Genomic DNA, 141,349 nt, shown 5'->3' on the forward strand with positions numbered 1-141,349 from the left:
CCCATCCCATGTTCTGTAGCAAGTTAGATTTGTACAGGGTAAATGTAATGCATTTTTGTATAAAGAGTTATATTCAAAAATATGGTTTTCACCATTTCCTTTTTCCGGTTGATCAATATCAATGATATAAGAAGAGATATGAATTCATTGATTCTGCTCCATGTCATATTTTTATGGCCCGTTATGCCCATTTCATCTCCAAACATGTTGACGATGCTTTATAGCCCTAACACATACTTTCCACAATGGAGGTTCTGAGCAATCCCTACTGCAGCAATCATGGCTGGAATGTGATGCAGGCCGGAGAAAAACGTTTTCTCGATCGTGTCACTTGCAATTATGCAGGCGCTGCATAGGATGCACGGTGGAACCGATGTTTGGCACCCTCGTCACGTTTAGCGGGGTGCTAGGGCTATTACCCTATGAGGGTATAGGGTTGCAATGCCAATTGTCGTCTCATCTTGGTCGATGTCAGCATGGTTGCCTTTATTTGGAGGGAAAAATGGAGTTTGTTTTTAGTCGCACGTAAGCAGGGATTCGGATCTGAGCATGAATTCATGGGAGATATCTGAAGTTTTGTTTATTCTTGTGATTGTGGAATGGGCACTCGGATCGCATGATTCGCATCTTTGTTAATGTTACTTGCTTCAATTTTACTTTAAAGATACTTTAATCTTGATCTAAGGAGACACGAACGAACAGCTTAAATTTTCATCTTCTTATGATTTACCCCTTTCTCTTGTCCCTCCCCCCCCCCCCCCCCTCTACCATCCTGTACCTCATCGTCCTACTTTCCCCTTTTCTTGATGATCTCTTTCTTACTTCATCTTTTACAAGAACTCTTCTCTAATCCAATAAACCTCCTCATCCTTTGTAGGCCTAGAGGTAGATCACCCCCCCCCCCCTTCTGCCTTCCCCCAGCCCCTCCTTGGTCCCTCTCTCTCTTTATCTCTTACCACCCATCGCTTTCTTTCAAGCTTGGTTTCTATCCTGAGACATCTTCTAAATAATGAAATATAATTAAGAACTGAACAAAAGAAAGCCAAACAGGCAGTCTTGTTGAAGAAAAACAACTTTTGTCAAATCAGGGGTTTTATTGGTCCAGTCTTTTGATAACCAAAAGCTTACGCTTCATTACGTTACAAATTTACAATGAATAAAATCTTGTACCCATTAGGCACTAGGCCTGTATATTTTAAATAAATTTTTCCTCCAGCTGCTCAAAAAAATTGTTTCAGTTGTGCATCGACTAAATCTGACGTATTTACATCATGGCTGTTCATGAATGAAGCAAGTCTCTTTTTATTTTTAAAGTAATCATACTGGTTCAGAGTGTTCAATCTAGAGTAAGGAAAATCAGTTTCTGATAAACACATACTGTATGTTATCATTATGATGAGAAGGGTATCTGAGACTGGATTCGGCTTGAAATGTTTTCTCTATGCAAATCAAACATATTCTTTCCTGATCTGCTGCTGTTGTATTGCACTAGTCGCCAGTCACAAAGGGATATCAATGGAAACAATCACTTGAGTGCTTTAGTCCTCTTTGGTATACAGTTGAGAAGACTTGAATCATTAATGTCATGTATGTGTGTAGCCAGCCAACCAACCGTAAATCATCGTAGGGTCATCTCCGTAATTGGAAAATGTTTTATTTTCATCCATGGCTGCACCCAGAAGTCATCCAGTGAATATATTTGTGACAACACTCGTCCTCCTATAAAACTCTTTCTTGTAATCGCATTATACACTCTTATTTTCTTGTGTATAACCATCTAGCATATTTCCAGTACACCAATTTTCCAAAGTATCTTTAGTGAAATAGAAATCATATCTTGAAATATATATATATTTTTTAATAATTTTACTGGACTGCAGAGAAGGCAAGTAAGCCTGTATATAATTACGGAGGGGGGGGGCATATAGCCTGTATACAGTGTAGTCTTATCTGTGGAATAGTTGAGGAGTAATGCCTTACCAAAGGGTGCTAGTGCCAGGGAAAAAAATACTTAAAACATTTTTGGGGCTAGTTTTCAAGCTTGCTTGCATGAAATTAACACTCTTTAATTTGTTTTGCATTGAAGTGTATACAAATTTTTGGGGGCTCTTTTATGACATTTCAGGGGCTAATTTGCCTCGAGCCCCCATGTATTTTTTTCCTTGGCTAGTGCATCAACATGGGTTTGAACCTACAACCTTCCTGTTGTGATACCACTGCTCTACCTTGTTCTGCATGTTAAATGCATTCCTGTTGTATTTCAAAGTGTCAGTATACACTATGAACATGACTGACAAAGAAAGCGGACAAAATATACAGTTCCTCAGGTAGACAAAGGAACATCCCTTCACTGCTATTATGTATAAATGTGTAGAACAGGTGTCACATGCATATTCACCTTTTTACATAATAGCAGTGAAGGGATGTTCCTTTGTCTACCTGAGGAACTGTATATTTTGTCCGCTTTCTTTGTTCGTCGTGTTCATAGTGACACATCGTCTATTTAGAGCTAAAAGGGTGTTTAATCTGTGTTAAAATATATGAGTTAATGCACTTCTGATTCCAAATAAATGATATGTGTACCAATATGAAATGTGGATTGCATGCTGACTTGTAGGATAGGCCTTCATACATGTTTAATGTACACTGCCATACTGAAGCAGAACGGTGCACATTAAAAGGCTGGAAATGGCAAAAGCATCGAACGAAAAGTGTGTTTTGATCATCGTGAATCCGAGGATAAATTGGCAATCAGAGAGTATGGGCGATCGATCACACATTAAAGCTGATGTGCAATCAAGCTATATTAGATTTTAGTGGTTTTGACAACGAATCCCTATTCCACGAAAATGAAGGCGACACAACCTTTCTGATGGAAGGATGGGGAGATGGGGAGGGGGTGTTGGTAATGACTTGTATCTGTCTGGCTGTCTCTATTTTCTCCTTTCTCTGTGCTGATTTTGTAACATACTTGATTTTTGAAAAAAAGTATCCAAGAAGGGAGATATAGTATCTAGACTACAAAGGTCAAATTCAAAGCTTTATTTTTTCAGACTTGTGTTTTGACATACTGGTATGCAGTATGTACATAAATTATCAATTTGGATGGAAACTTTGCAAACAGTTTAAGAATGCAAAGGACTACGTCTATGCAATGACACATGAGTAATTGAATTGTAAATGCAGGGGAATTCACTTTTCAAGTTTACGTTTACACGAAATAAATTTCCAGCTTTGTTTTGTCCAGAAAGAGAAAATAGAAATATAAGGACAAATGCATGAATAATGATATTGATAACGTATGTGCAATAGATTACATTTTCTTTCATGACTTATAAATACAGTTAAGTTTATTAGTAATATTGCTTTGAATAATTCTTGAATTATTTTTCACTTGTGATAGATGAGGATATGAATAAATGTACAAAGTAATGATCAATGTCTCTACCTTTCCTTTCCATACATGACTTCCCTCACTCACTTTGCACACAAACAATATGCTTTAGCAGACAATGTGACGGTGGGAAGGGGGGGGGGGGGAGGGTGTGGTGCCCGTACATGCAACTGTGTGCAAAGTGATTCATTAGCAAACAGGCCTATGTGTCAAAGGGATCTAGTTAGCTTCATTTACTTGTCATCACCAGGCATATGACCGTGGTAGGAATGAAAGACAGCTGTCATCCCCAGCAGGGGAATCCCCCAGGAGGGGGGGGGGGGGGGGGGCAGACCCCTGGCTGGTGGTGTCAGGGTCACATGTTCTAAATACCAACTCTTCTGTGAATTGGAATAACTCTGCTTGGGATGAGTGCCATGATATACCTTTTAAAGGCCCATTGCACTACTTGTAGCTACTTGCACCCTCTATATAACAAACAATGCCTAATCGGTGACCATTGGTCCCCCATGATCCTCTTTTTCTTATGTTAACTGAGAGCTGAGTTGATGAGAAAGCCACCTGTCCAGTGACCTTGCAGGGCACTCTAATCCCTCCTGTAAACTATGGCAGATAAGCTTTAAAGCTGATACTCTAAGACAATCCCAAATACTGAGATAATTACATAAATAGAAAGCTTTTAACCCCCATAATAACACCAAATGGTGTCCACCCGACAAAACAAGTTTAGAATAATGAATTTATTTGAGTAAACTCTACCAAAATATCTAAGTCTGAAACCCGGAAGTGCACGTAGAGTCAGGCCTCTATCCGTGACGTCACGAACGGGAGTCATGGGCTCAGTGAGAGTGAATGGCAGTGATATCCCTACGTAAATGCTATCCTGTCAGAGCTTAGATTTGTTGTTGTTAAGGAGTATATTTGATGGATTTTCTGTTTTCATTTGAATGAAGAATAACGAAGCAACATTTTCCAGTCGCAGATTTCTTTTTATATCCTCATATTCACCTATTTGGTAGAGATTTAAGACGAGTTTACTGCTTAGGAATTAAAGTTAAATCGTGCACTTATGAATAGGCGGATGCATTATATTGTCATCAGATGTACATGAGCAGTTTTGTAAAACGAATAGGTCTAGAACTATGATAGTACTTATCATAGATGTGTGTGACTGCCTCAAAAAAGGATACAGTACCAGTTAAACATTTTATGTTGTAAAACATCAAACTTGAACGAGATCATGCAAGCGCGCTTCCTCTATAATATTTTGGCGAGTGATGCGGCTCTTGCATGAACGTTCGTGAAGCGAGCAGAATCGGGAGGTAAGACCAAGCCGCTGCTCTAGGCGCTGCTTGCTTGTGATGGAACGTACGTGCGCTAGTTATATGTTTATCGGCAATTGCAAGAGAATGAAAGCGACGTTGCCAGCTAAGAAAAACAACTAACAAAGACTTGCTCCTGACTACCGGTGTCAGAATTGGTAGATGAAGGATGTTCAGGGCCAAGGAAGGCGAAAGATATGGGAAAAAGGAAGAAGAAACCATCGGGAGATCGCTGTAGTGTGATGAACTGTGCATGGGTAGACAGCTACTGTTCACTCCGTGCCTGCATGGGCCGATTTCAACACCAAAACAAAAATTACATGGTGAAAATATCGACTAATAGCACATCGTTGGCATGTATATGTCATAATTTTTAAAAGGGGAATTGATATTAATACTATGAAGTAGTAGGGGAAGGTAAAGAATTGTACATAGAATTATGATTTATTAGACTTTTCAGCCTTTGAAACAAAAATATGCAGAAAATCGTATCACTCTGCACATGTTTGCTATGGAACATCCGGGTACGTGAATATACTGTCTCCCGGACGTGAGGTCATAAATAGTAGACCAGCGCCGTGACTGATTTTCTATGCAAAGAGAGGCGGATATTTTAGACATTTCAATTGAGGATTTCGAGTAGACAGAATTTTTTTGTGATATACTAAGTAATTGAAAAACTTAAAAATAACATATACTTGCCGTAGGTAACAAATTAAGGGACATTTATTTGCTTAGAGTATCAACTTTAAACAATAATATTTTTATTGTCACAAAGCTGCCCTATTTTTGACTTCAATGACATTTGAAGGTTTAGGACACAAAGAGAAACAAGTCACATAAATTGAAAAACCATCAAATAGGTAACTTGTTTCGGCTTTTAATTTTTACACTTTACAACATACAGTCATACAGAGAACACAAAACACACAAGGCATGTTGGAATTGAAATCCTGGCCAAGGCTATACATTATTTTTACTTTTCATTCTCTTAGAATTGCTAGTATGAATCTTACTCTGTATCAACAGAAATCAAAGAAATTTGAGGGAAAGTTTTTGAAGGGCTTACCAAAACTATATGGTAGTGAAACAGATGTAACGTTAAACACATATGCACCATTACACACTTTCAACAGATAATTTAGAGAGCTGTACAAGACTACCCATAATTCATGAGATCAATGTTTGAAAGTTTCATTAGGAATCATATATATTATTTTATTATATTATTTAATTTTTTTATGATATCCATTATCGAGTCCATATCATCTTCAATTAGTCCCTTGTACATGTACTAATTACAACCAATTTTCCTGTGATCTGCATAGTTTCGAAACAGATATACATGTATGGTGCCATACAAATGCTGTGAATCATCATCATCATCAACTGGAAAGGCTTTGACACTTGGGTGACCTGTCAATCAAGTTTGTGGTCTAGATTATTGGTGCCCTGTAACTGACTTTGACATTTCTACATTGAGATCAATCAATGGTCCAAGTCATGTGGAATCAAGTGTATATTTGTATGCTATTGATTCACAAGTGTTTATATGGTTTCTATGACATGGATGGCTCAGTTTTTTCCTTTAATGGAGAAAAGGAGTGTCACTCCAAACTAGAAGTATGCATATTCTCTTGTTTGATCATACCAGAGTCGAATGTCATGTCTCTGATTCAACTTATGGTCTTGTGTGCCATATATTTTTGGAACAGTTAAAAAAAAAAACATAATGAAAGAGAGATTTTGTCATTTCCAAAAATTAAATTTTTTGTTTTCTTTTTTTCTTCTTCCATTACCATTATCTGAATTATTTTGATGTTTTAGAGCTCTTTTGGTGCTTTATAGAGCTAAATTATTCACCACCCCTGTCCTTTTTGTTTTACTGCCACTGGATGAACATGTGTATGTGCAGTATGCTGTTAGGTACTAGCTGTCAGCGTCTAGACTCTTGGTCTAGTGTTCCAATGTAACCAGAATTTGAATCAAATAATTCATGTTCAAGTTCCAGCCGTGGCACTTTCATTCTTTGCAAGACATTAATATACATAACTTGCCACTTTTAACCCAGTTGTGTTAAATGACCAATTTAGTATTGCTGTTTGGAAATTATAATTTAGAACTGCATATTATGAGATATACATGGTCGCAGCTACCTGGAATGGCCTTTTTATGTGCTATTTGAAATATTAAAAAATTTCAGGGGCACTTGTAAATTTGATTATTTAATTTCTTGAAAGCAGAAGTGTTTTAGGGGCTAAATACATCCACATGGGCATATATATCAAAATTTTAAAGAATTACTATCCATCCAATTTTCAAAATTTCCCAAAACTCTGCATTACCTTTAAATCTAAGGCGCGCTTGCCTGGCTAAAGCCCGAATATCATTCCTTGTAGGCAGCTTGAGCATCCTCTTGATGGATACATGTACGTGCGCAATAATATAGATATGTATTACCAATTTTGTTATCATTATTGTTGTTATGGCATTGGTATGGGAAATGTAAACAACTTTCAAATGGTCTGTAGCATTACGAGCTCCAAAATAGACTCACTACGTGTATTTATTAAATAGAATGAGCTGTAACCTGTACAGTCTGAGAAATTAGCCCCAGGTCTTACCATCAGGGTCACATTATCTACATTCCATCACTCAGATCATATTCTTCCCCTTCTGGGAGAGGGGTCGGTTTATTTTTGGAATCAGAATGATCACAGAAATGTTAAAGATAAACTCCAGTACTGGTAAAAAAAAAAAAAATAGTTCTCACAGAATCAAACGAAACTTACACTGAATGTTCAAGATTACAAATAAATGACATGTGCCAAACAATTTTGGAAGAAAATGTATACTGGCTGAGTAATGAGCATAGAAAGACAAGGAAATCAAGGTAGTACTAGCCCCGACACCATGTGTGTTGTCCCATATATAGCTTTCTATGTGAGTGCTTGTTACTTTACCAAGACTCGGTCAAATTTATTATGATTTTGATGACTCCAGAACCTTGCAGTGCACACCAATACTTACATGCTACATGATCAACTGTTTCTGATCCTTTCCACACCTTTTCTTTCACAATGCAATCGCATTACCAGTAGTACAGTACTAAAGTTTATCTTTAAAGTTAAAGCTTATTGCTGTGATCTAGTGTCGTTTGCCAGTACTTGACTCTGTAGTACTAATATGAGGTAGAGTTAAAACATACATGTACACCTGTAACTTATTCATTCCCTTACCAATTTTTGTAATTTAGCTAGTCCACCTTTCATAAGTTTCATTCTTGAGTTACAAAAAACATAAAAACATAAAAATCACAAGTGGTATGAATAATTTAGATAATGATTTAGTGAATAATCTGTGTACCGTACCTCAAAAGTTAAAGATTTATGAAAAGTGCTGTGTCAAACTCAAACCAGAAACTTTCACCTGCATGAAATATTTGTGAATTTAATGAGTGGTTGAAATTTTACGAGAGTTCCATTCCGCGAGTTTCATCCCGCTTGAAATGAAGAGAACACTTTCTGTTATAATTTTCATTTCATTAAATTGGAGAGTGGACCTGTGTAATGAATCAATTCTTTCATATGATGCATCAAATGGATTACAATCACACAATAGATAAGGATACACTTGCTCTGATTTCCTATTTAACCTGTTGACTACTGAATTCCTTCATTCCCATTGGCTTAATACAGGCCAAACCATGTTCCAGGAGGCTCAGGGTTCATTTATAATAAGAGAGCGGGAACAGGAAAGGATAGAATGGTAATACCTTTTAAATGCTGACCCAATTCCAAGTATTAAAGGTATTTGGAACTTTTGATTTCAATTGTGTTTGATATTCTGTGTCTTGATCCAAGATGTTACCTTCAGACCAATACTCAACAATGGATGTAGATTTCCCCTTGGTTACCATAAACGAAAATGTAATTGACTACTGGGCAGGCCTATACATATATTATATTGTTTTATATAGGTGTAGTATACCTGATACATGCTTATGATGCTTGTTTAATGAGATTATTTATGCCTTATTCCTCATGCTGCCATGCTCCTGTGTACATGGATGTCATGCAATACATTATTATTAGAGTGTATTTTTTTAATTAAAAAAATATGTAATTGAGTATTCCTTCATTTATCAGACAACAGTATTAACACCTGACCTCTAACACTTGCCCATCATGAATATTATATTCCCCTCACATACCACTGCTTCAAAAAACACACCTGCCGTGCTCTAATATGATAACCTATTAATACGATCCGTAGCTAAGACAAGCTACACCTGACAGGAGGGGCGTTGTGTAGCGCATAATTAATTTCACGGTCGTATCAAAATATGCTCGCATCGCCACACATTTGTTGCTGGACTAGCCATCGTAATGCAATAACGATGTGTGGCAGGGATAATTGCGATTTCACGGTTGGCTTTTAAACCTATTACGGGGTGATATTTTCTCCCAGTATTTTGTCCCCAATCTATTTACTTAGCTCGTGTTCTAGGTGCATGTGACGGCATCTTTATGGATCACCTCGGTAATTGTTTGTCTAGACCAACCCCAAAACACAAACATGTCTCCCATGAGAATACCAGATGCTGTGGGTGATTTGTGATTGCCTTTTAGTTGTGGTCGTCCAGATATATCTTCTTTTGACATATCAAACAGGAATTGAATTACAAAATAACTGTTATTTTTTTCAATGTTGTTCATTTTCCAAAATAATACTTTACTATTTTGTATGGCATGCTAATCCTTTCCATATTAAATGTCATAATTGAGCCTTTTAATAACATTTGATGCTCAATTATATTTTCTAAGCCTTGATTTTAGGCATGTTTTCATTTAGTTCCTTTGACTTGTCATACTGTGTCTTCTGTAAATCAACGTTTGTACTTTTTGAGAACCTTAGTATGGATTGCATTCAGAGCATTCTTTGCCAAATTTAAGTTATTTAGGATATCATTTTATCATTCTTCCTGTATTTTGCTTAATATTGATAACTGATTTAGCTTTATAATTATTTAGGTTTGTATTTTATCATCATTCTTGCTTTGTTTTTGTTTAGTGCCTAATCCTCACAATCAATATGTCCTATAGAGTATATACACACATCTTTCTCCTCAATGTTCTCTTGTTTCCACCCTCTCTCTCTCATCGTGCCTTCTCAAGCACAGGTTTGTGCGCTTTGTAACATGACCTGTTTCCCAATGATCTACGCATCTCATTTGCACTACGATACACACACACAGGATCATCACAAACAGCTACGTGCATTAGCTAATAGAGAAATAATAGGTTCAGTACGGAATGGTCTCTGTCTCTCTCTCCTCCTTCTCTATCTCTCTCTCTCTCTCTCTCTCTCTTTCTCTCTCCCTCTCTCTCCCTCTCTCTCCCCTCTCTCCCTCTCTCTCCCCTCTCTCCCTCTCTCTCCCCTCTCTCTTTCTCTCTTTCTCTTGTCTTTCTGTGGGGCTCTTATTGGATTTTCTCTCGGCTTTGAATCAAGTAATGTTTTGTATCTTTAATAGTTTGACATTTATTTACAATTCAATTTTTGCCACAGCTCTTCTAGTTAGGTGCAAAGTCACACTCAGCTTGTATGTAATTTTGTCACTGCTGTTTGATGATTCTCTGTCTTTTGAACATTTTTTTAAATTCCTTTCCTCTTTCTATCTTATTCCACCCTTTTTTTCTCCCACTCTTTCTTTTTTTCTTCTTCCCTTTAACCGTTTAGATTTTCATCTTTCTCTCTCACTCTCTCGCACTCCCACTCTTATTATTCACGCCGTCTATATTTGGTACACGGTGTTCTTAATGTGTAGATGCGCATTGTAATGTCAACAACACATGCCCATGGGGGTTCTTCCTCATCGATCCACCCCCGCCAGCAACCCAACGAAGACACCACCTGACTAAATGTCAATATTCCCATCGCTGCCTTCCACGCATCCATTCTACCTCCCCAGCATCTCCCGTTCCCTCCGTGCGGGACCCAAATCCCGGCCGTTTTCTCCCCAACTCCCCTCGACTTTTCGCGGGATAGGAATACTTTCTCTGCCTGGCGTAGAAGTCCGAACACCGTCCTTGAATCCTCCTCGAATCTTCCTCGCCAAACAGGGTTATTGATTTAGGAATTTCCTTCGCTTGTCGGCTTTTGAGGGTATTATGCAGGAGGTGTTTGACTGCAAGCTTCAAGTGTTTGAAGATGCGTCATAATGCACGCAGCTGGTCATGGGTAAAGGGCACAAGCGCGTATACAGGAGCTACGAAGCATTCAACGATAAAAAAAAAAATCATTGCATATATTTTCTTTTACTGGTACTACAGTATGTAACAATTTATTTATCCTTTACAAAACATGTTTCATTCAATATTCATGCAAGAATATTGTTATTATTATGATGCTGATGATGATTATTGTTGTTGTTTTTGTCAGTATCATTACTTTTACTTGATATTTCTCATGCTATCTAATTGTTTCTAAAATTCATAAGATGATATAATTTCATACTGTGACAATGTTGCTGACATTGTGTTTATTCCTTCATGTTGATCCTTGAATAATAGTTATCTACTTCTATGAAGAGATACATGTATCTCACAATTTTATCAGAATCCATGTTTATCTGAAAACATACTCATTATGTAATCGTGCAACCATACACCTCTCCATGTTGACAATGTAAATGTAAATGTACTTTGTTCTTTCTCTTCAACGATAATGCTCGTCTACAAATCAATCTCCTTACATTGTATGCAATTGTATTCAAATTAGAAGAGATACGATTAGAAAGATAACCACTGCGTCCTGCATTTTAGAACATCCATATCATTTTACAGGTTTTTACTGGTAATTTAAATCTATAATCAAATTTCATCTCCACTTGGAATACATTCAAACCGTATAAAAAATACATAACCATTGTACAGGGAGTAATCGGAGGTGCTGTTGCCATGGGAACGAGATATTAGTGATGACATCACTGCGCAATTGATTCTTATCAAATTAAGGATTGAAGCGGAGTTTAGTAGTACATGTACTCTGATGCTCGCAAGGGAATATTTTTTGGTAGATAATTGGGAAGCAATGTAGAAACTGAAGGATTTGTGACTTGTTAGGTTCTATATTTGTACTGATGCAATGACAGAGCTATTATTTAAAGGTGAAATTAAAAGAAGATCACAAATATGTCAACTAATGTATCACTAGAAACTGGTAAGCTAACAGATGGCCATCGAACAAGTTTTAGGTCAACTACATATCAGGTGATTTATACAAATACAAATACAACCACCTCCATAGCAGCTGGGATATACGAGAGATTCGCCGGAAAAATAATGATGTTTTAATGACGTCACTATATGGACTAACACTGCCCAAGCAGACGACATCCCATAGAGAATGAACATAATTGCAAAGCTATTATTTCTCAAATTATAATGAGTTTAGTGTATATAAATGTAATGGCATGTCAAACCATTCAAAAGGGGATATAACCCGATTCTGATAACTAAAATCTTTTGCTTGTAAATACACAGGATAGGGGTTAATTAACATTCAAAGAAACCAGACTTTCAAATTGAAAAGCCCCGGCATGATATTAAGGACGGCATTTGTTCCCTCTTGAAACGCCGAACATACCGCGGTGTGTACAGCTGAATATACAATGGCGTCTTATTTTGTTTACAAACGACAGATTCCTTTATTTTTGTATCGCTGCATTTGTCATCAAAATAAAACCATGCGCGGGGTTTAGAGTGAGGCAATAGATTATACATTTAACCTGACAGTAGTGAAGTAAGAGAAAGAACTCAAGAGAAGATGAAAACATAGGCACTGAAAATGTGTGAGATGTCATGGGACATCGTCTGCTTGTGCAAGTCATGTCCATACTGTGATCTCACACATCTCAGCAGCGTTCAGAGAGCTCTTCAGGTGCTATGCCGGGGCTTTATTTAAGTGTTTTTTAATTCATAATAATCATTACTTCGAATGTTTCCAAGCAATAAATTTCGATAACCTTGTCGAATCAAAGCTTCAACTTTGCAATAATGAAAATAAATTTAGTTTTTAAGTCAATGAATATCTACTTTAAGATGGTTATGCTTTTAGTACTAGGCTGTATAGGGCCTACACTATATGTTTTATAATGTGGACAATTCTGAAGAAATAAGAAAATAAGAATATGTAACATTGATTATACTATTTGTTTGCTTCTGTAGATTGCATAATTAATATATTTCAGCTGCCCCCCCCCCTCCAAAAAAGGCAGATAACCCCCCCCCCCCCCTCCCCAAAGAAGAAAAATATATGGAAGGAAACCTTTTGTGATGCCATTTTTCGTTAAAAACAATTAAGGAACTGTAGTAATATTGAAAAACAACCCTGTATAAACTAGATTTTACAGACAACTCATCATGTATTTATGAAGTTCTAGGAAGAACCAAATAGCTAGAAGTAATTAGTTCTCAGCTGTATCTTAATAACACATGAATGATGCTTCCATAAATCAGGGCTAGACACTAACAGGCGCCTGGGAGACATGGGCGCACAAAATCAAGGTCTAGACCCCCCCCCCACCCCCATATGCATACAGACTCAAAAAAGTTAAATCCAGACCCCTTTTTTTTTTGTTAATAGGTAGTGTGGAACCCTGCATAATTAGGTATGAGATGTCTATGCATACACATGTGTAATACTCGTCCCTAAATATCATAGCTCAACTTAATTGTCTACATTCTGGTGAAAATGTGAAATGATTAGTTTTCTTTACAAATAGATCCTGCTACATTGAAAGATGACTCATACATATAAAGTAGAAATTGAGAAAAGGGAATCAATTTACTCAGTCATGGTGGTATCGATCACGTTGCATTGCAAACAGGGTCATTGCTCGGTTGTGTCAATATGATTGCTTCCCGAGAAGCAATTACGAACGATCCTTCCTCCCATTCTCAGATATTAACATCAACTCAAAGTCATTTTGATATTACATTGACAATTTTCAGCCTCGTGCAAAACTGTTGTGTTGTTTTTAGATGAAAACCTGAATGGGTATCAGGCTTCATGAACGAGTTGCATTTACAGTATATATGAAAAAGAAAAAAATACTTATTTCCTCATCAATTCAGAATAGATTTGTATACTTCAGGCTATGTTTTGTTACATAAAACCTCAAACTAATAATTTTTAGATGTGTGTTTTCATTCCCAGTGATATCGTTTTTTCATAGAATCAAATTGATAAAGAAATAGCGAAACTCTTTTGAATTTTTTTTTTTGCTTCAGAATCCTGCTTTTTAAAATTCTTCTTGTATTCATTATTTTGATAAATTCAAGAGAGTATACACCTTAGCTATAATGAACTCAGTAACCTACATTTTATCCATTATTTTTAAATGCCAATATATGACATTCTTCATATAAACCATGATGATGATGGTCCCAGAGACTTTCAAGAAATCCAACTCAAAGACACTTGTGCACATCCCATATAGAAAGTTTGTTTGGATGATGCAGTATGTCATTGTAATGTTTGTGCAATTCAGTTGGTAATGGACAAGGCTATTGAAATTGCCTGAGGTTGATTTTTTGAAGTCTTAAAGATAAAGATCAGTTATGGTCATGCGATTGCATTGTGAAAGAAACGTTGTGAAATCGATCAGAAAAGGTTGATCATCTAGCATATAAGTATTGGTGTGTACTGCAAGGTTCTGGAATAATCAAAATGATAAGAAATTTGGCCCAGTCTTCGTAAAGTTACAAGCACTGTACACAGAAAGATGTACATGGAACTACACACAAGTGCGCGACACGTGGGTTTATCTCTCACAGTCCAATAGATAAACTAATTTACCAAATATATCAATTAGTAGGCGGTTTCCTGGCAAAATTGTTATCATCATGTATTAGTCAAAACATATTCTTTCACATGATTGGTAATAAGAGCTTCCATTTTATTTTTTGAAATTGGGGCGTTTCCAATACTGGTCTTTACCTTTAAGGATCATGTTACAAGAAGATATGAAACAACATTCTAGAGTGAGAATATTGTGCATCGGTATCAATGTCACTTTGCCGGGCAAGCGTTGAAAAAGCGAAATTATAATTTCATGGCTTTGCGCCGAGGATACGCTGTCATTGTATGAGCGGCATTGGTCCCATAAGATGAAAGTAAATATGTGCATGGTCAGAGTAATTGAATCAACAAGGATGTGTGTATCTAGATTGTAATGTATACATAGGCCAGAGTGACAGAAGATGAGCTCGGTTGGAGACGTTATGGCACGCCTCTTTCGATTTATTTAAAAGTATCCGTACTAGAATATAATATTCACACTCCGTGACTACAGACGACACCATCTTGTCTTTTTAAAAGTTTTTTTTCATTCAGTTATGAATGAGTTTGATTTATGCTTTGTTTATTATAGCCTGATTATTGTGATAAATTTTGCAAAACTAAAACGTTTTCTTCTTCTTTAAAGATATACTGTTATTTTTGCGTAATTAATTTTTCGCACTGAGCGACTCCAAAACATATTCGCTGGTTCTTAAATTCGCCTTGCAAGCAATTCAGCCCGTTCAAAACATGCATAAAAAGACATGCTTAAATTTTCGCGAGTTCTAAAATTCCCGCTTGCCGCTCTTAGCGCGAAATAATGTATGTACCGCAAATATTTCTACTTTTACAACTCAAAGTACGCTGCAAAATGTAACTGCAGAAATTCCTTAATTCTTTAATTTGTAGTTGTACTTCAGCAATTAATAAGAAAAGGGAACCATTTTATCAGTAAATTCATTATGGAAAAGGTAAATAAAATTTGCAAATACTTTTATTTAGTACTTGCAAAACACCAGAATGTGAGAAAAATCTATGATTTTGTTTGCATTGTAAATGCAGCTACTATCTCAACTTAATCCCATCTAGAATGATACTCTATGGAGGTTCATGCACTTTAGAAACATTACCAGCTAGGCAAGTGTGGATTAACATGATTTGTGATTGTTTATGTCTGATTTGGAATTGGACACTGGCTGGAATCGAATTAAATTTATACCTTCCATGATTTGTGTATCCTGCCAAGTCAAGATGAAATTTGAATCCGCAGTGAATTGCAGAGATTAGGATGTGAGTGTTTCTAGGGGATCTGTTTTCATGGACGGCTGTTCAGCAGTAATGTTCTCAAAAGTGCATCAATTGTAAATTTATGAGTGTGTCGAACTAAAAGCAATTGTGAGTACTTGATGTCAACAGAGGTTAAGATCATTGTCTAGGTTATTTCATGTTAAAGGACTTATTTCCCCTTGAAATGAGTACCCCTAGATTTGGTTAACATTCAAATACATCTAAGGCAAGGTGTTCAGTACCATAAATAGAGATCTTCAGCATATGATGAAAGTTAAGTTTTAAATTACTACAGCGGATATTGAAAATCTGTCCAAAGGATTATTTTTTTTCATTTATTTGTTTGTTTATTTATTTATCACTTGTGGGATGATGGAACACCTTGATAAGCAGGCGTGCTGTTTTTCATAGGGGTCTATTATGGGAAGCAAGATATTATGAGTTGGGTGACAGATTTGATTTCTTAATTTCATAATTCACATGTACTGTAGTACAAATATATTTCTTATTATTGAAAACTCAACCTACTTTATTATTTGTATTACTAAAGAAGACAAATTTTTTTTTTAACTCAGAATTTAAAAAAAATTCTTTTCTAACACAAATTAATAGAAAGTTCAAAATGACCCTCATGACAATGTCACAATTTACCCCTAAAGAAATGCATGCACAGCAATCTAAAATCCTTCTGCTTTTTTCTTCTCCATAATACGCCATGTTGTGGAGATTAGGCTCATTCTTTTTACAGAAATATAATGTAAACTCGACTCTTTATCAATCGAAATGTTATTTTATCAGTGAAATATTTCAGATTGCAGTGGTTATGTCTAGATATCAGCACCGAATCCCATGCTCTCTGAAGGTGAATTTATTGACTCAAGACGTCTCAATGTACATCTGTATGTAGATAATTACAAGAGGAAAGCCTCTTGTGATGGATTATGGGATTGAATGTTCATCCCTCGTGAGATGATTGGATTACTTTAGTGGTTTCTGTCTCTCTCACCTGACAACCACGCATGGTATGACTCCAGAGCTATCTACGCTCGTTTGATAAATCATACTGTCATGGAATCTGGGATGAATGCTTGAGTTTGTAGCTATAATTAGCATGTTGATTCCTGTAATGTTCATTATCTTTCTTATCTCCTCACCATTATTCACTGTCCTATAAATCTTCAGCCCCTTTTCAGTTTAGATGTTTCCATACATTAAAGATAAACTTGAGTTCTGGTAAAAAAAGAAAATGAATTCTCACAGAATCTAACGAAACTATACACTGAATGTTCAAGATTACAAATAAATGTCGTGTGCCAAACAATTTTGGAAGAAAATTTATACTGGCTGAGTAATGAGCATAGAAAGATAAGGAAATCAGGGTAGGACTAGCCCCGACACCATGTGTGTTGTCCCATATACGTCTTTCTGTGTAAGTGATTGTTACTTTACCAAGACTCTGCCAAAATTATGATGATTTTGATGACTCCAGAACCTTGCATTACACACCATTACTTATATTCTATATGATCAACTTTTCTGATCCTTTCCACACCTTTTCTTTCACAATGCAATCGCATTACCAGAACTCAAGTTTATCTTTAAACTTTCCTTCTCTCAACTTCTTTTTTTGTCCTCCTTCTTTCTCTGTCTCTCTTTTTCTCTCTCTCTCTCTCTCTCTCTCTCTCTCTCTCTCTCTCTTAGCTCTCTGCCATTTTCTTTATCCTGTAATACTTTTTTTTGTAATCACTTTATGCATCTCCCTCTTCTCTCCCCCCTCTCCCCAGCCCCCTCCTCTCTCTCTCTTTATTCCGTCATTAATTTTGTGTTTCTTCTTTTTCTTAATCTTCTGCTTGAAATTTTTAAGCCAATGCTTCTAGTTACGAAAGTTGTGTACTTAAATTTGTCTTGGTATCTTTAAGAATACTTGAGAAACTATTAAAACCATTCTTTGCCTTCATAATTCATCATATTGCATACTGGTACTTGCCTGTGCCTTAATAGTTGGCCACTTATTTTGTCTCTTAATTCATCCATTACCCACTACACCGGGAAGTCAAATAAATGAATGATATTGATTGTGTTTTTTGCATTTTCTCATACAAACTAATAACATCAAACGGAATCAATCATATTTATTGTGTAATTACTTCATTGTGTAATTAATTATAAATGGCAGTTCAGGCCTCCACGGTGTCTACTTCCCTGCTTGTATATAATGTAGGTCATATCAATACTGGTTCGGCAGATCAATGTCTGCGTTGATAGACACTGGTCAGTGATGAAAGGGATCAGTATATTTGTTAGGGTTATTTCTAGCATTTTGACCTCTGAAATTCAAACAGTTGATGACATGTATATTTTTTAATAAAAAGAGATATGTGGGTATGACCATGTACTGGCTCGCTGATGTCCAGTCTTGAAACAAAATCTTGAGAGGTCCTGTTGAGTAGTATGTGTACTGTAGTGGAATATGGCTCATGGATCCCATTATATCTGTTGTAATCAGTATGATCTGCAAAGTTGTACCTGATAGTGATAATAATAGTAATGATAATAACGATGATATTAATGTTAACGCTGATGATGGTGATGATGGTGATGATGGTGATGGTGATGGTGATGGTAATGGTGATGGTGATGGTGATGGTGATGATGATGATGATGATGATAATTTATTTAAAATAGTAATAATAATAAAAATAATGGTAATGATAATAACAATAAGGATAGTTCAGTCTTGTTAAGTGCTCATGTCTGGCACATTGCCACTCCTGGCACTACATTTTTGGTATTACCCTGGCTTTGGCACGGCTGTCGTTACATCCCTTGAGCATTTTTAGGAATTAAAAGTGTAAAACAAATTAAACTTGGCCAATTTGAAACAACCTAGCTTCGCTAAAGATTTATGAGCATGCCAAACGATCTAGAGAATGTAACTGTCATTAGGGGCTACTTTCAGAGTTTGGGGAAAGTCCCATGTTCAGCCCATTTCTCAATATTTGTTTTACTGTGAAAAGAAGCTGTAGCAAAACGAATTGTAGGAAAGCTTAGAGTTGACTAGGTCATATATCATCCCGTCTTCGAGCAGCACATTAGAGGCCCAGACTTCTATCTACATTGTTTTTTATGACAGTTAATCTGGTGCGACAGAGCTGTAAACCACCATCAGTGAGCAATTGACCCGTTTATGGTGTGTGAAATAGTCTGTTTGGAGCCAGAAGGGTGTTAACTCATGAACTTTGATTCAGAATTAATGCCCTTTTGGTTCTGAAGAGATGAAATCACTGCTTTATGGGCTGGATATATATAGCCTCTCACTTTGGTGTGAAAAGTCACAGTTTGCGAGTTTGACTGTCCGCAGTGATGCTGACCCAGATAATTGCCAAAAGCGGTTATTAGTTTCTTGTGGGCAGCCAACGAGTACCGATATCCTTATTTTCATGGGTCACAAAGTGACTGAAGACATACAGTTGAAGAACGTACATTTTGGGGTTATACATATTCAAAACACTTTCCTGGTGCATATTGCTTTTTATTTGTTATAACTCTGTATCACCATTGGATCCACTTATACCATGAAGTTGTTTATTAATAGTACATTATCCTATTTAATGCTAATATTAATTATATTATAAACGAAGAATCCCTTTGAGGAATCTTTTTTTCTTAACATTTCAATAAAGGGCTTGTGAATTTTTGATTTGATTTGATTTTATTTATTCATCATCAATAACATCAGTGATTAAACATTTGAATACATCGTGAATGGTACATGTTCATAAATGAATATTATAGATCATATTAAAGAAAAACCTAACAAAGTATTGATATGCTAGACATATGTCTTTTCTCATAGAATATAGAAGGTGATGAAAAGGAGCCAAATAATAGCACATGTGCTAGTCGAGTCTGGCCCCTGTTCTTAGCACACACTTGGCAAAAATAAATATATCATTATCAAAAAATAAAACTTGACAGTAGAAGTATACATGTTGAGTAATACCGTAGCACAATTTCTACACTCCAAATATAATTATGAAGAGGATATACCAGGTTAAAAAGTCATAGATACATGTATCTACAGATTATTTATACAAAAAATTGCATTTTTTTGACAAAAAAACAACAACAAAAATGTAATATGGAGATTATTTACAATATATACATGTGTACTTGCATAATTCAATCACTTATTCATCAAGTAATCGTTGAGATGTTTACGAAAAGTGTTTCTAGACCCTTTGTTTTTTATTTCATCGGGAAGTTCATTCCATAATCGGGTTCCTACACAAGTTACTGAAAATTTGCCTTGTGTTGTTTTATACAGTGGTATACGTAGATGGCCCTTTTCTCTTTTTCTTGTATTGTATCTATGCTCAATTTTATCACAATAATCCGTCAAACAGTGAGGTAAATTATTATGTACTAGGTCATACATAAATGTATATAGAGACAACTCATAGAACTTGTTAATATCTAAGATTTTCAATTCGTAAAACAATGGTGCTGAACGACTCATAAAATGGCTAAATGTGATTGTCCGTATGGCCATCTTCTGTGTATACAGTATGCAATTTAAGTGAGACTTGTAAGTGCTCCCCCACACTTCAATTCCGTATGATATATGAGGTTGAATAAAGGTTTTATACAACAACACTAGGATATTTCTAGGCACAAAATGCCGTAAGCGGAAGAGGATTCCTACTTTTTGTCTGATGCATTTATTAACCATTTGTATGTGGGGTTTCCAAGTCAAGTGATTATCAATCTTTATCCCAACAAAGAGCGAAGAATCAACTTCTATTATTTCAGCTTCTGATATAGCCAGTTGCCCTTGAACATTAATCTGCCGTCTCTGGTTTCTTATTAGCATATAACTCGTCTTTTGTAAATTAATTGTCAGTTTATTAGCATTACACCAGTCTGAAACAATTTGAAGATTTGTGTTCACTTCAGTCATATCAATTTCTTTTTGCCCTTCAGGAAATGTATGGAATAAGTTTGAGTCATCCGCAAAGAGTCGAAAGTTAAAGTAACGTGTAGCAAATGGCATATCATTAATATAAAGTAGGAAAAGCGTTGGGCCTAGGACAGAGCCTTGCGGTACACCACATGTTAAAGGCAGCATGGGAGATGTTACATTTCCGTACTGTACAAATTGAAATCTTCTATAAAAATAGTCCTTAAACCACTGTAATGCTATTCCTCGTATTCCATAGTGTGAAAGTTTGCTGTATAAAATATCATGATTAATTGTATCAAATGCTTTCTTAAAGTCTACAAATATCCCAAGTGTGATTCTTCCCTCATCCATTGAATTCCTCAAAGTGTTAACTAAATTTATCATTGACAATTTTGTACTGTATTTTTTACGGAAGCCATACTGGTGCTCATATAATACATGATTTTTTTCAAGAAAGTCAAGAAGCCTATTATTTACAATTTTTTCAAAAACCTTCCCAAGAACAGGTAATACTGAAATAGGTCTATAATTTCCTGCTTCTTCTTTAGGTCCTTTCTTATAAACAGGTGTCACTTTTGCTATTTTAAAGGCATCTGGGAATTTACCAGAGGTGAAAGACAGATTAGGCGCATTTATACTGTCAAATACCTCATTTTGAAAAGTCGCGATGTTTCGTGCACCCGGTTACACTTGTGCTGAAACATCACCGACGGAGCTGTTCAGCGATGTTTTGGCGTGTTTCGGTTGGTAATGCGCATGTGCAGTCTTCCCGACCTTTGACCCCGGCCTGCTATAAGATTTTTAGCGCGCGCAATTTCCAGCTAGCGCTATAGCTAGCTAAATAGCGATACATCCCATGCGCATGCATGCGATATGTTTTGTTTATCTCGCGTGTAGTATTTGAGGCAAGAGTGGATAAGTTACGAAGTACGGACTACGGCTGCTGATTCAGTTTTCCCAAATTCAATCGAAATCTAGTAGTAAAAACGATATGGGAAGGTTAAGAAAATCATCGTTGTTAATTGTTAATTTCATGCTTTCACTCATTTCTCTGAAGCCCTTTTCCCCACGTTTGCAGGGACGCTTGGAAGTCTGGTGGAGGAGCTCTCCCTGCCTCCACATCGAAATCAAGAACTTCATCTCATCATCAGTCCAATGGGAATTGTTCACTTCAATATTAATTAATCTAACAAAACACTCAAATACTACTACTAGACAGATATGGCCAGACGGGAATAACGAAGATTGAATAAAGGATGAGTTAACGGAATTGGAACAAACGGAGCTGAATGAACGGATAACACGCGCGACGATGGAAATGCTATAAATATCACACGGGAAGAACGTGGTTTAAAAGAGCGCGGGTAACGATCCGGAAGTGCCGGAAGTCACGTGCCTAACATCGCGATGTTACAACTGCGAGCGGTTATACTTGCCAAACACGCCAAAACACGCCAAAACACGCCAAAAGATCACACTTCGTTTTGGAATGTTTGGGGCTTGGCATGTCTGCCGGTAAAGCGTAGTTGCCCTTGGTAACATCGCGGCCAGGCTCCGGTTTGGCATTTTTTGGCGTGTTTGGATGACAGTGTAACTGCCCCTATTGAAAATAAATGTAAGGGGAGAAGTTACATAGTGCACAGCATCTTTTATCAGCTTGATTGGCATATTATCATACCCACTAGCTTTCTTTACATTCAAGGCTATTAAATGGTTGCTAACCTCAGTCTCAGTAACTGGTTTCCAGAAGAAAGATTTGTCTACACCATCGTCTAAAACTTTCTCTGTATTACGATTTGTGTTTGGTATGGCATTCGCCAAATTTGGACCAACATTAACAAAGAAGTCATTAAATGCATTTGCAATATCTTGTTCATTACACAGGGTTTCATTAGTACCAGTATCATTCACACACAATTTATCCACCACTGTTGGCTTAAACGAATTGTTTCCACCACTTAAAATCTCGTTTACAGTCTTCCATGTTTTGCTAGTATCACCCTTATTTTCAAGGAATATCCTACTATAGTAATTTCTCTTTGAGTTTCTGATTATTGTAGTTAACATATTCCTGTACTTCTTGTATGTTGTTAAATAGACAGGATTGTGGTTGGTGGCAAGAACCTGTGAATACATTGTATGTTTCTTTTTTATGGAATTCATTATAGCTTTTGTAATCCAAGGTTTCTTAGGTTCGTTCTTTCTCCTTTTACCGTGTTGAGCTACAACTGGTGCATGCTCATCACACACTTTTGTCATGATTTCACAAAAACGGGAGTATGCGAGATCAGCATCATCCGCTGCATAAACTGATTCCCATGTTATATTGGCAAGCTCAGCATGGAATTTTGTAACATCATAGTTCTTGTAAGAACGAGACATTAATTTTCCTCGGCAAGACTTTTTCTTAAATTGTATATTAGACTTAAAAATGGTAAAGATCGGAAAGTGGTCTGTAACGTCAGATTCAATTATTCCTGCATGAATACTGGGAACATTCATATTGGTATATATATGATCAATCAAAGAGAAGCCATGTTGCGTTACTCTAGTAGGAAAATTAATCAATTGATGCATGCCGATACATTGCATGGAGGTGAGAAAGTTATCAGCTGCCATTTCATCGCCTAGAAGATTGATATTGAAGTCTCCAGTTAGCACACATTGACTTTTGTCTAATTTCAGATCATGTACAATACTTAACAGACTATCCTGAAACTCATGAATATCTGTATTTGGCTTGCGATAGATGACACCAATAATGATCTTCTTTTCATTAATTACTACTTCCAACCAAAGTGATTCAGCATGTGCTACTTCAAAATTTCCCAAAAGCCTGTATTTAAGGGAAGAGTGAATGTATGCACCAACACCTCCACCTCTTAAAGTATGATTGCGGCATTTCACCTCTAAAGTATAGCCTTGTATGCCCAAGATGGATGTGTCTGGTACGCTCCACACTTCAGATAAACATATTATATCAAATTTTGATTTGATACTACATTCGTATAACAGTTTTAGGTTTTCTATATTTCTATTCAAAGATCTGATATTGACATGTGTAAGAGAAAATGCATTTTCAGTTTTGGTTTGCAGAACATCATCAAAATTAACAGGAGTTAATTTGTGTGAACTAAGACACAGATTGAGTTCATTGTCCTCCATTTTAAAGTCATTTTTCTATTAATGACTTAAAATTACTCAGATAAAAAGAAAATCAAGCAATGACAAATAGCTTGAAGCGAGCGTAATCCATATCATCAAGTCCAAGATCAAAAAGGTCATCAGGGTTGCGAATTGTTTTAAAATCGCCATCATCCATCTTGCAGACAATTGTTCCTGACCTTGTCGCCACACTCTTGACTCCATCTATCTTTTTGGCCGCCATCATCACCGAGTACCTCAGCCTGGTTAGGTCCTCATTCACATACACCCTCGTGAAGTTGTCCTTGTCTTTCAGACCAAAACGTGCCTGGTACAGGGCATCCCTCCTCCTCCTTGTTGTGAAGCGCACAACAGACTGACGAATCTTCTCCTTATCTGGTGACCACTTCCCTATACGATAACAGGACGAGATGTCAGATGGTTGAATTTCAACATCCACTGCTTTTGCCAATCCAATGACCTTTCTTATTAGGTCATCTTCAGACTCTTCGCCTTCTTCTTCTTCACCATTTTCTGCTAAGCCGCTAATGCGCAGATTTTCTCTTTTTGTTTCCTGCTCCATCTCATCCATGCGAAATTGTGACCGCAGGATCACAGGATTGACAGATTCTTTTACATTGACCATAAAAGCATCTCTCACTGCTTGAACAATGGCTGGTATTGCAGTTTTAATTGCTGCCTCCACTGCACTGGTTATAACCTGTGCCATATTACCATCACCTCCGTAATTCATGTCCCCTAGCTGGTCAGAGAGATCATCAAAATTTATGAAGACCCCCTTGTCCTTCGATGATTCATCTCTGCTTGTGGTGGCTGTCATACCTTGCTGCCTTATTACCTCTTGGTTTACCCCCTCATGAGCGTTAAAAGGACGTTTAGGTGTTGGCATGTATGAGAATGTATGAGACATGACTTAAATGTCATCTTGAGACACAGATTATCAGAATTTGAGGGAGCAATGAGAACATTGAAGGGGGGGGGGGAAGCTTTCTGTGGATTTGAAATTTAGTGTCAGACAGATCTGCCTTTAGGGAGCTATCTGGTGATTTTCTCATGTACCTTGTAATGAAAGCTCTTGGGAAGACACCAATACTTGAAATATGAGGTTTATCACGATTTCAGGAATTTTGTTGCAATTCTCAAATCTGCTGTGAAAAGCATGGGGAATGTAGCAGTTGCTTTTGAGTGATGTTCTCAACCAAATTTTCTTGATGAAAGTGATAGCTCTTCCGATTATTGAAATATGATATGGGGAGTTTCTGCCTATATGAAAGTGAAATTAGCACATTAAACAGAAATTTTGATGGTGTGAGATAGATGTAGGAAATGACAATTTTAACATATTTTCCTACGTTGAAAATGCGCTTTCACCATTATTTCAGTTATGTGTGGCCTTTACCTTTACACTTAATAATCTTCTTTTCATATCTATATAAATGTATTAATTGTATAAATGCAAATAGTTTCATACAAATACAAATGTTGTGTTTCACTGGTAAAGTCAATAAATTCATTTTATAGTCAGAGTAATACTGTTTTATAGCTTTGCTGATGTGCTATATTATGTCTTGAGTGATGCCTGGTTGTTTGTTTAATTGATAAGAAAGAAGAGAAATAATGCCATTAATGCTTAGAGATAAGAAATGCAAAGAGGGTAGTATTATCACTGGCCTCGTCAGGGGTAGCACAGTTGGCCTGAGCCCCCCCCCCCCCCCCCCCCATTTGCATTATCAATCCTGTGCTATACAATATACAGGTTAATACACACAAAAAATTCTCAAAGGGTCCAGATTAAAATAGGGTCTTTATGCATGAGCCCTTTGTTATTTTTTTTTTAATTTAGGGATGCCCACACCTATACTTTTACACAGACTCTGAAAAGCAGTGTTATTATTTATAAATTTGCACACTGAAACAAATTCTCATTATTCTACTTTTAATAAGTTTTTGACTAAAACGATTTATATTTTCTTGTCATTGCAGTGAAATATCTGAGGGAAGTGACGCCATACTTCAGACGGAGCACCATCATAGGTGAGGTGGGCTGGGACACACCGTCGCCTTACATCATCAAAGAACCCGGTGCAAACGCTCAGGTTACCCGCAACCATTGGACTGAAATGAAAGTCATACCTCTCAAACTGTGCTACGTGACACGAAACCTCACAATAAACGACACCGACCAGAGAACTGTGGAGCTCCACTCGCCCGACGGGAGGAGCTCGTGTATAGTGCGGTGTACGGATGTGACGTCAGCGAACGAGTGGTTCAGTGCATTACACGCGAACGTGTCGTTATTAGCGATTCAGGCGGTGTGCGAAGCGAACGATATTCTCAGGTCGACGCCAGGAAGCAGAGAGGTCAAGCACATGGGCTGGTTGTGTGAACAGGTGAGAAATCAAAACAAATACTTGTATCAATACTGAAAAACAGTGCACTTACAACTCATATATGCATTTGATTCAGTAGTATTGTGAATGAAGTGGTGATTCTTTGCACTGTTTCCAGTAGGACCAGTGACTTTTCACAAATAATGAAAAACATTTTTACATTACCATCATTGACTTACGGTAGTTTGCCCCCTCTCCCCCCCCCCCCCCCCTAAAAAAAAAAAAAAAAAAAAAATTATAATAATAATTTAATGTTATATTAAGAGATTATTTTTTCTCTAATGAAATGGATGAATTGCCTATTTGAACAACAGTTACTTGCGAATCACCCAAAAGTTAGGTTTAATTTGTTCTCTTGTTTTTGCAGATATTTTGTAGTGTGTAGAATACTAATACCATTAGGTCAGTGTCATAGGATACAGTGCTAATGAACTTTTGAAAGGGATATAATTTATGAAACGAACAGACAAATTAAGCAATCACTGTCTAAATTTGTAGAACGGCATGGCCTTAAATGTTTTTTTCATGTTTTTACTTGCATTTTATTTCAGACGAGGAGCAACTTTAGCTGTTTTATTCCATCAGTTATCAAATCATTAAGAAATATAACAAATTGGTTCCGGTGGCTCAACAAATCTGTACATGTGATTTCACAAAAGAGACATACACGTTTAACATATTCTCTATGTGTGCCGGCCTTCAAGCAATTTAAAAGAAATTAATTGGAAAACAAATGAAGCCTGCCTTAAGCTTATAAATTATTCCGGAAATCATGTGAAGTAGATATTAAAATAATGAATGCTTGCTCCTCTGTAACTCTATTGCCTGTTTACCCTCCGAATGAAACTTTGAAGGTTCTTTTTGTTTGTTCTCATAATGTAAATTATCATTAAATCAAAGGGAAAACTAACATTCCAAACCTATCTGTAGAAGACAAACTCATAGAATTTGATAAATTATGGTGCAAGAATGTAAAATGATTTATGATCTGTCAGACTTAGTTTGATGCTAAAGTAATTTTATTCTCAGTCTACAAATCAACCACTTTTTAGAGTCAAACAAAACTAGTAACCCTATCCCTCCCTTTAGAAGAATCAGGGTTATCAAACAATGATGATAGAAAATATGGTCACAGGGCTTGATTACAAAGTTTCAGTTTCATCATTGTTTCTCTGACAGCTTCTGTCAAGTTTTTATTATTATTTCCATCAAATCTACCTTCACTCGTATAAAGGAGGGGACAGGGTTGATTCATCATGAATTGATTTAAATGATGGTATCACTCTCAAAAGCAAGGTTTTTATTAGGAATAAAAACTGTAGGTGTTTATTCCTCATGGTATAGTTTGATCTCCAACACATATTTATCTACAAAAAATATGGTACCTATATGTACATAATTTGCAAACATTCATTAGGTTCTAATTAGATAATATTTTACTTCACTGTATATTTTTCTTAGTTATGTTGAATGTTGAGGTCAACTATTTAGACAACCTCGGTGTATTTTTACCCTATTTTTCTTTGCTGGGCCAGAATACCACATGCTTTGAAGTAAACAAATAAATATTTATGATAAAAATTTACACTTGAACTTGTAGACTAACATTATACATGTTCTTTTCTTGTGCTATAGTGTCATACAGAAGCAGACCTCTCGGCGTGGAAACCAGTGTTTGTAGCAATCACAGATAAGGATTATCTGATGTACGACAGTGTGCCCTTCACAAGAGAAGAATGGGGTAAACCTTTCCAAAGCAACTCACTTCTTGCCACTAGGTAAGTTACATCACTTTAAAAACTCTCTGCACGAAGCACCCCCTACCCCTAAGCCCTACCCCCCCCCCACAAAAAAATAAATAATAATAATAATACCAAAAAAATTGTGTCTGTAGTTGGATCTTCTGTGGCAAATCATGCCCTGTTTTTTTTCTTCTTTTTTTTTAGGTCTGATATAAAAATAAATTAAAATATAACAGGGCAAAAGAAAGTGAGTGATGATTGTTGCAATATTCTGTTTCAATACATATATTTCATGTCAAATTTGTATGGAAGGCCCGATGAAAGTTTAGAGATTTCTAAATCGTCTGTTTGTCTCTCTATCTATTTCCCTCCCCCTCTTCTCTCTCCCTCTCTTCTCTCTCTACCTTCCTGCAGGAGATACCCTTTCTCCTCTATTAACCAACTTTCCAGCTTTCGTTAGAGCGATCAGTACAATGCTGGTCAGTGGAAGGTGAAAGTCGTATCATTGCTTTGTATCCTCTTGGTGATGCAAGAATATCACCTGCGCATTAGATTCACTTTTACAGGGAGGCGAGGCCCCGAGGGTCGCCAGATTAAACTGATTAAGTCCGCTTGCTGACCTCCTAGACATCAGGGACTGATGAATACTTTATGATTTCAATATCAATATTATCAGGGGCATCATACTTTTGAGAGGGGCTGGAGAGCATTGTAGGGTACTCCCTGAGAGGAGGAGGGATGTTGGTTTGATTTGCGTAAATTTTTTATTTCTTGGATGATGAGATAAATGTTTCAACCTGCAGGGATGTCTGGTGTCCAATTTGTCTTATCTGTTCTTGGACTTTGAGAGTATGTGAGTGTCTTTAAAGATAAAGACCAGTTATGGTCATGCGATTGCATTGTGAAAGAAACATTGTGGAATCGATCAGAAAAGGTTGATCATCTAGCATATAAGTATTGGTGTGTACTGCAAGGTTCTGGAATCATCAAAATGATAAGAAATTTGGCCCAGTCATTGTAAAGTTACAAGCACTGTACACAGAAAGATGTATATGGGACTATGCACACGTGCACGACACGTGCGTTTATCTCTCACACATCAATAGATAAACTAATTTACCAAATATATCAATTAGTAGGCGGTTTCCCGGCAAAAGTTTTATCATCATGTATTAGTCAAAACATATTCCTTCACATGATTGGTAATAAGAGCTTCCATTTCATTTTTTGAAATTGGGGCGTTTCCAATACTGGTCTTTACCTTTAAGTCTTCTTGTCAGAAAAAATTCTGAATTGGCCTCAAATTGTAGTTAATCGTACTCCTGGTCTGACTTCACTACGATTCTGAACCGATTTAGCTTTTCTTCCTTCAAGGAAGCTTGAAATCCCCTAAAACTTAGATTTGAATAATCCCATGACCAATCAGATCCTCAATCATTAATACTTTACATGTTTGAACTTTCATTTAATATTCTGTTGTGAATTCTTCCAAAATTGGACCACAGTCGGATCGTGTAGTCTCCAGCCGGTGTGGAGATATCTTTGTGCAGTATTCTACGGGTTAATGTGTGGACATATTCATGAGGTTGTGGAGGTCAATGGTGTGGCAGTCAAACCATCCATGTCAGTCTGTTTATCACTCCCTATCTTCATCAGATGCTGTCCCACACAGAAACATGGAGCAAACAACTCTTGTATCTGTCAAACTACTGCCGTGTCTGTGTGTGGTTTCAAACTACTTGAGCGATCTCTGTTACCGCAGAGTGAGAATTCACAAAAACAAGATCACCTTGACAATCTCAGCCTCATCTATACATTCTAAGCTTATTGCTCATCCTTTCCTCTCCTCTTCCCTTCCCGAGAATGTCCTCTAATTGCTATCTTTAAGCCATATTTGTTGCCAATTTCTGTTGTTGATAAAGACACATACAAAAGAGAATAGGACAAAAATGAAGAAGAGGAAAATATAGTCATATTAATGATACTTTGCCTTTTTTTTACTGGGTACATTTACTAATTACATACCGGTAACTCAATGCCATGCAATAATTTCTTTATTCAATTTATGAGCAAGTAAATGCTTGTTTTCCTACACCTCACCGTCTTTATGTAACATGTTTGTGTTTTTACGTATATCTCAGTTTAAAAGTCAGTTGCCCTCTTTAAAATAAAGAAAACACTTCTTATACATGTACTTTCACTATACCCAGTGATAGACATAGTATCAGCTTAGGTAAGGTTCAAGTGATTACAAAAATATTCACAGGCAGTCTTTCAGAAAAAAACTCAATATAGACATTGATATCTTCAAGATATTAAATAGGCATGAGTATCGTATTGAAAGAGTTACCCTATTATAAACAAACATACCTCATTCTACCCAAATTTGAAGGAAAAAAAATAATGGTTGTCAGTAAACTCTCAAGTTGTCTGTTTGGAGCCAGAAGGGCATTAACTCACATCATTTTACACAGAGATAACACCCTTCCAGCTCCAAGCAGACAGATGAAATGTTGTTATCAGTCATCATGTTCTTTGATGTTGTTTTTCTCCTTTTGTTTCCCCGATGGAGAGATTAAATTGTAATGTTGAAAGGGCTACCCTGTTTGAAATGAAATCAAGAACCACAAACTCAGGAGCTAGAGCATTATAAATTGTATGATTTCTTCATCAGATGATATAGGAATAAAACCATCTAGCACACTCAGAAAATTGAAGTTTGAAGATACAGTAAATGAAAAGAAAAGCTGGCATGGAATGGAGTATACTACACAAATGTGCAGTGAAGACTTGCATGCCCTACATTGTACTAGCGAGGGGCATTAAATAGATACAAAACTGGTGAGAATCTGATATATATGTTATTGCTGATGAATCTAAATGCCAGTATCAGATTCTGTTTTGCTAGACATTGTGTCTACCATACTGGACAATTAGTGATATATGCTCCAAGATTTCTTTATTTTTATTTATATATATTTTTTTGCCAACGGCATGTGGATTTTGGACATCAAAATTAGCTACTGAATTAAAACCAGTTAATCTTTCCACTCCTCTATGGTACACTGTTCACTCTGCTTTGTATGTTATTGTTTGGAATCTCCATTGAATGCATTTCATAGTTCATACGATAATTGGTTTACTAAATCAAACATGAATACAAAATGACAAATGAGATACATCGGACAAGAAGATGGACAAGAAGATAAGTGACTAGGCTTCATCATGTTTACAAACAATAGACCTTTATTATTTATGGATCCATCGCCTCTCTCTCAACATTTTTAATGAGTATTAACAAATAGTGCGCTCAACCCAGACACCTTGTTAATGGTGTTGTCCTTTTCACCCCGTCCTGCCACACCTAGTTGACTAGATTAGGTAGAAGGACATGTACATGTATCACCTGTAATCGCCTGTAATCATATTGCCCTGGTAGTAATAAACATGGTGGTAATGTATTTTAGGGAAAGGAGTGGGAGTATCCTGGTTTACTGAAGGTCTGCAAGACCAGTGGTTCACAGGGGCAGATCCATGATTTTATGACGTTGGGGAGGGGGAGGGGGGGGGGGGGGTTGGGGGTTCGAATTTTAAAGGAAAAATGTACATGCAAGTAAGGGATGCATCTTATTTTGGTGTACCTGTTCTGTCTAGTATTCTCTAAAAAAATATTTTTTAAAAGTTATCACATTTGTTTCCCATCCAAATTTACTCTAATCTCTGAGACGAGCAACAACAAAGAGGAGAGAGAGGTGGGGGGGGGGACTTGGAATATCCCCCTCCCCCTTGGATCCCGCAGTGGTAAACAAGGCAAAAGGTCCATATATAGACCAAACATTCATGAGACTAATAAATTTGATCCAGTAAATCCTCTGACAACTAGTTGACAGTTTTAGGAGACCAAAGGTTCATGAGACTGAATACCACGTACATTCCTCCCCCTAGATAGTAAATTCATGAGACTGTATTTCTCAGTCTAGTTGACCTTTGACCTTTGAACTTATGAACCTTTTATTATTTACATTGATTAGTAGATTTAGAAACAATATTAACTTGAAACCGTCATGTGCCTTGTATAATTGCACCTGGATGTTTTCCTGTCAATTTTTAATTTGAAAATGGGTATTGATAATGTGTTTACATCTTCTACAGCAATCAAACCATGTGTTCTTTAGATTTCATGAAGCTTTTCAGAAGGAGTATTCTTATTCAACGGTAAACTGGCTCAGCATAAATGTACCCTGGTTTGATGACATTCAATGTCATTTGAATTTGAGATAAGACTATAAACTGATGATTTAAAGCATAATACTTTTTCAATCAGTGATGAAATATGGGTTATGTAGGTACCTACACTGTGTGTGTGAATGTAATACCACGAGGCAGCCTCTTTTATCAAATCATTTCATTCAGACATTACAAGTATCTCATTTCATAGTGGATGTGAAAATATAGTTTGGTTTTTTATATTTAATATGTCAACTTGGCGCTTTTGTTTGAATAAAATTCTACCTTCTGAATAATGAGGACACAGCAGTATTACATGGCTCATCAACATTTGCATGTCTGATGCACTTTCAACAGAACCATTTATCACTCAACATCTAATGATGAGTGACGACCAGAAAGTACCCCATTCCTACCAGATGGTTGTAAGCGTTTCTCACATTTATTATTCAATTTATCTAATGCTTATAAGTTATAGACCATAAATATCTCCACACCCCCTTGGGGGGGGGGGGGGGGACCTCTTGTCATAGGGTATTTCATCAGTTTTAATTTCCTAGTGGTTTCATATCTACTGTAGCAAGCTTTCTGTTTAAGTGTATGTGAAATTGTGAAGTTGGTTCATGTTTTTAAAATTTTGATCTGAATGCTTACATGATCGTCCAAAGATGCATTGTTTTGCAGTAAGGTGTGTGTGATAGGCTTTATACATCTCTATGATCTCATAGTAGTAACTTCACATCTACAGTAGTCAGTATACTGCACAAAGGCCTTTGTATAGTCGTGTATTATTCAACTTCATTTATTCCTGTTGATTAGATATAGTGCCTTTTTTTTCTTCACAAATGAATAAATTTAATGTTTGCAAAATAGAATGTTAGATTTTTAAACATATACTTCATTCTTTGATCCCTCTGTACCAATTAGTATTTTTAGAATGTTTGTTTTCTCCTGTAATATTTTATTTATTAAATTGAGCATTATGCACATTTAATCATCATTCCATGATAAGATATATCATCAGTATGAACATGTGACAATTAATGAATTGAGCGTACACACACACACACACACATACAATAGCATAATGCATGTGTACTTCCGAAACACTCTATCATGTGTTTGAGTATAGGAAAAGAGCTGTCAAAGTGAACAGAGCCCAATGTATGCACTGGGTTTAGTGTTGTGTGTGTATGTCATTCATCATAGCTTGATCTCGCCAGGAGAAAGCTGCAAATGCTGGGTAAATGTTTATGGTATCTTTTGATGCAGCCTCTTTAAAGGGAGATATCAGCAAAAATAAAAGATTGGTTGTTTACATATTTTCTTGCGTAAGATACATGCAGATTCCTGTAATAGTACTCTAGTTGGGTAGTGGTATTCACCAGGACTATCTGATACATATTTATGGTCATTTTTAAGTCAAAATCTAGGCACTTTATTTTAGACAGGTATTCACCAAGTTTGTTTGTTTAAATGTATAGGCATACCCCCCCCCCCCTTCATGTTGTAGTAAGTGATTTGTTATTTTTGTAGCGTCTTTAATATATTATGTTACAGGTTCAGCTAATCACAAGGCTTGTTCCTTTCTTGCTTTCCCTCTCATACTTAATCCAACGTATACTTTGTTATTAATTTTTCTTGTGAATTTTACCCTTTGTATTATGTTGATTTATGAATGTTCGCATGTGTTTTCTGGATTTTTATGAGCAAATAAATTGAAATTGAAAATTGAAATTGATTTAAAATGATATTCTGTGAAAATTTAACTTGGACGAAATTCGCAGATTTCCCTCAAGGTCCTAGATTAAGGTGCTTTTTATTGTTCAGAAGTCTGTACCAATAGATTAAGGAAGTACTACCAGATTTCATTATCTCTTGTATATAATTATGTAGAGTACATTTAGTGAATACAATTTAATCTACTAGAAATATGGGTAGTATGCAATATTTGAGACAGTTTATTCTTTTAGTGTAGTTTAATTTAGTTCACTGGATGAATCATGATCTTCATGAACCGTTAGTTTGATTTCTTAGAAATGTATTCTATAATGTATAATGATTATTGTTTAGTAGAATATGCTATCACATTTTCTTGTATGTTTTGGGTTAAACACATTATACATGTGCAAAATGATGCAAAAAACTGGCACTACCGAATGACAAATCAATTTCGTTTTAGAGAGATTTATCTCATTATTCATCGACATGGTATTGCACTGATGTCTTTACTGATGTCTGTACCTCCAACAGTGGCTTCCTTACTGATCAGTAATTCCAGACGTGATTTCCCTCGCTTGGTTAAAGATCAGTCCAATTCATGGACAGACCTAGCAGTCTTAACACACAATCCAGTATTCCTAGTCACGCAGTCTTAATGGAAAGTGACTTCTAAACCTGATCCCATGCTACAATAACGTTTCAATGGGTTTTCTCTGGAGTTCCCATGGAAACGCGCTCCTTGTATTCAAGCAAGAAAACATCTTGTTTGTCTTTTATCCCTGGTTGCCATAGCGATACAGAAGGAAATGCCATCAAGTGGTTGATAATGAGAGAGCTATTAATAGACCTGCGATGTTGTAAGATTGCATCATATTTGTGAAAAACAAGCGTTTAGCTTGTAAAGTGCATGTATGTTGATGTATTTGCACAATTTTTATGTATTTTAAAGGTAACATAAATTTGTCATTTTTCTTTGGTGGTTGAATCATGCATTAATCCTTTGGGAAATACACTTGTATTGGATTTATTTTTATTTTCTTAAATTTTTTGTTGTTATTTAAATCATTAACAATTAACTCACATACTAGCAGTCAGTGTTTACTTCTTTCTTACTAGTTTCTCTGTGGATTGAGCATCATTTAATTTGAAAGCAATTAATGTATTTAAAAGAATTCTGAATATTTCCTGTATATTATTACTGTTATTATCTCTCACGTTCCTTTAAGCCTTGATAAACAGTTTCAAAATGTCAAGTAATAATCGAGGAAGATGAGTGATAATCTATACAGAATTTGCTATAACCTTTAATGTTACAGTAGATATCATCAGGCAATACTTGCCTTGGTTGCATTCCTGGGTGTGAGATTGTGTGGCAGGTCCATGATGGCACACACATACATGACGAGATGCTCATGTATGTTGTATGTGCAAATAGTGAGAGAGGAGGTGGAGGAGGAGGAGGGATGGAGATGTTATCAGAATGTTACATGTGTGTAGTCAGCATGGCTTGAATGCATCCTAATCATTATCATTTGCTGCTGGCAACCAGCCAGTTTACGGCCCCCAGGAGTTGAGTATAGTCTAGGGATGTGTAGCCATCCTTCTATCAAACTGCAATCAAGAGACTAAATGGCAGAAATGCCAGACCTCTTAGACGTGTTTATCCCGAGTCTTGGCTTTCAATCATGTCTTGTCTTCTTCTTAATGATTTAGATAGATGTTCCTGTAATGTTTAACCCCACAGACTTGTTCTGTAATGAAAATGGTAAGAAACAGTTTATTTTTAAAGAAATACTGCAGTATATCCCCAGGGTGAACTTCCTATCACTCATGACTTTGCTTGTGGAGAGGCTGTACCTATTTGTTTCTTCTTTCTACTCTGTGTTGTTGAACATGTTCAAAGATGGAATGAAAAATCACTTGCTTATAATTTGTCATCAATGACTTCTTATTCACAACTCACTGATGATAACAATCGGTGAAGGTTATCTCCATGATCATCCACACACTGGTAGATTTAGTGGAGTACAACCGATCTAGGACCCCCTTGTTTTTTAAACCAATGCAGTATAATTATTTTGGTACTGTACAGCGCGCCTTGAGCAGTCTTTTAGCGTGGATATGTGCGCTTTATAAGTTGACATTATTATTATTACCTTATGTACATGAAAAAACAATTGCCTCCGCCCCCACCTCCCTCCCTCCCCCTTCCCTTCCTCCCTCCCTTTCAAATGTTTAATCTCCAAAACGCTCCTGAATAATATGCTTGTTAAGATTCTTTTGGAATTGTTTTCTCCCCTTCTTTTACAAAAACCTGTATCTTACCCCGTATCCAGCATGTCCGGCAAAGAGTTACGATGTCTGAGGTTTAGACCAAGATGGCATGGATAATAAATGGGAATGCATCCCCATGACTACTGTCCCATTAAGATACCGTTAAGATTGTACCAGGCATATGCATCATTCCTTGTGGCCATATTTCAAACACGAATGCCAAACATGTGTGATTGTTGGGCGAGTTAATGGCATCCATTTCACCTTTGTAATGCTGAAATATGCTGTTTGAGTATTTCGTGGTCTCAGGATATACCCTGGCAAACAAATAAAAGGTATTTGTATAATTATTTTTTTAATGCTAAATGCATGATGACACCAACAAATCATATCCAAACTAGGGGATTGTGTTCAATATTTTGATTTTCTGTAGCAGTATTATGGGAGATGTCACAGATTTCTGATTTGAAAGTTCTTGTATCACATGATTCACATCCAAAGGGAAAATTTACCTGTAACAGTTATGATGTCTAGAGTTCAGACATCTTCCACAGACGCAGATTGGCTTTGGCAGACTGAACTAAGCTGCATATCAGCTGTCTTACATATAATCGCCAAAACGACAATCACTGGCGATCATTAAATTAGCGGCTTACTTCAGTCTGCCGATTTTAGATGTCAAACCTGGTACAGGTCAATTTTCCTTTTGGATGTGATACAAGAACTTTGAAATCAATAACAACCATCCTGATAAAAACTCTTTCATAATCATAGATTTCTGTATGGTCAGATGTTTGAATGTACAAAGTGTCAGTATGGATATGCCTCTGCAATCCATTGAATGTAGGGATGACCTTATAATAGCTCACGCTGGTAGAAGAGTAATGATAGTATCTTTAGTATATAAGATTGTGTGAATGTACAAAGTATCAGTATGCTTCACGATCATGTGTGAAAACATCTAACCTTGCCAGTGTGAACATGCATCTGCGATCCATTGCATGTTTGTAGGGATGACCTTCTGAGCTCACGTTGGTAGGAGGGTAATGAGAGTATCTTTAAAAGTGCATCCTTGAGAAGGTTATATAGTAATTGCAGGAAGCATTAGATGGTAGCTGTGATTGCATTCAAGAACACTTTACCATTAAGTGGCTTATAATTGGCTCTTCTATTAATCATTATTGTCAGCTTCATCGTTTAGCCTAGTTCTATGAGCAGTGTTCAGATAGATTGAACCACTTTTACAGTAACAAAAACACAGCAAGAACATGAAATTGTCCTTCAGCAGGTAAGTTTTGTACCATGTAATGTTTGGCTTATAATTGAAGAGTTAAATTCCAAAAGGAGCTAAATCAATTTTTGTAACTTCAGAGAAAAAAGAAATTGTTGACCATATTTTGTATAGGCCTTTATGGAAAAGTGATATTAGAAGGTGCATTTTTTCACAATTGCTCCCAAAATTTAGGTACATAATTTTGTTGAAAGTCGTGTACTTAGTGAACAATGTTCTGATTTATAACAATAACTCAATTTTCATCAAAAGTGGATTTAGCTCCTTTTGGAATTAAGCTCTTCAATTTTAGCTCAATGTAGAGAGATTGATGTCGTACCCAATCCTCCGGCATTGTTTTATTTTAGTGAATTGGAAATGAAAGTCTTACAATCAATTTTACTTTCGTGAGTTTTCGTCATTTCTTACTGCTGTAAAATGGTGAAATGCATATTCCCAGAAGTATTGGGTGTAAAATTTTATCAATAAAAGCAACGATATCTGATAATGATAACCATGATCAGTTCTTTGCTTGTGTTTTTCTAAGGTTTTCTTCAGTAACAACTTTTCCTCCAGAGAATATGTAGATTATGTACATTGATCTACTTAGTATGAGTTAATGAAAGTACAAGGATCATTGAATGTATCAATTCCAAGCATGATGATGATCTACTCGTCTCCATGATAGCCGAGACTGAGAGACTGGTATCCCTCGACAGGCATGCAACATGATATGATAAGATATGATGTGAATGTCACCAGTATCTAGGAACACGCACCATTCTCTCAGTTGAGTAGAGGTAGTCTATCGGGATCATCTTCAAAAGATGCTCATGATTAAAATCTTCTTCTTGATAGCCTCGTATGAAACATGATTCCTTTTTGAAGGCTTTGAGTTAGGATGCAGTGAGGGTGAAAGTAACCTGTGTAACGATCTCCTTGCTCCTTACTTTAAGGATCTTGCGAGAGTATTGAGGCATCATGTTCAAGGGTTTAGTTTTCTCTAAGGTTTAACTTTCATCTCAAAAGCTTCACTTTTTCCAAGGTCATGAAGGGTGATATCTCACATATTTTATGCCCTGTTAGCTCTCAACAGTTGATAGAAAACTTCCTTCGTGTCCAAGGATTTATGCCTTGGTGCTGTTAGGATGGAAAGAACATTTAAATTGATTTATTGAAAGGTCATTTTCAAGGCTTTGATTTTCTAGAAGGTTTGATTTTTGTTCTTTGATAGCTTCATATTGTTTGGTGAGAGCTAGGTGTCGAATTGTATGGCAAGTTAACACCCTTTCTGCTCTCAAGCATGTGATACGAAACATGATTCCTTTACAAGGCTTCAGTCAAGGATGAAGTAGCATTTCAGATGACCTTCTTGTCTTCCTCTTTTGTGACATAATATGATGGGGGAGTATTGAGGGTTCATGTTTCAGGTTTAAGTTTTCTGAAAGGTTTAATTTTCTTCTTGATAGCTTTCATATCATATGGTGAGAGATCAGAGTGTGCTGATTGTTGTCAAGTTACATAAGTTGACACCCTTCTTATTCTCGAGCATATGATACGAAACATGATTCCATTTAAAGTTTTCAATTAAGGATGAAGTAACACATCAGGGACCCGTTTCACAAATCCTTTTCTCAATGACAAATGACCTAAAAAAAAATCAGTGACAAATCTGCTGATAACCAATCAGAAGCAAGGATTTCACTAGCTTATAATACAACTGTCATTTTGTCACCAATGACAATTTTTGTGAAATTGGGCCTAGATGATCTCTTTGTCTTCCTATTTTGTGACATGATGGGGGGGGGGGGGGGAGGTCATGTGTAAGTCTTCAATTCCTTTCAGGTTTTAATTTGATAGCTTTATATCATTTGTTGAGAGTCTGGAGTTTGTCAATCATTGTCAAGTAAAATAAGTTAATACACCCTTCTGGCTTTCAAGGCTAAAGCATATGATACGAAACATGATTCCATTCAAAGTTTTTGGTTAAGATTCTTTGTCTTTCTATTTTGTGGCATGATGGGAGAGAATCGAGAGGTCGTGTGTCAGTCTTCTATTCCTTTCAGATTTGAATTTTATTTTTTAGTGAGAGCTCTGGAGTGTGTTGATCACATGACATTGCCAAGCAATATTTCAGTTTATGCCCTTCTAGCTCTTAAGCATACGATACGAAACATGGTTCCTTTTCAAGATTCCATGCAAGGATGCTGTGAGGATGAAGTAACATTTGAAGCTTGTATTGTCTGCTCAATCAAAGCCAAAAGGGCATTAACTCTGGTAAAATATTTATATTTGTGAATTAATGCCCTTCTGGCTCCAAACAGATGACGTACCAGTATTTGAAGTTTCTTGTAGAACGGCATTGGTAGAAGATCCATCTTTGATCTGAGATAACATTTAATTTTAGACAAAAAGATACTCTGTATGCATTGATAGGTAAGCTGACTGACTGATTGTTAATTGATTAATAAACTTAATAAAAGATCAATCGTTATAATTTCATATTCTGATTAAGGTAATGGATAAATGAATTAGCTGCTTTGTTGAAATCATTACTACAGCAAATTTAAACTGAACACAAAGATATCTCATGAACAACATCTCACTAAACATCTCACCGATACATTTCCGCGGGACAAAAAGAAAAGTTGCCATGTGTGCGTACCAGAATTTAATAACGGAGCTGTTTTTCTCCCTTCTCCATAACATTCATTCTTTCCCTGGGGCTAGCACTGTGAGTGATCTGGACCATGTTTACTCTATGCGGAAATTGTTCGAGAGATGCCCCAAATTGATTTCTTTTTTCTCTCTAGATTGTCAGGAATTGTAACGTGAATGTCCAGGAGTTATTTTTTTCTTTGCAATATCGATACAGGTTTTCTTGTAACCATTGTAAATTTTTTGTTTTTATTGTATCCAGTTCAAATGTTGAACAAATTAAGTGTCTTCCCTCCCTAGGGAGTTAAAGAGGTGACTTGAATTAAGTCCATTTTATGATTTGTGTGTGTTTTTCTACATATGTATATTTTCAACTGTAGATATGTTCCTTCACTTTAGATTATTAGCTATTTTTCATGAACATTTTATAATTTGTAGAATAGTGATTCAAATCCATATCTCTCTGGTATTCAAAGACTCGTAAATGGCTATTGGACAATATAATAAAGTGACAAGAAGTTTGATTTCTCTTTACTGTAATGAAGCCTCATGCTTTTACCCTACTTGCGTATACACCACAGGCTCGAGGCAGCATGTACCTTCCCCTACATTTAGAAAGCCCAGGAAAATCAATATTATAACGCAGTATAGGTCTACGGCAAGTGGGGCTGCTGAGAGATCCCCCTCCCTCTTGTTAATGGATTTTGGATACACCATTGGACCCTATAAGCAATTCCATAAGACATGCTATTAGTTCACCACGTATGTGGTAGACATTTGCTATGCAAACGGTATGAAAAGTCAGTGAAAGAAAAATTGGAATGTGAAGAAAAATTCTACCGGACGAAATGAGAGTCCATCTCATGTTGTGGTAGCCCTCGTAGACCCCCTTTTCCATGTGCAGTTGGTCTGAATCTCAATCAGCACTCCTAGCTTATTGTGTCTACCATAGCGTGTCATCAGACTTCTATGATATCTCATTGGTATTTAAACTGATACTCAGTGACTAGGTCCTTTCCTACGCATCATCTTCTCTGAGTATCCTACCAGTGCATCTCAATTTACTACCAATACTAGCCTCTGCAGAGGAGCCTTGTTTATTGACTACATTTATATCATTCCCTTTCCTTGCTCCATTGGTGTCTATCCTACCAGTGCAATCTCAATCTACACCTAGAGTACCCTCCACAGAATTGGTGATTAGTGACTACATCCTTCCCTTTCGTGACTATCTTTCGGATGCATCTCAATCTATTTCTCTAGTGCTTACCACTCCCGACAGAGACTCATTTAGTGACTACATCCCTCCTTTCTCTCAACATTGTTTGTTTCTATCCTACCAGTCCACCTGAATCTACACCTAGTATACCTCTATGCCATACCTGCCAACCACTCCGATTTAGGCGGAGTTACTCCGCTTTTTTCATACCCACTCCGAATTCCGATTGCATGCCTCAAAACTCTGATTTTTTTTAATTTTAAAATATTTTTAAAACAAACGACTGTTGCATAAGACTTAAGCATAACACTAGCGAATGCCGCCTTATCACATAGCCTCCGCACACAGCGCTGCATGTCGCACGCATTCACTCATAGCTTCACTGAATTTGACTACACTGGATAGGCACTTTCGCGCACATGGTCCGTCCGCCGCCATCTTGTTTAATTCCAAAACAACACGGCAGCTACGTATGCTACGTGCGTTCGTGCCTTTTGAGGGGAGCATGGGGGTAGATGATCGTGTGCATGGCGCCCGCAATATAGTAGCGAAGACTTCGGTGATTCAGCGGGCGCATTGCAAGTGCAGTGCGGTATACGGTGTGTTGTTGTTCATGAACGCCGGGCCTAGCGGCCTGGGCTGGTGTGTCTGTGGGACTGGTGAGTGTACGTGTGCGTGTGTAGAATACGAGTTCTGCCATTTGACTGTGGATTCGAATTTGCCATTGGACGCTTGAACAAGGTGTTTTCTTCCTGAATATTATCATGGATTCACTCAAAAGAGCGAGTACCCGAGAAGGAGATCCTTTGACTGGAAACAGATTTTTAAAAACGTTTTTATGCACATCTTTATTTTGGACTTAATATGGTAGGTTCGAAATGCAGTAAGAGTGATTGGGTGTTTGTGTACGTTTTGCGCGAAATTATGCTGCGGTGTCTTGCGTTACGGAAAGACCCCCATTTGTTACGGACAAATATGGTAAATGTTACTGACAGCCATCCTATAGGGTTGGCATCTCTGCCCCCCCCCCCAATCTACGGGCTACTACCCCAATCCTTCGGTGGTTCGCGACCTCGTAGTCCATCCAGAAAAATTTACTCCTAATTTCTCTTGTCTCAGGTTGGCAGGTATGCTATGCAGGAGCCTTGTTTAGTGCCTATATCCCTCCCTTTTCCAACTCCTTTGGTGTCTATCCTACCGCGCAGTGCGTCTCAATCCACAACTAGTATACTTCTCCGTAGGAGCCGCGAATAGTGACTACCGGTACAGGCCTTATTTCTCTGACCGTTTGGTGACTATCTATCAATTGCATCTCAATCTACTTCTAGTGCTTACCCCTCCTGAGGAGCCTCGTTTAGTGACTACATTTATATTCCTTCCTTCTCTTGCCCCTTTGGTGTCTATCCTACCAGCGCATATCAATCTACACCTAGTATACCTCTCCACAAGAGCCGCAAATAGCGACTATATCCCTCCCTTCTCTAATTTCTCCTAGTGCACCCCTTGGTGTCTATCTTCAGAGCACATTTTAATATCCTCCAAGCGCTTACCCCTTCCAGAGGAGCCTCATTTAGTGACTAAATTTATATCCCTCTGCTCCCTTGGTGTCTATCCTACCAGCATATCTCAATCTACACCTAGTATACCTCTATGCAGGAGACACGAATAGCGACTGCATCCAACCCTTCTCTAACTTCTTTGGTGACTATCCTTTGGGTGCATCTCAATCTACTTCTAGTGCTTACTCCTCAAGAGGAGCCTCGTTTAGTAACTGCATCCCTCCCTTCCCTTGCCTCTTTGGTGTCTATCCCACCAGCGCATCTCAATCTACACCTAATATACCTCTCCACCAGAGCCGCAAATAGTGACTACATCTCTCCCTTCTCTTATTCCTTTCGTGGCTATCCTTTGGGTGCATCTCAATCTACTTCTAGTGCTTACCCCACCTGAAGAGCCTTGTTTATTGACTACATTTATACCCTTCCCTTCTCTTGTCCCTTTGGTGTCTATCCTACCAGCGCATATCAATCTTCACCTAGTATACCTTTCCACAAGAGACGCAAATAGTGACTATATCCCCCCTTCCCTTGCCCCCTTGGTGTCTATCCTACCAGCGCATCTCAATCTACACCCCGATGCCCACCCTTTTCGGAGGAGCCTCGTTTAGCCCGTCATCATCTCACCAAGCTAATTTACAATACCCTGGGGTGTGATAAGAGGCTTCTCATATCTATTTAGTATTACTCTCACAAGCCAAGCATACCGCCGTGTAACAATCCAAAGAAAATCGATGGGCGCTCACGCGAGACATGGATACATGCCTGCCCGCCTCCCACATCCTACCCGCCATGTTGGTATTTTTTTAATGACTGGGTAAAGATGATTTATTCATGGCTCATTCTGAGGTAAATTGTCTGTGCAAAGTATGTTGGGTGGGATGGAATTTCATGTTCACGGTAATGGTGTAAATGCAATTGCCAAGTCTATAAATATACATTAATCTGTTTTAGCCGATTGTAATGCGGGGGCTGGAGTCGGGGAACTAGACCATTATATTAAATTTCGGTTGTACAGTACAAACTGTATGGGCGGCATGGACGCTCTGTCTATGAAGTGTATTATACTTTGTGGCAGTGAAAATTATTTATTTATGACTATGGCTAGCATGGAATTCATTTTCACATTTAATGTGTGAATTCAATTTCTATGTTAATTTGCTCGTCAAAAAGGAGCTAAATTAATGTGCTGCCAATGAAGGCATATTTCAAAAGGGCACAGAACAATCAAACAACTCAATGTAAAAGGCATGAAGTGCCATTTGTTTCAACATTAATGATATACATGAAGTTGAAGGCTCTTTTATTCATTGCTAATTCCTTGGCCAACTGTCGCTGTATTGACACATTTTGACTAAAGGAGAATGTTGTCAACTGTCAGCAAGAAGGCCCTTAGAGTTATGTATTGTCAATGGTAGTAACAGCCTTCTTGAAGGAAGTCAATTACTTCATGTCTACAGCTAGACTCTGAATGTTTTTTTAAAATAAGCCGATTCACCACAAAGCTGGAATTGTATGTTGGAAATCAAAAGCATTGTTTTCAAGGATGTACTTATCCTGAGATTGTACTACCATACATTTAGACCCTACACCTTATCCTTATCCTAATCCCAATTCCCAACCACAATGTGATAAAGGACTGTCTTATTTCCCATTTACTCTATTGGGCCGTTAAAACCTAACCTAATTTGAATATGAGGGTAGGGTTATGGAGACAGCGACATCGGAGTAAGTTCACATCTTATGCTGATATGCTATTCTTATGATAATATAATAATATTATGTACATTTTCTATGAGATATTGTTTACAATTCTTATCAATTACATATAAAGTTACTTTGTTTAATGCCCTTCTGCACAACAACAAACCATAAAGTATGCTGAGAGCCAGAAGGGTGTTAACTCTGGCCGCTATAGTGCACGTGTTGACGCCTTTCTGGCTCCTAATTCATTCATTCATTCAGTACAGACCCTATGAAAGAATGGTTCCATATTCAGGGTTTTGTGATAATTGCCTTGCATGATTAAAAGATACATACAAGCATTGTGTATTTATAGAAGGTATATTGTCAAATTAGTTGCTCATAGTGCTATGACTTTCTAATCTATTCTGATATCAAAAGGGAACGCCCAGTGTGGTCTCTTTCTCTCACTCTCCCCCCCCCCCCCCCCCCTCTCTCTCTCTCTCTCTCCCTCCCTCCCTCCCCCTCCTCTCTCTCTCTCTCTCTCTCTCTCTCTCTCTCTCTCTCTCTATCTCTCTCTCACAGTATGAAGCATAAGACATTCTTTTCTCAATTCCATTGTATTCATCTCATTCTATTATGTTTTTATGTATTCTTCCCATGTGACTTCACACCTGTCTGGGGCTTAGCAGTCGATATATATCCAGAGGACGACCTGATGATATACAAGTGACTCTCAGAAAGTAATATTGTTTTCTTACAAAACATGTCTCGGAAGATGTCCCTCGTTCTAAAAACAGATAAAAATGTTTCCATGATGGTGATATCATACTGTAACAAGCATATCCCATCCATTCCATTTCGTTTCTTAATTTTTAAAGTGTAGGTGCAAGGGTCTTCATATATTTTCCATATATCAAGATTTGCTATTAATGGCATATTCAGGAAATGATTATCAGGAGAAAAGGCTAGTTTTTCATGGCTGCCAAATTCAATCTTGCTGAGGAGAAGGTACATTAGTACTAAAGGATTCTTGGTAGGGGGAATGCTCTCACAGACAATTTTGAAAAATTGAAACTATTCCACCAATATGAGTTTGTGCAGGAGGTTCAATACTACTTAAAAAATCTTATTTTCCGTTCATTAATTTTTATTCAAAAGACTTTTTAACAACTATGAGTCTGCAAACAAAGAGTGGTAGAATATACATTTTCTTTGTTGAATACAGAACTTGCCACCGTCAAGTACTTTACTTTCTTTAATAATAATAATAATAATATTCAGCTTTTATATAGCGCCCAATACATCGATCCAACGATGTGCCTAAGCGCTTTACAGATATATTATTACCCCAGTCATCGGATTTGCCATATCATTCAGTACAGAATAGATGAGTCAAATTGAATTCTCATATAAGTTGGATATCTATTGATTTCATACATGTAGCTCTTCTGGAGGTTTATAACATGCTAGTATTTCAAAATATTATAGAGGTAGCTGATTGATTTCTTTTGTTTAAAAATCACAAGTTTATTCTGTGAACTCTTTTTGAAACAGTGTCCATATCCTCCCTTCACTTTCTAATATGCATGTTTATCACATGCTTACACTAGAATCAATAAATGGTGACAGGTGGTGCTAGTGATATGTTTGCTATCAAAATATAAACTGTTCCAGCTCACTTCAAACTCAATATTAGGAGGATTCAGACAATAAGCCCATTTAGACAGCCCCAAACACCATTTTGAAAAAAATCATCGATTTTTGGTAGTGCAATTTACACTACTGCAAAAACTCATAAAGTTTGCTCATTTCAATTTTTTGGTGGCAAGTAGTGCGCATGCGCAACTTGTCACTGCTCTGCATGCAATCGCATGGAAGCAAGGAGAGTCACGTGAGAAGAAAAACCGGAATCATTCACCGATGATTCGAGAGCAGTAATTTACACTGAACAAAATTATGAAATTTCTGCATGAGTTTCAAAAACCTAACTCCAGAGGTAGATTTTCTGATTTCGGTTTTGTCACGTTGTGTTCCGGTAGCAACTACAGACGAGACACCAGAAAGTGAGGAAAATGTATGATTTTTGCTGCAGTGTGAATACAGCTATTGTGTGTTTGGAGCCAGAATGGCATTAACTCACAATCATATCATTTTAAGAGTGTTAACACCCTTATGACTCTAAACAGACCATGCTGTGATTCTCAATCTACTCCTGACATTAGTATTTTGTTGTTAATTAGTATTATTTTATAAATCTATATATCATCTCAGTTGTGAAAGCTTGAAGGGTGTAAGCTCATACAAATTCAAAATTGTTAATAAGAAATCACATATTTTCACAGCAAAAGAATTTTATTAAGTCTACAAATGTATCGTTGTGCTACAACTTTTTGCAGCATCAACCAAATCTGGACCATTCTCAAAATTGGTGCAAGCGTATCACATCCAAAAGTAATTCAAACACTTGATCTGTGCATTTTCTTGAAGCTGGAAATTTAACCTCGCATTAAATGTAGGCTATGAAGTGTTGAAGCTGTTCAGAGGTAATAAATACCTTTTGACTGTCTGCTACCTAAAGCTATGGAACGACCGACAAACCGACCATAGAACTTAAACTCTCCCTTTAGCTTTTCTCTCGTATCCCATTTCTAATTAAGTTTTTCCTTACACACATTCTCTGTGTATAATATCTCTAGATAACCTATCCATTAATAGTAAGCTTTGTTTGTTCAATAAAATTAGGTAGACTTAAAATACAGACAGCTTTTAATATTAGATAATTATGGTTAAGGTATTATATAGCTAATTGCTTATTGGTGTTGACAATGCTTGTAAACTCCACATCCATATTTCATTTAGATTATTGTATATCAGCTAATCATTTATGCAAATGGCTATGATTAATATTTTTTTATTCTTCAATGGAACAACTATTTTCATTTGCTTCCATGAAAACAGGTACATCTACTCTGACATGAAATTATTGATATAACTAACTTCTTTCGAAAAATAGGACAAATTGGTAAAAGTTGAGAAATACCTTGTGAATAAACAGAAGGCTGTGCAGTCTTGAATTTGAGTAAATGGGTTAAAGGTAAAGACCAGTATTGGAAACGCCCCAATTTCAAAAAATGAAATGGAAGCTCTCATTACCAATCATGTGAAAGAATATGTTTTGACTAATACATGATGATAAAAATTTGCCTACTAATTCATATATTTGGTAAATTTGTTTCTCTCATGGTCTGTGAGAGATATAGGGTAGTCCCATATACATCTTTCTGTGTATAGTGCTTGTAACTTTACGAAGAATGGGCAAAATTTCTTATCATTTTGATGATTCCAGAACCTTGCAGATGCTAGATGCTAGATGATCAACCTTTTCTGATTGATTCCACAACGTTTCTTTCACAATGCAATCGAATGACCATAACTGGTCTTTACCTTTAATTACCAGTTTTCTTGAATTATACATGGGTCTTGGATGTAATTTCATCTTTTGATTATGTCTGTAGGAAGCAAGTAGATCCTTCTACGAAAATTCCTGCTAGGAATGCCCCTGCTATCACCCTACTACCGGCATACAATAATTTGTCGATTTAACCTAGTATTCAGCCATTTTGTTTTCATGATAGTCTCATTCTCACTCTCTTCCTTGATACAAGTTATGCTATGTGAACTATCAAACCAAGTCAGTCTGCTTAATGTAGACTACTAGAGTTGGATCTGGCTGATATCCTCGGAGGCGCTCAGGCTTAATTTCCAATTTTGATTAAAACATCCCCGCACAAAAATTAATATTTGTGATGTTGAATGCTTGCAGGCAAATTCATTAAGGAATAATGCTATGTGTGAAAGCTACAATATTGTTTAGGAAAATGTATTGCAGGCCACGGTGGTGAAGAGTGATATAGCATGATCATTATTAGTATTTCTTGAATAATGTATTATTTTTCTCACACATATTATCAGGGTTGTTGACTCCCCGGGTAAACTCATAGTTTAATTTCGGTGTCAATGATAATATCTGGGAACTATGTCAAGTACAGAAACTTAAACTTGAGTGAAATTTTTGTCATTTTACTGTGCATTTGTGCATAAATTAAACAATTTTTGTTGTTGAGTGTAATCCATTTGAATTGGAATCAGAATCAGAATCGCCTGGTTGGAGCCAAAAAGGTAGTAACTGTGTTAAAGTATGAGCGTTATATTGCCCTTCTGGCTCCAAATGTATTAGTATAAGATTATTTTCATTGTAATCATCACTTTAAATATAATTATCTGGGAATTCTTGATAGAGAGTTAATCAGACAATTCATGTATCAGCACCAATTTTGTGTAATTTATTGTCAATTATTTTCTTGAAATGTTTGTTTTGCTGTTCAAGTAGCTATTGACAGGAATGTATATTGATTTGTGACAACCTTTGGGTGAATGCATATTGACGTCTAGCATTTGAGTATGATGAATGCATGCGCTTCAAAATGTCTGTATACGATGGATGCTGCATCATTTCTGTGGGGCATTCATGCAGGTTTCTAGAATTTGATACCATGGAGGAACGCTTTTTCCTTGCTGCCTTACCTCTTAAACTCTCTTTCCTCTTTCTCTTTCATTATCTCCATCTCCCTGTCTGTCTGTCTCTGTATTTCTAATCCTTCATGTCATCTCTCCCTCTCATGTTCCCCTCCCCCCCCCCCCCTCTCTCTCTCTATCTCTCTCTCTCTCTTTCTCCCTCTCTTACTTCTGCCACTTCGTTCTCTGCTCTGTCCACTCCATATTCCAATCTGAAATGTGCCCTAATTTTTTTGAATTTGTTCTTGTAATGTCTCTTTTTGAGGTTACTTTCTCTCTCTGTGTCTGCCTCTCTCCCTCTCTCTCTCTCTCTCTCTCTCTCTCTCTCTCTTTCTCTCTCTCCCTCTCTCCCTCTCTCTCTCTCTCCCTCCCCCCCTCTCTCTCTCTCTCTCTCTTCTGTCTCTCTTTCCCTCCCCATCCCCCTACGTCTGTCTCCGCCTCTTTTTTTCTCTCTCTCTCTCTTCAGCAATTTCTCCCTCTGCCCAATTTATCCCTATCCTTCCCTCTCTTTCTTTCTGTCTCTGTGTATGTCTTGTTTCCCTCTGTCTGCCTGTCTCTTCCCTGTCTCTCTCTCTCTCTCTCTCTCTCTCTTTCTCTCTCTCTGTCTCTCTCCATCCCCCTCTCTCCATCCCCCTCTGTCTCTCTCCATCTCTCTACCCCCTCTCTCTCCCTCTGTTTCTTTGCCTATCCCTCTCTCCTCTACCTTTTCCTCTGTACATCTCGATCTGCCATGTGCACTCTATCGCTGCGACTATGCCCAATCAAGTCCTAATGAAACGCGACATTCTGTGCTCCTCAGTATGACTGCATCCTCCAAATGGGCTACCGGGGCATCATCTTCAATTCATCATCCCTCATCACAACCAGGACCAAATCTGGCAATCAAAGATGGAGAGGATGCAAGAGCCTAGCAACAAACAGATAGGGAATATTATCGGCTGCCATTGACAATACGTAGCCCTTATAGCCTTCTTGCATGCAGTTGATGGTATTAGAGTAGATCAATCCCTTATTGATTCCAGGAGGAGTTTATTATGTCTCAAATGAAAGGAAACAATTATTCCAATCAGGATGTATTTAGAAGGAATGGAGTTAAATGAAACATAATAATACTATTCTGTTTGTTCCGGGCATCTCAAATTGTTTTATTTTTAGGTGGACTTGTTATTGTTTTTATCCTGATATCATATATTTGATGATGTTATTGCAGCGAGATTGGGGCCTATAATTCCCTTTTAAGTTCAAATTGATATGATTGTTATCGGTTTCATAAACTGACTGAAGTGCAAAACTGTGTAGGCCATGTCTCATATGTTAATGATTGGGGTATCACCTTTACGAGTACTTTAACAGAGCACAACAAACTATACTGAGGAAATGAGGCACTATACCGCTCTTCTTTACAGCTAGAAAGATATTAACTTTATTTTTTAAGAGGGTGAATGCCCTTCTTGCTCTTAAAAGATATTAACACCATGATGTTGCTAAGCTTCTTTGTGACGAGGAAACAATGAATCCCATCTTTAAGCCATAGACCCCTGAGAAAACATCAGTGAGCAATGATATTATCTGATGATTTATCCAAACTGTGATGAGAAAAATAAAGCTATTTTTATTCCTCGTCAGCGTCTCGAAAGAATCACGGGAGCTCATGGTATTGTATTCCAAAGATTAATCCAAATTGTGAAATGAGAATAAAAGGATGCCATCTTTAAGTCATCAGCCCCTGAGAATGAATAATATGAGCAAATAATCCAGTATTACCCCAATTGATTTATCCAAAGTCTTTGATGAGAAAAAAACGATGCCATCATGAAATCTTGAGCCCGGGAGATGGAATTATAGGAGAAATTAATGACGATGGGATCAGGAGATTTGAGGCTTCATAAGCCAGGTGTCAGCTGAGAAAGCGGGGGATTGGTAGCAATTGGGGCACGTAGATTGCTTTTAATGTGCCTCGTTAAAGGTTCATACCTAGCTAAGAGATCAATGCCGCTTGCTGGCACTTCTAGAATACCGGTAAGCAGTTTGTGGCATGTATCATCGAACTCAAACTGACATCCATTTGTCTATGAGGTCATGAATGGTAATGGGTGATAAGGAAACAATCACTATTTACATTTTAAAACAGTGAGGTGAGGCAATAATTTAAATGGGAATAACGTTTCTTTTTTAGAAAAAAAAGTGGGAGGGTGTTTGCATTTTAGTTTGCTTAATTAGTCAAAGTATGACATATTGTCAGTCCAAAGCTAGAAGGCTTCTGGCTTCCAACAGATGATATCTCTATTCAAGTTGCATTTAAGGCCAGTAATTGGATAGATATCAACATGCGGTGGTCAAAATAATTTCTTTTATCTACTTAGCTGAAATATCTTTGATTTGCAGTCATCATGAGCTGAGAAAGATGCTCACATTTCCGTGAAGTATGTTATTTGGAAAATATAACTTTCAGGTATAATGTACACTAGAACTCACAATTTAAAATATTTTCATTTGATTGACAACAATGTTTTAAAATTGTGTTCGTTATTTCTATGACAACAGTTTCAATCATTTGAAAATTTGTAGATTCTGTATCTATTTTCTCCATAATCTCCTTATCTTACTAAGATATTTCCCAAATAGCTTTTTTATGCCTCCGCCACCGAAGGTGGTGCCGGAGGCATCATGTTTTCGGGTTGTCCGTCCGTACGTCCGTCCGTCCGTCCGTACGTCCGTCCGTCCGTACGTCCGTCCGTCCGTCCGTCCGTCCGTCCGTCCGTACGTCCGTCCCGTTTGACCGTTATCACAATATCTCAAGAACCATTTAAGATTTAAACTTAAGACTCGGGAATAGTATTTATCACCATAGGAAGACGATCTGATTAGATTTTGGAGTACGTAGGTCAAAGGTCACAGGTCACAGAGGTCAACTTATGAAATTCCTTGTATTGAGTTTGTTAGCGCGATATCTCAAGAACCATTTGAGATTTAAACTTCAAACTTAAGGATAGTATGTATCACCATAGGAAGACGATCTGATTAGATTTTGGAGCACGTATGTCAAAGGTCAAGGGTCACAGAGGTCAACTTATGAAATTCCATACATTGAGATTGTTATCATGATATCTCAAGAACCACTGGAGATTTAAACTTCAAACTTAGTGATAGTGTGTATCACTATAGGAAAACAATCTGATTAGATTTTGGAGCACGTAGGTCAAAGGTCAAGGGTCACAGAGGTCAACTTATGAAATTCCATACATTGAGATTGTTATCATGATATCTCAAGAACCACTGGAGATGTAAAAACTTCAAACTTAATGATAGTGTGTATCACCATAGGAAGACAATCTGATTAGATTTTGGAGCACGTAGGTCAAAGGTCAAAGGCCACAGCGCACATTATGAATGCAAAAACAGCTTGTGATCGCATTATCTCAAGAACCGATTGATGGATTCATGCCAAAATTAGGTCATGTTTGTTACTTGCAGAGCCAATGAACTGAGTAGATTCTTGGTTCATAAGGTCAAAGGTCAAAGGTCATGGGCCCATTATGTATGTAAAAATAGCTTGTGAACGCATTCTCATTAGAACTGACAGATGGATTACTATTCAACTCAGAACATCTTGCAGAGCCAATGAACTGAGTAGATTTTATGGTCATGAGGTCAAAGATCAAAGGGTCATATATGTATATGAGAAATTGCTTGTAATCACAATATTCTGAGAACCTGTCAATGGATTACCATTGACTTGAATTCAATTTTTTTTTTCTGTTTTGGTTTGTAAAATTGCTCTATAACGGAGGCATCATTTTCGACTGCGCGCAGTCGAATTCCATCTAGTTTAAAGCTGAATTAATTCACATATCTCCAGAGGTTTATTTGTATTGTCCAGACTCCAGACCCTCATATTGTTCAGGTGGCTGTCCTACTCCTAGATGTAGGTAGTTATCATGAAAGAATAAGCATAACAACACTAGAATAAACATCGCTGATACACTTCACAATTTGTTTGTTGTGTACCTGAGGCCAGATGATTGGATTAATTCATGAACCACTCCAGCAGTTGATTGTTTCACCCCCGCAATCAATCGTCACTGTCCTATATAACTTATGTTATACCTATATTCAGCTTCTTTTTTTTTTTTTACAAAGATAAACAAGTAAGCACTGTTTATTATTCGCCTACAAGTTATCTGTCTTCTGCTCTAATGCCTATGTTATCTCCCTCTCTTTAATTCATGTAATTTGCTTACGGCATTCCCCGACTCGGCAGTCATGCATACTTCATGAGAGCCAGACAGGGATACCTTCCTTAATCACGGACAGTGAGGCTGTTTTTCACTCCTCTTCCGGTAGGCCATCCAGGCGCTAATACTCCACGCACTTTTTCAGCCCCGTTTCTTTTTCTATCTCCTTTGAAAAATCAACCTTGTTGATGTTTATGCCACACGCCATCAACTGTAAATTTGCATCAGAGGGGCATCTGTGTTTTCGTTCGGAGATCAAGACGTGGGGAAGATGGTATTCTGTTAGTGTTATCCCTGCATCTTTATAAGGTCTCATGCACTATGAGAGGAAGGACTTGTTTTATGCATTGATGGATGGGCGGTGTGGCCATGCATAATCACAGATTCAATTGGAATGGAAATGGTTTTGTGGGGTGTATTTCCATTTCCACTGAGACCATTTGACTTTGTTATGGATGTGTTCCCAAATGATTTTGCCTTGGTAGAAAGAATCCAATTGTTTTTTCTATAAGTGACTGTTTTTGGAATTCTTCTAACCTATCCAAGGCTCTTGTGTTTTGTTTTTTTCTTCATATAGCATTGACATACACAATACAGGAGCTTTTGAATGACTTCTTTTTTGTTCTCTTTAATAATATGTAATCATTTGTATTACATATTTCTTTGTAAAATTGTTGTAGCTGTCTCAAGACCCTTTCTGTTTCCTGTCGCTCTTATCTTCTTCCTCTTCTTCTTCTTCTTCTTCTTCTTCCTCTTCTTCTTCTTCTTCTACTTCTTCTTCTACTTCTTCTTCTACTTCTTCTTCTACTTCTTCTTCTTCTTCTTCTTCTTCTTCTTCTACTTCTTCTTCTTCTTCTTCTTCTTCTTCTTCTTCTTCTTCTTCTTCTACTTCTTCTTCTTCTACTTCTTCTTCTTCTTCTTCTTCTTCTTCTTCTTCTTCTTCTTCTTCTTCTACTTCTTCTTCTTCTTCTTCTTCTTCTTCTTCTTCTTCTTCTACTTCTTCTTCTTCTTCTTCTTCTTCTTCTTCTTCTTCTTCTTCTTCTTCTTCTTTTCTCTTTCTCTCTCTCTTTCTCTCTTTCTCTCTCTCCCCTCTTTCTCTCTCTCTCTCTCTCTTTCTCTCTTTCTCTCTCTCCCCTCTTTCTCCCCCCTCTTTCCCTCTCCCCTCTCTCCCCCTCTACCCTCTCTCCCCCTCTCCCCTCTCTCCCCCTCTCCCCTCTCTCCCTCTCACCCCCTCTCCCCTCTCTCCCCCTCTCCCCTCTCTCCCCATCTCCCCTCTCTCTTTCTCTCGCTTTCTCTCTCTACCCTCCCTCTCCCCCTCCTCTCATTTTCTTATTCTCTCATTCTCTTATTCTCTCATTCTCTTATTCTCTCATTCAGCTTTCTCTTGCTCTCTCTATTTCAATCCCTCTTTCATGTCATATGCACATCTTTGATAAATGTCCCTATCATTGCCTCTCTATCTTCCTACTTCTCTCCCTTTTTCTACCCTGTTTTAGCTCCCCCTCATGCATTATAAAAAGAGGCACGCATGTGACTGCCTATTCCACTGTAGTGTAGGCGTTGACAAACCAACATTCATTGAAGTGATGTGTGAAATGACTTCTGACTGCATCTCTAAATCCATACCACTTCCGGAGAGTACATTCAGATGAAAGACAACATCACACCTCTTCTCTATGCATACCTTCACCTTCCTCTCCCCATCATCCTTACAGCATCTTACACTGATGCCTATCGAGGGGGGGGGGTTTGCAGATGGGGGCTCCTGAAAAAAAGTCCCTTAAATCAAAAAGTGGTCTTCAAATTCATAAGTGATGACAAAAAAGTTAATAATGTACAAACTTACAAAAAACAATCATGGATTCACTATTCCCCCTCCCCCAATATGATATGGAGAAAGTGTTAACCCCCCCCCCCCCCCCACCCCCACCCCCATATCTCCATGTAGCTACGCCCCTAGCTGTGCCCTTACTCGTTATCCAATTCTCGTACATCTGCTATCTCGTTCACCCAATCTTACGTATGAAGGATGTGCTTTCTTGTGAGAGGCAGATACTATCTCACATGTAAAGATCATCATCTTCTGACATTCTAGGAAGGGTTTCTCGATTTGTTGATGTTCTTGGTATTCTGTAGTAGATTGACAGCATTTTAATGTGGCACATGAATTTTCTACTACAAAGTTATTTTTGTTGGGAGAAGGTCTGTGGTCCATGACAGCTTTATGTATTTAAAGCTTAAATTATTTTTCTTGGTGAAATAAGAAAAATTGAATGGTTACATCAATGTTGAGTATAGTTTCACTTACTAAACCTTGATTCTGAAAATTGAGTGATTAATGTCTAGTGTGAATTGTGAAAGATGCAAATTTAAAGGTCTTTTTTATGTGGCAAATGCAGCTGAAATTGGCATCCTGAAACTTGCTATGATCATCTTCAATTTCATTATGGTTGCCACCCCATTTGCCATTTCTACCTGAGTCACTTGTGATTGATTTTGTGCCATTTCATCTGATCATGAAAAAGTAACCTTTGCCCATCAACAGCTGGCAGATTATCATTATTATCTGAACAAGCTTATGTCACAAAAATATGATATAGAGTTAATTTTTAATATTTAGGTCCATTTGTAGTTGAGTCCACTTTTCTGCCCTTGACAATACATTGAATTGCCTGCCCAGAGCCATTTTTCTTGGAATAATTATTCATCCTTGAAATGCACTTTGAAATGGCAATGGAGACTAGTATAACGTGCTGTCATTGATGGTAGCAAATTTGTTTCCCCCTCCCCATTATTGCTCTTGAAATATGCAATCAGACTATTGTTTAAGTCAACTGTTTTATACTTTCACCTTTTGAATGAGGTTTAAATACATGCATTTTGGGTAGACCCCAGCCCAAGATATATTGGCCACTTTTTGGGAGTGAAGCCTGACGAGAATTTGTGTCTTTCTCTCGGCCTGACTCGAGGCCAATTGGGTATAATACGACTTTGGACTGCAGCATTCATGTGCGTGCAACATACGCGAAACCGAAGCGTGAGGAGAACGATGACCATGTAGAGATTAAGTCGCTGACTACCGTTAATCAAGTCCATTTGTTTATGTGCAGATGTCCAAAAGAAGACGTAGATGGCGTTAACCAGTACTTGCCAAGCTACAATCCCTTTGATAATTGCTTGACAGTGTCAATGGGTCAATGGTGTAGAACTGTACGAATATTTATCAGAAAGATATTTATCTGAAATGTGCCAGATTTACTGTGTTAACTTTTTAATCTTACAGGGTTTTATACTAATGATACTTATAATCAGTATAGTACTACAGTAAACTAAAGATGCATTCTTTGTCTCATCTTCTCTCACCTACAGATTAATATACTCAGGTAGTCCTAAAGGAACTCTCTCACTCACCCGATCGACTGGTGAGCTCACGTTCGGCACCAGGACGGGGACACGCAGCGGCATCGAAGCCCATCTCTTCAGGGTCGAGACAAGGAGAGACCTAGCAGCATGGACCAGGCAGCTGGTACAAGGCTCACATAACACCGCCCTCATTGTCAAAGAAGTCACATGTCGTAAGTATCCACCTATTAGTTAGATCAAGTCAAGGGCTACATACTCTGTATCGGCCTGTGCTCCATTTTAGAGATATACAGGATAATACTTGGGTGTAAAGTAGCTAAAAGTGCAGTATTTAAAGCCTGTCTGCACTAATTTGGCCAGAGGGGATTAGACCTCCCTGCAAAGTCACTGACAGGTGGTTATCTTATCAAATCAGCTCTCAATTAAAAAAGGGGATCATGGGGGACCAACAGGCACCAATTAGGCATTGTTTGCTATATAGAGGGTGCAGGTAGCTACAAGTAGTGCAGTGGGGCTTTAAAAGTACTGTGAATTGATTACACTTCCTCTTCAATTGCCTTCAGGCGTACATGTCATTCTTTTAAAAGGCATTTCAGGAATTATAACACTGAAGTTCAGAGGCATCGGTGGAAAAAGAATATGTTATTTTACTACTTGGATGGCTCGGTAGTGGAGCAAATGTCTCATAACAGAAAGGTCCTGAGTTTACGCCAAGTTGATACACCATTATAAAGGCTCTAATCAACTGGTCCCTTGGATAGGCTCGAAAGCTGTAGGTCTTCTGGTTGCTATATCTTTAAGCATACACCTGATTTCTAAACATTTAGTTCAAAATAAGTTGCTGAAGATGGCAAGTAGCCTCTAGAATTTATTTCAGAGTCACGTTGCCTTTGGATGGATTTCATTTTAGGTAACAAGTGTATCAACAACAACAACAATAGATTCTTAGAAGAAGAAGAAAAAAACCTATGCCCTCAAGATGTTCATGGCAAAAATCTGTCCCTCGGATAGGACGTTAAATGGAGGCCCCGTTAAATGGAGAGTCACCACCTTTGCACGTCCACTGCACTATTCGTATAAGAGTAGGGGGAAACCCGTTGTAGTGGTCCACCTGGACACCCCCAATCAGTTATACCGGGAGGAGAGACCCGAGGGTTACAGTGATTCAGTTTGCTTTTCGCCTCCCAGGCACAGCTAGGTAACGCCAAATTAATAATAATAACAAGTTGTTGAATTGTTTTCTTTGTCATAATATAGCTGCAGCATGGAATGGAAGGGAAACCAGGTTACGCATCCACTTTGAGAACGGTTTCACTCTGAGTGTCCCTACAGCCGACGGTCAGGTTGACCACACCAATCAACTCAATATGCTCTGGTCTTACCCGTTTGAGAAGCTCAGGTACTCTTCAGACGACTCCAAGAGGTTGCTCTGGCTGGACTTCGGAGCAGGAGAAGGAGAATTTGTAAGTACACAGCCAGCCACACAATAATAAAAGAGAAAGTAGAACACTATTAATGTGGTTTTACAGAAGAATGATGAAAATATTCCTGAAACAAATGAAAACCAACAAAGAGATATTGCACATGGCAGGGTGTAAACAGACTGCACTGGTAGAACTAGTTAAGGAGAGAAAAGTCAAATACTTTGGTCATGTTAAAAGGCACCGAAGCCTTTAAAAGATATGTTGGAAGGAAGAGTAGAAGGGACTAGACTGAGAGGGAAACCCAGAGTCAACTGGGAAGAGAATGTCAAGAACTGGAGTAGACTAAGACTGCAAGAGTGCACCAGAATAGCAGAAGATAGAGTGAAATGAAGAAATGTTGCAATCAACCTCTGAACCGGGAGAAGATACTTAGATAGATAGATAGAACACTACTAAGGTATTATATATAAATATTTTTAAAAGTGGTCACCTCTTTGTGAAGGTTAAGTTCCTAGAAGTGCCGGAATCCATATGGATGTGTATTCATACATTTTGATTTCCTTATAAGGTCCTTCTTTCTGCTTAGGTTACTTTGGAGGTTTTAATCAGAGATGGCCCATATAAACGGGGATGATTTCGGCCAATGTACCTTCTGCAAGACTGTTTATTTCTGGTTGGGCTTAAAATGTACATTTTTGTCTTATTTCAGAAGTAGCTAGGGTGTAGACCTTTGTTTTCCTTTTCATTTTGATGTAAATTTCTTCTATCAAGTGAGTAAGAAATTAGTAAAAATGAGTGATGTGCACACTATTTCACTCTTGATGTAGACTGTTTTCCTTGAAAAGTCAAGCTTCACGTTCTTCACTTACCTGTTTAATACCGACCATTAACAAGACTGATGTTCCTTTCAAATCTTGATACAGCTGGTCAAACCCGGTCAAAACTGGTTTAGCAACCACCTGTCTACAAAGACAACATTTTTGTTTCCCTTAAAAATGGTTTCTCATTGAAACATGTACTAAGGAACCTGTACATAAAGACCACCTGTCTGTAAAGATCACTTTTCTTGTCTCCCTTGTTGTGGTCTTTACAGACAGGTTTCATTGTATAATATGATCAAAGTTTAAACTTCTAATTCAAATGAGAGGGAAAGTCAATGATGAGAGAGAAAATATTTGACCTTTACTCATATGGCATGAAGATCTTAGCAATAGGCCGCACAAATAAAGACATTCATCTCAAGTGCTTTAGTACCAGGAGGCTTCATGATAGACATACAGATATAGCCCCAATAAGCCTGTCTTCATCAGCTCAAGTTTGCCACATGTTCCGCTATTTTCAGACTTAGGATATTATCCCAAAGTTCAAAATTGCATCTTCACCAGACTGATATGTTCATCATAAACTAGCTCGGACACGTGCAAAGTATCCCGCTATTTGGGAAATAGCAGGATATTTTGGAAACAAGACCAAGATTTCTCTGGATATTTTCTCGACCGAATTTCCCGCTAATTGCAACTGCGGGCTGATGAAGATGCAAATCAACTGGCTAATTTGCGATCGGGGTAGTTAAAATAGCGGGCTATTTGGAAACTCAAGCTGATGAGGACAGGCCATATTTTACTATCCTTTCATGTTTTGTATCAGGTAATGGTTCTTTGCCATGGGACATTAGAGATATGTAATAGCTTTTATTATCATGCTTCAGGTTTTCAAAGATCTCATAATGCATCTGACTCATCTCAAATGATTGCCATTGGGCATGTATGACAAATACATTTATTGTTGCCACAAAGGGATAATTATACCTATTTTTGTCCTGTTCTCTGCAAGTAGTATAGTATGTATGTAGAATTGGGACTTGGATAAATAGAAAACTATGGCCACCGGCATTAAACAATACAAAACCCACATCTAACAAATTGGAATGACAAATGGATCAAGTATTCCTTGTTGTTCTAAAGGATGCCCCTAAATCAATCATCATTATTCATTTGTGCTCCAAGCAAGCATTTAATGTCGATATTGTTGCCTGCTAGTTGTTTAATAAAAGTAAGATCTGTTCACAGTATCTCTAAAGCATCTTATTTTTCATTTGATACTAATTAAAATATTTCCTGAAGCTGTTTTGCATGGAGATAGCATTATGAACTCATAACCAAAGGCTTTTCAGAGATCAGGGCCCTATTTCATAAAACTTAGTGTTTAATATCAAGAACAAGTTACAATAACTGTTACATTGGCTGAGAGCAAATTTTTCATAGAAATTTATCATTTGTTATTGATAACAAGCTTTGTGAAACAGGGCCCTGGGAAGAGTATATCAATTTCAATTTTAATTCTTACAATTAATAATAAATAATTCATATTATGGTTCACATCATATATGAGCCATTTTACTCCAAAAATAAACATGAGCTTGTCTCAGCCAAATGTAAGACATGTGTTAGAATTGGAACAGGTAAAACAACCTACCGGTTATGATGTTGAAAAAGATCAAATAATGAAACTTTTAATGTTAATAAAACTGTTGAATAAAGCAAATGAACATCTGTTGAGAAAACTTGCATATCAATTGCCTTTCTTTTAAGAAATGACATGCTTTCAGAATATTGAATTTAAATAATGTGATTTCATTTCTCTTCTTTTAACTTCAGGAGTTGGATCTCCACGGTTGTCCCAAGCCTATTGTCTTCATCATCCATACCTTTCTCAGCGCAAAGGTCACGAGGATGGGTCTCTTTGCCTGATAGCGACTCCACCCTGACTGACCTTTGCAGTTGGTTGCCATGGTAACGAAATGGAGCAGCGCAACTTAGCCCAGTCACAGTCCTACAGACCAGCCAACAAAACTGTCACAGTGTGCATGGCCTGCTGGACCTGGTAATGTAGAAGACCTGGACCTAATAGCACCGAAGACCTGGACCTGATGGCATAGAAGACCTGCACCAGATAGATTAGAAGAACGGGGAAAGCTCAGGCAAGGTTCACAGGAGTATCGCTGTGCTGGAGTATAACAGAGCAGGGCTGCTACAGCTGATTGCTACATAGACAAACATGAGCATGATGTGGCCAGCAGAGGAGATGAGACCACAGAAAAGGAGATGAAGTCTTGGCGAAATATAAAATTGTGTGATGGTTCAGCCCTAGAAGTGGCATTCAATATTTTGCTCATCTCTAGTCCTTCTCTTTTGGCAGACTAAAGAAGACTTGTAATTTTGAAGAAATTTTCCATTATGCTATACAGGGATAGATACCAGAACAAGGACCCTATCCTAGATTATATCTATCATTTTCATGGATTTTTTTGATTTTTTTTTGATTTTTTTTAAAGATGAAAACCTTGATTCCTGTTCCATCCAGCAGTTTAGTAATCAGTACAACTCAGAAGCTAAACAGTATGTCTGATGTCGAGACTGGTACACAGGTTTGCCAAAGATCTTGTAGTCTTTGCAATAAGAAAGAATCTTGACATTTAATATGACTTGACAACTCACTATAGGATTAAGTGAAACATTGCTTGTTGGACTCGGTACAGATAATGGCCTTCTAGTAGTCGTTGCTGGGGATATATGGGAGGTGATTTATGTATGATACCAACTCAATTTTGCTTCTGAGGAAGACGTAAGGATATGTCGAAAATTTGTGTTGTGAATTGAAGTAATTATTGGCTAAAGTGCATTATGTATCTGACTGAGCCTTGAATTAATATAACTATCTCCTCAAGCCAGTACATGAAATCTGAAGAATGTTAGGAGTGTTTTTTGATAGAAGTGTATAGGTGTCATGGTCGAGTGGATATGTCACCGGACTGTGGATCACAAGGTCTGCGGTTCGAGTCCCGCCGCGGCACTAATGTCCTTTGGCAAGACATTAATCTACATTTGCCACACTCGACCTAGGTGAGGTAAATGGGTGCCTGGTAGGATTATTCCTTGAATTGCACTGCATGCTAATAATGGGAGCCGGAGCTAAAGCAAGGGTAATAATTTCCAAAGGTCTTTGAAAGCACATATGGATGTTAGAACTGAATATTATTATACAAAGGGCTTTAAAGGCAACGCATGACTTGAAGTTTTTGGATAGAATTGAAGAAAACCTTTCCTGCGGGAGTCAGCTACACTTGAGTGATACCCGAGGCAGGAGTGTTACCCTTATCATGTAGTCTTAGTACTTCTGGCTACAGAACTCATAGTGAAAGTGAATTCAAACCTCAATATTGGACTTAGCTGGGATTGATAGCTTCTGCATTTACTTATGGGTATCCATTCATCAGTATGTCCTTGCAAACAAAATCATAGTGGAAAGACATTATCACATCTTTTTAATTTATTTGTGAAAGACACACCTTTATTGTGCTCAATCATAGCATGATTTGTTATTATTAGTAGTAAGTAGATTCTATTTTACTTGGAGATTTTATTTTGATTGATTTATCCCACTCATCTGTGTAGATTTATATGTTGGATTAATTTATGTGTGGATACACCAAACGTGCACGAATGTAGCAGATTGATATATTTTTTTTAATGTCTTTAATTAGTTTATTGAGTTTTTGTGTTCATTAACATTCTTATTGCAAGTTTTTTTCTTTCTTGTTATACTTTTGAAGACTATCAGATAGTAAGTGGGTGGGATATATTTGAGCATGTACTCTTTTGAAGAAAATTTAAACTTTCGACAATTCTTGTCCAAAAGGAAAATGTAGTCATGAAATATTTGTGTTAAATATGCACAACTTTATTGTTGTTCTTGTAGCTAACCAGTTATGTGTATTCACTGACCAAGCTTGCTATCACCTTATGCATTACTCGTGCAGGAACACTCAGAGATTTTTGTTATGCAAATATAGTAATTTAAACCTTTCACAAATCATTATTCAGTTTGATATCATTTTCACGATACGTCGTAAAAATCTCCTGTTAAGAAAGCTGCAACCTTCATCAGTAATAAATATTTCTGTGACATCTCGTAGTACTAGAATATACTGTTATCAGTTATCATTAACAACTAAATAAAATGTGTTTAAACTCTGGCCATTCATTGGTGGATGCTCTATGTTCAGACATATTACAGTTCACTCTCCACCCCCACCCCTACCCCCCTCCCTTTCCCTTCCTTGTTATCAAATATAGTTGATGAGAAAATTGAACATGCTAGTCCTTACTTCTCAACCTTGCATCAGAGTTCCGTTCTTCAAATTGTAATCTTCATTGCTTTTCTCTTTATAATACATTGTGTCAAAATGAAGCTATAAATTTATATTTTGAACTCAAGTCTTGTATTCTATACATATGTATTCAGGCATGTAGAGCCGGAAAGTAAATTATTATAGAGGAATTCTATAGTGTGTGACCAAAATTGATTGTTTGTACTACTTATATACCATTACAGGTTTGCAGTGTCCATGAACTTGATCATATTTATGTGTTTCATGTTTACTAATGTCCTTGTCAGCAAGTTAATCCACTAGATTTTTTTTGTTCCAGTTTTAGATCCGTTTGTTGGCCTATTCATAGGAAATTTCATAGGAATTGTAGAATCAGACTCAGTAATTGACCATGAATCATTTTTCTTCTTCTGATTTTATCAAAATGCAACGGAATGTATCTACCTACATGTATTCTGAGGTTAGTCTAGAAAAGATTTGTGTGCGTGTCATGTTGTCCGGTCGATCACGCCATATAGTGTATGTCATGACACTAACACTAACACTGAAACTTCACTGGTGCTATTTTTAAGGAGTTTATGTTAGATTTGTCATCATTGTACATAAATACTAACCATATTTGTTTTTTTTACAAAGAGTGCACATGTTATTTATCACCAGTGTAACTTGAAATTCAAACTCATTCATATGCTTGATAGCTTGCTCTATTTGTCTTGTATTCAGACATAAGGTTTGGTTCCTCCGTTTCCGTCACATTTCTGTTTTCAATTTCTTTCGGAAGAATGATTAAATGTCTGTAAGTGAGGTATGTCAAAGTTAATGATGGCATTTGAAACTTTATCTTGATTGTACCTTTTTGTTTTATCCTCTCTGTGAAACTTCTATCATACTGTTTCTGTATTTCTGTCTCCAATTCTTTTTCTAGTACTATTTGTTTTCTCATAATTTCACTTTTAAGGAGCTATTGATTCCTTGACATAGGTCTATAAGGTTTATTGAATATCAAACAGGAACCAAATATATTCATTTAATACTCAGATGGTGTATTATTTATTTATATATAATTTGCAGTGTTGTCATCATTGATCTTCTACACAAAGCTGGCTTTTCATGTCTTAGATATATATTTATGTGACTAATTGCTGCCATTTAAGTAATTTCTCTTGTGAATATGCAGATTTTTTTCAAATCTGTCGGTCCGAATTCACACTATACTTACAAAACAGATTAAAGATTAATTTATGTATTTATGTGTGCTTTCGTGTCAAATGTTCTTTTCTTTAGTGTCCACTTTTTATTTACCCTGGTATATGATAACATTTTCATCTAAAAGTATCCATGAATTCATGAATGGATTACCAGCTTTGATCCAAGGTACTAACAATGTATTGTTTACCAGTATTCAAAATTGTTCAGATTTAATCATTATTAGATGAACATTAATGATATTGGAACATGGAATAATGTGTTCATCTACTTACAGTAATCTTTTCTAAAAATTCAAATACAGTTACAATGATTATTTGCCACAAGGAAATTGTATTATACAGGTTTCATTGTTTGAAATTTTCGCTGCTTTCTACTTATAATACAATTTAATTCTAATTTGGTATATTTTGTTTAAATTCTTTATTCACTTGAAGAAAAACAAATATATGAAAGCATGAAACGAATATATATAAATTGCTATTGATTGAGACTGAAATGAACATGCCAATATTTTTGTTTCATAGCAACTTCAACAGATTATGAATGAAACAAATTACAGTACAATATGAGCATGTTCTTAAAGAAGCTTCATTGAATATAAAACTTTTCACTTTCAGAATATCACATTAAAAAATCACTCGAGAAATGCAAAAGTATGCTGCATATTGCATGATAAACATATCTAGGCCTGTATTCAATAAACTGTATTTGACCTTGAAATGTAAGCAAGATTTCTTTAAATTACTTCTTAAATTAGTCCCTTTAAAAGAGACTTGGAGATTTCTGCTTAAATGCATTAGTTAGGTAGTTTATGAAATATAGACCCATGAGTTGAAAGCCTTTGATTTAAGCATAGTCCCCTTTTATGTAGTGAGTTAATGACATGTTGAAAAAAATTGTAAATACACAGATGCATGTGTGCTTAGTATTTTTGTAAGAAAAGAAGAAAGTTTTAAAGTTTGTCTATTACAAATGTTGTTGATTTATTTTGAAAAGTCAGTGTTTTAGCATTTGGATCTTGTCTTAATATGTGTTGATGTGAATCTTTTGTGCTATTTTGTCCAATATAAGTTTGATCATGCATTTCACTTGCAATTTAATTGGAAGAAGAACTCATTTACATTTGTAAACAGAAGGAAAATAATGAAGACTTGTATCTTTTGTCATCACCAGAAGTTATGGCTTCACTTTAATTTTTTTTTATGTAATTTAATTTCCTGCCACAATCCTGCATTTTTGCAAATTAATGAGTGATCTATAGAACTGCCTATGAGCTTATGTACACCATTTTGGGTACACACTTTGGAAAATTACTATTTCTTTAATAGCACATAAACTTAATATTGAACCAATTTTACTGGTGTGAGATATTTGTCCAGCTTGACTTGTGTCAGTTGTTTTTTTTACCATAATAATAAGAGTAGTTTTATGGCAGTCGGATTGCAAGCAATTTGGTCTTTTAACCACGACTCTAATGATGCAGAATTACTATGCAGTGTGCTCTGTAAATACTGCAGATTTTGATACCAAAACTTATACTCGTCATTAACATATAGTACCATATATAATGCTTGTCATATCATATAACCCATAAACGGCTATTAATAGAGTCTAATGAAGTTTCATTTTACATTTAATATGCACTCGGCAAAATAGAAAGAAAGTGGACACTCTTTATCTTTCCAAATCCAAGTCAATAAGATATAATAGCTTGGACATGCACATTAAGATAGATTCCTCATTGCAATATATTGTACTAAAATGTGTTGTATTCTGACTTTTTGAATCAGGATATGTATTGTTATATTTTGTTTTGAATGTTCGTTCACTTTAACTAACCTTATGTACTGTTCCTCAAGACTTTTTAGTCTGTAAATGTAGGCATTCTTTGTGTTGAATCTATTGTTGTTAGATTTCTTGGACAGATTATTATTATTATTATTATTATTATTATTATTATTATTATTATTATTATTATTATTATTATTATTATTATTATTATTATTATTATTATTATTATATGTGTTCGGTATTGTATGATTGAAGATGAAATATATGCATGACTTGTAATGAGACATGAAATAAATCTTATACTTGTAAATAACAACAAACCTCTTGTGCTTCTTCATAGTTCTCTTTTCTTTTTTCCGGATGTTAGACTTTCGGCTTTGTAATTGGGGATGACTGATATGGGGGAAAATTCAACATGTAGTTGGTCAATTTATGAGGAAAATATACCCCAAACCCCTATCGCCTCAGCTATACAGGCCAGCCGATCGGGTCGACATGTTATGTCGTCATTTTAACTGCGGCAAATTTGACCCCTGTTGACCAATAATTTTGAGGGGTGTGGAAAACAAGGTTTTAATATGCTTTTGTGCAATACTAAAAGGGAAAATATATTTTATTCCATATTCTATTCTATGTTTATTCAGTTTTCCATTGATATAAAGTTGCATTTTCAGCGGATAGGGTCTTTAAGAGGAGGATATAAAAAGAAATAATCTAGTGAATATATATTATTGAATTAAAAAAAATCATGCAATTAAATTGAACAGAGGAGGATATAAAAAGAAATAATCTAGTGAATATATATTATTGAATTTAAAAAAATCATGCAATTAAATTGAACAGAGGAGGATATAAAAAGAAATAATCTAGTGAATATATATTATTGAATTTAAAAAAATCATGCAATTAAATTGAACAGAAACAGCATGAAAAATGTGAGTAAAATGAAAAATCAGGATCCAGAAGAGATATCAGTTTCTGATTGTTTATTTATTTATTCATTCTATCATCATCACTCATATTTACCATATATTCTGATAGGTAATAACATTGGACATATAGAATGCCCTCTTATGAGCCATACACCTAGATGAACCCTAATATAAGCGATCTAAACTTTGTTACATGTTAAACTGACGCAATTCCCTTCTGTTTTAGTGTTATTCTTGTACAATACAATGAATTTAATATTATTCTTACTAAAAAAAAATTAACATTTTTTTTTTTTTTTTTTTACAAAATTCATAAACATGTCAACTTATTTCATGACGATGTCAAAAGATATACAAACATGTATAGCACACACCAAAATAGTTGCATTATTGTGTTGCAATAAAATAACATTTAAGTAAATGATCATGCAGGACCATATAGAGGCTAGAAGGGGGGTTAAAAATATGTGGGCAAACGTCACCCTAAATATTCCATTTCAATTCGTCTCTTATTTATTCGCCATAAAACGGAACATCTAAAAGATACAAAAATATATGCATAATTATACGAGAAATAAAGTTAATTCAATCTTTCACGAGTCCATTTATCTGAATTTCATCTTTTCCTCTAAAGTAGTTTGCTATCAATGTCGGATTTCCCTTGAATGAAAGTGATAAAACTTTTTATTTAAAGTGTATTTTATGAGTGCATTGATAATATAGCATTCGTGTTTTGTTTTATTTACATATTTAGTTGTGTGTGTAACACCCTTAGCCTACTATAGACGAGATCCCAGTCGAGATACGCTGTAGTGAGATGTCTTTCAGAGCCCTTCTTCATCTCAAATCCTTTACGCCCGTGTAATACACGGAAGTTATTGATCACAATGACGTCACCTGTTAGAAAGACAAATGAAAAAGGGAAAAAATTACGGGTTACTACTCTAAGGTGCTTATTTCAATGTTATAAGCTAGTACTCTAAAATAACACATGGAAGAAAGGAAGACAATGAGATGGGTATTTTTTATTTTGGTTCTGAAAAAAGGCAAAATCAATGATACAGTGTGATTTTAACTAGTGTAGTGTGGGGTTAATGGATGATTCAGAAGTTAATGTATTTTTTTTCATAACTTATAATAGTAACACTTTGTCACATTTTACCCATACATGATGAGGACATGATCAGTTAATTTAATGCACCCCTTTTTTTTTTTGTGTGTGTGTGTGTGTGTGTGTGTTTGATTATTACTACTATAATTTTTTGTTTGTTTTTATTTTGTTGGTTGAAACATTTTTTGCATTAAAGTTTCAGCATGAATTAGAAAAGTCTCTTTTTAATGTCCCCTCATCGCCGGAAAAATTCTCCTGGATGCACATCGGGGCTTATTATTAAAGATCACTAAGAAGATGATTTTCTAATCAGGGGGGTGTTTCACAAAGATCCTAAGTTGAACTTATCTCTAAATTGGACTTAACCATTATGGAAAGCCGTAAGCATGTTTGAAAATATTTTGTAAAAGTTATTTTAAAAGGTATAAAATGTTGATTCAAATCATTTATATTTTCTGTTATCAAGGAGATTCCATGTTCTTGATGTGGAATTTATGAAAAGTCTAAAATATAATTTTTGCTTTTGCATATATTTTATCTGAAGGCTACAAATGGCTCTCCATAATGTTTAAGTCCAACTTAGAGTTAAGTTCGACTTAGGATCTTTGTAAAACACCCCCCTGATCCTTTATAATTACCAGCCTCCATCTTGTAGGTGTACAAATTCTTTTGATCGTAGAGGAGATCGGTGAAGAGTTTCATCGCCTTGTAGAAGAGAGCTACTCTCTCAGGAGGCATGCGCAGTACAGACGTTCTAGAATGATTGCTGTATGATATCTGTGTCGGCTCGCCATTCACATCTAAACTGGATTCGGAAGAAGATTTAAAAAAAGCGAATCAACGCATCATTCCGTAATTTTTTATGAAGCCCCGCCCCCCCCCCCCCCCAAAAAAAAATGCAGTCCATTTCTCTGTTATTTTGGACACAATTAGATTAGAGCACTCAACTTCTAGGAAAAAAAATACCCATCAAAATAAGTTCTCGACAAAGGCTTATTTCTTGATATCAAGAGACCTAAAGCACCACCACCCCCTCCCCCCCCCCCAAAAAAAATGAATCAATCAAAATCAATAGCCTGAAAGAAAATGTCGGTGAATAAGCGGGGGGGGGGGGGGTAAGAGCCCTTTTTTTTGGGGGGGTACTGCTTTTGAGGAAAAATTAAACGCCGACTCAGGCGGCTTGTGAATATATTACGCAGGGGGGTGGGGGGTGATGGAAAGGAGAACCACTAATTTTGTTTTGTGTGGGCCCGTTTTTTAAAGTTTTTTTCAAGAAGGTTAAATTTACTTTTATTATCCTATTTTTTTTAACAGTTTTTTTTTTTTTTTGGGGGGGGGGGGCAGGCCGGAAAAATCGCAACGTGGATCTGCGCCTGATAAGTCAAATGATTCCAGAAACCTTTTAAAAATCTGCACAGTTTGTATATCTGCGCGCGCGCGATGATAACGTAACAATATTTTTCAAGCGCAGACAAGATATACGCTAAGGCATTGTTTCGTAATAGACACGTGATCGAAACCTTTGTCGCTGATTGGTTGGAAGTTTGGCTGCGTCGCCTTTTCCCCCTTGGAAACCGCGCTTTTTATGAAGGTGATAACCACAACAAAAAGTACACTTTCTGATTTTCATGCACTGGAGAAACACGTAGTGAATCTTCCTCCGAGTTTCTGAAAGAGAATTTGACGCAATTTTTGCTGAAAATAATATTCTGTTGCTACATACCAACTATAATCTGCTTAAATTTTAAGGTGAGCATAAAAATATTCAAAAAGTACCCATTAAACCCTTGTCCCGACATCGTTATGTAAGAAGTATCATACCGGGCCAACACGCGTGTCTGGATAGGTGGTGTATCCGGACAGATAATTTCAAACAGTTGTTTGAATCTTTTAACAAGTTTGTTTTAATGTTCCATGAATCTTTGAAAAGGTTTATTGACAAACAATTCTAAATGAAAAATACCACCGATAGTCAATGCTTTCTGATGTATATTTTCCTAAAATCCAACGTCAAAAGAAATGGCTCTATTTATGGTGTCTGGACACACAACCTATCATCCTACACCCACATTGGGACCCACATGCATACCACATATATTATGGCAATCTTGCATTAAACTCCTAACAAAAAAATATAACAAAATATATATAGGCTTATATTTAAACAAAATAATTGGGTAAATAGAAATTTGATAGTTTTTGAGTAGGGTTATGAAGGGAAAACTCATTTGGTTGATTGATCATAGCCCCAAAAAATCTGTAATTTCAATCTTAAAACATATTGGATAAGCAGGCCTAATTAAAGGGGCCTTGTGGAAAGCAATTTAGTAACTGATAAATGCTACAATCTTTAGACATTAAAAAATATATTAATAATGCGACCGTTATACATGTCCAAACAAAATTCCTTTCAATGTAAAATGAACGAAACCCTCAGCAATTAAATGTAAAACATCATGTGAATTGTTATTTTAAAAAACTACTAAGATGATTGCTGAAGGAAAAAAAAAAATCAAAAAAGTTTTATTTTGTATCTATATTTTGTAGATTGTTTGATTATTAGAACCCAGCATTCTAATATTCTTCTGTTTTCATTTCATATGTACATGTTATTAAACAGCATGACGATCATCACGACTCCAACAGACATTGATATGTCAGGTCAGAGACATCGCCGGGCAAGTCGTATGAACGGTCGCCGTCAACGACTTGCTCTCGGATCGGTAGTCGACCACGGAGCTGAAATCAATACGGCCCTCGAGATGGTCCAACTTGTCCCGTCCAGCATTGCTTCTGTTAAACCTGACCAAAACATTGACATGTCTGCTCAGAGGCAGAGACGGGCACATCGAATGGGCAAAAGACGTCAGCGTCTTAATCTTGGACCAGCGTCTGATCACGCGGCAGAAATTGCACAAGTCATCCATGACTGTTCTGCCGCGTCTTCAGACGCAGCAGCCCTCGAAGTGGGCAGCGATTGGCTTTCCTTAGAGACAGCTGACATGTTGTTCACCAAAGACAACAAAGCTAGCTCTCTTAACTACCTCAAAACTCATTTCAAACTGATGCCACAAAAACTGGCAGCGAAAATGAGGAAGTGGTTAATTGGCAGAAAGCGAGACTAAACTGCCTTGTGCAATAAGCAAGCAGTTTTCCCACTGTAAATATGTATATAATTATGTTTGTATTTTACTATAAAAAAATCATAATAAAAACAATACAAAATAAAGGAAATGAAAGCGAAATAGACATCTGGGCCCCGTTGCACAAAACTTACATTGATTGTAACTTTGCCATTTATGGTAACTACCATGGAAACCTTGATTTTGATTGGCTGTTGAGCCCTGCCTACCATTAGTTGGCATTGATGGCAAAATTACCATCAATGGTAAGTCTAATGCAACGGGGCCCAGTATGTTCATGCATTTGGGGAATATGACATAGATCTAAATTTGCCAACAAGTCGGCCAACAATAGTATTTTCAGCAAACAGAAGTTCCTTTCAAGCCGTGTCTTTTGCGGCGACAGATTTAACATCGAGACAAAATATTACTCGATCTAAATTCACAAAAGACATCAAACACTTTTCTTTTCTAGAGTAAAATAAAACACGATCGGAAAGACTTTCCAGAAAATCAACTCAAGGGCAATTTCAAAGCCCTAATGACTGTCCCATATAGAAATCATTTTCTGGTTACGTAACACGTCTTTTTGATGTTCGCACATTTCAGTGGGTGATAGACAAGGCTATTGAAATTGCCTCAAGTTTAATTTTCGAATGTCTTTTCAATCGTGTTAAGCGAGAAACAAAATAGCAAAACGGGAAAATAATTTACTTCTGCAAACAGCGAGCAGCGATATGCGCAGCAATAGTTCATAACATAAATAAGAAAATAAATAATTATTTCGATTGTATTCCTCAAAGCAAACAAAACCAGTACCAAATAAAACATAAACTTCTTTTTTTTTCATTCAAAATAATTGGATGTGTAGATTTCGTTGTTTGTTAGCATTATTCCAGTTGTGGACAACTGAGTGTGTCGTGAGTGATAAAAGTAGATTACAAATGAGTGGGATATATAATTATATAGACCAAGTCAAAAAAAATAACTTTTTGAAATATCGATCTTATACAGAAACCTAGAGAGTCACAAAGGTCTTATGAAGAAGAAGAAGAAGAAGATGATGATGATGATGATGGTGTTGATAATTATGATGATGATGATGATGATGATGATGTTGATGATGATGATGATGATGATGATGAAATTGGTGATAATTATGATGTTGATAATGATGACAGTGGTGATGATGATGTTGATAATAATAACGATGATGATGATAGTGGTGATAATGATGACGATAGTGATAGTGGTAATGATAATGATGATGGTTATGATGGTGACGGTGATGATGATAGTGGTGGTAATGATGATAATGATGATGATAATGATGATAGTGGTGATAATGATGACGATGGTGATAGTGGTGATGATAATGATGGTGATGATGATGGTGGTGATGGTGATGATGATAGTGGTGGTGATGATGATAAGGATGATAGTGGTGAAAATGATGATGATGATGATAGTGGTGGTGATGGCGGTGGTAATGATGATGGTGATGATAAATACGATGATGGTGATGAACATGGTGTAAATGATGGTGGTGATTGTTATGGTGAGGATGATGATGCTGCCGATGATGCAGATATGATGTTGACGTTAAAGGTGATGAGTGACTTGCGGCTACTTCTAAATAGAAGGGCGATATTTAAGAAGAAAAAAAAACCCAAGAAGAACAGTGCTTCCTAGATATTTTACACGAGATTACAGAGTAAAAATCACCTTAAGTGTTTTGTTCAGGGCAATCGGACAATTACGCATCATGTTGCGATAGGGGTTTGGGAGGGGAGAACTAAGAATCGAGCCTTACCGAATGATTTTATTCCTGGCCATCTGGAAGTACCTTCCTGGACCCATCAATCCTGTCTGGTAGAACTCCACATCTTCGGACGATAGGGCTTCAAATGCTTCCGGGTCGATCTCCTTGAGTTGTTTGGCTACACTGAAACCATCGACTAAGGTACTGTCACCACCAGCACCTTCAAACTGCTTGATGCAATGCAGTAATTCGATCTGAAAGAGAGACGGAAATGGGAGTCGGAACGTGTTCGTCAACATAAACTGATTCAAGATAATCCTCTGTAATTTTTCGTTCTAGAATTAAAAGCGAACAGAACTGTTTATTATTTTTTGTCACCTTCATCAAAATATACTAAACTAGACAATATTTAGGAGCGTCAGTATATAAATGTTATGTGGGACGTTAACAGTTGAAATAGAACAAAGGAACTGGAACAAGTTTTCAGCAAATTTGAAAAACCTCCGAACATTTTCTACCCTTGTTGACTATGAAAATATAAAATGAGGATTTTTTTTTCCTATTAGAATTTTTCGGCTGACATGTCACAAAATGTGACTGACGACCCCCCCCCCCCCCTCCATCAATTTGTTTTACCGACGCCACTTGCAAAGAAGATATAAATCTGAGGAGGAAAGTAATAGATGTCCTCCTTGCACTTAGTTAAGGCTACTCACCCCTGGTTGTTGTTGGTAATATGTGAGGTCGGTATGAAAGAAGAGATTTCCCGCCGTGTAGATAGGGTTCTTGGGGTTTGTTGGAGCATACACTGAACTAACCTGTCTGTGAAAAAAGACATACAATGATGATAATAATCATGAAAATGAGCAGGTACCTGGTAATTATTATCCGTTTACTTGTCACTGTTGGCGCAATAACATGAAGACATTTTGAAAAACTTCGTCAGAGAGAGTAAACACACTTTTTGTGTAAGGTAATTATTTCAAACATCCACTTTTTCTTTTGATCATCGATCTCCGAAACATTATTTTTATACTTCGTCTCAAATTTCGAATAAGATTCATACACCACACATCTCTTTGGAAATAAAGCATATCGTCACACAAAGAGTGTTTACAAGTCTTCTGAAAGAATTGCAAAAGTAGTTTGTTATAAATTTCTCTTCGTTTCAACATCAACCGTACCCGAAATTTGTATCTTTGAGGTATCCAACCCTCTTCCCTAGCTGACTTAAGGCTTCTTCATTCTGAGGGGCATTCTTAATCATCGTGAGTCCGAGCGTTTTGATTTCTTTCATCCAATCATAAAGCACTTGATTTGACGTCATCAGTTCGTCAAACTGAAACTCGCGCAGACGATCTCGTATTTCATCCGCGCGCCAAAATTCTGGCGGGAGATCCATTATGGGATCCGGAGCGGTGTCATGGAAACGGTTGCACCAGAGCCAGGAAGATGGGTAGACGCTCTCGTGATCGTCGCTCCATGTTATCCTTATATGTTTGCCATCATCGTCGACGGAGATTTGTGTGGTTGCGGTTTGCAAGTCAAGGTCTTGTAGGTTCGTCTGGAGAAATAACCGGGAAGAAATAGCATTTTAAAATCTGTCTACAAATAATTCGTAATTCTTATCCATGGCGACCGCTTTGGGTACGCCGATGAAAGGGTTTCTTTCCTAATGATGACTAATAATTTAACACCATGTTATAAACAAAATCGCAAGTATAGCTAGTCTAATACAAAAATGTGTTACCATCGTGACTGGGTTCGTATCTTGTGGAATTTTTCTCCGATGTAAACTGCTACTTATACGTTTTTTAAAACTTCTTTTCATGAAGTAATTGTGTGAACAATATTTGTCCTTGATCGATAATTTCTATATTTTATCGGAACTTCATTTATAAATCTAAAGAGGCATCGGTCATAGAGATCGATCATTAAAAAATAAAAACTGAAGCCGTCTTTATGGGCAACAGTTACTGCGTACATTTACTTACGTAACATTTGCGATTATCACAATATTTGATTTCAGGGAAGTACCACCGTTTGAAACGTCTTTAACATTAAAAAAAAACGACTTTTCATCTCAAAGGTACAAAGTCTAAAGTGTTATCGCCAGGAAGCTATCCTGCAGAAGAATGCACGATACTATCAACATAATTATATTGCAAAACCAATGTTATTACCAACTTTAAACTGTGGTTAGGCATTTACACATCATCCCTCTAGAGATTATCAAACATATATTTAAGACCGCTTTTAAGCTCTTTTCTAAACCGTTCTGATGAAGACTAATGAACTTCCTAATAATAATATTAATACCGCTGCTGTAAAAAGATGCGATTGTCCTTATACACATCCTGTTATGAATCTGCTAAAGACTGCTAGAGACAGAAGAATTGACCAGCATAATATATTATAGAACCTTGAGTTCCTCTATATGCCCCTAAATTATTAAAGAGCGAACGTTAGGCCTACAAATCGACCTGCCTATACTTTGGTTAGTATACTATTTTGTCTACAGCCAAAAAACACAAGAAAATGAGATATAATATAAGAACAATTTTAACGCAACCATTTTCATTCTATTGACTACTGTTACTGTATTATCAGAGGGCCCTTAGAAAGAACAGTAAGTGCATTCCTAACCTGGGTTTTTCTTAATTTTTTAATGCTACATTAATAAACTCTTTATCATTATCAACAACATTATTCAGTTTAAAAAAACACACAATATTTTCGAAAGATTCTACTAATTAACTACACGCTCATAAAAGATGACCCCTGAACAATTATCAATGTACTAACTTTTTTCGTCACCGAAGCCTCGTCGAAACACTGCTCACAGTGACAGAAGTCCCGCAGCCAGATATACGGATATGACGTCGACAAGGCTTTCCTAATTGTCTCGCCCGATGTCGATCTCTCTGTCATCTTCCTTCTCTTCGCATTCTGATTGACATCGTCATCTCCGAACTCCCAGTTGATGATCACTAATCCAGTTTCTTGACATAAACGAGCTTGTCTCACACTGTGGTTCGACTTCCATTCCGACTGGGAGAAAATACTGGCTTCGGTTTGATAGGCAGTTACCGACGTCATGTTCACAACAATAAAGAACAACGAGTAAAAAATAGGATCTCGTCACAAGTCGCTGATAAGATCTCGTCACAATATCCCGCACAATATTCCCCGATAAATTATAATAAGTTTCAAAGCGATCTAGTCACTAGTAACTATAGTTCCTGTTACTCTAACCCATGCTGATCGCGCCACCGCACCGTAGTAAACACTGTACAGTATGTTGTGTATTGTGATTGCTCCAGGAATCTCCTTTTCCACCAAGCTAGTATACTGAGCGATGTTTGACCTATATTATAGTGCATGGTGAAAAGATTATTACAAATCCTATTTCTCCCATTGCAAATATTGTTCATGTGTTAGGTTTCTCTGTTTGCCAACAGGGTCAAAGGTTCCATTACTATTGTATCGTTTACTTGTCTAGATCAGTAACCAGTGACCTCTATTTGTGCATTGATACGATAACAATCTATACATCTTGGTGTCTGCTCCCTACCCGCCCCTCCCGGCCCTTCTGTCTTTCTCTCTCTCTCTCTCCCCCACCCTTCTCTCTCTCTCTCTCTCTCTCTCTCTCTCTCTCTCTCTCTCTCTCTCTCTCTCTCTCTCTCTCTCTCTCTCTCCCGCTCTCTCCCCTCTCTCTCTACATCTCGCTCCCTCTCCCCATCTCTCTATTCTATAATATAGAGAGAGACCCCTCTCTTGTGACGGCGAGCTCGCTGATCTCGATCCACTGTAGAAAAATCACGTAGGAATCCGTCTGTGTTAAAAAAAAAAAAACATCTATCATTATCATTATCATTATCATCCTCATCCTCATCAACGTCATCCATATCTTCATCACCGGCATGATCACTATTATTATCATTGTCATTATCATCATCATCATCGTGGTAGTACTGTAGTAGTAGTAGTAGTAGTAGTAGTAGTAGTAGTAGTATAGTAGTAGTAGTAGTAGTAGTAGTAGTATAGTATGGTAGTATAGTAGTAGTAGTAGTAGTAGTAGTAGTAGTAGTAGTATAGTTGTAGTAGAAGTGGTATAGTAGAAGTAGTACTAGAAGTAGTATGGTAGTATGGTAGTAGTAGTAGAAGTGGTATAGTTGTAGTAGTGGAGGTAGTATAGTGGTAGTGTAGTAGCAGTAGATAGTATAGTAGTAGAAGTTGTGGTAGTAGAAGTATAGTATTAGTAGTAGTAGTAGTAGTAGTAGTAGTAGTAGTAGTAGTAGTAGTAGTAGTATAGTAGTAGTAGTATAGATAGATAGATAGATAGATAAATGGTATTTATTGATTCATTTCCATGTATCGCAGTTACAAGTAACTGAATTGTGCATTAATAAAACATTGATGGTGAATACAATTATACATTTCAAGTGATATCACAGTAAAAAGTAACTGAATTGCACATGAGTAAATTGCTGGAAAAAAGCAAGTATACATTTCAAGATGTCACACTACAATCTACATAATTATGAAGAGCGTGTATATACTATATACCATTAATCTTATACAATATTTCAATTTAAAAATTTGAGTTAAAAAGAAAGATAGATGGGAAAGCAGGAGAGAGAGAAAGAAAGAGAGAACGAGAGAAAGAGAAAGAGAAAGAGAAAGAGAAAGAGAGAGAGAGAGAGAGAAAGTGGAGAAAGGGGACAGATGGACAGAGAGGGAAAACAATTATGTACATGTTGATAAAATACAAAGATACATTGCAAGACAAATATGAATATTATAAGGTGAACATTAGAGATATTAAGATATAAATATAGATATGCATCGCATTCTTCATGTCATATAAAATACATTGACTAACTTGACTAAAAAAAATCAGACCTCAAATTTATGAATTAATTATATACTAAGGAATATGAAATTGTAATTTGTTTCAGAGTATATTAAATACAATCATAAAAAACTTTTGTTATACAAACGGATCAAATCTGGGATTGGGCTATTCTGCATACGTTTAGTTTTGCACCTGGGTTCAGGGATCTTGTTATTTCTTCGCAAAGTTCTATTGTGTGCTCTTTGGGGTATAAATTGTTTGAACTGGTCTGTGCATGAAAGAGTTTTTTTAAAGATGGTAGTATAGTAGTAGTAGTAGTAGTAGTAGTAGTAGTAGTAGTAGTAGTAGTAGTAGTAGTAGTAGAAGTGGAGGTAATAGTGGTAGTATAGTAGCAGTAGATAGTATAGTAGTAGTAGCATAGTAGCAGTAGATAGTATTGATTTGTGAGGTCGCAGAGCGAAAAATTACATCTTACAAAGAGGAGACAAAACATAATTATATGAACTTTAAGTGCAAGCGAGCATTTAAAAAGTTAATCTTAGTAGCTTTAATTGTGAGCACATTTTATGGTGAAAGGAAAGAGAGCACTTATCCAAATGGAAAAAGAACACTAAATTAGAAAAAAGGAGCACGTGTCAAAGTAAAAATGGGGCACTTCTCGCACCTGATATAGGCACTAATTACAAAGGAAAATCGGCAACTATCGAAGGAAAGTGGCACTTATTACAAAGTTAAAGGGGGCACCTCTCAATATTTGAATAAGAGCACTCACCGGAGATTTAAAAAAGGGCACTTATAAGAATGAAACGGGGGGCATTCAAAATAAAAGAGGCACTTGTCAAAATATAAGGGGCACCGCTCAGATTTGAAAACTGGCAATTATAAGAGGTAAAGGGGCACTTCTTATACCTGATAATGGTTACTCACCTGAGATGAATAGGGACACTTATTACAAAATGAAATGGGCACTTGTCGAGGGAAAAGGGGCACCTATCAGATTTTAATAAAGGCATTAATCAGAGGTGCGAGGAGGGGGCATTTATGAGAAGGGGAAGAGGCTCTTATTAAAAAAAGAAAAAGGCATTTATCAGAAAGAAAAGGGCACTTGTTAAAGATGAAGGGGCACCACTCATATTTGAATTGGGACAATTATCATTGGTGAAGGAGCACTTATCAAACTAAGGCCGGGGCAATATAAGATTGTGGAACGGGCACCTATAATTAAAAAAGGGGCACTTTTCCTATATGTAAAAAAGACAATTCATGAAATCTTGAAAAAGTAGTAGTGAGTAGTAGTAGTAGTAGTAGTAGTAGTAGTAGTAGTAGTTGTAGTAGAAGTAGTAATGTAGTAGTAGTATCTGCAATCGTCATCATCTCCATCATCATCATAATTATTTTATAAAAGAATGAAGTAAAATAAAGTCGTCTCCACGATCTCTCTCTCTCTAAAATAGGCCTAAAGAGGAAAGCTACCAAAGAATGTCACTGAGTTGTTGCCTTTTGCGATAGGCCTACTATACAAGTACTATTGCATTTTTATTTATATCGTTTATACATGTTGTATATCTTTTTGAAGATATATAAAACAATTAAAACATTAATAGCATTTCAAATATAATAGGCCTATAGGCCTACCATTATATTTATAGGCCTTCTCACCGTGAATATTTTCTCTCAATACGTATTTCTGCACATGCGCAAATAGAGGGCGAGCTATCAAAATGGCGACTTGTATGTGTGAAGCATGACTGTAGAAATCAGAGAGAATGGCTGCATCTGCCGAGGTAAATTCTTATTCTAAACTTTTTCAATAAGTTAAAATGTAAATCATTCCTTTGGAATATTTTGTTAATACAGATATATTTGATTCATCGTTCAGAAATACGAATTTGCTTCCCTTTTCTGCAGCTGTCTCTGTGCCTGTGCTGATTGTGCACAGTGCAGTGTGAATGTGTGCAATGCCAATGGCAATGGAATGGCATTGCATCGGTTTGCACTTTTCAGTTGCACTTGCTTGCACTTGCAGCTCTAATTTCCCAGGTGCAAGTCTCTCTCATTCTTAATCATGTTTAAGCTGAAAGTTGATTGATGTCCTTTGTATTGAATACACCAGCTCCTAACTTAGTAGTAGATCTATAGCATATTCTGGTAGTTTTTGTGTTTCATCATGACTTCATGTTCATGATTTTTTTTCTGCTGAACTTCTTTCCTTGTTCTTCTGCTACAGAAATCAAACAGGCCACTTACTTGACTTGTGCTTGTCCCAGTTTATTCTCTTTCTTTGAAGCAGTAGTAGACCCGATAAAGGTCTAAAATATGTTATGATTCAAAGATCTACATCAGACTTTGCCTTTCTGTCTTTCTTTCTTTCTTTTCTCAGACTTTAATTAGTTTAGAATAACGTAAAAATCGTTTAACTTTTTAAAATTACAAATTCATTATGAGTGGAATTGGAAGAGGGGAAATCTGTGAATGTATTTTGACATGTTTGTTTCACTTTTCATAATGCTGATGTTAAATTTACTTTTACTTTTTCTGAACATTTGTGGTGAAAAGTCCAATTGTCAGCATTAATTTTCAATAAAACATTTTACTGAAGAAAACCATTTTCATTTTATGCAAATCTTACAAAATATCACATATTTTACTTTTACATCATTGCATTTGTATAATTACTGTATTTGTGCCAAGTTACAGGTTACTTTATGTTCTGGTCATGGTGGAAAATAGGTCTACATAGAATCAAATGATACTTGAACTATCACTAAATGTTGAAAACGACAAGCAAAAATGATTTTTGCCAAGTGATTTTGTCAGAAAATGTACAGAGAAAGATAATGAAATTGAGTTTGTAGTCCTAACCCATAAGCATAACATGTTTCTTTATCGTATAGTTATAGTCTATAGTCTACATGTATAAGTTGTACTTCTCAAGTGGATACACATTTTCAACATGTTTTGTTAGTTTGTCCTTTACAACTTGTCTACTGCATGATAACCCAGAATTAATAACTTAGCTAGTTTCTCTAAAAACAAATTCCAATCCTAAAACCTGAAATAAGCATTGTATAAACTTTTATGAGACAGTCAACATACATTTCTATCATTTCTATTGCTGACAGGACGTAACATTTGGAGACTTCAGTGCTCTGTGCTTGGAGGAATATCTAGCCATCTTCCAGGACCCCCTGCAAAGCTCTGATGTTGAGGTAAATCTATAACAAATGTTGCATTATATCTCATACATGGTTTGGAGAATTAGTGCTAGATCGCTCTCGTTTAAAATCATTATTATAATTCTCCATGGGTAATTGCAAAAAAGGCTACCCAGGATTTGGGAATATAAAGGGCTGCCATTAAATGATGTGGACTAAAATCATAAAAGAGTAAAGAACATCCGTCACAACACTGGGCGTCTTTTGGATGCCCAGATGCCCTCCTGGCTAAAGATCCGGCCAGCGTCTCACGAAACCGTCATAAGTACAAGTTAACCGACATCCCATTGAAATTGTGTACTAAAGACAGTTTCATGAAATCCTGCCGCGTTTCTATTAAAATGCTGATTTAATCATCTTCACATGTACATGTACAATAAACCAGGAAAATTGGAACAAATAAGATATACTTCAACATACACCACTGTACATGTCCGTATAAGGCAATAAGAAACTGATACAAAACCAGTGTGTACAATTGTGAAAAATGTTCTTCTTTTTTTCCCTTTTTTTTTTTTGAAGAAGAAAAAATAAGAACCGAAACCTATCATTTGTATCATCAAGTCTTGGGATTTCAGGGATATACAGTCTGAATGAATAACAGTTTTTATAATGTTTTGATGACAAAAATCACAATCAAATTTTGATGAGTCGTGATTTCACCCCTGTTTATATGTAATTACTTTCTTTCTCTCACACAGTTTCCTTGGGATGACAAGAGCCTTGCTAGGAGCACTGTGCCAAGTGGTAAGGATCTAAAGAGAATTACTTTCATTGAAACTTATATTGTCAGCTATATCATAACTTCTACTCTAAATATATCTGTGGGTGTGACTTTCACCCAAGCTCTAGTTTACCGGTAAACCATTTAAAAGCATTTTGTAAAGTTTTGTAAGGATAATGAATTTTACCATGAAATTAAAAAATTCCTGTACATGTATATCATAACAAATGATGTGACTTCTCGAAAGAAAATGTTTAACTGGGATTCTGAAGGCATTCAAAAATCACATTTCCATTTGTTGAAACAAGTAATTTTAAAAAGATTGACATGATATTTTCATTATTTGAAAGTTCTTATACTGCAAGGCAGATGAGCAAATACTGCATGGCACTAAAAACAATGTGGAATAAATTATACCACTATTGAGTGATACAAGGAAATATGAATATGTTAAATTGCATGTTTACATTTTATAAACTTAATTTCTAGGCATTCAGAGTGTATATTTGAGAACTTGTGTTAGTTATCTTGTCAACATGATCTAGCAAGCAAAAAGTTTATTACGACTTGTTAATAATTGTAATATGATGATCATCATCCTAATTTCTTCCTCTCTTTTTAAGCTGCAGGGAATGTAGGGAGTGCTAACTGTACCCTCAACCAGCAAGCTTTCCTGAAACAATCGACACTACAGAGTACTCAGGTTGTTGGTAACAATGTGGCAGCAACATCAGTGCTTTCCTCCGAGAGTCCTCCAAACTCTTTCTATGGCTTGGCGAACAAGTCCTCTAAAGGAGGTCAAGTGACCAGGGAATACCCAGAAGTCCACTCCCAGCAATGGGTCAACCAGTCGGCCGGGAATGCAGCCACCGATCCCCTTGACCGAAGCTCTGCTGTGTTTGGTGGGAACGATTCGCAGCAGGATGACAGCTCGAAGAAGAGACGCAACAAGAAGCGCCGTGATCCAGAGTACTACAACAACTACTATGATACTATGAGCGGCGCTGAGAACGGAAGCGTGAGAGAGGACTCTAAGTATGGTGGGACTGGAGAATACATGCCCCCATCTGGGTCTACTGAGCAGAATGAATACCAGTCTGAAGCAGCCGCAGCCCCTACTCCTAGCTATGAATATAATGCAGATGAGAAGAGCACAGGGAGAACTAGTTCATATAATATGGAATCAGTATATCAAAGCACTGATTATGTGCCTCCAAGAACAGCTGATGTGTCTGATGATCAACAAATCAAATCAGATAGCCATGACGAATCAGTGCCATCAAGTGGTACTGTTATAATGCCTGCTGTGGAGACGGTGAATATAGGTGACGTGAATGATGCTCATGCCAATACTGAGCAAGGGAATAGCATTGCTTCCAGTGTGCCGTCTGTACCCATCATACACATTTCACCCAGCGAGAGCACATCCCCTAATGTGCAGAGTGGCGATTCGTTCGATGAGAGCTTCCCTGCAGCCACGGCGGAAGGGTTCGGAGGCCCGAAGCGAGCAGCTGCAGCGCCCTCTGCCACTCCTCCAGCAGCCAAGTCCTGGGCTAGTCTCTTCAAGGGAGGCTCTGGAGTTCAATCAGGACAGCCATCCAGTGCGCCCTATGTGGCTATCAGTGTTTCTTCTGATCCGTTACCTGGAGAGGAGCTAGATGACGGTTCCGTCTCTTTGGTCACAACGGATAAGGATCCACATGCAAAAAGATTAGGAGGTAAGGAGCATTTTCCAAAACTTTTCTACTTGGAATCAGTTTGAGATTTTCCTTATGTTTTAAGCCAATCCAGAGTTATTAAAGTGAATGTTCCTCATTTAAGGGTTTCACACTACTGATTCCCAATGTCTAGTAAATTTGAGAGCCATGTCATCGGCCTCTGCCAGGTCCCTCTCAATGTATGTTGCATGGCTAATGTATGGCTATATGCAAGTAAAATGACATGCGGTTTGCATTAGGCAATCACTTGTTTTCTTTTCACCATATCATATGTATTAATTTTTCTATAAGATCTCTCTCTCTCTCTCTGAAAGGCAAAGATATCTATCAAATTTTTAGCAAACACATATCTTCTGTTCAACATCAAAATCTACCTTCATGTTAGTCTTTTGCGTTGTTTCATCAAGGTATTCATGTCTTGTTTGTTTGCTTCAACGAGGATTTGAAATTTCGTATCGACTCTTCATTTGAACCCGTTTTGATTCTCCTATTGTAATTACATTGATAATATTCAAAATTCTGGTCTTGATTCTCCTTTTGTATTGATTGCATGTATACTTTATATGGATTTTCAATGATTCATTTGTCACCTATTTTGATTCTTCTTTTTGTCTGTCATTGTTTTGGTCCAAAATATTTTGATTAAAAACATTGATAATGGTCCAAAATTCTGGACTTGATTCTCATTTTGTATTAATTACTTGTACTCTTGACGAATTTTCAATGATTGATTTGTCACCTATTTTGATTCTTCTTTTTGTCTCTAATTGTTTTTGTCAGAACACTTGAGTAAGGTGATGCCATCACACCATCCTATGAACCTGCAGCCAAGGGGTCTCATCAATACCGCCAACTGGTGCTACATCAACAGTGTATCCTCTTTTAATACGAACATGTAACTATGAATAGATAGATAGATAGATAAATGGTATTTATTGATTCATTTCCATGTATCGCAGTTACAAGTAACTGAATTGTGCATTAATAAAACATTGATGGTAAAGACAATTATACATTTCAAGAGATATCACAGTAACAAGTAACTGAATTGCACATGAGTAAATTGCTGAAAAAAAACAAGTATACATTTCAAGATAGCACACTAAAATCTACATAATTATGAAGAGCGTGTATATGTGTACTGTATACCATTAATCTTATACAATATTTCAATTTAAAAATTTGAGTTAAAAAAGAAAGAGAGATAAAAAGATTCAGAGAGATGGGAAAACAGGAAAAAGAGAAAGAGAGAGAGAGAGAGAGAGAGAGAGAGGGGGGGGGGGGGGATGAAAGGGGACAGATAGAAAAAGAGGGAAAACAATTATGTACATACTGATAAAATACAAAGATACAATTCAAAACAAATATAGATATTATAAGGTGAAAGCTGTTTGGCATCTAGTGATCATGAGTTCAGGGACACCTTTTCTGCAGTTGTGTATGTTAATAAACTGATATTTTATAGGGTGGTTTACTTGTATGCTGTTACAGCAGTACATACAGTACTTGTATTCATTGTTCTTAGTTCTGTATCAGTTTCAGTGTTGGATTGTAAAAGATTTGACAAACATTACTTGTGAAATGTTTTGTCCTACTTGCTGTAGTTGCCATGTAAGCTTGTGACATATTATGTGAATAGATCACTTGTTTACATTCCCGTTATTGGGTATTTTAATTCCGTCAACCTTGGTGTTATTCTACATCTGATTGCAAGCTGTTGATTAAAGTAGACTTATAGGTACTCCCTTTTTTTGTTTTTAGAAGCAAAAAAAAAATTGTCTTACCTTTTGCATGTGATTTATAATGGGAGCTTTACAAATTTGTTGTGATTTCTTTGACTGACGGGAACTAGATTCTTCAAGCGTTGCTATCTTGCCCACCTTTCTACCACATTATGAGGAATATGCCTCTCAACAACGGAGTACGCAAGTCAAGCTCAACACCCATGCTTGATGCCATGTGAGTAATCCAGACCGAAAATATCTTCCAGAATGGTCTTACAGCCGTTATGGAAAATGCTATTGATCTTGAATCAAAGAGGCTTGAATCGAGGTAATGATGATGATTGTGGTTGTGATAAGGATGATGTTATCAATGAGTATGGTTTGGGGTTAAATGTTGATGGATGATGATAATGTAATGACCCTGATGTTGGAGATGATGGTATTGAGGAAGTTGATGATGAGGACAAGGAGGAGTAGGAGGAGGAAGAACAGGGAAAAAATTAATATTTATTTTTCGGGGGCTACTTTTCAAGCTTTCCTGCATGAACATAACACTCTAAAATTTGTTTTGCATTGAACTCTATGCACATTTACAGGGGCTCTTTTTTATTTTGGGGGGCTCTTGTAGGCATTTCGGGGGCTATTTCGCCCCGAGCCCCCGTGTATTTTTTTGGCTGAGGAAGAAGAATAAATAAATGGCAAAATGATGTTTTACTTCAATTACTTGTGGTATTTTGTGTTGTTTTGAAAAAGAATTGATATTGATCAAGCTATTTTTATGCCTCCGTTACGAAGTAGCCGGAGGCATTATGTTTTCGGGTTGTCCGTCCGTCTGTACGTACGTCCCGTTCTCGTGATCGCGTTATCTCAAGAACTGACTGATGGATTCCTACCAAACTTTGGTCATGTATGTAACTTGCAGAGCCAATAAATTGATTAGATTTTGGGGTCACAAGGTCAAAGGTCAAAGGTCACAGGGGTCATTATGTATGCAAAAATAGCTTGTGGTCGCGTTATCTCAAGAACCGACCGATGGATTCCTACCAAACTTTGGTCATGTATGTAACTTGCAGAGCCAATGAATTGATTAGATTTTGGGGTCACGAGGTCAAAGGTCACATGGCTCATTATGTATGCAAAAATAGCTTGTGATCGCGTTATCTCAAGAACCAATTTATGGATTCCTGCCAAACTTAGGTCATGTATGTATCTTGCAGAACCAGTGAATTGATTAGATTTTGGGGTCATGAGGTCAAGGATCACAGGGCTCATTATGTTTGCAAAAATAGCTTGTGATCACATCATTAGAACAGATGGACAGATTACCATGAAACTCAGGACATGTATGTATCTTGCTGAGGCAATGAACTGCTTAGATTTTCGGGTCAAGGTCAAAGGTCATGGGGCTCATGTAATGCAAATAGCTTGTGATTGCAGTATCATTAGAACCGATGGATGGATTACCATCAAACCTAAGGCATGTATGTATCTTGCATTTGGGGTCATGAGGTCAAAGATCAAAGGGTCATACATGTATATGAGATATAGCTTGTAATAACGATATTCTGAGAACCTGTGAATGGATTACAACTGAACTTGAATTTGAAAAATTTCTTCCGTTTTGGTTTGTAAAATTGATCTATGACGGAGGCATCACTTCGCGCAGTCGAAGTTCCATCTAGTTTTTTTATATTATAGACATTTACAAAACACCCATTTCATAAGTTCACATGTCAGTATTAATTGCAATGATGATCCTGCAATCATAACAGATTGATAGTAATTGTGATTAGGACAAGTCAATAATTCCTCGCTTGATGTTCATGTGCTTGATTTGAACAGGTATAAATTTCTGAAGGAGTTCCAGGAGATGAAGGGCCTCTCTAAACGCTCACCTCTCGACATCCGTACTGGTACATGCTTTGAGCCAACCGTCATCTATCAGATGCTCTCTGTTGCCAACACCTCCCTCTCTGTCAAGGTAAGACACTTACACACAAGGTCAAATCAGGTCAGGTTGGTCAGGTCAAGCTGGGTCAACCAGTTCCGGTCAGGTGAAAGATGGGTCATTTAAAGCAAGATTTACAAAACATATTGAAATAAATGTAACTCTTTTTAAGCCATCAGTGATTAGTGCTAGAGCTTGTTGCTGTGACTACTCGTATAAGACGTACCTACTATCAATGTCTAAATTAAGCTTGGTTACTGCTAACATTGTCTAAAATGTACATGTATAGATAGTTTTAACTTTTGAAGATGTCAATACTAGAGTGATCTTAATATTGTTAATAATCACAAGTATATAGAGTACAAAAAGAAGCGAGTAGATCAGATATGCATCTGCCTTTTTTAATCAAAAACTGTCACAAAACACACACCATATTATGTTGTATATATTGCATCTAGTAGTTTTGATTCCAACGCCTGTAATCGTGCTCTGTTTTGTTTTTGCTGTCTGAGCAGCATGGCCGACAGGAAGATGCTGAAGAATTCCTATCGTGTTTGCTGAATGGTCTTCATGATGAGATGACTTCTCTCATCCAGCTTTATAACGGAGAGGATGTCCAAGCTAATGGTAAGCCAACAAAGTATTACTAATTATTATCTATATAAGGATTCCAAGTGATACAATAAATCAGTGTATTTAATATCTTAAGCGCAGTACTCGGATGACAGATCAATATTGTTTTCGTATTGCTCTTTCATCCTGGAGCTCAACTGTCATTACAATATTGCTTGATTATCGGAAATCAACAACACTCACGCTAGTACCCGGTCACTGTACCCAATGTGCAAAACTGGTGTCCCTTCTGACAACGGAGCGTAGCGGTCACAATGATCCACACACAAAATGGCAGCTTATATAGATGATATAGATAATATTGATGATAATAATGTTGTATGGCTTTATTTTCGTGTGATACAAGAATATATTGATCTCGCTATGACAATATATGCTTGTATCCGATATTGTCATAGCTCAAGCAAAATATTCTTGTATTACACTCAAAGCCATCAAATATTATATTAGTATTTAGTGTCACATGTGTCTGAGAGTGCAAAGAGCAAAGTGAATCACTGTAACCGTCTCTCCTCCCGTTATAACTGAAGTGTGTATAATGTATTATCAACAATCCTTGGATCAAGAACACACTATCCTGTAGAGCCATAAGACTATTACTGTGTTTAATTTATATGAGTTAATGTCATTCTGGCTGTCAATGGACCACATGGGCTGCAGAATATTTAGAGTTTCTTTGCAAAATAGTTTTATTAATATGAATTTTATAGTAGAATAAAAATCCTGATGAATTTGGATAGGTTGGAAGTGTGAAGAATGTTCAAGAGGTGTTATTCTGAAGTCAGTTTCAGGTTTTGTAGCAATGATAAATCGAAGAGGACTGTTCCCCTCACTTTTAACAATATTGTTTTTGTCTTTGACTAGACTCGAAGCAGAATGGTCCAGCATCATCATCAGTAGCTGTTGCTAACGGTGATGTAGGTAATGGTCACCCGGAGGAAGGAAGCGATGATGATGAATGGGAGCAAGTTGGACCACGTAACAAGACCAGTATCACAAGGAAGGTCAGTACTTTATCAATGTACAAAAAATACTTTTCTGGTTTGGTGTTGCATCAGTGTGATTTCTCTCATTGATATTAAAGTATTTTATTATTTTTTGTCAGGGCTCTTCTTCAATTCCTTCCTCTTCCTTGACTGAACTTCAGTATAGTAGACTTAAGCAGATCATGTTTTACAGGATCTTTTGTAACTAAACAGGCCAATCCTGGAACAAAAACATTTACTACATTTTGAATGACATGTAGAAGTCAATGAGGATATTGTATCCCATCTAACATTTGAGTTTCTATCTATCCCTCTATAAGTAGCATTTGACGCCACTCAATGATTCCTCTTTGCAGGCTCAGTTCTCGAGCTCCCCCCTGTCTAAGATCATTTAAAGCAACATTTGAGTTTCTATCTATCCCTCTATAAGTAGCTCTTCACGCCACTCAATGATGTCCTATCTTTGATATGATTCCTCTTTGCAGGCTCAGTTCTCGAGTTCCCCCCTGTCTAAGAGGCTGTTCACACGGGCAGAGATAGTGCGCGCTTGACCGCGCTATCTCTGCGGTTTGGAAGGTTCAACGTCGTTTCGGTCCGCCCAACAGCGAGCCACGGCGGCGAGCCAAAACGGCGTGCCACTGGAGCACCTCTTGGGGGTGGTCCACGAGAGATAGCGCGGTCTAGCGCGCGCTAGAAAAAAGGGGGTGCTACGATAGACCGCGCTATCTCAATACGGTGTGAACAGCCTCTTAGATCATTTGAAGCAACATTTGAGTTTCTATCTATCCCTCTATAAGTAGCTCTTGACGCCACTCAACGATGTCCTATCTTTGATATGATTCCTCTTTGCAGGCTCAGTTCTCAAGTTCCCCCCTGTCTAAGATCTTTGGTGGCATCATGAGGTCCGCTCTTCACCAGCATGGCTCAAAGGAGTCTGCCACTCTTCAGCCATTCTTCTCCCTCCAGCTAGACATTCAGGTAAGTGTGTGCTTGCTTCCTGACATTGCACCATTCACATGAAATTCTGGGTGCACATTGCACAATCACTTTAGTAAACCCCTTGCTATTCCTCTTAGGGTATTTGATTAATGAACAATTCAACTATTTTAAAATATTAAATATTACTATTAAAATGTTTTATTTTACCATTAAAGATTTTGTGATATTGAAAAAATTACCATGGAATATTTTCTTAACATCTCTTTTAATATGTGCCATAACGAGTTTGCAGATCTTTTAGTCTCAATACTCCTCTCTTATTAGATACCCAGGAGAACACCGAAAGTGTATCGGAAATGTAATAATGTGGAAAAGAGGATTAGCTTGTGCCTTGTGTGACCCCTTTGTATTTCTTATCCGTTTCTGCTATTAATCCCAGTCTCAGGACATCTGGTCTGTTCAGCATGCCTTGGATAACCTTGGAAACAGAGAGTCTGTTCATGGTTTTATGTCAAACAAGACCAAGAAAGAAGTAAGTAACAGAAATGCTTTAAAAAACATATCTTCATTCATACAAGAAACGTTCCCTTGTTGGAAATGGTTTGTTATACCTCTCTGAAACCCTAAATTTATTTGTGGCAAGAGGGTTGCCAAAGTTAACACCAATTTGTGATCAGATGTATATATCAGGGAAATTATTTTAGAATTTTTGATTGATTTTATTTACCAACAGCAATACAGTAATACATTTCAAACAATGTGTTTACATATACAAGAGAAATTATTGGTTGGTAAAAAGGGCCAGATAATAGCACATGTGCTAGTCTAGTCGAACCCCTTAAACAGCTAAACAAAGTATTTTGGTACAAATCAGTTTAGAAAACGTAACAAAACAAAACTGATGAATTTACTATTACAATCGATACTCTAAAAAATAAGAATACTTAACAATGTGTTACAATATACAATCTTATAATGTGAAATATAATTTGTGTACATATGCAAATTATTTAACTTGATATTTCATTCATGACTTGTCAACAAATGACTTGTTAATGATGTATGAGATATATTTAAAAGTTTAATGAAGTAATGATGATTGTTAGTACTGGATAACAATACAGGCTTCTCAACTTGTGTTAGCACACAGCTCACAGTGGTAGATAATAGTAGACCTTGCCACCTTGGTCAATCGGAAATCTGGTAAATTCTGATAAATTTCAAAGTACTCTTCCCTTGTAACCAAAATGGTTGTTTCATTGTTTTCAGGTTGAAGCGTTCCGTCGCATCACTCTAGAAGAGCTTCCACCGGTCCTCATTCTGCATCTCAAGAGGTTCCTCTATGATAAGTCTGGAGGATGCCAGAAGCTCATGAAGAAAATTGAGTATGCCATGGAGATAGAAATTAATAAGGGTAAGTTACACGGAAGCAACTTGCACCAAGATTTACAGTATTGTGATATCGTTTGACAAACAACAGTTTATCTTGCTTCGTGAAATTACAATGGATTCAATGAATTGTGATGGTTGATCAATGGTAGGTATACCATTTGTATCATGAGATGCAGTTTGTATTAATCAAAGTATAGAATGAACAGAAGCAACCCTGGTTAATACTTGTCTCCTTGTGTCTTATTTCTGATGAAAATGTTGGCATAGTCACATGATAATGTTGGCATAGTCACATGATAATGTTGGCGCAGTCACATGATAATGTTGTAAGTGTTGTAATCAATGATTAATGTTTGTTTTATGGACATATCAGTATGTAAATAGTCATATCTGATTGATACATGTCTGTAAAAACCCCATTACACACACTCACATGGAGCAATAAAAGGTGTTACAGCTGTTAAAGTTTGTATGAGTCCATGGCTAAAAGACAATATTTGATTTGTTTAGATCTGGGGCCTAATTTGTGTTTATTTAATATTTTCTTGTCATTGTTTTATTTCAGACCTTATCTCTCCAAATACCAAGTCTCGAATTGGACTAGTTCAAAGAACTTACAAGCTGTTTGCAGGTAACTTTGTTTTAAAGTACTTTGAAGAAATAAATCCTTTTTGTCTTTTCAATATATTCTGCCTTTTCAGTATCATCGAAATTCCGTAGTACAAGACACAGTAGTTCTTTTGTAGGAAGTACTTTGTTGTTGTTGTTTTTGCTATTTTTGTATATACGGTTATGATTCATCAGTATTATATAAGGAATAGGTAATGCATTGTTGCATGAAACAAATCAAGTGCGAAATAGAGAGCCAACCTGTGGAACTATGTACATGAAGTTTAGTATGTTTCCTGGTAAACATTATTACAAGCTTCCTCTTAGCCAAGTTTGTGTTTCAAGGGGTGTTTCTCTTTCACTACTATTCGGGTTAAGTACCCAATTATATAAATTTGAAAATACAAGGAAAGATTGGAAGATGATTTAGGATATGTAGCAATGTTTATTATGCTCCCATCTCATACTGTACAAAGAATATTGATATTAATCTGGAAACCTTGCATCATGAAATGCACTGTGTGCTTATAACGGTTTCTGGAGCTGAAGCTGGGGTCATAATTTCAGAAGATTTTTAGAAGCGCATCTAGGGACATTATATATCATGATGTGATATTGGCTATGCAAGAGCGGGACTTTTTATTTTGATGTTAATAATCTGACTCAACTTTATGTTTTCTCTTGCAGTTGTGTACCACACAGGGAAGGAGGCCTCGGGGGGTCATTACATAACGGACGTGTACCACGTAGGAACCAGTGCCTGGTTGCGTTGCGATGATGGTATCGTCAAGCCCGTAAAGGCAGCCCAGGTCATCAAGCCTCTAACAACATGTATACCCTACTTGCTCTTCTATCGTAGGAAAGACTTGCTAACAAAACCTACAGCTTCATGAGAGTGCTCAATGGATCTTGGAAGCAACAAGTGATGTGAAAATCTTGATACCGGATTTCTAATTTTGAATGGAATACCGTGGAGACCCCTTTTGAGAGGTGATATTTTACAAGTTTTGTATGGATGATGATGATGATCCTTAAGGGCATGGATGTTAAACGCTTGCTCTACCATGCAATGTCAGCTGCGGAATATTATGAACTAAGCATTTTCCTTTTCTTCTTTGATTCTTATGTGATTGCTTGAAATGTCAAAAGTAAAGACTATTTTTTGATGTGATTGAAAACATTGCACAGAATGCTTACAGTATATTGCAATGAAGAGAGAGTGGAGCAATCTGTTTCAAACGTCAGCGTCGTTGCAACGAGTAATATTCTGTTCTATTGATGATGATGATGATGATGATGATGATAGTATGAACTACTTGAGTGATGGTGCCAGCATTTTTGACTGGTAACGGGAAGCTGCAAATTACAGTGTGTGAAAGCTGATATCCGCTTTGCCTCAGCAACATGGTCGACTGCTGATACATTGTGATGGTTACACAGAGATAAGAGTCGATCCAAACGGAGGAGATATGAGGAAGCATTTTACAAAGCCAACATGCTGCTTTGATTAAGTAAGTAGTATCTTAAAACGTGTCCATCCCAGAGCTGATAGCTATGTAGATGCGCCATCAGCCTCTTTCCTGAAAGTTCTGTTCACCAATTCGTCAAGTGAATGAGGATCATCTAGTGTTGTTTGAATTTCACCTTGCAATATATTGGAATATGAAGCAAACTGTGATGTCCAGAATAAATCGTCCAAGAACGAGGTGGTCAAAGGACCTGCAGGGCAGCTGCAGATGGACTTTGGTGTGCCCCCTCTGTGTCCACTCTGTGCCAGGAGGATACTATGGAAAAGTGCTGTATTGCTGAAGATAGAAATATGAATGTTTCAGTTAGGCTAAACTCCTATACACTGTCAAATTCAAATTATTTGTTGGAAAGGAACAAAGGAGAGTGTTCGTTCTGTCAATTTAACCCCCTCAAAGAGAATAATTGGAACTTAATATATGAAGTCCATGTCAGTTAGATTTGTCACCAATCACCATTTCTTCAAGATATAGAATATGCTATTATTTTGAAAATATGTTGAGTAAGAATATTTTCAAAGCATGTTCATGTACTTCATGCACAGGAGTATGAGTTAGTGGAATCCATTTTGTGATGCCTCTACGCACTAAAATCAAAGCAACTCACATTATTCTTATATGTGAAGTTCATAAGAATTATGTAATGTTATGAGGGGAAAATTAACCTTATTTGATATGTCTCCATTACTTTTGTATCCTTTCTTCCTTCTCTATATTCTTGGTCAGATGTAATATTGTCTAAAAAGCTTTATATTATGTGTTAAGACACAATATCAATTGTAAATATTAATATATGTTTTGTGCATTGTACAAGCATTGATTAGATGCACTTCTACATTTTAGTCAAATATATGTAAAGCTAAAATAAATATTGATCCAATATAATTAGAGATATTTGTATTTTTCTGCTAACTTTTCTCCCAAAGAACTTAGGAATTTAATTTATAAACAGTAACTAAACTGTGAAATAATAGAGATTTGATACTTTATTTAAACTTTTAAAGGAAGTAAATAAATGAAATAAGAAGCCTAGTTTGGGAGAACATTAAGTGTTAGATGATCTATGAATTGTGTACATAGTGTAAATCATATAGATGTTAAAGTCAAACTCTTAGAGATATGTTGATAGTTTGTATAAAACTGAGTGTGAAATCTTTATTTTATCATGTGCAAGGTTGATGATTGGTGATTCTGTGCAGTGCGTCCCATACTACATATTTCAATTATTCATATATTTCACCCTTGAATAATATATGTCATGATATGACTATGACTACTGGCAGAAAAAAAAGATTATTTGTTAATTGTTAGTCATTTCAACAAATTCTTTATTTGGGGATGAAATACATGTATGTGGGGAAAAAAGACATGTCGTATGGGCCACGTTAGATAAAATCGCTTCAGTGAGGAATAGATTAGCCCTGACTTAGGGATAGCTTTTTTTCTTTTCTTTTTTCTTCCTTCGAAAGGGAATTATTATGGAGAGAGCTGTACAAAGAATGTGTAAGCAATAACAATAAATACACAATACATGTGGTATGTATATTTGATGAACACAACATACTGTACATGTATGTATAATAATCACAATATGATAAGTTCACTGGACCTAGGAAACGTAAATTCTGGGAAGCATTTGTGCTCCGTAGAATATTAAATTATTGCTGTTGGCTATGTCGAAGTACACTGTATAATAATTTTGTTGTAATGAGAAAATTTTGAGAAAGTCTTAATATTACTAATTGCTTGTGTAGTGGCTTTTGGGCAAGCTTCAGGTATTTGGTTTGAGAAAATAACAGGACAGAAATGAAAGTCTTTATTTTAATATCTTGTTATGTGGTCTGCCTTAAGATCTAGTAGGACTAATAACTTGTTAGAATCACTGGGTACTAACAATTAATTGTTTTAGTACACCAGACTTGCGCTTCAATATGGATCGAAGCAACTGTAATGAGGCAACAAAATGTAACTGGACCATAAATAACAATGGGGCGATTTAAATATGAATGTACTAACCCAATTGGGGGACAGGACAATGCTTGGAATAGCCTGCCTGCTGTTCATTATATTTATCATTATAGATTGTCATTGTTATAAGATGAAAGTCGGGATATGTGGAGATGGAGAATGGTACTTGTAAAGTGTTGGACATACATTATGTATCTCTTTTCCTTCTCACAGAAATGTTGCATATACATGTAGGAGTTGCAAATGTACGTGTATAGTTGAGATAAAATTTTGTGTGGATGGATGAGGAAAACTGCATAAAATTAATGATTTTATATGTACTTGTGTCGGGGGAGGTGGGGATGAGGGTGGGAGTGGTGAAGTCTGATTTACATGTATGACATGTCATGATATAATAATAATAAATGAATAATTGCATACTTTGAATAGCAGTTGAAAATCATGCATACCTTCATGGTATGTAAGATTATTCGTTATTCTTTTCTCTATGTTTGAGTGCAGTTCTGAAGTCCAAATCTTGTCCTGTGTAAATCTGTGTCTTTTTCTTCAGATTGCATAATTTTCAAGATTTTCAAGCATAAAGATTACTTATTCTTGTCATCATGATAACTGCTAGAATTGCAAGTATAAAAAGCCTGGTTAAACACAGAGTATCACTCTTATCTCTCCTTCTTTCTGTCTATCTTTGAATCAAAACAGGTACAAACAGAATTCAACAAATATGTCATCTTGGGATACAAGATGGTGTCTAAAAAAATATTGTTGGAAAAGTAATTTTTGAAATTATATCTCATTGTTTCAGACTGCACAATTCTCCTAACCTACTCTTGCATTAGTACATACTAAATGTGCTTACTATAAATGTTTATCTATGCTGTACTTTAACAGACTTTGCAAATGTTTAATGTTAATGTAACATATTGTGCTTGTTGAACTTCCAACTGCTCAAATTGTTTGTGTAAGTATGAAAAAAATGTGTCATGCTAAAGAAAACTTTCAAGTGCCTTATTTTCCATGGTCTAAATTATGTGTTCTTTTACGAAGCACATGTTTGTCACATTGGTTCAAAATTAGCTTTTATTTTGAAGTGCTGGTAGCTTTGAAGTTTTCTTGAGCTTGAAATAGTCTTTATGTATGTACAAGAAGAAGAAAATTCTTTTTTATGATTTAGAATTTACTTTCTTACGTACTAAAGGGGCAGTGCAGATGCATTATTTTTGTCTCGGTAGAAAATGATGAATATGAAATGTTTGAGGGTAATTCTTAGTGAGCTGTGTGATTGATAAAGCAAATTTAAATCCAATTTACCTTTATTTTGTTTTAAGTCAATTATGGTTTATTCCCGGCCCCCCCACTCAGTGTTATTTAGGGTACGCATATGCGTGTTCCAACCGACCCCCCCTTTTCAGCAAAAGTCCGGTGTGTAAAGTCAATACGGCTCGACCTTTTTCTTTTGTATACGAGCCTTTTTCAGCATCCCCCCCTTTTTAGCAAAAGTCCGGTGTGTAAAGTCAATACGGCTCGACCTTTTTCTTTTGTTACGAAAAGGACATTTTGGCAACACGCATGCGGTCATTTTGAAACCTGAGTGGGGGGGCCGGGGGTTTATTGCCCTTTCCATTTCCTAAAGTACATGTACATGTAAGTGAGAGCAATATGAGCTTTATGAATCTTAAACTGCGAGTCTTGTTTTCCTCATTTATCAAGATTTTAGTTCATATGTTTTTGGTTACCATTATTTTAATGTATTGACTGTGAATTTACTTCCGTTGTACCAAAGCCTCCTTATCGATGCTGTCTGTTGCAGTCTGTCCCAGCAAACAACTGCTGGAAGCCAGCCGAAAGGGGATTAAATCTCTGATTAAAGGAGTTCAATGCTTTTTTCTCAACAGACTATAATGACCTGTAACTCATACATCATACGTGTGTTGTCCAGCTTTGCAGAAAATGCTCCGTTGTCAAAGCTTGTAATATAGTTTCTCTGCAATTTCAAATTTGTGTTTATTTCTTCATTTCCATGTAGTCTATGCCTCGTGTATTAGACCCAAAAATGTTTCTCAAACTTGCGAAGTTGTGAACTAATCAGGAAATGATGAACAATTTACCCAAAGAGCTACTTCACTTCTGTTTTCCAGACTCTAAGTCTACCTTAGCATGTATAATTTCAGTGTAAAGAAATCAAGGTTTTTGTTGTTGATCAAATTGAATTTTTTATGTTATGATTCTATTTCTTCTTTAATATGTCTTGAAGGCTATATAATATGGTCTTAAGTTTTGAACACACGGATGGAGACTCAAAGAACGTGATTATTTTGTGGATTTCTTTATGTTTTGGTCTTTTGAAGTACAGTCTGAATGTACTTGTATCAAAACAGAATTTCACATTGACTTCAAATACAATTCTTGAATAAAAGCTTTGAAGGCAAAAGGAATTTAGTTTTTGTGGTTGTGTTTTCTTTATTTAGTACAAGATTTTTTCTCTTTCTCATCCATTATCACCTTGTCATTTTCAGACACATTAGGGACTTTTAGATTTGCATAAAGACTATGGGGATTGCTACTGTCGACGTCCTTTTAATGCACTGCCTTGAATGGACATCACACGTATCAGTTCACGCAAATCTAAAAGTCCCTATTATCACACACTAAACTTCATCTGCGTGGAGCCAGAAGGGTGTTAACTCTGATACTGGCTCCAAACAGTTAGAGTTGATCTTTAATTATGGTTATGAATAGAATTTTTTGTTATTCTTTAACTTCAATATTCTTTAACTCAAAAGTTTTTTTTTTAAAACATCTTTAATACCTGGTAAAATGTACCAAAGAAATATCTTGCCTTTAACATTAATAATACAAAAATCACTCCAGGAGACTGCTTTGATTATAGGCAACATAATATATTTATTCAATAAACTTCTTTAGCTGACAAGAAAATAAGTAATATTGCACTTTTTTGCTTGGATAACTGAATATCTATACATTTCACCCGATTAATCACATATGGTACAAATTTCTAATGCAAGATAATACAAAGCATATTCCAATAACCATATTGGAGAAATTTTAAAGCCATATGCGAGAAAATCAGGAGCTTTCCTTTAAGTTTATCTTACTGGTAAATGTTGGTCAAGTCATGGAATACAGGAAAAATTGCATGTTTTCCTAAAAACTTGTATTGTTTTTTTTTAATAGTGGAAATTTACATGTTTTCTAATTTATTCAAACCATTTACATAAATAGAAACCTTCCTTGCGAATGATAATTGAGAAATAATCAGCATTTCAGAGATAATCATAATGAAGCAGATTGGTCATGTTGTGTGACAGTTTATCTGTGATTAACCATAAATAAATAACAAAGTAAGACCCATTTGCAAATTGACCAAAACAGTAATTTACTTTAAACAATGCATGCATACATCCAATAAAAAGGGAAATAGAAAAGTATGAAAGGACATTTGCTAGAAAAAGAAGGAGGAAACTAGATGGAATTCGACTGCGCGCAGTCGAAAATGATGCCTCCGTCATAGAGCAATTTTACAAACCAAAACGGAAGAAATTTTTCAAATTCAAGTTCAATTGTAATCCATTAACATGTTCTCAGAATATCGTGATTACAAGCAATTTCTCATATACATATATGACCCTTTGATCTTTGACCTCATGACCCTAAAATCTACTCAGTTCATTGGCTCTGCAAGATTTCCCGAGTTAAATAGTAATCCATCTGTCAGTTCTAATGAGAATGCGTCCACAAGCTATTTTTGCATACATAATGAGCCCATGACCTTTGATCTTATGAACCATTCATTGGCTCTGCAAGATACATAAATGATCTAAGTTTGGCAGGAATCCATCAATCTGTTCTAATGATAATACGATCACAAGCTATTTTTGCATACATAATGAGCCGCATGACCTTGACCTTTACCTCATGACCCCAAAATCTAATCAGTTCATCAGCTCTGCAAGTAACATACATGACCTAAGTTTGGCAGGAATCCATCAATCGGTTCTTGAGATAAGGCGATCACGAGCTGTTTTTGCATACACAATGTGCGCTGTGACCTTTGACCTCGTGACCCCAAAATCTAATCAGTTCATTGGCTTTGCAAGATACATACATGACCAAAGTTTGGCAGAAATCCATCAATCGGTTCTTCAGATAATGCGATCACAAGCTGTTTTTGCATACATAATGAGCCCTGTGACCTTTGACCTTTGACCTCGTGACCCCAAAATCTAATCAGTTCATCAGCTCTGCAAGATACATACATGACCAAAGTTTGGCAGGAATCCATCAATCGGTTGTTCAGATAACGCGATCACAAGCTGTTTTTGCATACATAATGAGCCCTGTGACCTTTGACCTTTGACCTCGTGACCCAAAATGTAATCAGATTGTTTTCCTATAGTGATACACACTATCACTAAGTTTGAAGTTTAAATCTCCAGTGGTTCTTGAGATATCATGATAACAATCTCAATGTATGGAATTTCATAAGTTGACCTCTGTGACCCTTGACCTTTGACATACGTGCTCCAAAATCTAATCAGATCGTCTTCCTATGGTGATACATACTATCCTTAAGTTTGAAGTTTAAATCTCAAATGGTTCTTGAGATATCGCGCTAACAAACTCAATACAAGGAATTTCACAAGTTGACCTCTGTGACCTGTGACCTTTGACCTACGTACTCCAAAATCTAATCAGATCGTCTTCCTATGGTGATAAATACTATTCCCGAGTCTTAAGTTTAAATCTTAAATGGTTCTTGAGATATTGTGATAATGGTCAAACGGGACGTACGGACGGACGGACGTACGGACGTACGGACGGACAACCCGAAAACATGATGCCTCCGGCACCACCTTCGGTGGCGGAGGCATAAAAAGCTTGGTGCTGATATAAATAATGTATATAGAAATTTAGAAAATAAACAATATTTCTTTCATTTTTATTGGAATGATGCCTTTGAAGCCAAATTGTTTTGGGGTAATTTACAACAAAACAAAATAAAACAAAAACAAAATTTGTTCAATCTGGTAATACATAATTCTAAATTGATTATTTCTTTCAATTGAAATGAAATATGTTCAGCTAAAATGGTTCCTGATTGCAAAGGCTCATCATTTCCAGTTGGAACACAAACAAATTAAGTAATTTGGCCACACTTGTGTCAACTACATGTATTTTATACATGCCAAAATCTGTTAATGTTGACAGATTCTGGATCCCCCGAAAGAAATGTCATCAATATGTTTTAGCACCGGTCTCAGTTTAACAAGTGCAATAGATTTTAGTAAAAGGGTCAAATCACTGATCAACCTTTTAACCAAAAATTGCCACAAAACTTGCAAAAAAATAAAAAGGCCCGATTTCTATCCGGCATGGCTAATATTAACGCTGTAAAATTAACTTTTTCAACCAGATATGATGTTGGGCCCACTGTTTGGTATCAAAATGATGGTCAAAAGAGAATTAATTTCAATGGTAGTCTGACTCTCTCTCATGGCACACAAGTGATAAGGTGGTTTGTCCCATACATTACCAATACTGGCAATGAATTTTAGTACCTGATAATTCTTTCAAGTTGACAAATGCTACAAGCACTTGGATCAGAACAAATACATTGACATTAGAGATGATCATTATTTGTTTTGATAACTTTTATTTGTTCTTGGTAACATTATGAGACAAACAGCTTTGACTTGCCCATGTAGCTAGCATGGATCTTGGTATGAACTGAACGTTAGTCCATGTTTTGAGAGGGCTTCTTGTTTCCATGACAACTAGGAGTCTGTAGTGAAACAGGTCAAGAGGAATTGGAGGTCACGATGGAAGCTAGATTGCAGCTCTTGAAGAAGTCTGGTAGAAAACAAACAAAAAGGAGGGACTCTCATGAAATACATGTAATGTGTTCACAGAAGTCATTATCTATTCCTTTTTCTTTATACATATACACAGATCTTATGAGATGGCAACAAGTTAACGGTAGGGTAGAAATAGTTGTACGAAGATTAATAATGATTTTTTTTCTCCCTCTATCATAAAAGAATTAAAAAAGAAAAAATGTCATAACTGGTCTTCAGTATGTAGACTACATGATTATTAATATTTATATGACTTACAAGTCCTTGTTCCTTCTATATCGTCTATGAATTATTGTAAGTTTGCTACACAAATTGCAAACTATGTGTATGCACAGAATTCATGATCATGAATATGTATATAAAAAGATACAGGCTACATATGAATACAAATTCTACTCACTTCTTGTGTAACTCTGTCTTCAGTTGAGGCACAACAGACAAAGCTTCCTTGAATGATGCACTGTATGACAAAAAGTAAATAAATAAATGAATAAATACAAAATAATGACAAGAAACTCACCAAAATTGTGGGGAAACGTAATTTATTTTTTGCTAGTGAATTTCTAATACAGAAAATCTGATCCAATTTTTTTTCTCAAGAAACTAAGTTCAAATTTATATTAATCTTGATGAAACAAAGCAAATTTCAGAATGTAATGTTTAAATTCTATGAACACTAATGCTAGTCCTATGAGATAAAATAAACCACATAAAAACAGAAAGGAAAAGCATTTCAATGTTGTAATATCATTCATCAAATCTATGAGATAAGACAGGAAATATGAAAACAAAATGCATGTACACTCTTAAAACGCCTTTTTGTAAGATCTCGTTGGTTTCTATGACCTTTCTGCAGTCTTCATACTCCAGTTTTGTGAGGGTGTGACATTTAAAAAAAAAGAGTCCCTTTAAATCTAATCGAAAAGCTGTTAAAAGGGTATTATTGTGAACATTGAGGATGATTGTCAGGGCAGGTTCTTCCCGCCACTGGTAACCATGAAAACCAGTACTACCTGTTCATGGTCTGGTGGTCGGTGACTAAACCGACTTACCCACCCAAGGCAAGTCAGGTGAGGATGGTGTGTGGAATCCTAGCAGGATTTAAAATAAGACCTGTCAAATCACGGATGGGTGCATGGAGGAATAAATGGGTATCCACCCTTACTCCTAGGGTGATGGGTTGGTGGTATGCTAGGTCAGGCTCAAGATAATAACAAACGCTCCAATACTAAAATGATGGTACTAAGTGTCATCATTGTGGGAAAGTCAGTCACCCCTGATGGAAACTGCCGACTTCAATAAATGACGATAAAGATTATGATGATGCTTTGCCCTTAGACCATTGTGTATTGGTGGTTATTTTACCCGACTGCTTAGAAAGCATAAATGCTTGTTAGTAAGCAACCAGAGGAGCGAGGGCTTTAGGCCCTCTCCGAGAGACCTGGTAACGAGGATTGATGCCTTACCAAAGGGCACTAGCACATCGCCGAGGTCGCAGGATTACGAGACCACTGCTCTACCAACTGACCTATCGCGTCTTGTTCATGTCAAGCTTTATTTCATTAATAATGAAACCATTTCAAGTTCCAGAATCTGCTCCCCCACACTGACCTTGTTCCTGCATTCCTGTAAGGTGACATGGCCACCTCCAGCATACCAATATCAAGCCTTGCCTGAACAGCACCACTGCTACAGAATGCCCCGGTCACACAGCTCATGATACGTGACATCTCATCTGCTACGGCTTCTAAGACACGCCCCATCACACGCAGCATGAAGGCGGGAGCAATGGCGTTGATCTCAGCATGAATAGCAACAGCATTCATCAATGCTTCCTTCACATAGGGACTTGCACCTGCATATACAAGGACGGAGAATGGGCAGATTTTTATTGTATGTTATTGTATTTGTATTTAGTATTTATTGTCTATTTCTTGATATTTGTATTTGGTATTTATTGTCTATTTCTTGATATTTGATTTTCACTGGTGTAACATATACAGATTAACATTTCCTAATGAATTTACAAAAATTCTAGACAATAACAGTAAATAGACAAGGTTTTACATATGATAGGAACGACATGATGGCTAAATGTAATTAACAAAAATCCTCCCTAAAAAAATGAAAATATAAGTAAATCCAACAGAAACACCAGTGAAGGTCGCCACAGTGCATGATAAATGAACCAATGCATAGTTCCTACATAATAAGTTTATTAACTTCGTTCTCACGATTTTGATTTAAATGTTTACACCTACCGGCCCATTTATATTACCGGTATCCATGATATATTGTAAACATCACATTTTCAGTCTCTGGACTACCGTGTTGTACAATATATGTTTAATGTTGATAAAAACTGAATGAATGAATGACAAAGAATTTTATGATTACCTACATGTTAGCTTTAGGTTAAATTATTTTTTTACAATACTTATGTCTTGCTTTAGGCAGTATAAGTGATTGTTATGACTTGACAAATGCATCATTAAAATGACTTTCTTGCCATGAAGTTGAGAAAATTGTATAATTTATGAAGTCATAGGGAAACATGATATTTGATTTACGACTGCTTTCTCATGAAACTGACATCAAAATAATCTGAAAATTAAAGATCAAATATTGTAAATGTTTAACTCATATGAAATACGCCAGTTAAAGAAAACAAGAGACTATGGTGGTAGTTGTCTCATGTACCACCAGGGGGATCATCAGTTGTTCTTCCACCAGTCTTCATGAGTCTCGGCCTGTTATGAACAATACTCTCTTGGTGATACGCTAGCAGTGCAATGGACCACCTCCCCCTGGTGCAAATGAAAACTCAACAAAATGTTGTTCAAATGTCAGTCGCTTTCTGCTTCATATCATGGGTTGCCTGAAGAATCAGAAGAATTTGCTAGTACTTACCTGTAGGTTCTGGGCAGTCGCCCCAATCATAGTTGCCTGCATAGACTCCTACTTCCAGAGCTCCAACCAGAGGGTCAATCTTCTGCTCACAATACGCCTCAAAGATCTTCTCATCAAGCTCAGCGTATGCTTCTTGGGATATCTAAAGAGAGAGTTGTTTGAGAAGGAAGGATTATCATAATTTTGAGTTTCAAACCTGCTTTAATAACCATCTGTATAGAAAGACCACCAGTCTATAAAGACCACATTTTTTGTTTCATTGAAATGATGATTCTCTTTGAAGTTTGTGTGAAAGGAAACCTTTGAATATAGACTACCTTTCTATAAAGGTGTTTTTTTTTTAAATCTGGTCTATCAAACCTAACATATCCAAAGGATCTCAAAATATTATACAATTTGACTTGATCATACATGTATGTCTGCAGATCTTAGGAGCATCAAGTGGATACGATATCTTAAAGTGTGTTCTTATTTGATGTTCAGAGAATTGCCAATATAATACATGAAAAGCATATCAGCATTTAAACTAACATTCTGAATAAATGTTTAGGATTTTCTTGATATCATTCTCATGTAAACTGTAATAAAATATAAAAATATATAAATTTGTCTATGTTTTCTATTTTATCTGTATCTTTATTTCCAATTTTGTTCCAATTTATCGCTCATCACTTACATTTTCTATTTCATGTGTGCTGGGATAGCCTAGTCTCTTGAACTGTTCAATCAGATTTGGGACGACGTGTTGAGAGACGTGACTGCAGTTACTCAGTACAATCACCAGACACTGCTCCTGTATTTTAAAAAGTTGCATAATTCATCAGCATCTTTTCCATTCTCAATCCATAATCAGTCATCTTTACAAACAGTCTATGATGAATATAATCACTAAATCTATGTAAAGCTGCCAAGATCAGTAGCTTATCAGAATAAAATATTTCTGATTCTTTGTTTGCATGACCCTATGGTCTTGAACCCCAAGTCAGTTTATCTAATAACGCTTATACATTCTTAAACCACGATTGGTTAAAACCTCTTTTGTGGTTCTGATCTGATTGAGGTAACAAATCAGTATCATGGCAGTCCTACTAAACCAAACATCATATTAGAGGCATGTTGAATACACTGATCTTATCATCTCCCTGCTCTATAGAAAAGAAAGCTACATCAACTGGAGTTACTGGACCATACCTGACTTCAACCATCGCGTCTGCAACTAAACAACCATAATTATTGTGGAGCGCCAGGAGTGTCAAATTTGACAGAATGAGTGCTATACAAGAACCCACTATAACTATTATTATTATGAGCACATGTATTTTCATTAAATGCTACCCTCTTTGACACTAAACAGAACAGACAGAGTGGTGTTCTTACCATGGATGGTATGCTGTCTTCTGGTGATTGGAAGAGTGATTCAGGGGTTCTCATGGCAGCCTCAGATAACCTGGTAGCAAAAAATGTATAACAGATTACCTTTTAAGGTAGTCTCTACTTATGCAAATACAACATATGCATAAACTCTCATTATCACTGTAATTCTTTTGTTATTTCATTCAAGCAGTACAAATTAACAGTAGAATGATATATTGGATAATTCTCTTAATCCTCAGTTAGTCTCATCAACTGTTATTGTTAATAATACACTTCACAATTCCTTCCCTCCTCTTATCACTATCTACCACATTTTACATTTCACAAAATGTGAATCTCTTAAACCTCTGTCATAATGACATTGGATTGATAACAGACAACAACAACAACTGCAACCAGAACAACAACAACAAAAATATTACTCTGAATGGCCAAATATCAGTCTGTTTGGAGTCAGTATGAAGCTGGTTTGCTGAGGTTATAAACACATCATTATTAATGCTATCTGTCATATCTCAAGCAGAGAGGGGGCCATGGAAAGTGTATGTTATATGAAGCGCAAACTGTAGTCAACAGGTAAATGGTTACCCATTATCTAGTATGTATATCTTACCATACAAACCTCCATGAAAACATACATCACATGTACCTTCAAAGTATTTTCGCTCAGTAAGAAAGAAATTTATGTTGTGCAGAGCTGCAACATCTAATTAAGCACAGACACTTCCCATCAAAATATATACCTTAATTTCTGTGTATCTCCATCATCGCCAACGAAAGCTAATTGTTCAAGACATGATGCAAATGCCTGTAACAATTAGAAATGAAAAAGAAAATCACATTTTCTTTTCAAATGATTAGAATAACCTGATGATCAGTAACAGATTATTTCTATTTCTCACTGAATGTGCTCTATTCCTGGAGCAAACACAGAATACAATATGATTAAACCAAAGTATAATATTGATCAAATGCTGATGTCATAAAATATGTTTTTTTAACAGACATGTACTTGGATATTTGGGATTCATTTCACTATAAATCTTTTCAAAGTATTCACGAGAATTATGGAAATGTATCCTTTGATCGCTTGTGAGTAAACTTAAGATTCTGTCTTCAAATACTGGCAGGGAGGAATAAACATAGGACTAGTTGATTTTCATTTCATATTTAAGTCCAATTAAAAAGTTCAATAATGATATTTAATGACATCTCTTACCATAAGCAAATCTGAAGCTAAGTCCACAGTCTGTCTTTCAACATGCCTGTTATCAAATATCTAGAAAAGAGAACATACAAAGGTAGAGTCTAAAATGATTATCTGAAGTCTAAAGGATAGGCTATACTATATGACACTGCTACAACGGAACTTAGAAAACAAGAATATTAGAATAATTAATTATCAAAACAAAATGTCATATCCATATATTTGTAAAGCTCATTTCAAATTGAATCATGATTCATATTTCCAAAATTTACAAAATTGTTCCATGCTACATATAACTGAAATTGATTTTCAAATTTTATAACATCTATCCTATTCCCTGTCAGTATGTACCTTTTCATCACAGAAAGTCAATGAACAAATTATGATCTTAAACTTTTTAACTGTCAATTTCCCCCCCCCCCCCCCCCCCCCCCCCCCCCCCGCCTCGAAAAAAAGTTGTAACACAACTGAAGCTATCTTTAATATAGGATACTCAGAATGACAAGAGTAAGGAAATATTATGTACAAACCTTCTTTTCAGTAGAGCTGGTACATATGATCACTTCCTTGAGATGCTGTAATATGTCGACTACTATACTCTCAAATAGAGTAGGCTAAAAGAGTAAGATAAAAGGGTTAAACAGATTGCAATTTTAATACTGAATTCTCAATTCAACACAAAAAAAACAAGAGTATATGAGATCATACTACTCAAACGACCATTAGTGTTGAATGCTTTTACAAACTACATTCGCAATTGAGCGAGTAACTTTACATTAAAAGGTTAAACGAGAGCTATCGACTGCGCGCAGTTGACAATTATGCTTCTGCCCTCCATGCACTTCTCATTTCCACAAATTTCAAAAGAAGCTAATTACCATAAGAACTGTGAAATTTGATGAAAAAGAATATATACTTCATCCAACTTTGGTTAATACTCTTTATTACATTTTCAGATTTAAAAAAAAAAGGAAAAATTCACATACCGGAAATCTAATATTAGTGATATACAATGTAATTCATACCCAATGCATTAATATATTACTAGCTCATTAAAAATATATATTAAGCCCCTATACATTTTGGGGGTAATATGTGTAAAAGCCTATGGTCAAGCTGTGTGTACACAATGTCTACATAACTGAGATTGCTTTGTGTTGGAAATGCAGTGAATGAAGATTTTCCATTCTCTTTTCTGGAAACTAATCATGGAGAGGGGAATTGCCCCCACCCCCTCAGAAACATCACCACTGCTGCCATAAGCATGAAATACGATATTTTTGATGGTGTTTTTTTTATTACTTGAAATGACCTACCGTGGTTGTGATACCTCCATGTTCATCCATCTGCAGTACCCAGGTCTCACGGCCATGAAGAGCTTTGATATCTGCAAGAAACAGAAAGACATATGAACAAATAACAAAAATTGATTTATTAAATCTCATATCAAGTTGTGAAAACAAAATCCAAGTCTACTGACCTAAAATGACCTTAGACTTCGACTTTGTGATCTGGAATTTGTGTCATGTGATTTATCGTTCGTTCGTGTCTCCTTAGATCAAGATAGTAATGTAAAGTTCCTTAACTTAGAAGTAAATTAAGTTAAATTAAGTTCTTCCATCGCTCGATTGCTGCAATGGCCGTTTCATTAACAAGGGACAGGTCTTCATCTGTGCAACCCGTTCCGCCGCACTGCAAGAGGTGGTCCATCGTCTGAGTCTCTCCGCAGTCGCAGAGAGTATCTCCTTCATGGGCATAGCCCCATCTTGCCATATTGACCTTACACCGTCCCATTCTCGTCCGCATTGTGATTTATGATTGTGATTTATGATACTTGGTAACCCTTGGGTACAAGTTTCATGAAATTTGAACACTTTTAACACTTTTCAAATTATGCTAAACTAGATGGAACTTCGACTGCGCGCAGTCGAAAATGATGCCTCCGTCATAGAGCAATTTTACAAACCAAAACAGAAGAAATTTTTCGAATTCAAGTTCAATTGTAATCCATTAACAGGTTCTCAAAATATTGTGATTACAAGCTATTTTTGCATACATAATGAGCCCATGACCTTTGACCTTATGAACCAAGAATCTACTCAGTTCATTGGCTCTGCAAGAAACATACATGACCTAAGTTGGCAGGAATCCATCAATCGGTTCTTGAGATAACGCGATCACGAGCTGTTTTTGCATACATAATGTGCCTTGTGGCCTTTGACCTTTGACCGTGTGACCCCTACATCTAATCAGTTCATCGGCTCTGCAAGTAACATACATGACCTAAGTTTGGCAGCAATCCATCAATCGGTTCTTCAGATAACGCGATCACAAGCTCGTTTTGCATACATAATGAGCCCTGTAGCCTTTGACCTTTGACCTCGTGACCTCAAAATCTAATCAGTTTTTCGGCTTTGCAAGTAACATACATGACCTAAGTTTGGCAGCAATCCATCAAATGGTTCTTCAGATAACGCGATCACGAGCTCGTTTTGCATACATAATGAGCCCTGTGACCTTTGACCTTTGACCTCGTGACCCCAAAATCTAATCAGTTCATCGGCTCTATAAGATACATACATGACCAAAGTTTGGCAGGAATCCATCAACCAGTTCTTCAGATAACGCGATCACGAGCTCGTTTTGCATACATAATGAGCCCTGTGACCTTTGACCTTTGACCTCGAAACCCCAAAATCTAATCAGTTCATCGGCTCTACAAGATACATACATGACCAAAGTTTGGCAGGAATCCATCAACCAGTTCTTCAGATAACGCGATCACGAGAACGGGACGTACGTACGTACAGACGTACGTACGTACGTACGTACGGACGTACGGACGGACGGACAACCCGAAAACATAATGCCTCCGGCTACTTCGTAACGGAGGCATAAAAATTAAAAATCTTGATGTTGATGCCACAACAAAGTCTAAGTTTGTTGACCTTTGACCTCAACTTAGTGATCTGAAATACTACTCACATGATTGGGGATACTTGATAACCCTATAGTCAAAGTTTCATTGACTAAGAACTTAAACTTTCAAAATTATATAAAAAATTCAAAAACTTAACCTTAGGTTAAGTTTTTCGATGATGATGCCACAACATAGTCCAAGTCTGTTGACCTGAAATGACCTTTGCCCTTGACTTTGTGACCTGAAATTCTACTCACATTCTATAGTCCAAGGTTCATTGACTAAGAACTTATACTTTCAAAATTATATCAAAAATTCAAAAACTGAACCTTAGGTTGATGTTGACGCCGCCGCCGCCGCCACCGCCACCGTCGCCGTCACAAGCGGCGCCTATCTCTCGCTTTTTTGCTACGCAGGCAAGACAAAAACCACGCTTTGAAAAAGGATTTTTCTTTGATATCTAGAGGTCAAGTTTACAAGCTAACTAACCAAATTCTTTTGAACACTTTTCATAAATTCACTCGAAAGCCTCTGAACCAGTTTATTTTCAAAAATTATATTTGTTTGCCTATCAACAGGAGGGCCTCGTGCCAATAGAATTTTAATTATATTTTATGCTAAATATTGGTCAATTCTGAACCCTTGCAGGATAGCAACTATTGGTCTTACCCTCGGTAGCCTCCTTGAAGAGAGTGACCATACAATGAACCCTCAGGTCAGCTAGTAATGACTGCAGGACTTCAAGCAGTGGGGTTGGTACTTCAAGATTCACTAAGGTACTTAGAACAGACCTGTATGATTGAAAAAGAGAGAGAGAGAGTGAGAGAGAGTGAGTGACCATACAATGAACCCTCAGGTCAGCTAGTAATGACTGCAGGACTTCAAGCAGTGGGGTTGGTACTTCAAGATTCACTAAGATACTTAGAACAGACCTGTAGGATTGAAAGAAAAAGAAAAACTATACAAGGTCACCTTGCATATTACTGATGAAACTCCATTTCAAAAGAAGCTGTATAAAACACTTCTCAATGGTTGCATCTTATAGGAAATGGAAAATCCTCATCCATTATAAGCTTGTTTGGAAAATATAGCAAATCACAAAATTTGCTTAAAACCACATGAACTTCAAAGACAGTACATATACACATCTGAATAAATGGGAAAGCTGTTGTGATGTTTATTTCTCATGTAAATCTAAATTAGAATTAAGCTTCACAATGAAATATTGCTTTCTTGTATCCCAAAATTAGCAACAACAAAAACGTACCTGATGGATCTAACACACTGAGGGAGCCAAGCCCCAGCTCCTACTTCATTCTTGCTGGCGCCCCACTCTCCTAGCTTAGCTCTGTCTTTCTCATTCTTCTTCTCAAGAGACTCGGGTAGGAATGCTGCCCTCACGAGGTCCGCAAAGTAGGTAGTGATCTTTGTCATCATGGCCTGGAAAGGATAGAAATGTCAAGAAAATTCATCACAGAGATGAATATGAAAATATATAACTATGAAAAGGGAAACTCACTCACATGCATGTAGACATTAAATCTCACAATCGTTTCAACTAGCGAATAAAGAGGAGAGAAATGGTACACAACAAAGCATTTTAAAGGATTTAAATATCACATTTTCTGTAGAATGTCATATTCCATGCCATCAAATCTGAATAACCATCAGATTGAAATGCATTCTATTTCAAACATCCCTTCACATAAACTTCAATATTATTCCAACATGAATTGACAGTAAACATTTTCCTACATTATGCAAAACAAACGTCTGATTGAGAAAATCTTTTGAAGGTGAGAGTTTTAGCTTGTACTCACAGTGAATGATGCTTCCTTTGTAGAATCAACAATCATAGACTTGCCTCCAGCCTGTTATATGAAATGAATACACACATTAACAAGTCATCCGTTAATAAAGAACAAAGAGCATTAACTTGTATCATTTTACACAGAGTTAACGCCCTTCAGGCTACAAACAGGTGAAACATATATGTCAATTTCATCATTACTTGGATATGTTCTTTAAAATTTTACTGCGTATCATGATAATTGACTAATAACGTATTCCATCTTCAGCTGATCTGAAGAGGAATAAGAAAGCCTATTCAACAATCTTATCACAAGAGAATTTTGTAAAATAAAGAGAAAAAAAATCATTCATGATGAAGACAATGCAGCATATGAAAATACATGGGTTTGAACAATAAAGATATGGATGCAAAGAATAAGTTCACATTTACAGACTGTGAAGTTTCTTCCCTTTCATTTTTCTTTTGTAAAAAGGAGCTTTCAACGAATGAACATTAATTCTCTACTACTCTACTCTATTTTGTTTCAGTAATTCAATCTATTTCTTATTGAAAATGAATTTTAAATCCAGTCATTTTTAGAAGTGTCTCTACAAGTTCATGGTGAATAGACGGTACCTCAGATACGACCGATGCATTGAAGTAGGATTGGCCAAGCCTCCAGAGATTAGGGAAGGTCGTTAGAAGGTTATCTGCCAGCTCTTCCAAGAACAACACTTGCTGAGGGGGTGAAAACTTGCCATCCACTGAAAGAAGAATGGATAAATAATGAAGTAGTACATTAGAATAGTAAATATGAATCCTCCTTTGTCCCCATTTAAATGTATATCTTCTAAACTTTGATGATCTTCTTGTCCTTTCCTCCTCTTTAGTTGCTGTTGTTCATTCATTTTTTTTTCTTGTTCTTGTTACACTTTCTTCCTCTTTTTCTACTTTTTCAATTACATGGACCATTTTGCCTCATTCCTTATGTTCCGCAAGAAATCTGTACAATTATATGTCCAAAGGCAATTTATTCACAAAACTACAGAAGATGGTCTGTATAAAATAATGTATATCTTCTACTTCCCATATAAATATTAACAAGAATCTTTTTTAAATGAATTAAATAGAAGAGTCAGTTTCTACAGTTTGAATAACATAATATACAGTGTGGTTTACTTACTGTTTGAATCAGATGTAAATTTGACTTGAATACCAGAGCCTAAATAAAAACAAAAAATACAAGGATACAGTTAGACAAGTAAAGCTAAATCATAAGCATTATGAATCTATATACAGGTTAATATAAACTTCTCTCTCCAAACATCTATGTGTACGCATGCATTTTGTACGTAAGTACCGGTAAGTGTTTGTGTCACTCTCTCTCTGCACCAAATTTGTCTCATCTCACTCACACTCACCTCTTCATACTCTGCCTCTCTTTTTTTTTTAAAGATAAAGACCAGTTTTGGAATGCCCCCCTCTCAAAAAATGAAATGGAAGCTCTTATTACCAATCACTTGAAGAATATGTTTTGACTAATACGTGATCATACAAAGTTTGCCGGAAACCGCCTACTAATTGATACAATTGGTAAATCATCATATCTATCCGGACTGGATAGATATCGCGTAGTCCCATATCCATCTTTCTGTGTACAGTGCTTGTAACTTTACCAAGACTGGGCCAAATTTCTTTTTATTTTGATGAGTCCAAAACCTTGCAGTACACACCAATACTTATATGCTAGATGATCAACCTTTTTTGATCGATTCCACAACGTTTCTTTCACAATGCAATCGCATGACCAGAACTGGTCTATACCTTTAATCCTCACAGTCATAACAAAACTGTCTTCATCAAATGTCAACATCATGCAAGAGAGATGAAGTCATGCACACTTCAGCTGTCAAGCAGGAATATATTCTATCTGAAATGATATGATCTTACCAGAGAAGTTTCTTCGATGACCCCTGACCTTTGAGGCGTGGCTTGGGGGTTCAATGACCTCACATCCCTTTTGATCTGTAAAAATGAAAAACAAACAAACACACATTCAAACTATTGACAAACGCCCCTGCAGTGATAATGATTGCATGTTACAATAATAATACTCTTATGGGGCATTGCAAGAAAGTTGCAATTGATTGCAAGTTCCAAATTTGCAACTGATATTTGCAATCGATTGCAATTCAACTTTCTTGCAATGCTTCAATAGTCGTGGTATGAATTGTGAATAATGAGGAAGGGAAGGGGAAGGGAGGGGGCATGGAAGGGTTTGGATTAAAAGAGCTGATATAGACATGCCTACCTATCTGGATATGTTGATCCTTGCATCCTGCTAGTATATCCTGGATCCATTTATGTTCATTGACGATACACTCCCATGCTGGGTCTCCTGGTCCACCTAGCTCTACTAGGTACCTGACAACAACAAAATCATTCAACAAAGTAAGAAACCGTTGTGACATGAAACTTTCATGAATTTTTTATGACAAGACAGTTTCCCTGAAAGAAAGTTTTGCAAAGGGAAAATGTTCCCTCATGTAAATCTATCCTATTCGAATGTTTTGAGACACGAAACTTCGCAAATTTTGACCACTTGCAAAGTTAATGGAAGTTTCCTGCACATGAAATCTGTGAAGTCAATAGAAAACAGGCATGGAATAGAAAGCTGTGGGTAAATTTCTTGAAATATAAGATTTGAGCAAAATCAATTATTTGGCCACCCACAAATACAGATCACTAGTGAGAAGTCAACATACAATCATACCTTATGAGCCTCTTTTGTTCATCAAGAGGTGTTGGTAGTTCCATGAGTTTCTCATGAAGTTGGACCTGCAGTTCACGTATCTTGTTCTCTACTTCATCGTACACTGTAGAACAGATGGAGACGGTTGAATGAAGATAATACATGTGTCATAGTCAATTGGTTTCAGTATTTAAATGGGTATGAGAGAGTCATTGGTTCCAGCCTCAGCATGGTACTAATGTGATTTGGTATTAGACATTAATCTACATTTGCCACTCTCAACCCAGGTGTAGCATTCATTCCTTGAATGCACTGAGCACTGATATCTGTTCCAAGAGCTTCAACCAAGGCAAACTTTTCAAAACCTCTTGGTAATACCCAGAGATGTTAATATCACTATGTGATGTGACACATACAAGAATGGAATATTCTAACAAAAGTGGGGCCTTGTACAGATAATCAACATTCTTAGAGAAGCAAAATCTCAGCTGTTTAGACTTTTGAATGGTTCTGTTATAAAATTTATAAGACATGGTATCTGTAAAGGTAAAATGATGGAAAATATTGCAAAATGCAATAAATGCATAACAGAACTACAAACACAATGATGTGAAAATTACTGTCTCCATAAGAATATATTTGAGATACAAAACAATTTTCATGGTATTAAGATACGAACCTTTCTTGAAAGTTGTTACTTGTGTTTTTGAGAATAGTTGACGAGCCCTCTCATAATCATTGATGACAACTTCATAGTCTCCCTGTATTAAAAAACAAAAAAACATTTCACATCAAAAGGGTTATATCAAAACGAAATGTAGGAAATAAAGAGTATTGATAAGGTTTACACTTTCAAATTTGACTAATTCTTCTTCACTACTATCAAAAGGTATATTTTCTTAGCAAGAATTCAAGGGGGTATAGCTTGCTGGATAGAGCTACGGTCTTGGAACCAGGAGGGTTGTGGGTTCAGGACTATGTGTATGTCAGTGTCTAGCCCAGAGGATAAGACGTAAAGCTAAAGGTCTACTGGAGCTTACATATGAATATATAAACGTTTCCAGAGCACGTATGTAAGACAAAACTTTGAATTTCATAACTACTAAGACATAACACCAGATAATGGTTATCTTGAACTGCAATTGTAAGAAAAATGTTGTCATATGTTTCCTTCTTCAAGCATTTTTATTTAATATGGAAAGCTTATTGGTCATGCACAAAACCAACATAATTTTGGATCTATTAATAAATTACAACCTATATGTCAATTTGTCAATCACATTCACAAAGCACATGATCATCTTTCTTGCAAACCATCTATTGACCCCTTGCCTACTGGAACCGTGTTGTCTCTGTATTAAGCCTATGGGATAAGAGAATTCAGTAGTCCATGAGTTAATGATTCCTACCTTCTTGATGTTCCTCTCGATCGTGATAGGAAGATGGAAGAGAAACTTGAATCTGTTGAGAACGTTGAGAGCATTCCTTGTCGAGTCGGCTCGGTCTTTACGATGCAGCACACTCTGGAATATCTTCTGAGCATTCTCATTGCCCTCTGATATATGAAAGAAAAGAAATATATAAAGTATATATGCAATATGTAGGTATTTTTGATACACTTAAAACATATGAAGTCTATCAAATGTTCATCTATAAGGATTGTTACTTAGACTATTCTCCAATAATCAATACAAATTTTACTAGATTTGTCAGATGACGAAATACTGAATTACTCAGGAACCTTTCGTCTTCTTTAATTAATTATTTGCTATCTCAAAATTAAACAAGGGAATAGTTTAACACATATAACAATTTTATATGAATTATCCTTTTAAATAGAAATTAGAGTATTTAACAAATATCTTGTTTAACAACAGGACCACATTTTGTAATAACGTATATAAGCTCTATTAAAGAAATGTAAGATCTACATGGTTAAAATATATATAAAATGCACTAGCGTCAGTAAGACACTAATTCTATACTACCTAGTCCCTCTCATAGTAATCAAAGTTGTTAAAGGTTCTGACTGCTCACATACAGTCATATATTTTCTTCGTAGTCGGAATAAAACAAAATTAACCTTTAAAGGCATTGTTTAACAATGTTAAATCTGAGATACATGGTCCTACGTGTTACCAGTGTCTATGATATATGGTGTAATATTGATGCCCTTAAAAAATTGGGCTTCAAAATGACCATGAAGTGCCTCAAAAAAGTAAAAATAAGTTTTACCATACTCATTTTCCCCAATAGACTGTAGTGTTATAAAAACCGTTCAGAAAACGGAAAATGAATTTTGATTTCCAATCATAAATATCTTAATAATCAGACAAGCGATCGGCTTGTAAAAGTCATGGGATTCCTGACTGACCTAAAGTTTTATAATTATGATTGCAGCATGAGCTAAATCCAGGATTTTGTTTGCAAAATCTGAGGCAATGTTACCGAGTCACTTTAACAAAACAAAAACTCACTGAGAAGCAGGTCCTCTATCTTCTGTAGAGTAGCCATCTTGTCTTGGCTGCCATCTCCTTCTCCCTTCAGCTCCATCTCATCTGCTTCCTTCCCTTCGTCTCCCCCGTCTACCTCATTAGACTCCTCCCCAGGAGTTGCCTTGACCCGGTCTCCGATGTTCTCGTGCCGGCAGAGATCTCCATGAATAGCTGATTCAGAAGAAATTTGCAGGATGGAGCAGTAAAACATTTTAAAGCCCCACTGTACTACTTGTAGCAACTTGCTCCGTCTATATACAAAACAATGCCTAAGCGGTGCCTGTTGGTCCCCCATGATCCCCTTTTTCTTATGCTAATTGAGAGCTGATTTGATGAAATAGCCACCTGTCAGTGACCATGCTGGGTGGTCTAAACCCTACTGGCCCAACTAGTACAGATGGACTTTAAAGCATTAAATCATTTCAAATCATCATGACATTTCATTCTCTTCTTTCTCTTCATCTCCCCCATCAACCTCAATGGATTTTTCCCAATGAGATGCTTTTACCGACATAGGTCTCCATGAAAATAAATTTACAGGTGGAAATAAAAAAAAGAAACAATTTCAAAGTATTAATTTTATTATCAATCATCATGACATTTCATTCTCTGAGATTTTCTTACTTGCTAGGATGTCCTGACAGTTCATGAAGGTACCCAGATTAGATTTGATGAATGTCTGCGGTCCTTCTGTCTTCAAACCCGACGATTGTCTCTTCAGGTGCTCTAAACCTTTCCTGAGATCTACAAAGCTGCAAAGGAAGAGTACAAATTTGGGTTAAAGCCCAACTACACTTATAGCCACTAATCATGAGTATTAACTGAAATCGATCATTGAAAGGTGGAACTAAATCTATTCCAAAATGTCCTTTATTTTAGTAGAATCTTAAAAATGAACATCATAAATTTATCAGCTAAAGTCCTCAGATTCTACTGATAAAGATTTGTGTGTGTGTGTGTGGGGCAAGACGAGTAACAAGAAATTAGGAAAAGGGCATCTCCAAAATCTTACATGTACACAAGTATAATTATACAAATTAGATGCTCATTGCTATTCATACCTGGTATTACTATGACTCTCAATGAGAAACAAGGCAGGCTCAAAGTTCCTGTGGGCTAGGTTGCTGCTCCCTATATGAAAAAAAAGTAGAATACAACACAAGATGAACAGGTATGAAAAGTAGAACAGGCTCGTTCATATACATGCATACATGGTAAGCTGCTGCATTTTGTTGTATATCAATAGAGATTTGCAGTTTGCCCCATCCACTTAAAATCAAATGCTCAAAGTGAACAACATTGGAATATTAACAATTATTTACTCATTTAATAACCAGATAAAAGTACAAACACATCAAATTAAATAAGTTTTATTAGTAATCTACACTTCTTTTTCGAACTACACCTATCAGCGTTTTAACATTAGGATGGATTATCTTATAAAGAGAGGCAAAAGGAATGATTCTGAGTTTAATCTTTAAAGATAAAGTTGAGTTCTGGTCATGCGATTGAATTGTAAAAGAAAAGGTGTGGAATGGATCAGAAAAAGTTGATCATGTGGCATGTAAGTAATGGTGTGTACTGCAAGGTTCTGGAGTCATCGAAATCCTAATAAAGTAACAAGCACAGTACACAGAAAGATGTATATGGGACTACATTAATGGTGTCAAGGCTAGCCTTACCTTGATTTCCTTATCTTTCTATGCTCATTACTCAGCCAGTATACATTTTCTTCCAAAATTGTTTGGCACATGACATTAATTGTAATCTTGAACATTCAGTGTAAGTTTCGTTAGATTCTGTGAGAATTAATTTTCTTTTTTTTACCAGAATTCCAGTTTATCTTTAAAATGTACCTACCTTTTGGAAACATTTGGTGTGCTTCTTCATCAGAGAGTTGCCTGATTAAAATAAATCAAACAAGACAAACATGGATCCTTTTTATACCATAAGCAGATATTCAAGGGAAAATAATTACATACCGGTAAACAAACAAAGAGACATACTGGTACAGAAAAAGAAAATAACAAAATATAATGTCACACTTTTCAAACCTGTACATGAGTATTAACATTTCCAACCATTCTCTCATCTTACATTGATACAGTAAAGTATCATATGAACATGTTCTAAAAAAATATTTTTAGCTTAATAAGTTTACACACATTCAAAACAATTCAGTGCAGAACCACATTTAACAGCACAAGAAAGTTGATAGAGCCAAGAATTACATCAAATCAATGGATATTATTAACTGAATGAGTAAAACATTTATCATACAGCCATCAAACACAGTCACAACGGATTTGCCCTATCAGCACAATCCATATTAAAAAGTGTCTCTGTTATTAAGGCAAATGAGATCTCCATTACACACTTTTCATCCCTCAAAACAATTATCATTAAACAAAACAAATAGTGCTTTTTGTATAAGATTAATCATTCCCTCAATTATCTATGGATTGATGATGTATTGCAGACAGAAAAAAGTGAGAAATGCGTGCTTACGGAGCGTGTTCCATGGGTAGACCAAGAGGATCTTCTCTGCCCGATTGAAGGGGTGACGATGGCCGACTGATGCTGTTCAGTCTCCTGTCAAACAAGGACGATTCATCCACCCAGATGGCCGAGTCTTGAAGGGGATCTAAGGAAGAATGACAAACACATGAAAAAACATTTTTTCAAAATCAATATTGAATCATGAACTTAAAAAAGTCAATAACAATAATAACCACAACAACAATAACAATTATAATGATAATAATAACGATAGTAATAATTATAATTGTAATTATAACTAGAAATATCGCAATCTGTATTGCCGAGCAATGCGAATGTATCCCCAGGCAGTGGCAGCGATTTTTGTGTCATCCTTATGATCAAGGGAGGGACAAAGATCCTCTCTCCCCAGCCAGAAACAAAAGGATGACGTAGAGATCACCACTAGTGGCTCGGAAAGCGGCATCTATGAGGCTGTTCACACCGGCAGAGATAGCGCGCGCTAGACCGCGCTATCTCTGCGGTTTGGAAGGTACAACGTCGTTTTGGTCCGCCCAACAGCGAGCCACGGCGAGCCAAAACGGCTTGCCACAGAGCACCTCTTGGGGGTGGTCCACGAGAGATAGCGCGGTCTAGCGCGCGCTAGAAAAATGGGGGTGCTACGATAGACCGCGCTATCTCATTGCGGTGTGAACAGCCTCTATGTCTCACTTTTGCTTTGCAGGTGAGACAAAAGTCAAGCCAACTACTACTAGGACTTATGATCAACTCAGAACACAAAGCTATAAAATGAGTCATAACTACTCTCTGTGACTTACTTGGCAAGATCTGGAGCCCTCTGAACTTGACGGTTGAAGTGCCGATACCTCCTGACTTGGTTGAGACAATGACATCACCGGGGCCCTTACAGTTGGTTGTTCTACAGATGATTTTACTGGGTGAGATCCACTCGGCTAGGAGCGTAATGTTGACTCCGCAAACAATGATACCTGGAAATCATATGGAACAAATACATGAGGATGAATGAATGAAAATAACAACGTCTCTATAGAGTAGAATTAGATCAGCATGCCTTTACACTTCTACTGATGATCTTACTAGGCAAGATCCATGCAGGCGATGCAGCTACGCAAACTGTTTTGGTACACCTGAAGATAACATAACCTACATGAAAATAACTGACTCAAATTTTTCTTACAAACCAAATATGACATAAGTTTTACAAGTCTTAGTATCATCATTTATTCTAAATAGAATGAACTTATGTGAACAAATAAAGAATTCTGGCACCACTATGAACACAGTACATAAAATTCATATGATTACTATTTGTTTATAATTTTCTTTTTCGGGTTTGGGGAATGTGCTTGGTTGTTTTTTTTTCTTCATTTTTTCCATTTGAGGACACCAGAGATCAAATATTGTAAACTTTCAAATAATACTTTCAAACATAAATGAATCACATCCCTACACTTTTCCAAAATTTGCCAAAATACTAAAAACTCAAACTCACATCTTTGCTAGTAACCAAGCACATCATCAAGTTAATCATTTTCATTCAGTAAAAAGCCATATAATTATTCTGCACTGTAAAGTGTTTAAAAAGAAACCTTTCATCTACAATATATTTCAAAATAAATATTTCTTTCATAAGGCCTAACAAAAAAGATGTTGTATTGCCCTTTGTGACTGACCCCAAAATCTTGAAATCTACTATAGGCTTTTACTGTTTTTTTTAGAAAAAAATGTATTAGAGCATTCAAATCTGAGAAATATCAGCCCAAAGAGAGAGTAAAAAATTAAAAATAAGTTATTTAAACAAAATAAATTCCAGACCGACCGACCCATGTTTTGGCACCTACACTGTAACGGGCAATACAACATCTTTTTTTTAAAGGCCTAATAGAAGACTTTACTCACAGAAGACATCTTTTTCATTGAATCCCAGATTTTCTCCTCTGATGGTGAGTTTTGTTCCTGGCGGGCCCTCCTTGGGGGATAGACCAGTCACCTTGGGAGGGTCACGGAATTTCCTCGACTGCATCCTCACTGCCAACAGTTATCCGGTAAGGGGAAGTAAATGAGAGATTCAAGATCAACTGGTAATGGTATAGTAACAGATATGCATGGGCAAGTCCATGGAAATTGGTGAATTTGTGTTCCACAGGTTGCCAAGAGTAAAGAAATAACCAAAACAATTTAATAACCAAAACAATTTAATAACCAAAACAATCTAATAACCAAAACAATTTACAACAATAGTAATTATAATATCATAATCCATCATTTTGCATCGAATTCAAGCTGCCAACTATAGAAGCAAATATCACAAAAAATAGAATCTTTGATGAAGTTGGTAACATGTGGGATAATATACCCTGGCAAAATTAGCGGAGAAAGGCTTTGGTTACAAAGATTTTTGTTAGTACCGTAGTCATGCTGAAAGAGTTTGGTTCCATACACACTGCACACATCATGGACCAGATGTTTGGAACTCCTTACCAAATTGAATAAGGCATTGTTCATCTCTCTATTCTTTTAAAGCATCTCTTAAAAAAACTCTTATATCGAAGTACATGTATCTACATGTACATAACTGCATGATTTCAACATGCAGTAGGCAATTATCATTGATATCTCAAATTTTGGTCACTGTATAAGTATTGCAACTCATGTTTGCATATTTTGTATTCTTTGTTTCCTTTATTGAAAAGGCTAACAACTGATCGCAATGATAAACAAATGCAATGTAATCAAGGGCCGAGGTCTCCCTTCATTTTGAAAAACGACATAAAATAAAAAAATTGCTGAACATAGCTGAAGACTAGACGGTTGGCCCAATCGGTAAAAGTAGGCTCAATTTATCTGCAAAACCAAGGAAATTTTCATCAACAAAACTTGTGAGTTCCAATCGTTAACTATTTAGGGTCTATCATCATTTATTCATTAAATTGATTATCATATCATTTGAAAGTATCATAGTTCATACAGCAGGTTTTTCAAAATATCGTGAGAATGATCGACACTATGAACATGACTGACAAAGAAAGCGGACAAAATATACAGTTCCTCAGGTATACAAAGGAACATCCCTTCACTGCTATTATGTAAAAATGTGTAGAACAGGTGTCACATGCATATTCACCTTTTTACATAATAGCAGTGAAGGGATGTTCCTTTGTCTACCTGAGGAACTGTATATTTTGTCCGCTTTCTTTGTCTGTCATGTTCATAGTGCGATGCATGTACTGCTGTATGTGATGTGTTGCCCGTCAGTCAGGATAGTGATTAGTGTGTGCAGGAACCTCAATCCTCACGTTCCGTAGGCCAGTGCAGCGTATACAAAAGGTCTACACACCACTTACCAGCTGCAGCTTTGCAGCCGGTTATGCTCAGGTTTAAATGCTTCCTTCGAGAGAATACATACTTAAAACCAATGGTAAATACATCTCTATGCAATAACAGCGCACTTATAGTGAAAATCATTCTAAAATTGCTTACATTTTATACGTTATCTGAGCTCGAATTTGATCCGATGACCGCCTCCCAGATTTCCCGGAAGTAAATAAAGAGGGGGTGCATATTTAGATTAGGGTCAAGTCTTATTGTTTTTCCTTGAACATTACAATGCAAAATCTGTATTATGATTCCACGTCTCAAGATTGGTCATCCTAAGAAAAATATCAATATTTAATATCTATTCGATGTATTTAAATACTGTATTTTTGGGATCTGTTAGAGCAGTGACAAACCTTGAATTATTTTTTTTTAAATCCTTTAATAAGACTAGGTTAAAATAACAGTAATGACAATCATACTAATAATAATATAATCATTATAAAAACACTTTTTCTTATTTTGTGATAACAATTATTTTGTAAGGCGCATCGCCAGCTCATGATTTCATAAATTTAGACCATGTGCGATGCTGGGAGGGGCGGATCCATAATCATAAAAAGGGAGAACACTAACACTGCCCACAATATTTACATTCAAAATGTATAGCCTTTCCCACCCAATCCATGGGGTTGTTGTTTGTTTGTTTTGTTAGATCTCACCTTTTTGTGTGTGTACTCAGCGGCTGTTGGTGATGCCATATTCTGGATTTTTCCAAAATTGAATTTTAAAATCATACAGGTTAAAGCCGATAAAGCATTCTAAAGTTTATACAGTTATAAAGAAAAAGTTATTTCAACCATAAAAGGGTTAGCTCCCGCGTAGAGCATTTTGACAGTCGTTATGGCGAGAAACCAGGCGCGAGTCTACGAGGGGGGGGGGGGGGGGGGGCGACGGGCCCGCCCCGCCCGAACCCCCTCGACCCCCGACCCCCGACCCCCGACCCCCGACCCCCGACCCCCGACCCCCCAAAAAAAATTCTCAGGAATTGGGGAAAAAAAGTGCTCTTACCCCCCCCCCCCCCCCCCCCCCCTCCGCTTATTCACCGGCTGGCTGAGTCGCAGCTAAATATTTTCTCACGGATTGCCCCCCCCCCCTCCCCCTCTTGCCGCCGGGTGGATCCGCCCCTGCGAGAAACCTTCACTGAGCTTCACCAATATTATAAACAACATTGACACTTAATCACAAGGCTATCCGGCCAGCTCAAAGGGAGATTAAGTAACGGTAATGACAATAATCCGTATTGTTATACAAAATGTCTCTGAGCTCATTGGCGGTCATTTCTGTTTCATTCAAGCACGCGTGTGCACCATCTCCACTCTTCATCAAATTATTCAGGGAGTCGTAACCGTGACTCCATGAGGCTGGTAAAATCAATCACAATGACATTGGACTCCATGGAAGAACAGAGCCATTAGGTTAATGGCTCTGAAATGGACTATCCAACCGTTTTATCATTCTATCATTGTTATATAAGTCTTTGATTTTGTTATATTGTATTATTGTTTTTTTATGATGATTTTCGGAAATAAAACAAACAAACAATAAATCTTTCGTTCCCATTTTTTCTCTTGCAAGTTAGTGAAGAACTTGTCAGGGCTCGAACCCATGACCTTGGCATCTTCACTGTTAAGTGACAAAACCACTGGTGTCAAGTTTTTACTCAATCCGATCTATCAATGTCTACATAAATTAAAAACGATTCTGCCAGTCTAATTAAAGGAAGTATAAGTAAAATAAGTAAAAGTGTGGCTTATTATAGGCTTTTATGCATTTTCAAACATTATCAATGAGAAAAAAAATCAATAACACCGAACAAAAAGGGGGAGAAGTTTAATGCGCACCGAGCGAAAAACATGTAAAGATTTATTTTGCATCAGAAGGCAAACTTTATGTATCATTACACTGTAAAAAAGAATTTGTTCATTGGTATCTTTTACGTATTTTTTCCATGTAGAATTTACTTGAAAACATTAGTTTTGCCACTTACGCACTAAATTTAAGTCTTGGTAACTCAAACTTTCAATTTAGTAAAACATACGTGGAATATTTAGGTAAAATCAAATACATAAGAACTTTAAGTAATTTCAGCTTGTATTAATTTAGTAATTTTAACTCAAAATCAGAAATTATACGTATTACTCAAACAATTTATGTTGATTATTCTTATCTTTTTAAAGTAAGGGCCGATGCAGTGCGTAATAGAAATATTTACATAATTTATGAATATTCATTAAGACCAAATTAAACTCTTTTTTAAATAAAACAATTCTTTTTTGTGGTTGAATGAAAATTTAAGGACTTTAAAACATTTACTAATTCATTTAACATGGCTAAGCAAAGACAAGACAATTTTTAATTGTTACCCAGTTCAAAACAAATCAAAACTTGATATTTCAGGAAATTGTCAACCAATTTTTCTTTTAAGATGCTACGATCAAGTATATATAAAATTTGGAGCCCTGTGTGTATTGGGTTTTTACAGACGTGTATCAATCAGATATGATTATTTACGTCTGGGACCGACCTTTAAACGTCACCATCCGAAAGACGTGACTCAGTTTCGAACCTGCGTCCTCGGCTGAATCAGTTTGTAACTTCCACTTTATGGCTGGATTACAGGCGCACGCCACAACGCCCTTCAATATGTGTCGAATGGTGATTAGTGATTAATCTTAAATAGAAGTAGTGAATGATGAGTGGATGTTAATTGTTAGATTAGATGGGTACCGAATCGTGCAATATGTAATCCTATCATAGCTTTTTTTTAATTATCTAAAATGATTACAATACTTAAATTATTTACGTTAATGTAACTCGATTTAACTGAGTAAAAATTTATTCAGCAAAAAAAGTAAATTCTACTTAAGATGCCGTAGGTAATATTTACTTAATAAAAATAAGGCAATTCTTTTCCTCAATTTTATTGAGTTATTTCGACTATTATTTTTTTACAGTGTATATTCCCCCTCACCACCCAGCCTCCCTCCCCCTCCGAAAAATACATATCTTGCTATACGAGTCTAGATGACATAGTATAAAGTGTATTTTGAAGCTTTCAATATTTTTTTCTCTGAACTGTGACCGCGCGGGATTAAGCTATATATCATGGGAGATTAAAATAAGAGTCATGTGGCTTTAGTTTGTTTATATTGATTGAACCACAAAAAATGATTCCATGATGCACTTTCATCCGATTTAGCTATAATGTTTATAATTTTCCCTATTAATGATAATATTCATGATCAAATAATTATTCAAACCCTCTGGAAGCAGTAGCCCTTGGAGTATATAGTTTTTGTCAGGCATCAAGGTACGGTGAGTAATTTTATTATTTCAAAATTATACTTACATGTACTAGGCCTATTTAAAGGATTTTCAAATAAAGACGCTAAAATCTATAAAGGAATTGTAAGTTCTATAATTCTCGAAAATAGAAGTTGATGCACAGTTTAATTGTTGTTGTTCATGTTTTGGTTTTCCTCAAAAATGAGGGTTTTGGTGAGTCAAAATATACAACTTTATATAGAATTAAAATCTTGAATATGTTCTTCCATATTAGTTTGTTTATAAGTAACTATATTCAAAATAATTTTAAAATGTGCTTATAGTGTTACGCTAAGGTTACTCTGCAATAATGGTATATAAGGTACATTTTAATTTGTAAGTGTAAAAAATATGCACAAATTAAATGCATTCAAAATGATTATGTGTTTTTTTTTACTGAACATTGGATACCCTATATAGACGTAAGAGATGAAGAAGGGGCGACTGCATGGGGCTGCACCCCAAATCCCACGTGAAATTTGAAATTATCGATCATATACAATGAGGAGGTGTCTTTGAATTCAATAATGATCTGTGTATAATATTAATGTTGATGATGAACATTTTCTCGCTCGTCTATCTAGCGGGATCGTCTTGCAAAAACTGGAAGGTTGACATTGGGGACGAGATAAACAACCCCCATTGTACCGTGCCCCTTTATACGCATTATAATTATACACAAAAATAAATATTCGTTGACATTATCAATTTTGTATAAAGGGGAGCCACAAATTAACAATAACTTCTAGTGCATCTTCAGAGATGCAAAATTGCACACTATATCGAGTTCAGGTTGCTCATTAGGATAAGCCTCTAAAGAATGAGAATGATATTGCGGATATATTTACTCTTCTTCACTCTTCAGACACTCCAAACAATGATTAGATAAACTTCTCATTAAAAACTACGCAGACGACGAGGAAAACAATGTTCAGGTGGATGCATCAGATGCCCCCATTCTTTCTCTGGGATTTACCACAACCACCACTACCACTACCACTACCACCACCAACAACAACACCGTCACAACCATCAGCACCAGCCACTCCTCTTCTACAACCGCAACCACCACCACCACCACCGCTACCACCTCTTTCCTTCAAGATTGCCCCTGTTCCTGGATCCAATGAAAATGGAGGTGAGAGTATTTTTAAAATATATATTTTTTTAAAACTTTATTTTCAACATTGCCATTTTTGTTATCTATTTGTCAGGGGTGGGTACCGGTTGGGATTGGTAGGTATACGTTGCGGTGAATGGACACAGTTGCCGATCCGGGATCCGTAATTTACCCACTTCGTTTAAGTTCAGTGGAAAAAGCGTCATCATATTGATCGGTCAAATTTTCGAATTTCGGGACCAAAAAAATAAAAACAAAATATGTCCTCTTACCCCCCCCCCCCCCGCTTATTCAGCGGCTGGCTGAGTCGTTGCGAAATTTTTGGCCCGATTTCAAAATGTTGAAACCCCCCCCCCCCGCCCCCCCCCCCCCCCCTGAAAAAATCCTGCGTACGCCACTTGGCTGAGATGTGACCATCTGAATAAAAAGATTTCCTATAGGAGCTCAGTGTTATTTTGCTCTGGTTCGTAATGTTATGAACCAGAGCAAAATAGCACCGAGTTCGTATAGAAAATTTGGACATTATTTTCTGATGCTCTTTCGGAAAATGAAAAGAAAGATTTTTTGATGACGTCACACTTCACCACTCTATAATTGATGATGACAGTGGTGGTGGCGGCGAGGGTGATGATGATGATGAAAATGTTATCAAAGCTGTATAAGATTATTATTGTCCAAATTAAAAAGACAATTGTTATATCTAACAGGATTGGGATTCATCGCTACAGAACAAGAACCGGCCAGCGTCTTCCATCGGATAGAATTCATCATCTCCGTATCCGTGATCTCTGCCGTGCTCATCATCTTGATCGTCGTCGCCGTCATTCTCGCCATCGTGGCACGAAGACGGAAATATGAGGCTGAAAGGCGCGCGAAGAGACTGCAGATGAAGCGAGCTTCGTCCGTTCATCGTTCGTTCCATATGACCTGTCTACACAATGATATGTATAGGTTCAGACCGGATTCTCATGATGAAATAAAATCCAATGCAATTTGAATTTTTAATAAAAATTATGAATAGAAAAGGATGTTTATAATTTATTTCCACTTGTATACAGAATCGTCTTTCGTCCTAATGATACGAATTTCCTTCAGATAAGTTTCCTTCCCAGTTCTAGAACTCATTATTTTTCGACTGCTTTTTTCAACAATCGGTTTCAACAATAATAATTATAACAACATTTTTCGAAAGGCTTTCAGATTAATTGATAGTGCAAGGAATTGACAGTAATAATTATGTTTATCATTGTTGTATTAAATACCATTTCCCACAGTGGAATGGATATCTCATTGCACCTATATACGATATGAAATCAGAGTCCATTAAAGGGAACCCTCCCCTTCTTCCTTTTCTCTCAAAAAGAATTACTGTTTATCATAATCAGACTGGCAGTATTATAGCTATAAACCAGTCATGTATAGTTCCAATTATTTATCAAATTCCCATAACAACATTGGTGCATACAGTAATTTACATGTCAAAGTGTGTATGAGGATGAATAAATGTCATAGTACTTAATTGTTTCTCAGTATTTGTCATTGTAGTTGTAGATGCAAAATGATCTTCTTCATCAGTGAAGTAGCAAAAGTTTAAACTTGTTTCGCTAATCGAGCTATTTTATTTTCGCAAGATTTGTTTAAAGAAGTAAAAAGAAGAAGTGTATTATGAAACCATATTACCCATACATTCCCCATCCCCAATAAAATATAGCATTTTCTGTATGATATGATTTTGATTTTAATTTTGTTTTTATTTTTTTTTATTTTTTAAAGGTGTATTTACTCCCAACATGGGGGAGAGTGCACAAGGGCCGGGGGTCGATGTCTCTTGTCAAAATTATCTAACTACCCTGTTACTAAATCTTGTAAGCGAGCGAAACAAGGAAGACAACAGACTTTGAGTTGACGGATTTTAGCATTACTGACTATAGCTGCCCGAATGAGGAGAGGGTTGCCCGGATCATGTGGTTCTAAATATTTGACTGCCGGGTATCGATGCCCATCGGGCCACTTAGACAGAGATGGGCCTAGAGAGAGAGAGAGAGAGAGGGGGGGGGGAAGGAGAGATAGAGAGAGAGAGCGAGAGAGAGAGAGGGGGAGGGGGAGGGGGGGAGGGGCGGGATAGCACTGCCAGGATCTTTTCAGTTCATGCGTTCAAAGAAAATGCTATTCAGATTTTATGGGATATTTTTTGTTTGTTCTATAGTGCTTGCTGCTTATTAGGCCTTCCCAATATATACAATCCACGTGCGATCGAGCAACAAAAAAACAACAACAATAGAGCGAAAAGGGTTGAGTTTGTTAAAATGCCTGGAGCGGACAAGTAAAATACAAGCCAACCAACCAACTTTAATTTTGTTTTCATATTTGCAATGGTTAATAATAAATAAATAATAGTGATTTAAAGCAAGTAATATTTAGGGGTATAAGACAATGTTTTATGTTTTAATGTATTTATGGATATATAGAACTCTTTCAGGGATTCAATTAGCCTTTGCGGCGGGGTGAGCGCATTCAGTATATTTCACATCTTACCAAGATATCAAGGTATACTATCTTATCAAGTGTTCATTACAAAAATTATTTTAAACATAATATTAAAGAGTGTCACTTTTTTTGCTCGCAAAACTAATTATGAACATAATTACGATGCTCGAACATGCATGGCCAATTACTTGACGAGTGACAGTTAATATTCTTTGATGAATTTAGGATCGGGGTGACGCGAAACTTTTTATTTCTGAAAAGGGTGCCGTGACCGAAGAAAGGTTGAAAATCAATGGCCTGCAACCCCCCCCCCCCCCCCCCTTGGTCTTGCGGTGTTTCTATACCATCGAATCGCATGCATGAGTGCAGCGCATCTGTTGTCCCTATATTTCGGCGCCGCATGATTACGTCATACCGATATGACACAGCAGTACTACTATCTCTCTTTATAAAATGGCTCTAGTATTTTAAGTATCGTGATTGGTCAATACGCGTCACATGACATTGAAAAAATTTTGATGCAAGCACGATTTTGCAGAAATGAGTGCAGAAAAAGCGCAGTAAAAAGTTATATTGCACGGTGCGTACGCGTGACCATGGAGATCCAGTGCGCGCGCGTACGTGTAGTACGCGCTCCCTCGAGTGCATTGCAATTATTGTAGGCTACGCGTAGCTAATATTGTACGCTCCACCATGATCCCCAGCGCAACGTACGCGTAGCTAGCTCTAGCTAGCTAGCTAGAGCGGCCAGCGGGGTATTATTAAAAAGCAAATTTTTATTTTACTTTTGCCTTGGATTTAGGCCTGTTTTGACTTTTGGATTTTATAATGAAGCGAGGAATTTCAGCTGTCTGATGTAGACTCGTCTCTAGACCCACTGTATGGATTTTATTTTTAATCAAGGCAATGAATCCCATTGACTTTTTGGTAAGCCTGCAATTAGGTCTTAGTCTAATTAGAAGTAGAACCAACATAACTCTAGATCTAGATCTAAGTTAGATCGAACTCTCGTAGACTCTAACTTATTAGATCTAAAGTTTCGTTTTTGCTATTTGTGTCGCTATTTTATAAAACAAATAACGCACTTGACCCTGTTGTGCAAAACGTAAATGCAGTAAACGCTCGGTTTCTTCAGATGGTTCGCACTGTCAACTCGCCGCAAGCGGCTCGTTAACAGAGCGGCACCAATCTAAAGAAACCTCGCGCGTACTGCATTCACCGCTATTGCACTCTGGGACGTGCGTTATTTGTATACTATACAGTCAGCGCGACGCCCATCTCTAGGCTACGAGTACGACGAGGTAACAAGCCGTTTGGAATGGTAAGTAAACTACCGTTTTAAGCCATGTCAATAAATGGTGTAGATTACAGTGTCTACATTAATGCTAAGTGTAAATGTAGGTAATTCTGAAATGTGAAATCATTTAGTCTAAATCAAAGAATTTATCGTGCACTCGCACTCGCTTTGCGCACTTGCTTTCTTCCGATTCCATGCAATGCCAATGCAATATTGATCATGCCAGCGCCCATTGGACTTGCCACTTGGTGATTTATGTCTAACTTAATTGGCATGTTTTATTTATTAACTTAGACCAATACCTTACAGTCTCTGATATCAATGGTTGTTTTACTGAGTTTGAGACTATATACATGTACGTCTGGATCCACGATTACATTTCCGTATGTAGATCTAGACCCGGAATGGCAGAAATATCACCATGGATTTGCACAATTTTCAGATCCACCAGGGAGGTGAGACTTTAAATGGAGATTCCGTCTCGAAAGAATTTCCCGAGGGAAAGATATTCAAGATTAACTTGGCTTAACAACAAGTAATGTAACCCTCTTCAGCCATCAAATCCATCAACAGCCGCCCTTATCAGACCACAGATGCCCTCTGGCGATCCAAATGTTACGAAGTGTTACGCAACGCGGCCTGCTTCCCTAAGCTCTCCAAACACTTGGTCGTAAAAAAAAGGCTTTGAAGCCATGCGAGTCACCGAGAAAATGACGTCATACTCATTGAAGATGTATATAGCTATAACAGACAAAAATACAAAATCGACAACTTATGGCACAAGGCAACCTGCTATTGGTTATCAAATGCTTTCGCTGTGCTCGGATAACTCTTCTGAAGACGTAGCCATCTGAACCAGCGAAATCGACCAAGGAAATCGTGAGTTAGAGTGAATGCAAGTTTCTCATCATCATCACGTTCTCTTCTAATTATTGACATTTTCCGAAAGTTTCCGAAATTTTTACATAGCTAGGAAGGTAGTCCATAAGTTTATCTCTTAAAATAACTAAATGAAACTGTGTTGTATAATTGCGCATTTGGTTTAATGAGGGTTAGAAGTTGTCAATTCATCACCACTTTTCACCCCGAGTACGGGCCGGCGACGCGAAAGCCGCCGTGCTCGCTGGGCTGTACATGCTGGATGTTGTTGGTGGAAACACACATAGCTGCATTACTACCCTGGCCGTGTATTGAAAGTTGTGCTATTGATTCTCAACATTTCAAACACCACTGTACAAAACTCAACTGATTTCATTCAAAGGCAGTACTATAGTGACGATTGATGACACCTAAAGAGCATTAAAATACAATTTGTTCAACTTTCTGATGTTAGAAAGAATAATTTAAAAATTAAAATTGTGAGTCTACTGTCAAACTTTCCGATCAACCGCATCGGGATGATTATGTGCATTTGTACTGTATGTTGTGAGTGTATTGACTATTCATGTATTCAAATGCTGCCTATTTACATGGAGCGGCCTACGCATTCACAATGAAACCATTTAACCGTACATTCTGGTTCGCTGCAACGAATAAGATTTTCCGTTGATGGAATTTCACACGTGCATAACTTGTATTGGTCTCCAACTTCCCATACACCAGGCTCAAGAATCAAATCTTCCACAAAATCAGTCAGAAAGTCTAAATCGTCGCCTACCAAATACTCTTCCCTACTGTACGCCGCCATTTTTGTCGATAGCAGCCGATGTGTATTTCCAACAATGCATTTCGCGAGCCCTATGTCACTCAGTTTCGGGAGTGAGATTTACGAGCTGTGCGGTCTGGGTGGGGGATTAACGGGATTATGATAGGGGGAAAAAAGACTCTCGGTCATGGGTGTCGATCCGTAACTGATACCTATTCATCAGGGGGGGATGATCTATTCATTCATCCCCCCCTGATGAATAGGTATTACGTAAGTATCGACACCCATGCTCTCGGTGCAACGGACTGCTTCAAAGGGCCCTCTTAGATGCGGAATCCATTTAACTCACATGCCCTGGATCCACCTTTGAATTATGTTGGACAAAACTGCCAAAAGTGGGCTGCACATGCATGCGGTGTGACTCAGCATTTTTTGATGTAGTGTGTAGAACTTAGATCTCTGTCTTGCGGTCTTCAGTGAATTGTCTCCTATAAGATATAAAGTAGAATTGTTAAAGCTAAAGACCAGTTATGGTCATGCGATTGCATTGTGAAAGAAACGTTGTGGAATGGATCAGAAAAGGTTGATCATCTAGCATATAAGTATTGGTGTGTACTGCAAGGTTCTGGAATCATCAAAATGATAAGAAACTTGGCCCAGTCTTCGTAAAGTTACAAGCACTGTACACAGAAAGATGTATGTGGAACTATACGCACACGTGCGCGACACATGCGTTTATCTCTCACAGACCATCGGATAAACTAATGTACCAAATATATCGATTAGTAGGCGGTTTCCCGGAAAAAAAAATTATCACCATGTAACTATTAGTCAAAACATTCTTTCACATGATTGGTAATAAGAGCTTCCATTTCATTTTTTGAAATTGGGGCGTTTCCAATACTGGTCTTTACCTTTAATGTGAGTCCACAAGCTGCTTTGATGTTTTGAAGCGGTATAATGTTTGTGAATATGTATTTGACAGTTAATTTATACAAAATTGTATGATTGTATACTGCTCTCTGTTTAATATTTTCAGACATTAACTTTTGCTAGCTAGCATTATATCATCGTAGACAGAACAGACATGATTGAATGGAGAATGGTGTCATCAGTCTTCTTGCTACCAATACTCTTAGTTTTGCTAGGTGCAACCCTAAGTCAAGGTAGGTTAATATTTTTATTCTCTAATAATATTTTTTTAGTAATCTTCAAAGGGCTATCATCAGCCTATCAGTTCTCGAAGATGAATAAAGAATAAAGTGAGGCTTAGTGTGGGATAAGAGCATTCAGGAGTAGTCCCTAGAATGGCAGTAAGTTCTCGGGACACTTTAGCATGCACTTCATTAGCTGGACGGCTTTTTAGAAAATGTCAAACTTCATGATCTGCTTGCCAGGGCCCGTATTCAATAAACTAAATTCTTAAGCATGAATGAAATCTCCTTACTTTTTCTTATATTTTGGCTAAGAAAAAAGTCTTACCAAAAATGTGTATCCTATAAAAGCATTGGGGGCTAAGAATTTTGCCTTAAGGGTAAGTAGAATTTTTAGATTTAATCTAAGAAAAGGGGCTTAAAAAATAATAACACAATCATGATATCTAAGATAAGTAAGAAATCTACCATACATTTGTGCTTTTAAAATATTTTTTATCATTATTATTGTTGTTGTTTCTACTTCAAACCCATGGTAGCTTTCTATAAAGAGATAAAATCCTTTAATGAATTGTCATTCTGCTCTTGTTCAAGGTGACTTACGGTTGCAAAATAGTGATTCTTATTCCGGGAGACTGGAGGTCTTGTACAATGGAGAATGGGGAACTGTCTGTGATCTCGACTTTGGAGATGAGGAGGCAAGGGTGAGTTATTTTTATTTCTAAATAAAGATCAAATAGTGTTATTCATTTAAAATTAAAGTAATACATTGTACCTGTTCAATGTTAGTTCTTTATGTATATTTTATTGTTTTTAATATCTTATATTGTTTTTTTAATAAAAGTTACAACATTTTACCTGTTAAATTCTAGTTCTTTATGTATATAATCAAATAATAACGCTCTCAAAGTGATACCTCTGTGCAACTGGACTTTAAGGGATATGTGTACATAATAATCATTAATTCCGAGGCACACTATTTAATTATTACCCCGGCTTTAGCCTAGCTGCCATTACAGCGCTCTAGCATTTCAAGGAATTAATTCCTGCCAGGTACCCATTAACCTCACCTGGGTCGAGTGTGGCAAATGTAAATTAATGCCTTGCAAAAGGACATTACCATATCGGGGATCGAATGTCCTTTGAATTTCAAGTCAACTGCTTAAACCACTTGACTACGACACTTCTACATAAGATATCTTGTTTGGTTTTGAAAAAATATGGATCATGGATTAAAAATACAAATATTTGTTATCCTTAGGTTGCCTGCCGAGAGCTTGGCCTAGACACGACTGAATATCAGACCTTTGATGCTTCCAAATTTGGTGAAGGTAACGGGACAATCTGGTTGGCTGAAGTCAACTGCAATGGATGGGAGTCAACCTTAGACAGCTGTGCCCACAACAGCTATGGTGTACATAGTTGCTCCCACTCTATGGATGTGGGTCTAACCTGTGGCGAATATGTAGAACCAGGTAAGTAGGTTGGAAGTTGCACTAGTTGCATTGCCCAATGACTCTCTATCTATCTATCTATCTAAGTATCTTCTCCCGGTTCGGAGGTTGATTGCAACATCTCTCCATTCACTCTATCTTCTGGAATTCTGGTGCACTCTTGCAGTTTTAGCCCACTCCAGTTCTCTTCCCAGTTGATTCTGGGCCTCCCTCTCGGTCTAGTTCCTTCCACTCTTCCCTCCAATACATCCTTTAAGAGGCTTTGGTGCCTTATAACCAATGACTTGGACCTAACATTTGCTCCTGCAATGAGTGATCCCAGCTTTATATCGTTGAAGGTATAGGGTTAGGGTTGTGCGCGGGTGTTGGCTAGTTTTAGGGATGTGGTTAGGGATAGATTAGGTATAGTGTTTGGGTCCGAGGTTGAAGTTATAGCAATTAGGTTAGTGTACGAAATAGACTTGGAGCAATTGTGGCTGGAGCAAGCGTCATACAATCACATTGCCCATGAGTAGACACCTGTCTTTTCAAGTACCATATTGTGAAATTGGAAAGTCTGAAGGAATCTGGTCATATTTTGTCCACTCAGTTATTGTGTTCCAAGTTTCAGAGAATAGCAAAGATTAACAAATTATGAAAGTTCTAGAAGGGCTATCAAGTATCAATGATATATAAACCATTATTAAAAGTATAAGGACTGAAAGCTTTGGTTTAGTTGGTAAAGTATGCTAACATATTTTTTAATTATTTTTTTCTTCAGAATTAAAACAAGAACACAATTAATGGTTAATTTCTTGAAATTCTTCAGATAAAAGAGTCTTTGAACAACTTTATGATAAACTGGTCTGAAAAACTTGTTTTGCATCAGAAGTTTGAATTTATATATTTGTTCTTTAAAACCTTGCTTGTATTGAAGGTGAACTGCGCTTGGAGAATGGTGACGACAGGTCTGGAAGACTAGAAATCTTTTATAATGGGCAATGGGGAACTGTTTGCAATGACAACTTTGGGGAAGATGAGGCAAGGGTGAGTAATGTGTATATCCAAAATGGAGTCTAATACTTTCCTGGACCTAAACTTTGAAATAGCCTTCCACAAACTATCAGGAGTGTTGATTATCTGTCAATGTTTCAAGTTTCAAGTTTCAAGTTTTATTTCAATTCAAATCCATAAAAACATATAAGATGCAGATTATATACAATATAGAAAACACAGAACACACACAAAATGGAAACATGTCTACAAATATACCGGAATTATACAAAGTTAATCAGCAATAGAAATGAATTGGGGAAACTGCAAATAAAACCACAAGGTTCTGTCGAGGCAGTCCCTGTTATTAAAAGATACATACAAGTTCCAACAATTGGCTATAAAAAATATAACAATAACGAAACTGTACAAAACATAGGAGACGTATTAACATGCAAATATTATTATAGATGTTAACTCTCTATCTGCTTTATTGAAAGAGATGCTGAGAAATGTAGCAAGAATTAATAGATACATTTACAAATACATTTGTAGATGTTCGATTGGCCACTTGATCAAATTAAATAAAGTAAATAAAGTAAAACACAGGAATCTTCAGAGGAAAAGATAACAGGTGCACAGACATGAACATGCAAGGGTATGATAGTAAATATGTCATTCTAAATGTATAAACCCATTGCCATAACAGATAGAATTGAGAGGATTCAGGTGTCAAGGGGTTACCGTTAGATTTACTCTTTATAATTGATTTTTAATTTTTTTTATTTATTTGTTCATTTCATATAACAATTGTTTGCACAATAAAAAATATAGTTGACAAAGTAAGATCAAAATTATGAAATGAAACAGGAACCTACTAGAAAGCATAACTTGTTTTTGTAGGTTCCCAAGAATACATATAACATGAACATTATTATCATAAATCATTTAAAAGTGTCTTAATAATCACAGTAAAATAGATATAACACAATAACATATTTTCGTTACGCATTTAAAAGTTTTTTAAATAATAAAAAAATAAATAAACAAAGAAAAGAATGACAAAACGGGACACAAAGGACAGGAAAATTACATAAAAAGATAAGACAAGACATGACAAACAAGGACAAGGACAGGACAGGACAGGACAAGATAAACAAGACAGGATGGGAGTAAACCAAATAATTTCCACAAGAGGATTAGATATAAATCTAATATAGGAAGATTCCCTATCACATGATGAATTTGAGTGGAGTGAAAACATATTTACTATAAATTACTTTCTAGGTTGCTTGTCAGCAGCTAAACCTGGACTCCTCATCTATCGAGCAATTTGGTAGCTCCAAATATGGTGAAGGTACTGGGATGATCTGGTTGGATGAAGTGAATTGCAATGGAATCGAGTCGACCTTGGATAGCTGTGCACACGATCCCTATGGCTATCATGATTGTTCTCACTCCGAGGATGTCGGTATCTCATGCGGGACAGGTATGTCTAGAGTCAGAGTTTGGAGGAGATTGTTGTTATCTTTCATTTCATGCGCTACAGATAAATTTTGATAGCAAATATAGATTTTGTGGTTCTGTGCTTTTTGTGCAGAAATGATAAGATTTTCCTTCTCATCATTATATTCTAACAATAATTCAAGCCACGATCTTAAGAATATTCAGGCGGAGGCATATTGGAAATGCACTCTCATATGTCTTGTTTCCTCCTTCTTCTTTTTTTTTTTCACTCTATTTTAATTTTTGTTATTTTCAAAACACCCTGCTCCATCTATCCCAGTAGGTGTTACTTTTTCCCCCTCAAAATTGAGAGGTAATTGTCTATGTAGTCTAGGATGTTGATGTCAAAGATCATTTGTTTACTGCTTTATTGATAACTGTATGTAAATTTAAAGGTAATACAAAGTTTTGGTATGGGGTCATGAATTCGGTTCAAGTGAACATATTGGAAGCATATGCGATCCTACAATATTCAGTGATCGTTGTCGAGGTTGAAATCGAGTCTAAAGTTATGAAATTGTAAATAATAAACTCTTTATGTTGTATAGCTCCCTCTCAAGGTCAAGATATCAATTAAGCTATAAAACAATGTTTCTTGACTAAAATCGACCGATCAGCTATTCCCGTTTGGAAATTATATATCACAACTACATATTCTGAGATTTTCATTATCGCAGCTACAGTTGTACGGCTGTAGGCGCTATTTGAAATTCATCAAAAATTTACCTTGAGCACCGGTAAATTTGTTTATTTAATTTTTCTCGAAAGCAGAAGTGTTATAGGGGCTAAATTTTCTAGTGCTTATAATACATCCACAGGGGCATCCACATATATCGAAATTGTAAAGAATCACTTTTCATAATTTCCTGAATCTTTGTATTACCTTTAACCTTATCTGTGATATTTGTATATATTTATATGCTTTCTAGAAGGAAACTCTGAGTCTGGCAATCCGTTCTTGGGTGGTATTGGACGATGGATGGGCAGTATCGTGTTCGTCTGTGTTGCAAGTGTAGTTTGTGGTGCCTCCATGTACAGACGGAGACAACTTTACTTGATGCGTCAACAACAGGGTAATAATGGCACCAACATGGTCCATGTCCCCCCACCCAGCAACAACCCAGGAGCCACGCCTTTTCCTACGCAACCACCACCACAGCAATCGGGTGAACCCCGACCATATCCAGTCCAGACGTATTCACCCGCTTACCCGCCCGCATCAACGGGAGGTGCTCCACCGGCAAACCCATACCCTGTGCAGGCTTACCCACCTCCTGGGCAGTATCCGACCCAGCTTCCTCCCGTTGAAGGATCCGGACCCTACCCTCCACAGGGAGACGCTGCACCATACCCAACCCCACAACCTGAGGAGACACCCCCAGCGTACCAGCTGCAGGGCAGTAACATGCCTGAAGGAGACCTTCCCCCTCCACCAAGCTACAATGATATCGTCAAGCAGTAGCATTCAGATTGTTCTCATTGTCTCTCGTGAAGCCATGTAAACTCTTTCTCGTGAGTTTTTGTATCTTATTTTCTTCAGGGACAGAAATATCATTCCTCTATGGAGATGAACCAAAGATCATTCTTGATATAGGATATAGAACAGTTTGTAGTTAGCTTTAGTACAAAGGACACCCAAACGTCCACCGACCTTTCACATATGGAGACGTCCCACTTTATGCATTGTAGAATAATCACTGCCAAAGTGACGGAGGTGCTTCATGAATACCTTTCATTTGCCTTCTTGAGAAGAAATACTTCCACCTGTGTATCAGAGAATTTACCATCGGTGATTATATGAATAGTGATTACATAACTTTCATGAGCGCCTATCCAGTATTCGTCTCGATGGGTTTTACAATTTTGGTACAAATGACCTTTATCTGCCCATATATAGATGGTATTCTACGCACTGGTTTATTGTGTGATGAAAGCCAGAAGAGGTTAACCCTCTGTTATATGATATTGGTTGATCCCCTCTAGCTGTGCCTGTTGACCAAAGCCTACCTGTATTCACACATTGAGGCTGAATAACTCATTCATTACATTTTATTTTATAAAACAAATGTACTTTTACAGTATTATACAAAGTAAATTTTATATCGTGTAATTGTTATGTCACTATAGCAAATCAACAAATTGCTCATTACCGTCCTTGGTCAATTCTTATTCATAAAATTCCTTGAGATAGGATGTTAAATTATGTCAAGAATACTATTCAGAGTTGGGAATTAATGAGACATAAAAATAGACAACAGAAGCATTGAATTGACAGAGATAAAGTTATTAAGATATGTATATTATGGAGAGAGGGGTGCAAGCTGTAAAAGAGGAAGCATTTGCCTAAAACTTTGAGTAATTGATTTGTGCCAAGTTGTGTGTTCGAGATAAATAATGCCTTTCTATTTCATATTTTACCACCATTTCACAGTACTTCATAATCAATCTTATGAATGCCATTTGCTTTAATCACGTTGTGTGATGAATGATCATCATTTATTATTAATCAAAACTTACCAACCAAAAATGTTAACAGTCATGAAGAATATTGTTGATTTTGTTGTCAGTATAGGCACTGCTTGTCTTTGTAGAAGAATTTGAAGTCAAGTTGTGTACTTTGGCTTTCAAGCAAATGTAGTTCTAGAAACTTGGGTCAATTAATTTCTGAACCCCTTTGAAATACTTCTTCTGCCATGGTAAAAAAATGAATGCCTGACATGTGACATATGACGATAGTCAAGAAAACTATGATTTAAATTTGGTTAGGGGAAAATATCAGAGTAGAATAAAAATTGTATTATCAACCACATGATAACAACAAACCCAAAGCTATACAATTTGCCAATGTATGTAGTTGTGTATTAAGCTTACTACTTTACTTCATGATATTCTCAATGGCATTCTAGGTATAATATTTCTGCAGTCACCCTTTTTCAGTATGAAGAGTATGACACATGTTCAGGTACTTTCCAATCATTACATATTTATGCAAGTTTTGCTTGTAGTAAACTTCAGGGCAGTCTCAATTTTATCATGGAAGATTGCGCTTAATATGTGCTCGGACATATCCAAAGAGCAGTGAGTATTTAACTGCTTTGATTTCTCATTTTAGGGCTATTCCAAGTTATTTTAGTATCAGAAATCGTGCCTTATAGGCTTTCTACTTTAAAACATTAAGTTAGATCATTTTCCTTTTATTGGGGGAAGAGGTATGTGCAACAAGTTGTGATGACGTACTATTTGATATGGTCTATTTATATATATAGATGGATGTTTGAAAGTACTTAAACAATTTATTTTTAGTACCATACATGTATATTTGCTGAAGAGTTCTTATTTGTATATATCGGACTAAAGTATATTTATCAAATTACAAGTTTTTCACTTAAACTTCATGAGGCTAATATGTTTGAACAGAATTGTTATATTGCACTTGGAATACAGGTGTATATAACAAATTATCATGCTCTCTGATTTGAAAGAGGGATAAAAAAAAACTCAAAAAGAATTCAGTAAC

General features: G+C 36.7%; 6 protein-coding genes across 7 annotated transcripts in view; 4 read left to right on the forward strand and 2 right to left on the reverse strand.

The window, feature by feature from the left end:
• Nucleotides 1–25,929: 25,929 nt before the first annotated feature.
• Nucleotides 25,930–62,133, forward strand: LOC105436396 (beta-2-syntrophin-like; the record flags this gene model as incomplete). The annotated part of the gene is made up of 5 exons (XM_030976160.1): nt 25,930–26,364; nt 28,000–28,142; nt 56,898–57,103; nt 58,149–58,354; nt 60,973–62,133. Coding segments are annotated over 5 exons (1,083 nt in total), but the record flags the coding sequence as incomplete, so codon positions are not given.
• A 5,607-nt stretch (nt 62,134–67,740) lies between these two features.
• On the reverse strand, nt 67,741–76,737 carry LOC583892 (gamma-butyrobetaine dioxygenase). The gene is made up of 6 exons (XM_030976161.1): nt 76,218–76,737; nt 74,597–74,976; nt 74,129–74,234; nt 73,464–73,666; nt 69,167–69,333; nt 67,741–68,314 (listed from the first exon to the last, which is right to left on the reverse strand). Exons 1-6 carry the CDS (start codon nt 76,509–76,511, stop codon nt 68,160–68,162), a joined length of 1,305 nt encoding a protein of 434 aa, XP_030832021.1. The 5' UTR covers nt 76,512–76,737; the 3' UTR covers nt 67,741–68,159.
• Nucleotides 76,738–79,963: 3,226 nt separating this feature from the next.
• Nucleotides 79,964–94,230, forward strand: LOC589508 (ubiquitin carboxyl-terminal hydrolase 10). 2 transcript variants are annotated; one of them, XM_789146.5, is made up of 14 exons: nt 79,964–80,054; nt 81,393–81,479; nt 82,187–82,232; nt 82,833–83,927; nt 84,708–84,799; nt 85,780–85,886; nt 87,494–87,632; nt 88,115–88,226; nt 89,097–89,236; nt 90,071–90,196; nt 90,597–90,689; nt 91,427–91,571; nt 92,115–92,180; nt 92,846–94,230. In XM_789146.5, the coding sequence occupies exons 1-14, from the start codon at nt 80,037–80,039 to the stop codon at nt 93,049–93,051; spliced, it is 2,472 nt and encodes an 823-aa protein (XP_794239.4). In that variant the 5' UTR covers nt 79,964–80,036; the 3' UTR covers nt 93,052–94,230. The 2 variants fall into 2 exon arrangements, with proteins under 2 accessions (XP_794239.4, XP_011683061.2); XM_011684759.2 differs by having other exon boundaries at nt 82,839–83,927.
• Nucleotides 94,231–101,303: 7,073 nt separating this feature from the next.
• On the reverse strand, nt 101,304–121,524 carry LOC589532 (exocyst complex component 2). The gene is made up of 27 exons (XM_030976162.1): nt 121,395–121,524; nt 120,293–120,463; nt 119,484–119,619; nt 118,836–118,876; nt 118,037–118,106; nt 117,600–117,727; nt 116,958–117,146; nt 115,890–116,035; nt 115,160–115,241; nt 114,502–114,604; nt 114,040–114,152; nt 113,679–113,753; nt 112,912–112,950; nt 112,365–112,492; nt 111,757–111,807; nt 111,204–111,376; nt 110,606–110,727; nt 108,333–108,403; nt 107,547–107,630; nt 107,029–107,088; nt 106,553–106,617; nt 105,813–105,882; nt 105,112–105,228; nt 104,436–104,577; nt 103,137–103,380; nt 101,926–101,985; nt 101,304–101,520 (listed from the first exon to the last, which is right to left on the reverse strand). Exons 1-27 carry the CDS (start codon nt 121,516–121,518, stop codon nt 101,445–101,447), a joined length of 2,880 nt encoding a protein of 959 aa, XP_030832022.1. The 5' UTR covers nt 121,519–121,524; the 3' UTR covers nt 101,304–101,444.
• Nucleotides 121,525–125,839: 4,315 nt separating this feature from the next.
• LOC105447101 (proline-rich receptor-like protein kinase PERK2) lies at nt 125,840–129,056 on the forward strand. The gene is made up of 2 exons (XM_011684758.2): nt 125,840–127,335; nt 128,025–129,056. The coding sequence occupies exons 1-2, from the start codon at nt 127,125–127,127 to the stop codon at nt 128,312–128,314; spliced, it is 501 nt and encodes a 166-aa protein (XP_011683060.1). The 5' UTR covers nt 125,840–127,124; the 3' UTR covers nt 128,315–129,056.
• Nucleotides 129,057–131,057: 2,001 nt separating this feature from the next.
• The window catches only part of LOC575602 (scavenger receptor cysteine-rich type 1 protein M130), an 11,275-nt gene continuing 983 nt past the window's right edge, over nt 131,058–141,349 (forward strand). Inside the window, exons 1-7 of the mRNA XM_775992.5 lie at nt 131,058–131,125; nt 133,786–133,912; nt 134,495–134,604; nt 135,162–135,375; nt 136,271–136,380; nt 137,614–137,815; nt 138,762–141,349. The exon at nt 138,762–141,349 is cut by the window's right edge and continues 983 nt beyond it. Coding sequence (XP_781085.4) covers nt 133,834–133,912; nt 134,495–134,604; nt 135,162–135,375; nt 136,271–136,380; nt 137,614–137,815; nt 138,762–139,294 — 1,248 coding nt within the window. The 5' untranslated portion in view covers nt 131,058–131,125; nt 133,786–133,833 and the 3' untranslated portion in view covers nt 139,295–141,349. The remainder of the gene's footprint in view (nt 131,126–133,785; nt 133,913–134,494; nt 134,605–135,161; nt 135,376–136,270; nt 136,381–137,613; nt 137,816–138,761) is intronic.

Source organism: Strongylocentrotus purpuratus, unplaced genomic scaffold (assembly GCF_000002235.5).
Source record: "Strongylocentrotus purpuratus isolate Spur 01 unplaced genomic scaffold, Spur_5.0 spur5_scaffold_8, whole genome shotgun sequence".
NCBI lineage: Eukaryota > Metazoa > Echinodermata > Echinoidea > Camarodonta > Strongylocentrotidae > Strongylocentrotus > Strongylocentrotus purpuratus.

Bases quoted from the DNA above. Each gene is read 5' to 3' on its own strand.
- LOC583892 (XM_030976161.1), bottom strand. From the start codon at position 76,511: ATGACGTCGGTAACTGCCTATCAAACCGAAGCCAGTATTTTCTCCCAG. The intron at 74,235-74,596 runs GTACGGTTGATG...CTTTTTTCACAG, and splicing joins CTCAAAGATACAAATTTCGG to ACAGGTTAGTTCAGTGTATG. The intron at 69,334-73,463 runs GTAAGGCTCGAT...TTCCGAATCCAG, and splicing joins GCCAGGAATAAAATCATTCG to TTTAGATGTGAATGGCGAGC.
- LOC589508 (XM_789146.5), top strand. The intron at 85,887-87,493 runs GTGAGTAATCCA...TGATTTGAACAG, and splicing joins ACACCCATGCTTGATGCCAT to GTATAAATTTCTGAAGGAGT. The intron at 92,181-92,845 runs GTAACTTTGTTT...TTTCTCTTGCAG, and splicing joins AACTTACAAGCTGTTTGCAG to TTGTGTACCACACAGGGAAG.
- LOC589532 (XM_030976162.1), bottom strand. From the start codon at position 121,518: ATGCAGTCGAGGAAATTCCGTGACCCTCCCAAGGTGACTGGTCTATCC. The intron at 105,229-105,812 runs GTAAGAACACCA...TTTAAAATACAG, and splicing joins AAGACAGCATACCATCCATG to GAGCAGTGTCTGGTGATTGT. The intron at 101,986-103,136 runs GTCAGTGTGGGG...TTTGTCATACAG, and splicing joins TACAGGAATGCAGGAACAAG to TGCATCATTCAAGGAAGCTT.
- LOC105447101 (XM_011684758.2), top strand. From the start codon at position 127,125: ATGTTCAGGTGGATGCATCAGATGCCCCCATTCTTTCTCTGGGATTTA. The intron at 127,336-128,024 runs GTGAGAGTATTT...TATATCTAACAG, and splicing joins TGGATCCAATGAAAATGGAG to GATTGGGATTCATCGCTACA.